Below are 118,244 nucleotides of genomic sequence, written 5' to 3' on the forward strand. Positions count from 1 at the left end.
TACTGCACGAGCAAAAAAAAAAAAAAGGAAAACCGGACGCCTTGTAAAAACTGACCTATAGATTCCGGAGAGGCAGCCTGCCCGAAAGACGAGCTATTACACCAGCTGAACCACAGTAGTTTGTTCTTCCTGCGATGATATTTTGTGGCCACATACAGGCATTCTGGGATACGTTCAACCGCCGCAAAATTGCATTCCGGGAGTCGCTTTCGGTAAATTGTGTTTTCGCAGATTTAGCCGGGTTCCGGCTAAAAATGGACTTGACTTGACAGAGCAGCCTCCTGTTTTAAGCCGAGTACATGTTACCTGTATTTTTTTTTTACCTCAATCCTCTAAACTCAACATACATTTTCTGGGGCCGTGGACGACTTTGAAAGGTGCATGCGATATGAATATTTCTTCTACAATGTTTTCATCCGTAATTGTGGTAAATGCCACATAAATAAACAGAGGTAAATCGTCCGATGGCTGGGGCCATCGGGGCCAATTGATTGTCAATGGGGTGAGATGCCCACGTTAACCCATACAGTAGGTACAGAAGGTACTGCAGGCATACAGGACCCGTGCAAAACCAAATCTTTTGGGCTTGTACAACACAAGCTCTGGGCCTGTAGTTAACAAGCGTCTCGCAGTAGGGAATCGGTCCCAGCCCACAAATTATGTGAGGTGAGTGATGCAAATTTGGTCCTAATTTTAGGCGTGAGCGCACTGCATCAACTTTCTGAACCTACGAATCTACCCCTCCCTCCAGTGTGGTTTAGGAGAGGTCGAAAGAGCCAACATGGGCGACAGAGCAGCGCTAGTTTTATTACTCAGGAGGGTAGATTATTGAATGGAGGACTAGAGTACTGCTATACTTGTCTTCAACATAGGATATGAGTACTTCTTCCACAATTGCGCGCGCACACACACACACACACACACACACACACACACACACACACACACACACACACACACAGACACACACACAGACCCCTAAGGTCCGTGCTTATTCTAAACACAGATGAAGACAACGCAGGAAGGCAGACGGATCTCAGGCCTTGCTTCTGTTCACACTCCGCCACAAAAGCAGCTCTGCAGTGAAACCTCCGAGGTTCCGGCTAATCCCGCTCTCGCTCTCACCGTGCCGCTCAAGCCCATTGTGCAGCCCTGAAAGGCTCAGACAATCTGCGGGCGCTGATCTGCAAGTGCGAACGGGTCGGCATGGACTCTGGGCGTGTGTGTAGAAGGAAACCGATCTCGCTTGTGTGTAAGAGGAATGGCATCATCTTCAAATCATCAAAAGTCCTAAAACGGCCACTTTGTACAAACCAGGCAAAATGCTCACAGTTCCTTAATAAATAATGCTATTTTCTAAAAAAAATAGCTTATTTCGAGTCCATTTCTAGTCATTGTCCTTTCTGATAATAAAATATGCTTGAGTCCGCAATTATTACAGTAGATCCATTTAATAATGAATTACCAAACTATAACATATCAAGGGTATGGTGTGTAAGAAGCCATGTTGCTTTGCCTCCAAATATTGCATTACATATAGATTCAGCAAACACAGAAATCGATATATTATATAAACTCTCTCATTGAGAATTATTGGAAAATCTTCAAAATCATGAACTAAGCAAAGAGTGTTCTTCAAAACTGGCTGTGTCAAACAAAGCATTCATTAGAATCAAACATATAGTCGGCCTTAATTATAGGAATTAATGGTAGGTCAATGAATACACTCTTTACGGTCAATGCATGCTTATTATCAGGTTTTTGAATTACATGTATGATAATATACCATTAAAAGCGCCATTCTGCTTCTTGTAAAACCCCATGCAAACAAATTCACAGAAAAAAACAACAGAAATTGGGGAACAACAGCCTCGCTACACTGCTCATCTTGGTTCAGCAAAAGATAAGGAAAGTTACAGAGAAGGCTCCGTCCTCTCCATGTGTCTTTGAACGACCTGGCTCAGTCTAAGAGGTTCTTTTCATGATGCAAAGATGCATGATACAAAGAGAGAGAGGGGGGGGGGGGGGGGTGCCGATGACCTTTGGAAATGATATCAATATCAGTGTGTCTGTGTGTGTGTGTGTGTGTGTGTGTGTATGTGTGTGTGTGTTTTTGTCCATGTGTGCACATGTGCCCCCCTGATTCCGACATTTCTGCCTCTGTGACCTTCAATAGCCTGTGTAGCCCAGGAGTCAAGGGCGTCTTCAGTTTTGCACCAGAAGCTGTTCGACGCTTCGCTTCGCCACGTCCCTCTCAGGCTCCAGGTAGCCTTTAATTCGCAGCCTCTCCTCCTCGGATTTAAGGGTTAAGTAGTTGCTTTGGCTCAGAAAACTCATCTACATGATTGAGTGAGGAGCGCTGCACGCGAAACACTTCAACACGAGTCATTAAATTGATATTAGCGCATTTATCGCCTTAAGAATTGGGCTTCCTGCACCAAAAAAAAATTGGCCTCAGATATCTTATTTTTTGTGAAGATTACACATTTTTCTTCTTGCATAAGATGATTTGGCTGAGCGTTTCTCTGCAGAGTAGGATTTTGGCCGTCCGAGTCCCCATCCCCAATTGCTGTGCAACCGAGTTCAAAGCCATCGATTTTGCACACCCGCTCCTCCGCACACACAGAGGGGAAAAAAAAAAGGCAGCGCCACGTGCAGGAACCGGCCTCTATTGATTCCAAATGCCGCGAAAGGGAGCGGCGGCATGCGGAGCATGACACGCACGTAGAGCGCACATAGATCCTTCCTTGTCATGACAGGGGTTCCTAATCAACATGACAGCCCATCCAGCACCATCAGTAGCGGGGGTGGCGGTGTCCCTCTGATGCATCTGAAAAGAAGTGACGCGGTTCCATCCAAGTTTACCTCACCCAGCGCATACGGCGGAAGTGAGCGTAGTGCAGCGTAGCGCAGTGTAAAGAAGTATCGAAACGTGCATTGTCTGCAGAGAGTCACACCAATGAGCAATAACCGGTATTCAGCGGAGAGCGCTTTGCCTCAGATTAAGCATTTCATCCAGTTTAATCACATATCAATATTGATATTCGTACGGCAAGAGGGCTCCGCTCGGGTCGCCTCTCCCCAAGCCTGTCCAAGCAAAGTGTAACCCCCACCCCCATGGGTCACAGCACGGAGCAGAACGCTGACACTGGTTCAGCGTTATCGCAAGATACAGAGTGGCATCCACGAGTGCGGAAAGAGGATTTAATTAAGTCCGCCGCCTGCCGTATTGAATGAAGGAGTCGTGAAAGGTGCACTTCACCGTGACAGTCGGCAGACTGTCACGGTGAATAGAATATCAGAGGCCCCACTTGGAGTCACTCTAGAAACTTACTTTAATTTGGATCTTTAAAAAGGCGCGTCCCTAATCCCGGGTTTATTATCTGTTTTCAGTCTTCTCATAAGATGGCTGCCAAACTCATTATTAACTCATTTCCAGTTGTCCATTTCAACCACAAGATATGGCATTATGACTTGATGCTGGTAGAGATTAAGACAATGGCAAAAAGCTAAATTTTCAAGGTCGGTAAGCGAGGGAGAAGCAGAGTGGGCCGCCTAAGGGCTGGAGCACTTGAGGTTTTGCCATCACTTGTCAAAGTCCCCCTCTTTTTCATGACAAAAAAAAATGTTGGTTTTGTGATGAATTAGGACTGACAAGTATATTACTCTATCAGTCCTCATATGCACAGTACAGCATATACATAAAACGCATGAAAAGCATTAAAAACGTCAGTCCTTCCCAGTGCCTTTCAATTTTTTTTAATCGGATTGGACAAAGTCTGGCAGCCACCAGGCCTTCCTGTCAATCAAGCACAGTTGCCCGCAGGACGTAGATTAAAGTAGCAGCAAACTGCTTCATTTTGACGGCCCATGACCAGCAGTCCCCACTCCAGTCTCCAAGACCCAGAGGGTTCCTCACCCATCTCCGAACCCAATTTCATAAAAGTCGGTTCGGAGCCCCCCTCCCCCAGCGCACACTGCATTTGTTTACCAGTAGATCTTGACCGCCCCAATATGGCGACCGTATCGGACAATACACCCACAAAAATACAGGGAGCATCGCGGACCTGCTTTATTTTGATCTATTTTCCATTTCGAATCGGAGTCGTGACACCCCTACCGGGCAGCGAATTGGCTGCACCTGGCGTTGCAGAATCAATCCCTACGACATGGATGGAATAGAATCCTCAGGCACAGTCTGAGTTAAACCGCACAGTCTCAGTTAACCTCAAACCAGGCTCCAGATGACACGCCGCTGGGCCAGTCCGTGGACCCCACGCTGTGCGCCACTCAATAGGGCAATGCAATGAAACACCCAAACTGGGACGGGGTCCTCGTGGCAAACATATTGACTGCCTTTACTGACCGCCCGGGCCTGATTATCAACCAGACATTTTACACCCACAGAGAAAAAAACGGAACCTGGCATCAGATACACCGAAAGGATTAGCTCCATCCTAATCCAACCGCCAGAAAGATGGTGTCACTCCTCTTTTGTTTCTGTGGGGGCGTACCAGGGGCCTTTTCTCCTCGATTTCAACACATCAAAAAAAATGCTTTGAGACATGGCGTTACCGAGCCATATGTGGGCGAGCGAGCTACGAGTGAGGAGGAGAGGGAGAGAGGTTATGAACGGTGGCTGGAACCGAAACGCGGCCTCGACGTGGCACCGATGGCGCTCGGTTACATCACGCTGTGTTTACGCAACCTCTTCCCTTCTTCTGGGTGCGCTCGGGCGACGTTCCACCCAGCGTGGGCGGGAGCGAAGGGGGCCAGGGGACGGGGCGGGGGGCTCAGAGGGCAAGGTCAGAGCTCTATCTCTCTCTCTCTCTCTCTCTCTCTCTCTCTCACTCCCCCATTGTGTGATTCAATATCACGCTTGTGTGGCCATGAACGCCGGCCAAAGCGATGGGAGTTCAGAGCCAAGGCGATCAGGGCTGCGAGGAAAGGACCGGACAGGATGGAACCAAACACCAATACACACCAATACGCATGCTGGCTGCATGCTTCCAACAGGTGCACATTGCACACGCATAGAAAGAGAGAGAAAGAGAGAGAGAGAGAGAGAGGGGGGGGAGCTGGGCAGATTGGTCTGAGTCTGGTCAGTCTGTGAGTCTTAGGTTTCTGTGACCTCGAGAAATTAAAAAGAGAAATGGAGGGAGAGACGGGGAAAGAGAGAAGGAGAGAGAGAGTGAGAGCGAGAGAGAGAGAGAGAGAGAGAGAGAGAGAGAGAGAGAGGTAACCGCAAAGAAGCCCCACCAACCAATACACACTGAGAACGACAACTCCAATTTCAAAAAGCTGCGTGACCTCCACGGATGATAAAATGGCACTGACACCTGAAGCAGCACGGCAGCGTTTGGAGGCACAAATATTAAGACTCTGCCAAATGGCCTTTATCATTGTCTCTGGTGGTGGAAAAAAAGGCTCCCCAACGTTTCCCAGCAGGGGTTCGAGGCACGTCGCCTCTGCCCAATTACATTCTGAATTGTCAAAGGGGAATCAAAAACCAAAGCGGACAAACTGGAGGGGGCAGCTTTTTCAGCTGGAGACGAACAGCGTGTGACACTTTGGGTAAGAACGCGTCAACCGCAGCCGATGAACGCCTGCGGTGCGGAACGAAGCCTCCAACGCCGGCGCTCACGTCGATCAGCGCACGTTTCCCCACTCCTCTCCGCCCGGCGAGCAGGGGAAATCGGGAATGATACGAGTTTGGGAATCTTCACTGAGCACATCGCGTTACAGTACATTATTTTCGGTGGAGGCACGAATTAGGCCCCGTCGGTGACGGTTAATGACGCACTCCGCGGGGGAAGCGAAACGAGGGGGATGTCGGTGCGGCAGCCATGGCTTTGACAACAGGAAGGAGCCTCCGTGCGGGGAGAGGAGCTTATGAGGAGCGTGGTCGCTCAGGTGGGCTCATCTGGGCAGTGCTCAACGGGCCGAGCCGCGACCGCGCGCGGGTTCGAATCCGTCTCACGCTGGACGACGGGAAGGGTGGGGGGCGGTTTTCCCAAAGACCAAAACTTGTAAAGCAGGTCTCCGAACAATAGCGGCGAGTGAGAGATGACGGGGCACCGTAGCTCGTTAAAAACAAGGAGGATTACGCCGGGGGACGCCTCCAGCGGAACGTCATTAGATTAGATCAAACTAATTGTCAAGTACTGGGGCAACAGAATGCTTTTCTCGTTTCACCATCCTACTAACGGACGCCGGGGCTGCCATGTCGCGATGCCCGGGGAGCAGTTAGGAGGTTGAGTGTCCTGCTCCAGGGCACTTCAGCACGCTGCCAGGAGGAGCCAGGGATCGAACCGGCAATCTTTTCCGATCACTAGACGACCCGCTCTACCTCCTGAGCCACCTCCCCCCCCCCATGCAATTTTGTTGACGTTGTCGTTGACACTGTTTGTGTCTTTCCTGCGGAGCTGATTAGTGACTAAAGTGAGGCGGTGTGCAGACAGGCATGGAGGAGTCATTGTGTTACACACACACACACACGCACGCGCACACATACACACACACACACACACACGGACGCACACTAAAAGCAGTCTAATTACATGATGTCCTTGCTGTGCTGGAACACAATGTGACGTCCCATCTTTCAAATGGCCCAAACAGAAATTAAAATGGTGTGTGTGTGTGTGTGTGTGTGTGTGTGTGTGAGTGTGAGTGTGCACGCGTGCGTGAGTGTGTGTGTGTGTGTGTGTGTGTGTGTGTGTATGTGTGTGTGTGTGTGTGTGTGTGTGTGTGTGTCTGCTGCACAGCAAAACGGACTAAATGTGTTTGCCCTCCGACAACACAATCAGGGCCAAATATCTCAATTAGTGCATCAGAAACATCTAAAGGGGGAAACACCACGAGGACTCACCGCAGAGGGAGGGAGGGAGGGAGAGAGAGTGAAAAGGCACGGGAAACATAAGAGAAAAAAAGATCGGCTGGATGGCGGAGAAAGTGCGCCCGAAAAAAAGGAGCTTTTTTTTGGTGTTTTTGTGTTACGGATGTAAGTGGGCGTGCTTGTGTATGTTTACTGCCAAAACTAGAGATGAGTTGCATCATAGATAGACCGATCATATCTCCATCACATACCAATCCTGTCCATTGAAATTACACGACAGCGTATGCGGTCATTTCTATTGAATGGGACTTTACGGGTTCAACTTCATGAATGTTTCACCCCGATCTCTGCTCTGCGTGCTGCACGCTCTGTCTTCATACTTCCTCGGTTTCAAAACACTTGTTTTCTTCCCTAGCGGCAAACAGCAGAAACAATCTGCTTCCCATTTACCAGACATTTGCGGACGACGAGCCTGAACGTCCGGCCCTGAGGTACTAAGCAAAGCAAATTCTGGTCAAAAGAAAGAAGGGTGAATTGTGATACATAGATACATACAATTATCGTTCAAAGTACGTTGTGTGCAAAACACATTAAAAAGGGACGAAACAAACTGTATATCTTTATTAATTTTATTCAATAATTATAGTATTGTCTTATAAGAGGGGAGTAATATTTGTGTGCCTATTGCAGAAGAGCCATTGATTGGCATTGAAAGTTGCAACATAAGAATTTGGGTAAACGGCTAATTTGCCTCAACATGACACCTACAGTAAATAAGAGTCCATCCCAAAGTGGCAGGAGCCCCTGTGACAGCTCTATGACATCAACTTGTCCTGGTTGTTGTTGGTGTTATATACAGTGTCTTGATTTTGTAGGTGTGTGTGTGTGTGTGTGTGTGTGTGTGTGTGTGTGTGTGTGTGTGTGTGTGTGTGTGTGTGTGTGTGTGTGTGTGTGTCTTCAGGGACGTGGTGTCTTACTCTGCTGACTCACACACATGCATCCATGTGTGTCACTCTGCTGACAGGACAATGTAGCAGTGGGAAGCTACTACAGGCGTTGGGTATTTCCGTTGTTATTTATATAATGGTATAAAAATACACACACACACACACACACACACAAATACACACACAGGCACCTGCATGCACGACCACACACACACACACACGCACACACACACACACACACACACACACACACACACACACACACACACACACACACACATCCATCTGGGCGTCTGTACAAGTTTGATTCGTCCTGACGCCCCGTCGGTATCAAACGCCTCCTTTCCTCGCCTTTCAGCAGGGATTTCAGGTTTCCTGCGTTGTACTGCAGTCCACACGCCAAACCTCCAGTGTCCAACTGCGTTAACAGAGAAGAGGCTAGCGCTGCGACGTGGTGGAGGACATGTGGAGTGTTCAACGAAACATAATGAAACCCCAGCAATTTTGGATCCAACTTGAAAAGTACTGGAAAATTGTCTGTCTGTGCGTGCGTGCGTGCGTGCGTGCGTGCGTGCGTGCGTGCATGTGTTTTACTTATGAGGACCAGTCTCTGAGATTGTGTGTGTGTCCGTATGTGTACGTGCATGTGTGTGTGTGTGTGTGTGTGTGTGTGTGTGTGTGTGTGTGTGTGTGTCTCCATGTGTGTGTCTCCATGTGTGTGTGTGTGTGTGTGTGTGTGTGTGTGTGTGAGTCGGTGTCAGTGGCACCAGCAAGGCAGGGATCCCACCCAGGGAGTGTCCCCTGCAGCAGGGCGCAGGTGTTACATTCTACAGACACATCGGACGCCCAGTGGGAGCATCGATGGCTGCTGCTCCGGCTGCCGAGCGATACAGGGGCAAGAAAGGAATATGGAAGAAACACATAGACTGCTGGAGGAGCAGAGGGACGAGGGATGGAAGGCAGTCACTCCGATCCGGTGCAGATTCTGTCCATGCCAAGCACTTGCTCGCTATTACACCAGACAGGCAGGATTGTCTTTCACCAAGCACCACCTCTGGTATACGTACATGTAAATGGTGGTTTAAAAAAAATGTAAATGCAATAATACGAAATAAAATGAAATAAAATAAAATAAAATAGAAAATAGAAATGTAATTATAAATAAATAAAATCCAAATCCAATGAGTCCAATAAATAAAGGATTCAGTGCCATTATGTGCGCCCAAGAATAAGTGGGGAATATTTGATGGAACATAAAAAAACAAAACAAGCATTTCTTTCCATTGTTGCTTTCCATTTCTTCTTGCAACTTCCTGCAAGAATCAAAGCCCAGTGTTTCGCTGAGCACTAACACTAACACAGCGATTCTCAACCTTTTTTCATTTCAAGGACCCTAGATTGGTGTGAGTTGGTCTCCGGGAACCCAATCTGAGAAGGTTTTTATTATTAGATATGATTTTTTCAGGGCTAACATCCTGTAACTGAAATAATGGGGAAGTTTAAGAAATAATTATCGTTGGGCTATGGACCCCCTGGAACCTCTTGAAGGACCCCCTGACACACTAACACGACTGCAGTCACGACTCTTGCATTACCACCACCTCTATACAAAGTGAGGCCAGGCCCTTTCGTTTTAGTGCTCACAAAAGCAAGGTCGGTTTTACAGAAATGTACTGCACATCAAGGTTCAAGACCAAGACCTTACAGTCCATGTCGCTCCGTCAGAGTGAGAAGGGCAAGAAACTAAAGCGCAGGGGCTGAAGGTGAACACAGTTCGGCACACTAATGTATTCAATTCAACTCGACGCAGCCGGGCGCTCCACCTTCACCTAGCCGTTAGACCGGAGCACCTCGCTCCGATTTGAGTGGTAAACCATAAAACCCAGTTGGGCACAGATCCATTTTTCACAAAGGGGGACTTGTTTGTTTTGTCGATGGCGATCCTGATTCCGGTGTGTGTGTGTGTGTGTGTGTGTGTGTGTGTGTGCGTGCGTGCGTGCGTGCGTGCGTGGGTGCATGCGTGTGTGTGTGTGTGTGTGTGTCGTAACTAACTGTGTTGGCAGGAAAACAATGAACTTTGGGTAGACAGGTGAAGTAAGATCGATGACCCTGCGCTTCCTCGGAGACTGACGGAGAGTGAACGGCAGACGTGAGGGAGGTTAATGCAGGCGGGAGAGAGAGATGTAAAGGGGAGGAGAGATCTGAAGGAGCGCCGGAACACCGTCCGTCTTGTCACGACGCACCGCCGAGCGCGCCGCAAATTCGCCGCACCCATCGGCGGCTTCAGCCTGTTAAATGGCCAGGTAGGAAAGGCCGGAGTAAAAAGAGAGGAAGACGCCCTCCTATCTTCCGCTTGCAAGCTTCCAAACGCGGCTGCAGAAATGGCAAACATTGAACCTTAAAGTGGTAGTCCGTAAGATTATGTTGTTGGAAAAAATCCCATGTTTGATAACATTATTTTACTGGCGCTTCATAAGAAACGGCCACTCAATGTGTCGGCGTGAAGCATGTGCGCATCTGTGCTGTTTTACATTGTTGGTGGCAGAGTCTGCCACCTTTCAGGGCAGGGCTCCCTGCACCGGCAAGGAGGCAAAGATTGGGCACAAAAAATGTCCCCACCGCCTCCAGTGACCAAGAAAACAAAATAAATCAGTCATCAGAAGAAGGCAAACCTTTGAGAAAAGAGAGACGAGGTTAAAGCCAGATAATGAATAAAATGCTGTTTGGAATGGAATTCGGGGACTTGCAAAATGTAGTTCACCCAATGTTATGGATTTCCACTTTAATAATGTATACTTTATTAATCCTTGCCGGGAAATGAGTTCTCTGCATTTTCCCCATACTGGTATCTGACATTTGTAGGAGCAGCCGGTTGCTGGGGAAATAGGTGTCTTGATCAAGGACACTCCAGCACCGGATCTGGGGATCAAACTGTCAATCTTCCAATGCTGAGATAACCTGCGCAACCACCTCAGCCACTGGCCCCATTAAAAAATACCTTGTTATCTGAGAAGACGATGTTCCTTAGAAGAAGGAAATTGAGGATCTGAGGAGCCGGCAGGAAAACACAAGACGTGGAACTCCGCTTTGATCGATTATCGCGGCTTCCACCGCTCGTGAAAACTGTCTCTGACGCCGCCAGTGCGATTTGCGGTGAAACACAACGACAAACAAGCCCCCCCCCCCTCCACCGCAAATTGAATTGATACAGGAGTCGCATTTTGCGACGAGCGGCTTTCACAACCAACCCCTTACTGGGCCGAGACGAAATCAGAATTTATTTCAGATCTGACGAACGGGGCGTTTCAAATTTTAAAAACAATAATAAAAAAAAGAGCGAGGGAACGAGCGCGGTCGATTCCGTTTGACGGGAAACAACAGCGAGAAGGGGGCTGGAGAGAGAGAGGGGCGTTCATCACAGCTGCAGCCTCAAAGTGGATCATTACGACGGGGGGAGACGGGCGGACGTGAAGCGCTGCCTTCTGGGGAGATGAAAGCCGCGAGCGGCTGTTAACTGCCAGGCGCACAGGTACAGCGCAGGAAAAAGGGTCAGCCAGACTTTAGATCCCGCCGTGAAAACCGCGCGATCATTTGAAACGGATGAGAGCATTGTCATTACAACCGCGGATAGACGGTTAACAACCGGGGGCGCCGGCAGAAAATGTTTCTTCTCTACAGGATTGTTGTCTGTTTGTTTATTCTTCATCGTTTATTATTGCCAATGTTATCAATTGTAATGTTGAATAATTGAATAATATTAATAATGATGATTGATATATGATTAATTATATACTGTATATTACATATTATAACGTATTATTACAGCTATTTTGGCCTTTATTGGAGAGAGCAGTGGAGGGAGACAGGAAATGGGGGTAAAAAGAAGATTGCACACGGACCATTGTCACTGGCATTAAATATAGATTTGAATTAGATTGATAATGATCTATCTATCTATATACTGTAGTTTGATAGATAAATAGATAGATAGATAGATAGATAGATAGATAGATAGATAGATAGATAGATAGATAGATAGATAGATAGATAGATGGATGGATAGTTTGTAGCCAAACAAAACGTATATGTTGCAACATACTTTTGTGTACTTTTTGGTAACATTTCAACGAAGCAGAACAAGGAACCTTTCCTCCAAATGAACATTTTAAGTCTTGCAATTACACCCACCGCACAATATATTCAGGGAATTCACTGTTGTACTGCTGTATTTTCTAACCGTAACGATGCATAATGAGGGACAAGGTCAGAAAGAATAACACCGGACAAATGTATTGTAATCGTCTGCTGGAGCCTTCCTCGTCACTCCAGCCATATAAAAACGTCTCGTTCGTACCACCGGGGAAGTGTGTTTGACGGAAATATAAAAGTGTTGAATCATTTTGCTTCGCTGCAGCGGGTGAATCTCCATGTCAAATCCAGGACGATTGGAAAAACTTGTATTTCGCAGGTATCTCATTTGCAGCCGCCTACCCCAACTGGCACCAGTAGCGGCAAAGTGTGGGCTGGGGTGATCAAGGTGTCACTCCTGTGATGGTAAAAGCAATCCTAAAGGAAGAAAGGCTTCCAGAGTGGAGAAAAAGAACATGTAGATTCCGGGGCTGAAAGAGGATGAAAGTGCTGTAACGCAGACGTACTGCTCTTTCTCTCAGATGTGCTTTTATACGCCCTTGATTAGTCGAGCAGATCCCGACGACGGTGGTAAAGGTTTAAATCTGTATAATGTAGTGCAGGTTATGGCACCAATAGCCCTAAGAGTTGTCCCCAGATAACTTGCATTCCATCAAGTTATCGCCTTTGATGCTTTTGCTGATATTGCTGACCTTGCTTGACCAGTTTGCTTCTCCGATCTCTCACACTCACACTCTCCACTAAATCTTGGTGGCTTGGCTCTTGGTGGCTTGGCTCTGGACTGGAGGGGCAAGTGTGCCCCTCCAGTCCGCTAGGTAGGTAGGTAGGTAGGTGAGTAGGTAGGTAGGTGGGTAGATAGGTAGGTGTGTAGGTGTGTAGGTGTGTAGGTAGGTGGGTGGGTAGGTGGGTGTGCAGGTAGGTAGGTTGGTTGGTTGGTTGGTTGGTCGGTCGTTAGGTGAGTAGGTGTGTAGGTAGGTAGGTCGGTAGGTAGGTAGGTAAGTAGGTAGGTAGGTAGGTGGGTGTGCAGGTAGGTAGGTTGGTTGGTTGGTTGGTTAGTCGGTCGGTCGGTCGTTCGTTAGGTGAGTAGGTGTGTAGGCAGGTGGGTAGGTGGGTGTGTAGGTAGGTAGGTGGGTGTGTGTGATAGGTAGGTGTGTAGGTAGGTAGGTGTGTAGGTAGGTAGGTAGGTAGGTAGGTGGGTATGTGTAGGTAGATAGGTGTGTAGGTAGGTAGGTAGGTGTGTAGGTAGGTAGGTGTGTAGGTAGTTAGGTAGGTGGGTGTGTTGGTAGGTAGGTAGGTGAGTAGGTGTGTAGGTAGGTTGGTTGGTCGTTAGGTACAGTAGGTAGGTAGGTGAGTAGGTGGGTCGGTGTGGAGGTCGGTAGGTAGGTGGGTGTGTAGGTGGGTAGGTGTGTAGGTAGGTAAGTAGGTAGGTAGGTGAGTAGGTGGGTAGGTTGGTGAGTAGGTAGGTAGGTGAGTAGGTGGGTAGGTAGGTGAGTAGGTGGGTAGGTAGGTAGGTGAGTAGGTAGGTAGGTGAGTAGGTGGGTAGGTAGGTAGGTGAGTAGGTAGGTAGGTGAGTAGGTGGGTAGGTAGGTAGGTGAGTAGGTAGGTAGGTAGGTGAGTAGGTAGGTAGGTAGGTGAGTAGGTGGGTAGGTAGGTGAGTAGGTGGGTAGGTAAATAAACCATGGTTGGCAGCTCAGGCAGACATCCTTTAAGAGCGCGAGAGGTGAGAGCTGCATCACTCACAGACCTTCTCACCAGGTCTATATTTACGTGGCAGTAGTATCGCTTTGAGAAATGGGTTGTCGAGGTTTTAAGAGGATTAGTAATTCGGTGGGGGATTTGGTGAAAAATCACAAGTATGATATCGAATAAGAAAACCGTCCCGAAAATATAACAATACCCGATTTAAGGGTGATGGCGTCTGAAAGTTGGAGAAGCGAGTTTGCAATGTTTTTTTGTTTTTTTGGGGGGGTTTTTTTAAGCCTTAAGAGAGAAGAGAAAAGTTTTGGCATCGATAGCGAAATAGTCTCCTTGAGCCGAGAACTAAGCAGTCAACTCATTTGGGAAAGCTGAGAGGGAAAACATCATGTGCTGTGTGACTCATTTTCCATGTGTTCCTCCCTGCAGTGGGGCGGGGCAGCGCTCTTAATTATGATTTTAGCTGTGCAATCAAAAATGGAATTGAAAAACAACAATAATAATACATAGATAAATACATTATCCATATGTGTTAGTGGAGACTTCCTTTTGCAAAATGAAATTATAAAAAATAATTTAATAAAATGAACACACACACACACACACACACACACACACACACACACACACACACACACACACACACACACACACACACACACACAGCGGAGTTTGGTTCGATCCCCACTCATTGCCTGTAGCCACGCTCCATCAGACCCAGCTCCCGTGTTGATCAACCCGGGAGGGAAAGTCCTCCCGAACGCCGAGCGGAAAAGACCACACGGGGGGTTAGTGGTAACGTGGCAGGACAGGCGATGGCTGAGATGCACCGAGTACAGATGAAACAATATCATCGCGAGGAGGCTGTCACACCTGGCGCAGGAGCCGTGGGAATTCTGATCTGTTTTTATCTCCCGGAGATACACACTACAGGCCTACAGCAGGGCTGTAACACTGACGAATATTTTTTATCTAAATGCCACCTCGACATGTGGGTGGAAGCCCCAAAATGTCATTGAAGGGAAGCCATCAAACTTTTTTTTCGCTCTCTCTCTCTCTCTCTCTCTCTCTCTCCCCCTGCTAAACTTTACTGGGCAATCTCTCAAAGATGGAGATTTATTCAGATTTCACCTGCACAAATTCCACCAATGTGTAAATATTCATAACGCACGCACGATGAATCGCAATAGCGCTTACCACTGCGAATTTGGAAGAAAGTGCCCGAAAGAGTTTACCGCCCAGGGCGAAAATTGTAGAAAGACAGAGAATGAATCCGCCGAGTTACCGTCAATTATACTCTGGTAACGTGAATCGGTTTCTGACATTTCCGCGTGATAAGACAAGCAAGCCCTGAAAGCTTTACAGGCTCCTTCCATCTCCGATCCGGCTCCCGTCCCTCTCCACCTTCCGGTTCTGCGCCTCTTTTTCGAAGTCCATTGTGTGCCTCCATCCGCCAGCCCGCACAGTCAGAAATGCCACTTTTTCCATTAACCGCCGCTCCAGAAACTCCATTCAGAGTCGCAGGGAGCACCTTTGATGCACACAACACTCTTTGATGATAGATCTAAATCTGGCCAGCTCTGGATAACTGACAGTCGAGAAACACCGGAGTTGATACGGTCCAATCCTGGCCTGCGTGGAGCCCCGGTGTAGGAGTTGAAATCGCCCCCCGGCTGTTTCTCTTCTTAATTACTTATCTCTCTGACTGTTTCTTGTTTCTCAAATCCCGCTATGATCAACCGTTGACCTACTCTTTTTTTCCTCTTGCTCCCTATCTGAGTCACAGTCTCCTACGGTCTTCCCACAGAGTTGAGCACACTGTGCAACAGTCAAGAAAATGAAAATAGGCTTCAAATTAGGGCTTGATGGACCCCATGGGATGGCGCTTCCCTGCTGTGCGGGCTGCCCAGCAATGTCTCAACAATGTCCACCAGCCTCACATGCCGGTGGACATTCTGGTCTTTGGAATAAAGTCCCCCGGGACTCACAAGAACTTCACAAGAAGACCATCGAATGGACTCCATCACAGATTTGACGAAATTTACCCTTTGCTGAGATTTCACGGGAAACTAAAACAGCGCGCCACCAAGGATGAACCCTGAATATCAAGGTCTGAAAACAAACTCTGGAAATCTGAACCTTTCAAACTTTATGTCTAACGACAGCTTTTTGACTCCTAGGAAATGTGCTGTTCAGGGTCAGGAGTGGGTAGTAATTGGTAGGCGCCGCCACATGCATCCTGCTGCCTGAACCACCTGTTGGGAGAGAAGGATGTCCTTCTTCTCCTCCCTCCCTCACCACATTCTCCCTCAACCCTCCTCCCCCGTTCTCTGGCCGAAGAGCTGGCGGTTCACAGTGCCATCATTCAGCCGCTTCCTCCCCAGATCAGCCCAAAGACCAGGGCTCAAGTCCAGACAGCCGAGGGATTGGGGAGGAAACACACATACCTGCGCACACACAAGCTCACAAACAGACTCCCTCAGTCAGTCATATTTCCTTCTCTTTTACACTTAATCTTTCCTTTTTTTCTCGCCCTGCCTTGCACAAACACAAACAAATCCCCAGCGGCGAACCCGTGGCAACGTCCCAGGGCTCTCATTTGCATGGGGGCAGAGTTCGCACCACCTAAGGTGGCTCGTTAGACGGGCCAACACAAATTTTATCGACCCGCGGGTTGAAACAATCCGGGATCCGGTTTTCTTTGCCCTTTTCCTCGCTTTTCCCCCTCCATCCCACTCTTCTGCTCCACCCCCCACCCCCACCATGCCTTCCTTCCGTCCCTCTTTCCAACATTTGTTATTTATATGCACAGCGCCCAAGTGCCTTTACAATAAACTCTAGGGTTATGTTAGTCTCACGCGTCCTGGGGGTATGTTATTTTCAAACGGTTATAAATTCTGTCCATAGCCTGAGCAACCACTGGACCACTGGCTAGACAACAGAAAATGCTAAATAACCGAAGGCAAGATGAGAGAGCTTCTGGGAAGCAAAGCGAAAGACAATTTCCAAGTGTTAATAGATGCAATGTGTCGCACTGTAAACCAGGCACACGTAAAGGAGAACATAATGTGAGTGTGTGTTTCCAACTGTGACATTGTTTGGAAAATGTACATGTTATGCACACAAGGAGAGGATAAGGGTTGTCTCCTCTTTATTGTCTCCAGGGCTGGTCCTGTTGATACATCTGAGACCCATTGGGGATGCCACGTGCATCACTCCTTCGTCCCCGCGGTGGAATTACCGGGAGAGAAGAGATTTACTGAGTCGGTCTGATAAGCTCAGGGCAGATTCATGGCCGAGCGTTTTGACAGCAACCCCAGCCTCCGTTTCCCGGAGATGCAGGTCCACAATAAACCGTCAGTACTCACTGCCTCTGCCCTCTTCTTTTTACTTTTTATTTATTTTTATTTTTTTTAACCTGTGCCAAGAGCATACATACAACACAGAGTATTTGTATGCCATTGCATCCAGGACAGAGTTATTCTTTAGCGGAGTTGAACTTCTCAACCTGCAATGCAACTCTTCATTCATTCTATAATCATTAAGAACTGCTGCAACAACGCTGTCCTGTGGACGAGCTGTGGGAGGACAAGAGCGCAGTTTTTTGTGACACAGAACCACCAGCAACCCCCCTCTTTGGAGAACTATCATGTTTTGGTCTATAAACAAGGGGGAGAATCACCACAGGTGAGACAAATAAACATAGAACCAAACAACATGCATAAACATATAAACGTCAGACGGCAAACTGGAACAGCAATTGTGCACGTGGCTTCTTCCTGTCATAGTTATGGCAGTTATTGAGGGAGGAAAGGAGAGTATGTGTGTGTGTGTGTGTGTGTGTTTGTGAGAGTGTGTGTGTGTGTCTGTGTTTCAGGAAACACACATTACACTATTACAGTGATTTTTACTTGTATGGCCACTGCACTAAAACACATTGGCTTCGCTTCAGCCATAACTTTTACCCACAAACAATCATATGAAACACTTTAACTAAACAACATGAATTCTGTATTGCATTTTTTATTTTAATGCTGTCTTATATTTTACAGTATCTGAATCAATACTTGTATTTTAATATCAGTTATAATATAATATATTATATATACTGTATAACAGTAGCCAATATCTTTTGTTATTCTTCAATGGGATTTCCCAGTCTACAAAGGCCTGATGGTTTGATTGATTGGAACATTATACCCGGACCCATCCAACGCTACAACGTTTAAAAAATCAACTCGTAACTTTAGTCAGAGTTGCACTTTCCTTGCTCCGCCCTCCAGGACCGCTTCTTCTTGCAGTGGTAAAGCCTTTAGGTTATTTTTATCCTGCTCGCACAGCTCTCATAGGATGATACACATAAAGGGCGTAGGAGAAGAACCGCCTGATCTAAATGGAAGTGATCTTTAAAAGCTGCGCCGCCCTGCTGAGTTCACCGGCGTCCCTAGTCGAACACTCCCAAATCACTTATCCACTGCAGATTGCACCCTGCACGCTGCTGAATTAAAGCTGCCTCCAAATCAACTCAAACATATACGGCGAGATCGGCTTGGAAGAAAATAGCCCTACGGCTACGGGCTTGGTTTTCCGCGCTTATTTATTCTAGCTTGGAAATGTGTGTGCGTGTGTTTGTCTAATGAAGGTACGGCTGACCAGAGGGAGGACACAGAAGCTAAAATTAGGCAAAGGTGATATCTAAAGGCATGGTTACCATGACAGCGAGCCAGTGTGGGGAATCTGACGTTGAGAAGGAGCAACCGTATAATATAGCAGCTTCATCCATTTATACATAATTGTGGTATGTATGTCCGTTTGTGTGTGTGTGTGTGTGTGTGTGTGTTTGAGTGGGTGTGCATGCATGCGTGCCCACGTGCATGCGTGTGCGCGTGTGTGTGTGTGTGTGTGTGTGTGTGTGTGTGTGTGTGTGTGTGTGTGTGTGTGTGTGTGTGCGTTCTCACCATTCACAGGGCTCTCTCTGTGTTATGATGACAACATTATGATGATGTACCTTTTGAGATATTTTTAGCCTGGGCGGGCGACACTCCCTTGTTCGGGAACGTTGAATGCGTAAGGATCTTTTTTTATTTTTTACATGAGCTCAGAAATGTCCCACCGACAGAGTGTACTACGAGATCCCACCTCTCCCATATGTTATCTCTCCGGGCAACCAGGCGGCCAATCTGTTGAGGCTCCTGAGACCGCCTCCCTCTGACTTCCTCCTCAGCACCACGCCGTAATGCTAAAACTATAGGCCTAGAGTGAATACGCATATGCTGCGTTTGCATGTGTGTGTGGAAATCAATAGACGCCTGTATCCAGCAGCCGCCCTCTCCCAGAGCCTTCTCCTCCTCACTGGACCTGTTGATGCAGGGGGAAACAGGGAGGCCCTTGTACGACCGGGTGACCACATGAATGTGGCCCTCATCAAATATGCGCCGGGGAGCCGCCTGCCAACACACTTCCTCATTGAAATTCTGATTAAATAGGGCCGGTCTGGCCGGGTACAAAAATCTGCAAAGTCTTTAATTACACCTTTGTGCCTCCAGCTGACATTAAAACGTAGAGCAGGTATTTGATTTCCGAGAGGCAAAGTCCTGTCTTCAGGAGCTACTGAGAAATTTAAACGTGAACAAATCCGGTTATTCGAGCAATTACACACCTCTGACCGGTTCAGTCATGAGTGCAGTGGTGTATTTGAATGTGTGTGAATACACAAAAGCTGCATTGGAAAGGGTCCGACTCTTCAGACTTCTTAATGGAGATCATATTAGAGCTGTTTCAAAGTGTAGGTACACATGGCACCGGATTTGCCACTACCTAAATTGCTTTTGGTTGAAAATACTCCAATTCAGTGCAGCTGTCAGGGCTGCTACAAAAATCGAAAAACCCGATGGAGGTTTTGGCTGATCGTGTTGAGTTTGCCGCCCACCACATATCACATACCAAACTCAACTTTGAACAACATATTGAACAGTTCTAAAGGGCAGATCTGGAATAGGGTTGTAATATAATATAAAAACTTTTGTAACTGGCTTCCTGCTATCGCTGGGTGGGTGGAAAATGGGCGCGGTTTGTAGTGTCACGGTTGTTTGAAACCCTCTCAACAGCCGCAGAGAAATGTCAGCTACAGCAGACACGCACAAGAAAATGGCACAATTACACTGATGTACTGTGCAAAAGCAGGATTACACACACATATGGCGACAAGTGGAAGGTCTCTTCGCTTCATTGCAAGAGTGAAGTGCAGACAGACATTGTAAAATAACCAAGTTTGTTTCATTCAATTATAAAACGGAGGAAAATAAATACATCTACAATAAAAACACACTGTTTTTATTTGCTTTGTTTGGAGAAACAGCGAACAGGGATGTGCAGCTGAGGTCGCTTTGACAGTGGAGAAGAGATCGTTTCTGAAAAAAAATATTTCAAAACTTTTGCAGTGCAGTGGGGGCCGGGGGCAGCGATTGCATCGGGGCCGCCCCTTGGCAGCACCCCTGCCACCTTCTCTCGGCCCGGTGGAAAGTGCCCCGCAGCCCAACACGGGTTCACTGGTCCACTGGAACCTCTGCTATAGATGATATAATATACTACATATATGTGACCCACCGCACAATTTAGGTATTTTTGGTGCCGTTTGACTTTTTTTTCCACGTCCTTTAAAAGTGGAGAATCAGAGCTTCCAAACAAGGTGTCACTTGTGCGAATCAAGCAAAGATTTTAGAGCTATGATTTGTTAATGACGAGGGGGCAGCAAACTGTTTTTTCTGAAATAATCACCCTCAAAGTTTCCCCAACACTTGGTTTATCTTCAGCTCCCAGAATGCAAATGGTTGGAGGACCAACAGAGGCACATGGCTACTTGCCACACGGCCACTTGACACCCTGCTGAATGGGGCAATCTCTGCATTGTTCTTGTGTTTTGAGGGAATGTTGAACAGCGTCATCGACACACAACATCTTTGTTTTTAAAAAAAACCTTTATTTAACAGTAAGAATATACATGTTTTATAAAAGTGGAAATATTTAGGAGCTTAAAAGTGCGGACAACACAACAAACTGTACAGTCTGTCAATAATATTTGTCTTTGTATATCAACCTCTTTGTGTCATTTACATTACATTACATTTAGCGGACGCTTTTATCCAAAGCGACTTACAATTGTTCAAACACCGACGGACGCAGCCATCAGGAGCAATTAGGGGTTAAGTGTCTTGCTCAAGGACACTACAGCATGCTAGCAGGAGGAGCCTGGGATCGAACCAGCAACCTTTGGATCACTAAACCACCAGCTCTATCGCCTGAGCTACCATTTAATATATAAATGTGTGTATGCCAAATATCTTCAAAGTTCTTGGAGTTATTATGTGGGCTAACCCCAACCCTACCCCAGCTACACTCTGAGAGCCTGTTTGGGGCCTCTTTTCATTTTCTTTTACCACCAGGCTACATTTGCAGGTAACCTTGAGAATCTTGTCCATTGCCTCTTGTTCATAATTTGCATCATTCAATCTGCATCGTTCATAATCCAATCTCAATGTCACATCACCAACTTCTTCTGTTGTCACAACAACGGACGGGGCCGTCTCCTCCGGTGGTTCTTGAAAATATTCTTTCATCGTCACATTCAGGTTGAAATCCACTGTTTGAAATGTTCTCCAAGTCCGGGATAGAACAGAAGAACAATCTTTAATTGTCACCCAGCACACAACACATGCACGCACGCACACACATGCTTTGGATGGTGGCCGGTGAAATGAGGCCTCTGCGTTTAACCCATCCTGGCTTGTCCTTCCTCCAGGGGCGCAGCCAGGAGCAGCGGGCAGCATTCATGGACGCGCCCGGGGACCTGGTGATAAGTGTCCATCGCTGGTCAGACGATGATGTGTGCATGTTTTTGGTGGGGGTCCTTACTGACCTGAGGGGAACCCCATGTGAGCACGGGGAGAACATGCAAACTCCACACAGAAAGGCTCCCATTTGGGAGATAACCCGCCGGAGCACCAAAAGTGCTAACAGCGCCCCAGGCAGGAATCGAAGCCAGGACCTTCTTGCTGTGAGGCAGCAGTGCAATGCAATGCACTGCGCCACCGTGCCACACAGGATAAGGGTGGTGTCAGATTCAGCGTCGCTGTCGGAGAACTGACTTATCATCGCGGAAAATGAAGTCCAGTACACGCTGCTTACACTGACTTGGATCTATCACACTGGTCAGATTAAGGTCCGCGATATGATTTAGAGCTTCTGCCACCCGCTTCTCATAATCCATAACAACACGGCGATGAAAGTTATCACAGACAAGTGAAACCGAAGGCTATTCGTCTTGTTTACGGAAGTGACATCAGATTTTCTTCTTCTTGGTATACACCCCCTCCACAAAAGGGTGTACATGTGTGAGTATAAAACATGTAAGAATTTAAAGGTTGAACTCTATCAAAACATTTTCACATTTTCACATGTATATGGAATATTTTCCATATTCCATGTGTACATCACATGGAATATGGAGGAATGATTTTCACCTGGACGGTCGCTTTGAAGGAAACGATCGATCGGCGTTCGCGCTGTTCAGCGTCTCGGTACGTGAACTGCGTTTCCCCATGTAATCTAACAGGAATATTTAACTCCACGGTTTAACCTTTATCTGCTATTCATAATTCAAACTCGGTTTTGAAAATACGCTGAGAGATTTAAAAAAAAAAACACCAAGGAACACGAATCTGGAAAATTTGAATTTTCCTTATAGAAAGGTTTTTTCAACTTATTTGGCGGCTCGTGGTGATTTCAGAAATGCGCGACAAGTCTGGTTTTGCTGCGGTGGGTCACATATATAATATTAATATATACAGTATAGTCAAATGATACTTCACAAATCTACCTTGGAAAGATGAGCTTTGATGTGAAGAGTGATGAAGGACGGACAAGTGTCAGTGATTTCAGGACATTCCTTTATTTACTTCATCACAGCAGCTCCGCGTGGCTCAACTTGTTACAGGGTTTATTTGTGGCAGTTCATGGACATGCCAACACAAAGGAAGACCCAAATGCACTTTCTCTTTCTGCGCGAACAGTAGGTGTATGCCCGAGCTGAGCAACCTTGGTTGAAATGAATAAGGCAGCCAGACCCATTTTCTGAATGAAGGAAGAATCAAGAATGACTGGTGCGAAAAATTGCAGGGTAAGGGACTAAGGCATTGCCAAGAACCCAAGCAAAAGTGCTTTGAGGTCCGGCACGTTCGGGGGAAATTCTTTGGATTCAATTACAGGAAAGAGCGCCAGAAGGGGAGCGGTGGAGGTATTCTGTTCAACCCGATGTACCGAACGTACGAGTGCAGCGTGTTTACCAGTTGGACTGCCGTCGCTGCAGTCGCACTAAGGCTTCCGTTGGTGTGTTTGGACGCCGGCCTAATAAGCTTCCGGTTGGCACGCTTGGGTAAGGTGGACCTAGCCACCGCACTCACGTTGCCAAACACGCTCCACTTCTTCGTTGTGGTCAACGCTTTGGTGACAAAGTGGAGCCACTGAAATAGGATGAGGATGCACTGAAATCCTAATTTCAGTATATCATACTTATTCAATCATTGTTTTTGCCCTTTTCCGTTTCATTTCAGATATGGTATATTTTTATCTTGCTTTTTAATGATCTGTTTAGCCAAAATACTGTATGTATACTGTATGTATTGGGGTTGGTTCAATGTTTTGATTTTAGCTGGAGGTCTCAGAAGAAGGAAAATGGAAAATGGTCTTTAGATCTTGAAATCCAAACAGTACTGAAATGAGAAGAAGTAATTTAGGAAGATCTACCAGCAATTCATTCATTCAAAGGGGTTCATTCATAGTGCTGACCCAAAAACTGCCATTTATAATAAGCGATGTGTGTACGGCCAATCTTTCAACAATGGCAGATGTTTGGGAGAATAATATTTCTTACATTCCAAGTCTTATTAGTGCGAATCAATAAAGATCCCTGTGTGGAGGGAACACTGCCAAGCAGATATGAATACTTACACACTTCGCAGTTTCATTTCGGTAATGGCTACATCTTTCTTAGGAACGCCTGGCACAGGAGAGGACATGTTATCCATAAGAGGTTAAGTGAGTTGACCTGTTCAAAAGGCTGCTAAATGGAAGACGCTCAATTAGACACCCAGTGCAGCCGAACTGCTCCCTCCCTTATCAGATCGCCATAGAGGAGGCGAAGCACAGAACGCCTGGTCAGAATGACAATCTCTCAGACAGAGGCGGAGGGCGACACCGACGTAGACGTGGAAATGTACGCAGATCGCGGCATTTGAAAGAATAAAAGACAAAACGTGCTGCCCTCAGCCAAATGAAACACAAAAACCAGCAGGCGAAAAGAAAGCCCAGCGTCTCGGCCGCCGGGGTCCACACACTGCAACTTGAAAGGGAGGATGGCGGTGCCCTATTTCTTCATAACTCGTGGCCTGACAAGAAGTCGGCTTTCTGTGATTGGGGTCAGGAGTGAAAGGGGTCTTCTCCAGACAAAAAGCAAATACCACTGAGACCCGGAAAGGTCTGAATGGAAAGGAAAGGAAAGGAGTTGCTGTCTCTCCGACTAAAGCCCTGTAACAAAACCTGTCTGCCCCCTGGAGTACGAACAGGTGGAGAGTAAAAGAAAACCCACAACATGTGGTGTAATAAAACATACGCGACGGAGCGGGAAGCCGAGAAGGACGGACAAAGACGGGACGGCGATCTGCACTAGACTGATTTGATCTAATTAATTATTACATGAGGGAGTGTGTGTGTGTGTGTGTGTGTGTGTGTGTGTGTGTGTGTGTGTGCGTGTGTGTATTTTGCCACATTACAGACTCATTGGGGACTTCTAACCTTGGGTGACCTCGTGCACAAGTACATTATTGTCACTTTCACAAGAGCAAGAGTGAGCACGTCGGGCTCGCTCGCCTGGAAGAGTTGCGAGATCAATCTGAGCTCTTCTTATTTACCCTGACAGAAAAGAAATCACTTTTTTTTTCATCCGGACTCGTGACACTGTAGAGTGCATCAATCAATCAATCAATCAATCAATCAATCAATCAATCGATCGATCAATCAATAAGCATTAGGATTGTCATTAAAACAATGTACCTTGTCTTGAGCCCTGGGGAAGCCCACATGACTGAGATGAAAGACAACAATATGGTGGAGTTTGTCCCTCCTTCTCTCTCTCTCTCTCTCTCTCTCGCTCTCTATCTGTGTGCTGTGCACTTCAGGGACAGCAAATTGGCAAGTATCATTTTACACAGACAGCTGCAGAAGACAGTACGCCATCAGCCAGTTGAGATCCATTATTGGTGGCGATACCTCTCAAACAGCTCGGTAACAGCACCACTATATGGCATCCATATATCGCTATTAGGCCGATACCGAGGTAAATTCCTCAAATGCTTCAACATCACAGGATTTCTTCCACTGTGCCTGCTCTGTGCAGAGAATGCAAGTACGATATCAACTCGCTCAATAACAGCATTTGTGTTTCCCCCTCCGCACTTTCCCAATGTGATTGACAAGACCTCAGCAACCCCATCCCAGGTAAAGCCTTTCATTATTAATGCGCTGCTGACCTCCTGGCTCCTAGCCATTGTTAACTTATAAGACAAGCTGAAATTGTTTAGCCAGCCCTGCCTGAAAAAAACAGATCTGGAGGAGAGAAGGCATGTCCATGTACTGTATATTGGATTTACCCTTTTTTTTTTTTTTTACATTTTCAGTATATCCACCTGCAAGTGTTAATATCCACTGAAAAATATCGGACACTATACCTACCTCTTGCACAGTAATATACTATTCCCTGGGCTGGGAAACATGTACATATAGAGTTATGACAGTTTTAACAAGATCTCATGTTGTGACTACCATAGTTACCAATTTTTTTTTCATAACATAAGTATAGGACTTCAATATTGTAATAATATTCCAAATTGAAATCAAATGGTAATAGCCTTAAAAATGCATGTATGTATGTATGTATGTATGTATGTATGTACAGTATGTATCTTATCTGTATGATATGTGCGGTATGAGTGGCATGTTTGTACAATGCATTTTCATCATGTATACGCACTTTTATCAATGTATTTTATCATATATATGCTTTATCAGCAATTTTATCACGTATATGCACTCTTATCTGAGCATTTTTATTGTGTGCACAGGCTTTTATATCAGCATTTTTATTGTGTACTGTATATGCACTTTTATCCTGTATATGCACTTGTATATGCACTTTTATAAATGCAATTTCATCACGCGTATTCATTTTTGTCCGATGTATTTTCTTATTTCACTCCAGCCTATTGTGTGACGTGTGTTGAGAATGCACTTTTTTGACTGAAAAAAAAAAAAAGACACCTCATCAGTGCTTAACTTACTTTAAAAAAAAACAAGTAAAAAAAAAAAAAACCACATGATCACACATCATCTACTGTCAGGCTCCTCCAGTACTACTCGGTGTATCGTACCTTTGCCATAGTTGAAGTGCAGCTTGATGGTCTTGCCCTGGTTGATGTGCAGGTAGGTGAACCACACCGCGAAGGTGAGCAGCACCAGCAGCAGCAGCAGCTTGAACTGTTTGCGGATCTTCTTTACAGGGAAGCGCAGCATCCTGGCTGAGGCATCGTCGGGCTGCAGAGTGGAGAAACAAGGGGACAAGTCCGGGGGGGTCCGGGGATTCCAGGGGGGTCCGGGGGTCCGGGGGCTGTGGAGCTGGGAGCGAAACAAGCGGAGACGCGCTGGAGTCAGAGCGATGCCCGCCGGTCCAGCCAGAGCGCAGCGTCCTGGTAACTTGAATCCAACGCCGGGTGACGCGAAAAACAGAGTCTTAGATCCAAATGTGTGTCTCGCTCCTCCGCCGTCATGTCTGTGTCAGCGCCGCAACTTTCCGCTTTCTGAGGTTGTAAACACACGCAGTCCGGAGAAGGCTTTTCTTGTGCGCCCTTCCAGTCCCGGGGCAGTAGTGACGGCTTTTTAGGGACAAATCTCTCCGAAAAAAAAAAAAAAAAAGAAAGAGGAAAAAGAAAAGAAAAACAACAACAACAACAACAACAACAACAACAACAGCAACAACAACAACAACAACCCTTCAGTTCAGTTCAGTTCAGTCGAGAAGGGGGTGTGAGAAACAAACTGCAGTCCCGGAGATAATCTAAACAAATCCCCTCCACAGCTCAAGCTCTGCTGGTAATTATTTTATCGGCTACTCACAAAGAGATCATCCCCGGGGATTTAGGCGCACCCAAGTGCGCATCGGCCACTCGGAGAGTCACAGCTCTCCGCGTAAAGAGCAGCTGCTGTCGGACCCCGGCGCGGACCCGCGACACCGGGAGGTGTAGTTTGAGCATAACTCCTCTGGTGACGCCGCCTCTCTTTCCAAACGCGTTGAAGTGCGCCTATTTGTTTATTAATTTGTTTGTTTGTTTGTTTATTTATTTACTTATGTATTCATAGGCGCACCGGTGAGATTCTCACAGGACACCATCTTCATCATCATCATCACCACCATCATCATCATCATCATCATCCTCCTCAGCCTCCTCATCAACGGTTCCACACAGTGCACTGTGGTGTCGATTGCACTTGGTGCGCGCTTTTTTATTCTAGGTCTGTTATTATAAGGAGAGGAGGAGGAGGAGGAGGAGGAGGAGGAGGAGGAGGAGCGATCAGCTGTCACCCTCACACTCTGGATCTTCTAAGGAGAAAAAACGTCAACTCCTGCACGGTGCACGGTGCACGCTGGAATAAGAGACTTGGATAATGACGGTGGGCGGTACTGCCCGGTGCGGGGTCCAGGGAAGGGTCCCAGATGTCCATGTGCGCGCCTTTCAGAGGATCCCTCCCGGGCGCCCTCGTTGTCCGGATCCCCAACACTTGCCGAGCAGCAGCATCCGAACACAAACTGATGGAGAGGGCTGCGTGTCGCTAGCAGCCATTAAAAAGCCCTTTTCCCGTTCAAAACGCCGCACTTGCACCGTCTGGACCCGCTGGGCACAGTGGGCGCAAAACATCCCCCGAAAAGAAAATCGCCGGAAAACCAAGAGGTCCGCAGCAGCACAATGAAAGACATAATAAGGATATATCGGCTTTCAACGCCCATCAGCTGAGCGTCTTAACGGCGCCGAGCAACCTACCTTGGGAGCCCGGTGATTGGCAGGTGCTTCGGCCAATCGCAGGCCTCCATTCTGAGGCGGCCCGATGACGTCGCCGCCCTGGCGCTGGTCCGGTTGTGATTATGAGGATAATAAAATATCAACGTTGATTGGTATCGTCGAGCGTAGTCAAACACGTGGTGGATATCAAATTGTTGTTTTTTGTTTTGATTATTATTTTATGAGGAGTAGTAGTAGTAGTAGTAGTAGTAGTAGTAGTATTTGTATTATGAAGATGATATACGAAAAAATAAGGTTATCCGAATTATAAGAATACATGATCAATTATTATTTATAACATGGAATAAATGACAATACTAATAGTAATAATAATAATAATAATAATCACCATCACCATCATCATCATCATCATCATCATCATCATCATCATCATAGTCATCATAATAATAATAATAATAATAATAATAATAATAAATCATTATTAATTGAAATAATGACTTTGTCAATAGTGGCTTGAACTCGAGAGCAGTGGAAAAAGGCGACAAGGGTGTCTGTCTCAGTCAGTTCTCATTTATATTTGCATTCTGGTAATTTTATAATCAATTTGTCCTGTTGCGGTGGCGACACCTTGCACACTTGGCTGCCGCCCTCTGGTGAAAGGGGGAACGCAAGGATCGAAATTGAGTAAAGAGGGAGGAAGCGTCGACCTTAAATCGCTTTCTGAGAAAAAACGTTTTTCTTTTCCTTAGATTAATCTACATTTTCCACTGTCCACTGTTATCAATTGTACCATAATAATAATAATAATAATAATAATAATAATAATAATAATAATAATAATAATAATAATAATAGTAATAATATTATTATTATTATCATGATGATGATTACGATGATGATTATGATTATGATTATGATTATGATTATGATTATGATGATGATTATTATTATTATTATTATTATTATTATTATTATTATTATTATTATTATTATTATACCACTGGAAGTGTATGACATATTAGATCTTATTTTGTCCTCACCGCATGAATATGTAAGAGACTATGCAGGAAGCTAAACACTGTCCCAGTAAGTACCCTGAGACGGGAGCTGACTTGTTGTTGACTAGTTGTCTTTAGTGGAAGTAGTGTGAAACTGTGGAACAGGACAGAAGTATGCAGATCAACTATCAGTCTCTATGCAGATGCAGATAACCTGGTAATATGTTGTCCTAGCTCCTACACTGTATGCATACACAAACAACACAAATTAACGTACATATTCTGCTCTCTCGAGGGCAATGGCGAGGCAGATGGAAGGAGACGTGAGGCCAAGTCCGAAGCATGATCTGTCTTCTTCTCTGACCGGCTGTTTTTGTATGCCCATGTTACGCTGTCGCACTGTAATCCCGAGGCTATGAAGCCACAAGACTTTAAGGTGGCTGGAACAATATTTGAATATATAACTGTTTATAATGGATAGTTAATAATTATTATATAAATACAACCCAACCGATATATGTGGAAATAATATTTTCACTCGCATCACTCTCCCTGCAAAGACCTAGCAATGATTTATTTTTCTATCTCTGTTATTTAAATTATAATGACTGAGAAGCACCTGCAAACAGACAATATGGAAGTGATGTAAACAGAAATGTACAGAGCTTTACTTCTCATGTGTGTATTTATAACTATATATGTACATACGTTTGTTTTATCGTCATATTTTTTCCGCGTTTGACAAAACGTGTATCTACAGGAGAGAGTTTCATGGCGTTCTAAATGCGTGCAAGCCCGTCCAACACCGTGACGGCCCCCTGAGTTATTTCGACCCATCTGTGCTTTCAGGAATAGTCGCGTCATAACCCATAATCCTCTGCCCCTATGGATTAATAATGTAATCTTCCGGGAAGCGCCGAACGTAAATGAAGTGCTTAGGTATCTGGCCATCATCAAATAAAGCATCAGCGCTTCAGTGACCTGGGCCAAACACCGGTCACTGTGGAAACGTCAAAAAATGAAACTCTTACTGTTGCATCCACGTCCATGCTGCGTGTTGCTGTTGCGGGATCAGCAGTTGGTGTTTCATCTCCACAGCTTTATTTTCTTTCTATCTTCCTGTATTTTAACTTGGCCACATTTGATCATATGGGATATGCTTTTGATATATATGAATATAGGCAAATCCATATTTTTGCTTTAAAACTAAAGTAACGCGACTGTCTCAAAAGATTGAATGGAGTTAATGGAGTTCATTTATATTTATGAAGTACTTGGAAGATACTTGAATCTTGATACCGTCTACCTCTTGTGTTTTTCCACCTCTGTGGGGTTTTTTTTGGAGAGGTCTTCCCTTCCTCTCTCTCTCTCTCTCCCTCTCTCTCTCTCTCTCTCTCTCTCTCCCTGTCTCCATGTCACATAAACACATCTCCCCACCACCTTCACCCCTCCTTTTTTTTCTGGGCATCACAGCAGCTCAGGGGCTTTGATGAGAGATCTGAGCTGAAATGTCACAGGGATTAAGGGGCTTTTGCCTCCTGCATCTCGCCGGATCTGCTCGGAGGGTGGTGGCGGCGGCTGTGGTGGTGGGTCCTCCTCCTCCCCAAAACAGGTGGAGGGTGGCATCTCCGCCTCCCGGGGACATGACACTCCTCCCCGTTTACCGATGACTGAGAAGGAGGAGGAGGAGGAGGAGGAGGTGAAGGGATGTGAACAGATGATAGGAGAGGTGGAGGGGGGAGGGAGGGGTGAGGAAAATAAACTTGGAGGGGGATGAATGTCAGTCAACAATGGAGAAGAGAGAGAAGACAGGAAATGGAAGCCTTCTTTTATCAGCATATTGTAATATATGACACTGGCTGAGTAAAGTTTTCTTCAATCAAACTCTAAAATAAATTTGCATCGGCCTATGACAATGACAAATGATTGGCTATACCTCTTTTTTTCCGAGGCAGGGCTGGTTAAAGGTCTGTAAATTTACGGACCAGACAGAAAAAAATCGACGGTGCTCTGTAAAAGAAAAAAAATTAAAAATATCATTTTTGCGTTTTTTTTTTTGTTTCATTTTTTTTCATCCGCCCAAAGAAAACGCTCATTATCGGTCCCCATCCATTGAAGCTGTGGATTAAATTAAAGAATTGAAGAAAAGACATACAGTAAATGTAGGAAGAATAATTTGTTACATTTGTTTGTTAGCTGCATTTTTTTGTGGACTATTTGTCCTTGCAGTGGCACACAAGCTAATCAAACTAATGTAACATCCCTGGAAAAGAGAGCTACTTATTATCCTTCACTCATAGAGGAATAGATGAACAAAACCTTACGGACAAGTACATCACATTGGACATGTTCTCCACATTACTTTCAGTGAACTTCCCTCCCCGTGACGTCAACCTTGCCCTCACAGTATTTACCAAGGGCGGAGTAATGATGCAAAAATTTGAAGCGCTACATTTACAAAACTACAAAATCTAGAAACATCCTTGTTTCTATTAATAATACTAATACTTTGTTATATAACAGCACATCAACATTTGTTTCTTTTAAGTACAGGAAACCATTTGCTGTTAATAGAGCAATATAGCACATCAGCATTCCTTTATTTTATATATATATATATATATATATATATATATATAAAAGAAAGAAAGAAAGAGGGAAAGAAACAAAGAAAGAAAAAAAAGAAAGACATATATATATATATATATATATATATATATATATATATATACATATATATATATATACAGTACAGTATATAATAAAAAATAAAATAACGGGAAACAACTTGGCTCTATTCACTGTGTACAAGGGCAGTGACTCAACTGTCCTTCACTGGTCTACTCTGTCCGTCTAAGAGGTATAGTCCATGAGATACCGAGGGGGTCTCGTTGGCTTCCCAGTCCGAGAGAATCTCAGGTTTGGGGGAATGGCCATGGGGAAATGGTCCTGTACAGCGTCTAGGCTGTCGTCCAGCTCCGCATCTGAGTGATGTGCCTGTTTTTTGGGTATGCAATGGACTGTTTGTGCTCCGCTGAGTAGTGACAGGCTGTTCAAAGGGAAAAGGCTCTGTTGGCACCCATGACAGTGGAACAACTTCAGCTGAGGTATAGGGCCAAAGCCTGTCATAACGTACCGTTTGAAAAGCAGGATCTTCTCCCAAGGGGCTGCTGAGCCGGTAAGTGACCCTGACTTCCCCAGCCACATCCATGCGTTGTTGCACCAGGTATGTGCCTTTCCAATGGGGAGCCAGCTTCAGACTTCAGCTTCAGTGGGGTCATTCAGGCAAACAAGTTCCCCAGGTTCGTATGGCTTGTGTCTCATTCGTTCATCATATTGGGCCTTTTGTCTCTCATGCGTTAACTATACTATACTAGATGATAAACTGACATTTGAGAGTAATACTGACATGCAGTACAAGAAAAGCCAGTAGCGTCTCTTTTGTCTCAGGAAACTCTTTAAGTTCCAGGTTGTCAGGACCCCGATGACAATGTTTTATCAATTTTTTATGGTGTCTGTGAGAGTCTCTGCCCACATGTACGGGTTTAGGGAGGGAGACGGAGTCATTCGGGAAGTGGAGCGCCGACATTGCGAGGATTTTATTCATGCGGGTCACAGAAAGTCTCGCTGGCACAACAGAAAGATAAACTTGAAATGATTAACAGAGTTTGTATGTTGTGCTCGTGCTCTGGACCGCAGGCGTTTCCGCGTCCTGCGCCTCCGCTCTCCACTGAAAGGCAGAACGACATACAAGAAGACTCTCCCAGCAATCGGCGCTAAAGAGGCTGATTGGCAGACCCGGAAAAGCTGCACCGCCACGGCCAAGCCAGCCCCATCCCCTGCAGACGAGGCTCAACCACACCCCCCTCGTCTGCCGCAGTGTGCTCACTTTCTCCTTCATCTGCTGGTAGCAATCTCTCAAGGTAAAACACAAAAATGTACTCAATAAGCTGCTTAATGTCTGCAGCGAAATAACCGGCACTGTGCGGGAAACTCTGCAGGACCTTCACAACAAACAATATATAAGAAAGGAGGATCCATCCTGACTGATTATTCCCAACCTTGACATCAGCAATTTGAGTTTCTGCCATCTGGTACCCTCCTCAGACTTCCACTAGCTAAAACCAACAGACAAAACCAACAAACACACCTTTCTGCCCTCTCTCATCTCCCTCCCAAACTCTAAGAGGAAAAGGGAGTTATTTGCGTAATGTTCTAACTTTAAGTTTTTATCTTTATAGTTCTTTCTGAGTACTTTAACTGTGTATTTATGTTTTTTGGTCTTAGTGTTGTATTTATGTATGAGTGCTAAATGTATGTGTCCCACTGCTGCATTACCAATTGCCCCACTGGGGACAAATAGAGTTAATGATTGATTGATAGCCCACACAGAATCTCCAGCTGTTCTGCTTTTTAACGAGGACCATGGGCTACAGCTTTCCTCTATGATTCTATCCCCAAGCAGGGTCTGCACCTGCCTGTCAGTCTCTTTCTGTTTGTCAGCAGAAGTACAATACGCCCGCTGCTTTATCGGTAGATGGTCACCCGTATGAATGTAGTTTCTAACAAGGGGATTTGTCCCTGCTCCTTTCTGCCCAGGCGTAACCACCTCCTGGTGCCCGTAATGCAGAGATGTCGTTTTTGCTTTAGTTCTGATGAGAAAGGGGAGGCTGACACATCCGGTAAGAAGGCAGCTACCTTGTGGTAGTCATGAATTACAGTGGGTTTGACTATTCCAGCGTCTGTGACATGGTGAAACACCCCAAGATGAGAGCCTGGGTGTAGTTTCAGCTCCTTCTCTTTGGGGTTAAGCAGCCGGGAAACTGTGCAGCCATCGCTTACCGGGGCAACTGTGCGGGCAAGTATGCACGGTGAGACTCGACACGCACAGTGACTATCATCTCACCAGACACGGAAACATTACAGCACCATCAATCCATTTTCATGCCGCTTGTCTGGGTCCAGGTCGTGGAGGAAACAGGCTTAACAGGGTGGCCAAGACGTCCTTTTCCCAAGTAACTTCCTCCAGCGCTTCTAGGGGGATTCAGAGGCCTTCATATGCCACCTGAGTGGTATAATCCATCCAGTGGCTCTAGGGTTCGCCCAGGGGTCTCCTCACAGTTGGCCAACCTGGTACACCTCCAGAGGGCGGTGACCAGGGGGCATCCTGAACAGATGCCCAACTCATCTCAACTGGCTCCTCTCTATGCGGAGGAGCAGCGGTTCTACTGTGAGGTCCTCCCAGATTGCTGAGCTCCTCACACTTTCTCCAAGGCTGAGCCCAGCCACTCTGGGCTCAGCCACTCTTCTGCCGCCTGTATCCGGAACCTTATTCTTACAGTCATGACCCAAAGCTCATGATCATAGGTGAGGGTGGGAACAAAGATTGACCAGTAAATTGAGAGCTTTGCCTCTGAGCTCATCTCTTTTTTCACCACGATGGTCTGGTACAGTACCTGCATTAGTCCAGATGCTGCACCCATCCGTCTGTCAATCTCACACTCCCTCTTACCCTCACTCGTGAATAAGACTCCAAGATACTTAAAATCCTCCACTTGGGTCAGCATTTTCTCTCCCCACCCAGAGGGGACAAACCACCTATTTGGTTTTATTTCTCTGGGAGAGAACCATGGCCTTGGTTTTAGAGATACTGACTCTCATCCTCACCACGTCAGACACTGGAGATCACAGTCTGATGAGGCAAAGAGGACAACCTAATCTGCAAAAGCACTCCTGGCGCTTTGCCACTGCGTAGGTTCCTGACTACCTCAGTAACTTCGGCCAGGGAGATGGGTTCGGATCCCCCAGAGCACTCTGACCCTGCTCCCTCTACGGAGGGCACATCAGTCATGTTTAGGAGTTCCTCAAAGTGTTCCTTCCACCTCCTGACCATATCCTCAGCTGAGGTCAGCACTTCTCCACCCTTGCTGATTACAGCTTGGGCGGTGTTCTGCTTTCCCCTCCTGGGCTGCAGATGGTTTGCCAGAACTTCTTTGAAGCCAGCCAAAAGTCCTTCTCTATGGTCTCCAAACTCCTCCCACACCCAAGCATCTCTTCCAAAACGACTGCAGCTGCAGTCCTTCTGGCCTGCTTGGTATCCGTCTGCCAAATCAGGAGTCCCACATGCTAATAAAGCCTAGAAGGACACCTTTTTAAGCTTGAGCGCCTTCCTTACTGATAGTGTCCACAAGCGGGTCCTTGGGTGGTCGAGATAACAGGCACCAACAACCTTTTGACCACAGCTTTTAGCAGCTGCTTCCACAATGGTGACTTCAAACAGGGTCCATTCCGACTCAATGTATTCAGCCTCCGTGTTGTGGCAGAAACTCCTCCGGAGGTGGGAGTTAAAATTTCTCAGGACAGAGTCCTCTCCCAGTCCTTCCCAGCAAACCTCACACCTGTTCGGGCTTCCCAGGTCTGTCCGGTAGTCTTCCCCGCCATCTGATCCAACTCATCACCAGGTGGTGATCTGTAGACTGCTCTGCTCCTCTCTTCACCCGAGTGGGTGGCCCTACCAGGCATCAAAGCACCAGACAGCATAAGCCCCCGCGTTCATCGGGTCACACAAACCCCTCCACCACATTAAGGTTATGATTCCCAGGAGAGGAAATTACAACACTCTGGAATTAACTCTGTTATTTAGTAAGTAAGCGATCTTTATTTATACTGTAAAGCGCCAATAAGCCTCGCACAAGTGAAGGTAACGTTTTCAAAGATAACTTGTTTTTTTAATTAGGCTTGGGCTGTCCACATTCTATACTGTATGAGTGTAGATCAGAATACTGGATGAGTATACCATAGATCAGAATACTGATGTGAAAAACAGGGTTACCAGCAATCTATGCACTCTCTTAATGATATATGATTGGACTCTGTTTGAAGCAGCAAGCAAAGGAAAAAGTGCACAAGTGCAGTAGGCATTATGCGGATGGTGGATGGAGTGCAGAAACCTGTCAGGGGAATGGTACTACCCCTTGTAGTGCAACCAGGGTCGGATGCAGAGCAATTGCGAAAAGCTGTTAAATAAAAACGAAAGACTTTAATAAAATTTTAAGATGGTCCCTACTTTCTGCTCAACCCTGATGGTATGAAGATAACTAATATACCAGGGACTGAAACAGCCTTCTATCTGCAACAATACAAGGAGGCAGTGGAAAAGGCATACCAACGCATCACAGCGTACATATACATTTGTACGGCTGGAGATTTCCTTACCAATTGTAAGGGAATATGAAATTAATAACCAAACAAGAAGAGCTCTCTTAAATTGATTAAAATCTCAGGTTAATTGGTCCATCATTTAGATTCATTCAAAATCTTCTCATGTCTGATCTTGTATTTCACAGCTCAGCAATTCAACTCAAGAATCCTCCGATTTAGAGGTGATCATTACAAGCAAAAGTTATGCACAATTCAATTTGGCTGACTCAGCAGTGCGTGTAACATTTGCCAGGTTGTATCTGCTTTCATGACTCAAATGCAGGTCAGAGTTGGTATGCCCTTTAGCATGTTTTTGTCAGGATGCTAAGGATCAGGATCACATGAAAGATACTGACATTGCTTATATTGTAGGTTCTGCCTTCTTCAGTCAGTCATTTTAAGTGCAATTCATCTGTCCTCACCACACGTAGGCGTACGCAGCTATGCGGCAAGCTAAACCCTCTCCCAAAGAAGGAGCAGAGACTGGAGCTGACTTAAGGTGTCTTTAATGGTAGCGGTGTGAAATTGTGCAGATGAATGCTTAATCCTGATGCAAGTGAAAGTAACCTGTCAATCAGTTGTCAAAACTCTCACACTGTGTGCGTGCACACGGATGAACTTACAGATTCACATGGAGTTTTGTCTGAAAATATTGTCGCACAATTAATTTGTGCTGCAGTACATAAAGTAATGCCTGACACTGACTTAGAGTCCCACATGATGTTTGTTTACATTAGAATAGTGCTTTTCTTTCTAAATAGGACACGTGATACCCCTAATTTTACATCCCATAGTACTTCCACTCACCAGTCCGATCCCTCTTATGGTTTATTATACAGATCTTATTTTCTGACTCAGAAGAGAGACCCTGAAAGTCAAGAGGTGCAATGCAAACTACATGCTATAGGTGTTATGCTTTCCTCTAAAACATTCAAGTATTGTGATTAATTTGGAACCATCAACAATGTAAATTTTTATGTGTTTATTTCGTAGCAAATACACACAACTGTATGTGCCCATTATAGTAGAGGATAAGGAGGACTTAGGCAGAGATGCAGGCAGTCAGGATATTCCAAAGAATGCAAAGTAAGAAATTAATAGTTACCCTGACTACAACTGTTGTTGTTCTTCTGGTTAAATGTGCCTGCTATCATGTAGCATTAAGTTAATGAGGTAATATGGCCCTGATCTATCTGTTGGTAGGGTGGAACAGCAATCGACATCAGAAGTAATTGCAAACCCGGCACTCCAGATTGACCGCCATGCTGTTCCCAGATTTAACATCTGACGCTCGGAGATCTAGGCTGGCGCTGTGAGAGGATTTAAAACGGGAACATTCTCAGAAATGAAGGATCTCCCAGTGACGTTTTCTGATGATGCAGGCAGGTTCGAGGACGCTATCAATACAGGTGGCCGAAAAAGAGAATTCCTCTCACTTATAATGAAAAGGCTAAACAAACGACCCATATTTGATCGACCTGCAGAGACTCGCTACCTTGTGCGGAATGTTTTAAAAGAAGAACTTCATCATTCAACCATGCAATGCTTGTTTAATAATGTCCTTCTAAGACGAAAACTGATTGGAGACTTCTTTTACTCTGCATCTCCATGAGCAGCAATCAATGAATACAGTTTGGCAGGGACGATGATTGCCGTGTCCATAGTACATGGCGGACCTGGTCCATATTTACTCTCAAAGGATCTGGTCAGCCGCATCTCAGGGCAGTCCACTTTCAACAAGGAGACATTACAGATGAAGAAATAGGGAAAGTGCTACAAGAGGTATGAGCGTTATTGATGGAAGGTTGTGAAATTCCGGCAAAGCTAATTGGTTAGTAAATGGAGCAGTTCTATCCACTTAAAACTTTCTTTCAAGGTAGCTTTCTGATATTATTGTTATTTAGAATTACTTTTTGTATTTGAAATTAGTGAAGGTCATCTCATATTTTTTAGATCCAAAACGCATCTCATGGAGCTCAAAAGTAAAATCCTTATATACAGAGTTTTAAGCCTGGAACCAAGCCAACCAATTTAAAGATTAATCGTGACCGTAAAACATTTGATTTGCAGCAAAAAAAAAAGAAAAAATGGAAAACGGGAAAAAGAGGCAAAGGTACAAGACTGTGTACATCATTATTAAGGAACTATTCATCCCAAAAAACATTGCGAATGATACCTTTCCAACAACTTCCAACCTACCGATAGTTAAGCACACTTCTTCTTGAATTTAACCTTTGTCATCATTATAGTGTTTATCTAGTTAATAATAGTGTTGAAATAATTGTTCTCCTGTGGTAAACGTATCGTAAACGATCATAGAGTTCTGTTGTAACAGCAACTCACTTGCCGACGTCACTGGCGAAATGCTGTCTTCCATAATGACAGAGCTACACCAATCAGAGACGTCACTGTTAGATCTGTGGGTAATGTATAGTACTTCTCTATAGCATTGGGAATAAAACATGTTTTTCTTAAAACAAGGTTGATATCATCATCATCTTGTGGCTTCTACCGGAGAATTTACTATTGTTTCACAATTTCCCCGCTGGTGGTAAGTCTGGTTTAGCTCTATAAGAGAGCCTTCAAGACCTAATTGTAGAGAACAGTACCATGTCGCAGACTGCAGGGTGCTTCAAACATGTTAAGTCAGTGGAGGAAAAATGCTGGACAGGAACCACAGCACAACTGAAAAGTAGTTTTTATTTTTATTGTCGCTAAAAAAAAAATTGTTCAGGGTAAAACGTGCTGTAGCTGTCTCATTCCCTTGCTTAGTAGCTGCTATATAGTGCACATTTAACTTTGCAGGCAACCTGTTATTGTATTTCAGATTCAAGGATGGATTTGCCAGCTTGCAGTTTTTATTGGAGCAGCATCCTATGGTCCTGACGCGAGTCCTCTACCATTCGAATAACAAGTTATCGACTACGGACATTGAAAATCTGTTGCGACCAGAGCTTAATCCAGCAACAAGAGGATCCAGCAGGACAAAACAAGAAGTTACTGGAAGAAGGTAGTCCGCTCCCTTCTTGAAGGTTGCGAAGGTTGGTCAATTTCCTCTTAATTGGAAAATTGTATACATTTTTAAATGAAAAGTTGTTGTTGTGTTTCCAATTCTTTCCACTTTTAGAAAATGACAGTGCAATAACCCTGGAGGAGGTCTTCATGTTTGCCTCAGGTATGTCATGCATGCCTCCTACTGGCATGCACCAGTTCAAAACTCCCTATGGGAAATACATGTGCTAAAGCTGCCTCTCATGGACCGCTAAAATACCTTTACGCGGCATTGGATCCACTTACCCAGTCCTCAACTGTTGTTCCCAGGTGTCAAACCACTTTATCTCCGTATTTCTTCGAAGTGAGTTTGCTCTTCATCTTCTCCATCAGGAGTTGCTGGTCCTGGCATGAGGCTGTCGAATTGGCCCAGGTGTAGATGCCGGGAATCCACATTTCCTTCCATTTGATCTTAGAGCAACTACAGAAAAATGTTCGCATTGACTGAGGATCACTTCAACAACTCTTAGTTTTCTTTCAAGTTCAAGTTTATTTTAGTTTTATTGTCCTTCCAACCATCTCTGGAGTTTCTCACAGGGCAACGATGCGGAGACACCGAAAGACAAGAGATATTAAGAGTCAGCATGATCTAGTGTGAAAATGATGAATTGAGTGTTCAATTTTAAATAAGTAACGAATAAATATTTGAGCAAAGTGATACTAATCTAAGCATAATATTTTCGGAGGCAGCAAAGCCTCCCAGGGGAGTGCTGTAATGAAAACATTTAATGAATTTGCAAAATGACATGTAATTTTACTGCAATGTAAATGCACTATCCATTCAGAATCAGAATCAGAAATACTTTAATAATCCCAGGGGGAAATTACTTAAATTAATAAAATCCACCATTCACCAACCACCAACCACCATCCACCAATCCACCATCCACCATCCACCGTCCACCATCCACTTAATTAATCCACCATGAATGCTTCATGTAGATGTAGTTCAAATAAAGCGTTACCAAATAATTTTTCTGTTTTAACGTGATAATGAAAAACTCACCTGTGAGGCATATATGGTACATAGCCTCTGGTTTACCAAACGGCCATTTGGATTGGTGAACAAGATGAATAGTGTGAGAATTTCACAATTGATTGTATTCGTCCAGTTCTTTCTGCAGGACATCCAAGAATCAGTATCGCACCAAACTTGTGCGTCCATAGCTCCCATGGAAGAGATGCCTCTCCCCAAGGTCAACAGCTCCATCCAAAAATCACTCCTAGTAAGAGGACGCACATTTTACTATAATGTTGTACCATAGCCCCGAAAAAGCCTCAACAATGGTTACCATGTGGTGTCTGAAGATGTACTGCAATTTAAATAAGCTTTGAGAAGTAGTGTTTGTTATGTAGAAGCAACTTTGTGGTGGGTACAAGTCATCTCAAGCTGACACTTGATAATAAATTCAACAGATCAGTATAATCACATACAATAAACACGAAACTGTGGGGTCAAGGAGATTGAGCATAAATCAATGAAGCATTAACAATATAGACAAAACCCTTTATTTCTGAAAGTCGGACCACCAGCTTTCAATGAGTTGGTTGGATGTTGAAGTGCCATACATGTGGCTTTTGGCTCCTGCAAAGCGGTCTGCATGCTCTAATCTCAAGGAACAGTGAAGTGCCGCCTTCACTCCATTTTCCGATGCCACAGTCTGTGCGGAGGCGCATTGGAAAAACTCCAAACTCCACTACACACTGCATGTTATTTTGAGCAGTGATGCCACAATCATGGTATGCTCTTCGGACAAATCTGCGTCTAGAGCGACTCTATATTGCGGAGGGATCCAGGGCTCCCATTGGGCACATCACATCATCTCTTCTGTTTCAGAGTCTGCCACATTACTCGGTAACCTAAGAGCGTATTAGTTCCATGGCCCTCCGTGAAATACACAAGGGTAGGAATGAGGACACTATATTTGAGACTAGAAGATGCACTGCATTCATATACTTTGTTTTCAATTTTTACTGAATGCTGAATAAACAGTACAAAGTAATAGATATACAAATAAGAACAGAGCTAGTTAATAAGTATATAACACTCTTGCCGCTGTATGAACTATATTGTGTTTTCATTTAAGATTGATTGTTATAAATTGGCATGTGGGTGATGTGGAAATGACCCAGATACTGAGAGATCAAACTAGTTTTGATACTAAAAGTCACTGTATTGAGAACGCTACCTGGGTTAAATGGGTATTAGTAGTAAGTCGAAGGGGCCCTTTGATATTGGGGTGTGCAAGACTTGAAAGAAGGAAAGGAAATATGGCACTCTTCAAAATTAATTTATTTTAAATAGCTTTATTTAGGGTGGCATTTGCAAAAAAGACTCTGATGTGCTCGGGCCAGCAGGCCTTTGTCAGGGAATGAATACTAAAGGAACAAAGACAGTCTAAAGGAGCACTCCCACGAACCAGCTTCAATTAAGACGATTGGAAGGAGTTGTTTAAGCTGTACAGTGGAGGTCATTATACTGCTTTGAACACTGGGTGGTGTCCTAAATGAACCATGTATCTACACTATTAAACAGGTCCACAAATCTTTTGGACAATGGGGAAAATTGACATGGTAAAATAGCACAAATATATGAAGAGCCACAAATACTTAAAGAGGCAATGCATAATCTTGGAAACACATCAAATCACCAACCTTTAGAGGCTATAGTACATACAAATTGAAAAGCAACAGATCTCAGTCATTCAATAAAATCATACAACCGAAGTGGTAGAGACATCAAGAAGATCAAACGTTGAGGGTGTGTAACTGTAAAAATAATTCACAAAACAGTTTTTAACCGTTTCTCCAATATTGTCATTAATGAGGGGGATCAGACCCAGACACAGCACACACCACTGGGGAAGTATAGAAGGTTTATTTACAAGTGGGGAACAAAATTTTGTGGGAATGGAATAAAGGGTTGGTGGGGACCAGGGGACGGAAAGGCAGAAAGGCTGGGGCTGTGACAATTATACCATTCTCAATAAAGACATTTTAAATTCATTTTGAGGAGTGCTTTGGCCGCTTTCCCTTTTTTCTAGTTTTGACACTGTATTACATTTATTACATTCAACATGCCTCTTGTTATGGTTTTCACCGTACGTGAAGTGGTAAACTCGTGAAGAATTTGTGTTTCTCAAATAACACAGCAATCCATCCAATATACCTTCATCTTGAGAACTCTTTCAAAACCAAACATTTCTGCCACATGAGCCACAATATTTGTTGGTCAAGTAGAAATTCTTAGATAGCTACTGTGTTCAGTCTAGGACATATTATGTGTAATCACCGGGTGCGTTGCATTGACATTTCACTGCATATATGTATGAAAGTATGTATATGTATGTGACGGATAAACCTCTTCAATCTTGAATCTTGAATATGACAGTAGGGGTTGAAGGTTCACTCCACAAAATGGACAAAACATAACCTGGTAAAAGACAAAGTTTTAGGAGACAACCTATGGCACTGGTTCTCAAACTGTGGGTCGGGACCCCCCCGGGGGGACACCAATAGTTTGGGGGGGGTCGCCAGGTGATTTTATGAATTACATGCAGACACAAAGCAAACTTAGGAAACAATCTGAAAGGGTAAATTGGCCGCACCTATAGAGGTGGAGCAAGGACGGTGTAGCATTGGGCCTGTAGCTACTCTTCTTGCAATATTATTATGCCAACCCCTTTTGCAGCTTAATACATTTGTACTGGTGCATACACAGACCAAGTGAGCCAGGAAGATAGGGGGTCTTTATATTTTCATACTTATATAATCTACCATTTGGCTATTGGGCCATCAAGGAAATTACTCAGCTATTTGATTTGAAAATGGGTGTTCCATACATGGCAGACTAAATGTAATATTCCTTTGCACTTGGTTCAACGATGGATCGATAGGTCTGCTTGATAAGATTAATGCATTATTTATCAATGCGCTCGCTCTCCTATATCACACCACTAGGGGCAACTCGAGAATCTTGTGAACCTTTCTAGCGAAGTGGGTGAAAGTTCTTGCGTTTTAGAGATTCATGGATGGCATTTTGGTAACTTGTGGATAGGAAATCACAATAAAATCGCAGTAAATGCGGCTGTGTGCTTAACATACAAAGTCAGCTTATTCTACCCTACCTATTGAAACCAATTGTGGCACATCAACCATAACCTCATTTGGACACGGCTTAAATCTCGTTTGTTCATCATGGCATTAGGCTCGGGCTGCCTCGTTGACTACGTCTGTCATTTTACATCAGATTGAAAAACCGAGGCTTCTGTTCTATTATTTTATCAAGGAAATGACTCATTACTTGCCTATTTAATTTGAAAACTGGTGTTCCATACATGGTAGACTAAATGTAATGTTCCAAATTATAGCTCCCTCATTGCTAATCCTGTGCACTTGGTTCAGTGATGAATTGATCCCTTGTCTATGCAACATTTGCATAGAACGATCTGTACAGTTAATCCACGTTCGCTGTAACGTTAGCCTAATATCGCTATGTCTCCATACACAGGTACAGCAGGCTCGCTTCCAGCTTTGGAGCACTTCTGAACCTCAGAGCCGTGTCCACATCTTCTTATCAGAGAGCGTTTTGGTATGCGGTTCGTTCCAAAACTGACGTTCAGGTCCCAACATCAGTTAATGGAAGTTCCTGTCCGAGCGAGGCAGAGGAGGGACTGTGACGAGCGGGGGGCAGGAATCTCACAATCTCGGGAATCTTTTCACGATCTTTCTCCAGGAGAGAAAGAAAACAAAAGTGGTCTGAGGAAAATAGGGCTGCTCATGATCCTTCGCTCATAGATAGCACCTAGATGGCCGGAAGGGGGGGCTATGTGAGATAGCTGTTTGTTAACTACAGTTCAGCTTTCAACACCCTAGTCCCCACCAGACTGACTGTCAAGCTGCCGGAGCTAGGACTGAACACTCCGCTGTGTGCAGCCGAACGCACCACTGGAACGACCCTCCCCTCCCTGCAGGACTTATACGCCAGGAGGTGTAGAAGCAGAGCCCGCAGGATCATGAAGGATCCTCACCACCCCAACAACAGACTGTTCCAGCTGCTGTGGTCGGGCAAGCGCCTCCGCAGTCACACAGCGAGGACGGAGAGACTGAGAAGGAGTTTCTTCCCGCAAGCCATAAGGACTGTCAATGCTGAACCCACCAGGGGTCCTCACTGAGACACACACATAGGCACCACTACCTTACTGTACTGTATGTAGCATACTGTACTACATACTGTATCACTGTTCTTGGTTACTGCATACTGCGCTGTATTGCTGTGTCGTACTATTGTATACTGTACTGTATACCTTCACACACACGACCTCACTTTATTCACATGCCACTTTACTGCACATATCTGTATATACATAATAGTCTATTCCTTTTATTTCTATTTTGCATCCCACTTTTGTATATTACCCTTCTTACTCCTATTTTATTCTATTCACTAATTGGACTGCTTTTTTGAGATCAGTTTGCGAGTTTAGTTAGTTGGTTCATTAGTTAGTTATTGTGCCAGTTAGCTATTGACCAGTTAGTACTTATTGTGCATAATCTCCGGGTGCGTTGCAATGTCATTTCACTACATATACGTATGCTTGTATGTATATGCACGTGACATATAAACATCTGGAATCTTGAATCTTGAAAACGAACAAAAACATTGACAAGATCACATTGGACAAGCTCTCTGCACTCCTTTTAGCGAACCAACCCTATTGTGACGTCAACCTTGCCCTCACAGTGTTTCCCTAGGCCAGAGTAGTCGAACAATTATGCAACAATTTGAAGTGCTACACTAGTTATAAAATAATTTCAAATCAATATTCCGTCTCAATATGTTATTTCATTTAGCAAGTAGCCGTGTGATGAGTAGGATAATGTGCAACAGTCAAAATAAACCCCATCAGACTGACACAAGATCACCAAGCTCTTGGTCACAATGTCAGGGGGATATTTTGCTATAATAACTGTGTCACTGCACATTATCCCTTTACACACCAAGTTTTGATGCAAGAAATATGGAACATGCATTTCAGATCAATATTCCATCTCAATGTATTTTTTTTATTCATCAAATTATTATGATTAAATAACCCCCTTCAGAGGGATATTAAGACTGATTTCCTGATGGGGGGGGGGTTTGTTTTTTGTTTTCCATAATGACCAGCTGCCTGTACATTATCCCTTACTTATCTCCCTTTTTATGGTGTGAGTAAAAACAGTCAGACACCAGTATAACAGTTTATCTGCCCCCTCACACACACACACACACACACACACACACACACACACACACACACACACACACACACACACACACACACACACACACACACACACACACACACACATCGGCCCCCATTTTTTCCAACAATGGAGATGATGTTTTGAAGTTAATATATTTGCATAGGAGGAGTTTAACAACAGATGGATGCATTTCTCTCTATATTTCTCTCTATGCATTTCTCTCTCAACTGCTCTTGGATATCGCCCTTTTGCACTGAGGGCCAAAATGGCAGCCCGCCCTCCATGCATCTGCATTCCTTCACACCCACTGGAAAAGCTCCCTGGCCTTCCCACAAATATCTCTGGAGCAATTTACTTGTACCGTGGAGAATTTCCGAATTACCCCCTCCCTCGACGACATTCCCATGTTAAACAGGTGATGCGTCTAAACACAGCAGCAGTAAAAAATAGCCCCCCGCTTGGCAGAGTTACACCAGCTCCAGCCGTGATCTTCACAGTGGCTGCTTTCATGTTAGAGCGTTCCCCATAAGAACTGTACGGCGGAATATAAAAAATAAAGGGGGGGGGAAAAAAGAAGTGGAAAAAAAAAGGTAATTTGTTACAAGGCTTCCAGGGATGAGCTTGTCTGTAAGTCTAGGATCAAATTAATGATGAAGCCTTTTAGAGACCAAAGTGACTACTTTAATGAAGGCCACGAGGTTGTTTCATCAAGTGAATGTCCAGCCCGGCCTCTTTTTTTTTTTTTTTGCGGATTTCGCGCCTATGACGAAAAATAAATAAATTGAAGAAACTCCAAAACATTAACTAAGAGCCGCGGTCACAGAAAAAAAAAATCGGACCAATTTCATTCTTTATGTTTTTGGGCCGATGAGGATGAATGTGCAAAGACAGAAAAAATGGGTCATTTGTTCATCATTAGTATGCCAGCCAGGTGTTGCTGCAAAGAGGATTAGAGACAAGTAATGCCAATGGGGTTTTCTCTCTCTCTCTCTCTCTCTCACTCTCTCCCTCTCTCCCTCTCTCCCTCTCGTCCTCTGTGGATGTGTTTTCTCTGTGTTTCCCCACCCTCAGTTCCTCAAACCAAGCAATCACACATAGGTGCCTCCCTCCATAGCTTCAAAGAGGGTATTCAGTGAAATGACAAGTAATCCGAGCTCGGGTGAGAGAGTGAGAGGAGGGGAAAAAAAGAAGTGGGGGAAAAAAAAGGTAATTTGTTACAAGGCTTCCAGGGATGAGCTTGTCTCAAGTTCATTAAACAAGGACTGCTTCTCTGCATTCCAATGCTGTCGTTTCTTCTTTTTTTTTTATTTTGTGGCGAACACACAGGGCCGCCGCGGGGCCGGCCCGGTCACTCGCTAAGTGCAGGGATGGCTGAGCCCCTGAGCCTCCGTCTGCACCCTTCAATAAAACTGTTAGAAGGGGATTTTCTCTCCTCCGCTTTTTTCTTTTGGAATTGAGTGTGGTCACACTGTCCCATCTGTCACCAAATGGCGTGGGGATTTAAAACTGCAGCTCAAAAGTGTTATTTCAGAAAATGTATCTCAAATTCAGTGACTCGGTCGGGTCCGGGAAATTAAAGAAGTTTAAATTAGCTGATGGAGTGCAGAAAGGGCGTTGATACATTATATATACACAACATATTGCTTTTCTATGATTAACTAAATCGATGTTTAATTAAAATTAATCTGCAAGAACCAACTGGAGCCAATCGTTAGGTGCGTTTACGTAAATAATTAATTTAATTGTCATGCCTCCAATGCAGGCATCCACGGTCCTGGTTCATCAATATGGTATTGATGATAATGATCCATTTGCATTGTAACAGCTAAGAAACAGACTTTGCTAATCTGCAGTGGAGACTATTCAAGGGGTCTCCAGGGTCATTTAAATGCAACGTAGTCATCAAGTCCATTCAATTGACTGCGTTAAACACTGGACAAGAACTAAAGTGCAGATTGTAAACACCCTTGTTCATACCATATAGGCAAGGCATGAAAGGGGCAGTCAAAATGTGCAATCTTCACAAAAAATGAAAGTTACATATGCAGGGTTATGTTTTGTGTAGTTAAAGGTATATAATGTATGATAAAAAGGCAGAGGCTGCTCGAACCTCTCCGTCACCGAGCGCTCCTTTCGCATCCCCAATGTTTCGAGAAGTGATATGAGGCCTCGGCTCACATCAACATACCGAACAACGGACCCTGCGGGAGAAATTAGGGTGACGTGTTCGGTCGGATTCGGGCCGGGGGCCGCCGCAGCCTCCGGACGCTTCATGGCCTTATTTGTCCAGAGATGGAACCCGGCAGTTTCCTTCAGTCAGTCAGTCAGTCAGTCGGGGCACTAATTGGAGTGCCACAGCGTTGTCTCATCCGCCGAAAAGGAAGCCAGGAAGGAGTGGAGAAGCCGAGGGCGGGGGGCTTCTGAGAGGACCTCATCAGGTGGGAAAACTGGAGACAGAGCGACCAGAAAGTCAGACGGAACCGGTGAAGAAGGTCCACAACAAGTAAGTGTAAGTGTGTATGGCTGACAATCTTAACTGATAGGAAATGGAAATATTCCATCGTAATTAATAGGAGCCTACATGTAAGAGATACTGTATACTGTATATTATATATATATATATATATATATATATATATATATATATATATATATATATATATATATATATATATATATATATATATATATATATATATCTTACATGTAGGCCCTTTTACATGTATAGGTGTGTATGTGAGAGAGAAATCAAGGTCTTTGAGAAAAGAGAAGGAGCTAAATGCAGGTGTTTAACTCCTGAAGTCGCCATGAAAGACTTTGCCATGGCAACTCAAGGGGAAAAAAATGACATTGGGTTCCTTGGGGAGATATCAAAGCTAAAAGGATTTGTTTAGTTAATTAACCTCAGCGTGTCGCATGTTTACCACGAGTGTGAGGCGTCTCCATTTTGCTACTGGCTGCCAAACCGGAGGATCGTTTTTTTTTTCTCTTCATCATTTGTCCCGTAATGGGATGGAATTTCTCATTTAAGGGCTCGACATTTAAAGCTCACTCATATAAACACACGTCCCTCCATTCGGGGTTGTATTTGGGGGACGTCGTAGCGTTGAAAGATAAGTATGCTGACTGACACTTTGCCACTCTCTTAATCATTGGCTGGGCGTTGACTTGGAGCCGTGCAGGTAATCTGCTCAGCGGAGGAAGAAAAATTTAATGTGCCGAAGCTTTTCCATCAGCCCCAGGGCCCTGAAGCCTGTGTTTCTGCACGCGCGGGCGCGCGCACACACACACACACACACACACACACACACACACACACACACACACACACACACACACACACACACACACACACATTCACACTTACACAGAGAAGCGGCTTAAACATATACCGCAAAAAGAGAAACGGAAGAGGCAGAGGAATAACAAATGAACGCAGATCATCCGTGGTATAAGCACACAGCAGCTTTTTGGATTGTGCTTCGGATTGAATATTTGTGATGCAACTCGGCTCAAGGAAATGGGATTATTGCCGTCGCTGGGGGAGGAGAGGATGAAAGAGAAGCGGTGGGAAAAGTGGGCAGCGGGTGGACGGAGGAGGCGGGGTATACGCCGCCGTCACCTTTGGAGCCGGAGCGCAAAGGCGATTACCTCCGAGACGGGAGAGGGAGCGACGGCTGGAGGGACGAGCGCCTACGCAGGCTCATATGAACATTGTGTACGTTATGTCGTCCCTCCGGATCCTTTCTGTCCAATGGAGATCGGATACGAGGCCGAAAACGGACACAAACCCAAGCCAATAGTTCTACTGTACTATAATGTACTACTACAGAAGGCGTGTGGCCGTTGGACATTGGACATGGTGGCAATTTTCGAGAGCGTTAGCTTTCTGTTCAGTGTGTTAAGTGGCAGATAGAAGAGCACCAGCCTTCCCATGGAGCTGTGGTCCTCCATGTTTAAGAAATTTAGGGCAAAGTGGAGCATCATTAAGAAAAACCAGCCACTGATAACTGCAGCGCAAATGACCCAGCTTTTACTCCTACTTAGCCGTGTAACATGCTGGGGTCGGTGAATTAGTGTTGGTAGGTCGACGCAAAAAAAAAAAAAGGTTCATTTAAGCGTGGTAAACTAGGTGTATCTAAGTCGACCATGCGAAGGGTGGGAACCTCTGGTAAGGTTTTTGAGGGGGGTCGCTGGTCCAAAACCGCTAGAATGACTGAAATAGGGTGATGTGTCCTTCAATGTCCATTGCTTTGGCTCGAATGACGCCCCACCCCAAACACCAACCCCCAGATCCCCAAGTTCGTCTCATCGCCGTCGCCGCAGAGCTCCTCCAACGCTACCACCGGGGGCACCATGGAGCGGATGGAGCAGCAGACGAGTGAGACAAGGCAGACGTCAGAAATCCGCCGCCCCTCCTCCACCTACACCTCCACCTCCACCTTGTCGACAAGCTCCACCACCAAGCATCGCAAGGTTTCCCAGGATTCCTACAAAAGCACTGATGGTACGGGTCAAAATGTGATACTCTTAGATTATAGTCGCTAACCCTGAGATCTACCATTTAACATGCATTATATTGAAATCGTCACTATGAAGATCGACAGTGATGGCCTTGAACAGACTTAACTTATCATACTGCCCATACCACAGTAAATTTGACAATTCACTCAGTGGTACAGTAGCTGAATGCTATTGTTTCTTGTTTTTTGGGTGCCACCGGGTCCATAGGTTACCAAGTTTCCATCATTAAATTAATTCTGAAGACCAATTACATGATCTGGAAACCAGGATGCAACTGTAGTTGCTTTAGTTAAAGGACTGTTTAACCACTGTGGGTCTCTGATCTCGTAGTAGGAAAAATTATTACCTATAGATGAGTTCAGCTTTCTGCATATAACCCTATCTCCTGCAAATGCCAGCAGTGCTTGAAAAGATCAGAATAAGAGGAAGACTCGCCATGAAGGGCAAGTGAAGAGGCGCCTCCGTCCTGTAAAAGAGTTGAATATTGCTTTGCTCTAGAATTTCCCCTCCAATTGCTGTTAATCGACTGGTGTAAACGTGCGTGTGTTCACTCTGCAGAGCACTCCGTGGTGCAGCGTAAGACTTCTGCGGTGGTGGAGTCCTTTAGCCAGGTGCAGAAGTCCCTCCAGATCCCCGAAGGGCAGTCCGTCCCGGATTTTGAGGAGAAACTGCGCCCTGTCACCGCCCAAGAGGGTGAGTTCACCGCCGCTTTCATTCCACAATACCTTGAAAAGACCTCCTTGTTGCCTCATCAACAACTGAAAGACCCCTGAGACCGTCCACTGCAAGAGCACAGTATACAGGTTTCAGACGCTTGCCGGCGGCGTAGGTAGCTCGTCCAGGTGTGACGAAGAAAAACTTAAATCAAAAGAGTGTAAATCACCAAGACAGCAGAAAACACCAAAGAGCTTGTCTTGGTATATTCTTTTCCGTGTGCAAGACTCCCTACAAAGCACCAAAGGCAACATATTTGCTGCTTTTGCTGAGCGCTGGGGTCTGTTCTGCATAAACTTTCGGTTCTGAGACATATTCACACAGACACTACCTGTGAATTATACATAAAGTGACTGGCGTAACATCCTGTCACAACATGCAGAATTGTGCAGAGTAGCTCTTTACTGTACATCAGCATTCTGTTTGTGTTACACGTACCGGCCACAAAGGACAAAGGGAAAAACGAGCGGCAAATAATGGGTGTTGATGGGACAGGAATAGGGAGAATATTGTTTTTCTACTTTCTTCTATTTCTTCTCCAGCCAATAAATCATGATGCCACCAGGAGACAATTGACGACGCGTGTGTTGCTCTTGCTGCTGTTTAGGTGACAAGGCGGTGCTCAAGGCCAAAGTGTCGGGAAACCCTGAACCCAGGGTGACGTGGGAGCGAGCAGGCGGGCGTCCGCTGTCCCAGGGGACCAAGACCTTCTGCGACAACATCGCCAGGCAGCATATTCTCAAGGTTCGCCCCGCACAAAAGAAAAACGGCCGGTGCCTCTGGCAAAATCAAAACTAACTAACAGTCATTTTGAAATAAATATATATATAAAATAAAATTGATGCAAATAGAAGGGTTACAAAACAATCATTTAATTATTATTATTATTATTATTATTATTATTATTATTATTATTATTATTATTATTAATAATAATAATAAAAATAATGATAATGTTTTTTATTAATAATTGTATTTATTATTAAATGAAATTATTAATGGGTTTTTTTCAACTCTATAAATCAGTAGTCCAATTATTTGGCAAGCATTAAATCAGAATTAACTATGGTTTTTAACATAAAATGGCACAAAAGATTTTGAAGGTAAAAGTGCCATGTTTTTGGCTCAAGCCATGCACTGGTCCCGCTGATTCACTTGGTCGTTGGACCTCTGGCTTTGTGGTCGTTTGTAAATCCAGAAGGGTTGACTCAAACAACCAGAGTGAACTTTCACTTTCTGAACCTGGAACCGAGCATGACACCGTCTCCTCAACAGGTGCCCCACTTACAGCCGGACGCTATTTTCTTTTAGATTTCCTGCTTTCAAAAATACGTCGAATTATTTTTTGGGGAAAATGTATCTTAGCACGGTGCCTTCCTCCCTCATTCCCCACACACACTCCCTGGGCATAATTGGTATCAAGTTCTTCTGAAAATCCTTTTATGCGACGTCACGTACACGGTTTTACAGTCCCTCTTTCTGTGATCGCGGGTTGGTGATCTGATATTCCGCGGAAATCTCCATTACACCGCTTGCCTTCGATGTGTCGGGGGCCATTTTTGTTTTGCCTCCCGCGGAAACGGCACGCGCAAATCTTCCCCGTGACGCAAGGGCGAATAAGTTATTTCCTCCACATGGCCTCGCGTCAAGGAGGAGGTTCTGCCATTTTTGGCGGCGTCAACTTAAGACGGCATGCCGTGCATCATGTGGAAAAGCAGATAAAAAAATAAAATTACATTTAAAAAAAACCCTCATAGACTGATCCTTTTATCTATAACCACTGTGGGGTGGATTTAGTACTGACTCCTGTACCAGCCAGAAAAGCTGAAGTGAAGCTTAAATAGCTATTATAAAGCAATTAACTAGTAGGTGCTGACGTACAGTATGCATTTACCCGTGCCAGAGTTTAAAAGGGAATTGCTGGCACTGCACTGCCTCCCTCTGCCCGGATCAAGAACTGTATTTCAAAACAAACAAAAAAACAGACATTTATTGACATGGATTTGGCAATAGGACACCGCCAAGCCGCAGAGCTTGAACAAAAGCGAACATACAAACAGAACGGGGGAGGTATCGCGGAGGCCCATGGAGAGATCTTTCTCCCACTTGGAGTCCTGATGCTGGTGGTGGTGGTGGTGGTGGAGACCACTGCCAGGCCGCTACTGGGCGGAGGTGGGGGCGCTGGAGCGTGGCGTCCGACCCGACGCAGAGAGAGAGAAGGGAGATGGTTGTGGTTAGCTCTGATTGGATGGCTACACGGCGGAGCCCGGTGAACGCCCCCTGCTGAGAGTTAGGTCGTGTTCCCTGACTGAACTTGGGACAAATCTCCACTAGAGGTCATTTGACGCAAGATTCCCCAAATGTTTTATCAGTTGTCTGAATTTATTCGTTCATTTGTGTGAAGTTAGTTATCTGAAGGCTCCGGACAGGGCTGGAGAGGATGTCAAATCTCTCTAACGCATTGTTTTGCCAGAGTTCCTCTCTGAAAATACCAACATCACCTTGTGAGTCGAGTGAGTCCGACTTGGCTCGAGGTGAGATGTATATATAGCTTTGGTTTTGTAGCCCTCATTTTTCATCCTTTGTTTGCGCCAAGATTCTCGTTTTTTCCGTTTCATTTTAACTCGTATCGCTTAAAAAAAACAACAACCTCGGCTTTTGAGACGCCGGAAGGTGTGTTTCCCTTGTTCCGCGGGGAGCTCGGCGAGTCGCCTCCCTCTGCAGCCGCTGCGGCGTCAAGATAACGCGGCTCCACACGGGGATGAAATTGGTGTTGACAGTTTCTCGTTCGAAATCCGTGTGATATACAAAAAGCAAACTTCCATCCCACCAAAGAAAAAAGACCCGGATGGGACAACGCCACACAGGCCGCAGGCAACCGCCCTGTTCGACCTTCAGATTCCGATTCCGATTCTGATTCCGACCTTCAGATTTAACAGTGCGTAGTGCCTCTCTGTTGAATCTGTTCTATTGACTGCCTGCTCAGTACTGCTGCCGCGGGCCGTTTGTGATTTATAATTTATGAAATGTGACGCACTTCTACCAACTTCAGATCAAGAGCCTGAACCTGGAGGACGCAGATGTCTACAAGTGCATCGCCTCCAATGAGCACGGAGAGGCAATTTACTCCGTCTCGATCCTTGTCACGGAGAGTAAGTCCAAACATTACTTTTTTGAGAACATCTCCAAAAATATAGGTAATAACTGCTCTTGAGTCCCCTCTGGGATTTTATCTCTCTCTCCCCCCCCCCCCCCCTCTCTCTCACTGTCTCTCTCTCTCTCTCTCTCTCTCTCTCTCTCTCTCTCTCTCACTCTCTCATTCTAGATCCTGCCCTGGACTTTAAAAAGATGCTTAAGAAACGGTAGGCGGGCACACTCCTCTAGTCTCAGCAAAACAATCACTCAGGGTTTGAGGCACATTCCGACAGCGAATCCTCCTCTCCGGGAGGCCTTAACACGCTGACTCCACGGGATAAAAAACAAAATAAATAAAAAAGAATAGAAAAACGCCTCCATTGTGCGTCGCGAGAGGAGGAATGTGCTTTTTTTGCGGTCACCACACACCAGAATCACACGTTGTACGTCCGCACGCCCGCTCTCCCCGCTGAGTGTCGCCTCGCGTTGCGCAGGAGCGTGGGCAAGAGAGAGGAGAAGAAGCCCCCCACGGAGGAGGAGATGCTGAGGATCCTGTCGGGCGCGGACAAGAAGGACTACGAGAGGTTGTGCGCCGAGCACGGCTTCACCGACTTCAGAGGGATCCTCAGGAGGCTCAAGGAGATGCGGAAGAAGGAGGAGGTGGAGGTGCGTCCGCCACACATACAGACTGTGGGAGGGGTAACGTGAAATAAATAAAACACAATCAAAAAGCACAAGTGACGGTTTTATGGACGACGGAGCGGTCGGCCGGAGCCCAGAGAGAAGTCACCTTGAGTGGAACGCTCTCCCGGGCCAGATTGTCAGAATGTGTTGATCGCAGGTGTTTGATAAGGTTGAATTTTCTTTAGATGGTTCGTGTTCTGAAGCCCCTGGAGGACATCACTGCCAAGGTGGATGCCAACGTCGTCTTTGATACCATCCTTGAACTGAAGGATCCAAACACCAAGATGCGTTGGTTCCTGGTAAAATGCTAATAACAAACACGGCCGCGTGTATGAGCTCTACCTACGGTACCTGCCGTGCATTTGCATCCTCAATCTGTGTGTGTGTGTGTGTGTGTGTTTTTTTGTTCCCCGTCGCGTCCGCACCTTTTCTGATTCAGGGCACCGAGCTGCTGCGGATCCAGTATTCTCAGGGGAAGTATGAAGTGAAGCAGATGGGAACCAAGCACATGCTGTGCATCTCTCACGTGGGCCTGGGTGACATGGGAACCTACATCCTGCAAGTGGGAGACAAGAGCATGTCAGCCAGGCTGGCTGTCATAGGCAAGTGACAGAGCAGGGTTCATAGTAGCTCTATCTCTCCGTGTCTGTCGGTTACCTGAGAATCCCCCCCTTTTCTTTTTTAAAAGATGTGATACTTCTTTTTCATGATCTTTTTCATGATCATAGTGGTCGGCGGTTGTTTTTGTCCAAATTGATTCTTTGTTATGTTAAAATGAGACATGTTTTTATGGCATCCAATCCAACATAGTCATTGATTTTGCAATTATTTTGATTCAAACTGAAACTCATCAGTATTTTTGAGTTGTAGGGAACATATGCCTCATTCCAAGGCCTTGCATTCCAAGGCCCCCGTGCCCTCTGTGGGGGGTCAGGCACCCCAGGTTGGGAATACAACAACAGTATAAGGGGTCAATGCTGAATTATGTCATATCTTGTGCGTGAGGTCATTTGTGAGATGGACTTGATGGGTATTAGGTTGTGTCTGAGGGCTTGTCCCTGTCTGTTTTACTGCTCAAATTGATGTGAGAATCTTTAATTTATCCGTATAAACAGCTTACACACACATAACTGAGAACCATTCACGAATGCTCAACATTCATATAACTAAGCAACTTCTATTCATATGCGCTATTAAAAAACACAGTTTTTGACATTCTAAAATGTGCTACTAAGATACTATGAAAAGCAGCCTCATAATAGTAGGTTATTAATTATGTTTTTTTTGTTATTAAAAAATATTAAATATATAATACCCCTCACCCCTCAACCCCCGTGTTATCCCTTGCCTCCTTCAGCTTTGGTGTATCGTCTGCCATCTTTTATCTCATTTGTATCTCTTGATCTTTAACTTTTTTTTCGACTGTCGCACATCTCTCTCTGCGTCCCTCTCCCTCTCTCTCTCTCTCTCTCTCTCTCTCTCTTTATCTCAGACGAGCCTCTGAAATTCCTGTCAGACTTCAAGCCAAAGAGAGTGACGGAGCGCCAGACTGCCGTGTTTGAAGTCCGCCTCTCAAAAAAGTCTGATGCACCTCTGATCTGGAAGGTGGACAAATGTCTGAAATTCATTTAACTTGAAACTGGAAAATATATGTTAAAATTATATATACAGGTGTATATATAGGTGTGTTAGTTAGTTTTGAGGTGTATATGTTCAAACAGTTTTTATTGATATATATATAAAGAGGGTTGTATATAATATAAATATGGAGAAATAATTATTTTCTTCAGGCCCCTCGCAATTCCTTAAAATTCTTTCTGTTGTATGCGATTCCAGTGTCTTATTTAAATGCCAAATACAAACATAATTGAGGAAAGAACCTTGAGTTTGTTTTGAGCAGTCTTCTTGATGCACCAGGGGGTGAAAGGAAAGGAGGTGAAGCGAGATGAGAAGTTCGAGGTGTCCCTCTCTGAAGACGGGCTGACCTACACCCTGAAGATCAAGGACGTGAAAGTCAGTGACACCGGGGACTACACCATCAGCCTCGGAGACCTGACCGCCACGGTCCCGCTCTTCATAGAAAGTGTGTGTGTGTGTGTGTGTGTGTGTGTGTGTGTGTGTGTGTGTGTGTGTGTGTGTGTGCACGTACGCGACGTGTTCCGCGTTCCAGTACGACTTAATTCATCCTAAAAAATACTGCGGCCTCCTGTTTTGTTTTGTTCATATTTTTGTTTACGATTCTGTTTTTCCCAAAAGGGGACACGGCGTCTCACCGGCTCTCAGAGGAAACGGGCATTCGCAGCTCAAACGTTGGTGGCTTGTTTTTTTTTTTCGTTTTTTTTTGCTCCCACGAGATTAGCGGCTGGTTTCCTTTTCGTAGCCGGGGCTGAATAACATCATCTTTCCCCTTTATCTTCCAAATGAAGGCGCACGGGCAGCATAATAAATCTTGCCTCCCAGTGCCGAGTTGAAAGTCATCCAAGCAAATCCCTCCTCACAACAAGTTCATTTATTGCGGCTCTGTCTTAACAAGCTGCTTTTTGAGCCCAAGGTGCGAGCCGGGGCATGTAAATATCGTCACAAGGACATGTGCCGCTCCTTGGGGCTCGGAGCGGTGGATGCACAGTAATTATTATAATACACAGTAGTTGTTATTCATCGTTAGACCCTTTCCTGCCCCCCACCCCCACCCAAACTTCAAAAGTCTCTCATTTTTATTTTATGTTGTCTCTCTCTCCGCCTCGGTTGAATAATTGAACTACAACAGATGCATTAGAGGTCCATGTGCATGGACCACGTGATAGAGAAAGCATACGTTACACGCCGTTTGTGTTTGTTGATTTTGTTTTGACCCCATTTTAAATAACAAATGAAATATTTGCGTATAAGTTATGCCGAGCGCCACCGAAGGACTCACAATGATGTTTCGAGTCCCGGGGATGGTTTCGAGATCTTAAAAGAATCACGAGGAGATCTCTTGTCTTGAAGGTTGTGATTGGTTTGGGATGGTCTAAAACGGTGGTGATCGGTCTCAAACAATTGCACGTTTGGGACCGACCGACACTGACCCAGCCTGATGCAGAATGGTCTTACTGGACTGGGAATTGGACTGGAACTGCTGTTCACAGTTTTCAGTCTCGAGTCACAGACCAGTCCTCGATGCCGACGAATCCCTTGCTGAGCGGCTCCACCTTCCTGTCTCTGCCCAGGGCTTCCCATCAAGTTCTCCAGCCAACTGAAGAACGTGCGCGTCAAGGAGAAGGGCGTGGCCCGTCTGGAGTGCGAGACGAGCTCCAAGGACGCGCGCATGTGCTGGCGGAAGGACGGCCGCGACATCACGGGAAATCCCCGCTACATCTTTGTGCGTGAGGGCAAAAGGGCGGAGGTCGTCATAGAGGACTGCGTCCTGGAAGACGAAGGGGAGTACGCCGTGGTGTGCACCCAGGACAACGACGCCCACGAGTACATCGCCTCCGCTTCTCTGACTGTGGAAGGTAGGGCTATCCGCCTGGAGCGAGTATAAGATCTGACCAGTAGGGCGGGTATATTGATCAATCCATTCCCTTTCTTTTCCAATGTCGCCAGAGCGTTTTGCCTCTGTGAAGAGCCATATGTCGGACACTCAATGTCCTACGGGCTCCAGTGCAGAGCTGTGCGTAGTCCTGGATGATGAAAAGATTGATGGCCAGTGGTTTAAAGATGGAGTAGAGGTAAGACCCAGACCTTTTTCAGTCATTTAAGGAAAGGTATCCCTTAATGGGTAGCATTATTTCAATTGATAGCGATACACAATGCAGAGATAGTATTCAAACTGTAGAAGCACTAAAATGTTACCGCCATGTGCTTTGTTTGCCAGGTTTCTGGACTGCATGGGGTTCAGGTGGTCAAACAAGGGGCTGTCCACAAGTTGGTCTTCACCGGAGTGAACGACGGCCACCAGGGAAAATACACCTTCAGAGCTAAAGGGGCCGAGAGCGAGGCTCTACTCACCATTGCAGGTTGGTATGCACTCGTCAAACTCGCATCGAACACTTTCTTTCTGCAGCTTTCAGCGGAAATTTCAGGTTTCCCACCTTCTAGTTGACACGTCCAGCCTCAAGTGTCCACCTGTGTTGACAGAGATAGAAAGTTCTGCCACGTGGTGGAGAAGGTGTAAAGTCTTGAGCAAGACATCGTGAAACCTCAGCCACGTTGGATCCAACTGTCCCTTGAAAGCTGTAGAAAATAACTGATATCTATTTTGGGAACACAAGACGGAATATACCCCTCCCCTTCCTTGTTACTTCACTTCTTTTCTTTGCATTTTCTTTGAACTCAGAAGAGAAATTAATTTGCTCACAGATGACTTCACGCCAGAGTAGACAGAATAGCCTCAAAACCCATTAAGTGCTACCCCTACCACGTACCTTCCTTCGCCTCCATCCTGTCCTCCAGACCCTCCTGAGATCGACTCTACTATCCTGGAGATGCTGGGGGCGCAGCCTGTGACGGTGAAGGCCGGCCAGACGGCCACCATCAAGATCCCTTTCAGTGGAAGACCCCCTCCCAAGGTGACCTGGTACCGGGACGGCCTGGAGGTGGTGGAGGACCAGAGGACTAAAGTGGAGTCGACGGCTGACTGCACCACTCTGGTGCTCAGTCGGTAAGGAGGGGTGTGGCGGCTGTTTCGTGCTGCCTGGGGTATTCACGTTACAAGCCTTTTCATAATCCTTTGGATATGGTTGTCCACCACCAGAACAGCTGCAACACTCAAATAATTACAGTCGATTGTTGAATTCAGTATGATAAAATACACAGTACAAAAGTGTAAATACTCTCAGAAAAGAGTACTCTCTTCACCATTTTACTCAAGTAAAAGTGCTCAATTAGTTATTAAATGTACTTAAATATTAAAATTATGAATTATTCAACTTTGGGCACCAGACACAATCCAAACTTAATACAATAAACTTCAATTGGTTGATTCCATTCAACTTCATGAACTTTATTTTTCCCTCAAAAACTTACTGTGGGGTGTGGCCGCGTGTCGATTACGCACATTCGAGTATTTGTCGAGCTTATAGAGCTTGTGCGTAATCACCGGGTGTCATGACATTTCACTGCATATATGTACGACCGTATGTGTATGTATGTGACAAATAATCTCTTGAACTTGAACTTGGCAGCTAACATTCCGAAACACATAGCAAAATCACATTACGCAGCACTATACAGTACATACTATATACTACTATACTATACACTATCAAGTTTACTAAATCTATAGATAGCAGATGTCAAAATGTCCAAAATATATAATCAATATTTGCCTGCAATATTGAGCCATTTCTGTTCTGGTTTGTAAATTACTTGTTGGTTACGTTTCCTCTCAGTATTTAGTACTTGAGTAAAGGTAAGCATAAAAGTTGAGTAAAATCACTATCCATCATCACTAAATCCTTCTATTTATCAAGGTGTGTGAGAGAAGACAGCGGTGCGATAATGCTCCGCCTGAAAAGTGACTGTGGAAAGGCCGTCGCCAACCTGCATCTTAACGTGCTCGGTAGGTGGCCATTTTAACTGGAAGCTCTGGAGGTAAAAAAAAAAAAAGAAGTACACATTTTTGCTGAATTCAGCAGTGAGACGTTCACCCTGCCGTTGCTTCCAGACCACCCCAAGCCGCCTCAAGGCAAAGTGGACTTCCTAGAACGATCTGGGCTCCGCATCAAGATGAAGTGGAAGGCCCCGCGGGACAACGGGGGGAGCCAGGTGACCGGCTTCATGGTGGAGCGGCGCTTGGCCGGCAAGAGCTCGTGGATGAAGGTGGGCGAGGTGGAGAGCAGCACCACCGTGTTCAGTGACAGCAAGGTGGAGGAGGGCCGGGCCTACCAGTACCGCATCAGGGCCATCAACCCCCTGGGGATGAGCGAGGCCCTGGAGACCGATGAGGTGTACGCCGGAGAGCCCATAGGTGCGAGCTGGGGCCCTCATTCCCATCATCACTGCTGCTTTATCGTCGTGAGAATCCCTGTTTTGATCCCACTGAACTGTCTATTTGTTGATGTTCACAGCTCACAGCACTGTTTGTAACACTGTCCTGGCAAAAGATCCCCTTCAGCCTCCTTCCTTGCTTTGAAATCTCTATTACTGGTCAATAACGTTGTTTTCTCGGACGTTTATTTTTTTATTTTTTGGGGGGTTAGGGTTTAAAAAAGACATTATTATTATTATTATTATTATTATTATTATTATTATTATAGTGATAATAATATATAATAGTAATAATAATATATTATAATAATATATTATTAATATATTATTATTATTGAACAAACCAGTTGAAAGAAAGTCCGTTTTTAAGCTTTGCTTGGAGATTCGGGAGACGTTGCCATTGATGCCACCTTCCTCATTGTGTCATCCCAAAATCCCAATGATCAGAACTAAGAGTTTAAATATTGTTTTGGGTCCCTATTCTAATGGGATTCTGTTATCCTTTTTGGGATCTGTGGACACAGAGCCGCCGGGCGTGGCGTCCCAGCCTCAGGTGTCTAATGTCACCAAAGACTCCATGACGGTGAGCTGGTCCCCCCCGGCGCAGGACGGAGGAGCCCCCGTCCTGGGCTACATCCTGGAGAGGAGGAAGAAGGGCAGCAGCATGTGGGTCCAGGCCAACAAGGAGCTTCTCACAGGTGCGACTCTGGAGTGAAATATCAGCTTTGACTTTTCACTTTTTTAATATGAAGTCGACTTTTTTCCTTCTTCACGCCATTGATGACTGTAGGGTCTCAATTAGTAAAAGAACTGCACAAAATAAAATTAATTCCCATACTTTTATTTTACAGATACTAAGTGTGTGGTGGGCGGCTTGGTCAGCGATGTGGAGTACGAGTTCCGGGTGAGCAGCGTGAACCGGGCCGGTGTGGGCAGCTCCAGCCCCAACTCCAACCCCGTCCTGGCTAAAGACCCCATCCGTGAGCCGCTTAGTCGACCGTGTGCCTCCTTTTCTTGCCGCCACGCACTCTCACGCACGCTTCTCTCAATAAACTTTACTATCCGTGGAGTAACGACTACATAAAGTTATCTCAGGCGTGCTCCGGGACATTTATGGCCGCCGTTAAAACCTGATGTGTGACGTGTTAACCCAAACGCAACGCGGTCCCAGTCGCGCTCAGATTCATTGTTTTCTTTTGGGGTTTTTTTTCTTTCCCCCCCGCTGTAGGAGCCCCTGGCCTGGTGAGGAACCTGTGTGTGTCTGACTCCTCAAACACCTCCATCTCCCTGCGCTGGAGGCCCCCGGACCAGGGGGACGAGCCATCGGGCTACATCCTGGAGGTCCGACCAGAGGGCGCCAAGGAGTGGACCAAAGCCTCCAAGATCCCCATCGCCGCCACATCCTACACGGTGGCCGGGCTCCAGGAACGCCTCAAGTACTTCTTCCGCCTCCGCGCCGTCAACGAGGGGGGTCTCGGGGAGCCTGTGGAGCTGGAGGAAGGAGTTTTGGCAATGCCACCACCTGGTATATATATTAGCTTTTTTTTGGAGCTGAATATAATTCAATAGGTAGTCCAATTCTGTTGAGTTTATTTTTGCACGATTATATTGCTGCTATAATTTTCTATAATTAATATTTTTCATTTAAATTTTAAATTGAATAGTTGCAACACTGTAAAGTGAATATAAATATAATTTAGTTTTCTTTAGAGTTGAATTGAGTCCAATTCTTGTCAATTCATTTCAGTGAAATGTAATTTAAATAATTTAATTCATTTCAATTAAATTTGACGTGGTTATAAATTCCTTCACTTTTATTTTAAATTGACTAGTTTTTGCCACTTCCTTTCCAGTGGCTCCCAGGCTTGACCTCCAGGGGAAGCTGAAGAACCAGGTGGTTGTCCGCGCTGGAATGTCACTCTGCCTCGAGCTGAACTTCACTGTGAGAGAGTTGCACTTTACTAACGTCACCTATTCATCTAAAAAGTTGTTTTTTTTCCCCACCGGTAAACCTCCCTACAGAGGTCAAACAGTAGGGTCAACTAGAGCACGCCTCTCTAAAACAGAATGAATTCGGTGTGCTGCTCAAGGACACTTGAAGCGGCATTGAAGTATTATTGTAGAGCATTTTTAGCAAGTTCTGTCTGAACAGCACCACAACACCCAAAAGAATCCCCAAATGTTTTGTCGCCCTTCAGGGTTGCCCTCCCCCAGCCGTCACCTGGTTGAAGGATGGGGTTGCCACTCAGGGCAGGGAGGTCATCACCAAGGGCAAGAGCCACTCGCAGTTCCTCATTTCCTCATCGCAGCGCTCCGACTCTGGTGTCTACCGCGCCCACTTGAAGAACAGCCACGGGGAGGTCCACTATGACGTGCAAGTCCGGGTGGCCGGTAAGGGGGGTGGTGGGGGGGGTAAATTCCTTGTCCCTTTCACAATTCTGGTCACCTTCTGGGAACCCAAAGGTCACATGATAAACACAGGTTCTAGTGGAACCTTGCACACACTTAAAGGTCCAACATCATTTGGCGTCACATCAGAAATTTACGATTAAAATGACATGTTCCATCTCGTCTTCACTGCCCTCTTGGTGCTCTCTCCAAGACTTTCCCCGCCAGCCGAAGAACCTCCGCCTGGTGGAAGAGGTGCCGGGCACAGTGACCCTGCAGTGGGACCACACCCCTGACCTGGCGGACGGCGATGGAGCCCACTACGTCATCCTGAAACGGGACACCAGCACGACCTCCTGGTTCACCGCTGCCGAGCGCGTCTTCAGCAGCAAGTACACCGTCACTGGGCTGCTCCCCGGCAGGAAGTACTACTTCCGGGTCGTCGCCCAGAACTCCGTCGGAGACAGCGACCCTCTGGACTCGCGGGAGCCCCTGATCATCGCTAAGGAGAAAGGTGGGAGGGGGGAGGCGCTTGTGTCGGGATTGTGCCGTTGAAAGGTCTATAAAAGGGATATTTGATGTTTGTCTGTGTGTCGTATCCAAGAGTGCGTCAGCAGCCTCCTGTTGAAGGAGTATGTCACACCACCTCGTCAGGTGAAGCCTTCATTCCTCCTGCCGCTCAAGGACCACACCGTCCGCAGGGGACACGACTGCACCATGAGCTGTGCCTATCAGGGCATGCCCACACCACAGGTATATGGAAGGGATAATGAGCTACCAGCCGGTCATTGTCACAAAATAACCCCCCGATGGAGTGATCGGGAGCCCGAGTGGTGTTGCATCACATTTAAACAACCCCCACTCTGAAGGAAGTTATTTTGCGGTGATGGCCCTCTGGCTGCGGCTACTTAAAATAAATAAAAGACCTTGAGAGGGAATTTTGCTCTGAAATTATTTTATGACCAGTATGGCTAGTGTGGTAGGTACCCTCAGCGACTGCAAAGCTTCTCCAAAAAAATAGTCCACAACAACAGTGAACTATTCACCCAACGCAAACTTTGCCCTACATGTGACTACGAAATTACTGCTGTTAACGTGAAATTGGACATATCTGCATTCATACTTATGATGCATGCTTATATTCATGCTGCTTCAAGTCTTCCATCGTAGTTCCTCAATAGCGTCACCGCTGGTTACCGTGAATCCAGGCGGGAAGATGTGGTTGCCTGTGACAACGGTCCTTATTAACAGATCATCGGTCATTATTCGGAAATAATTGACCACTAATTGCCATTGACAAATCAGAGCCGAGCATTCCACGGAGCCGCGCAACAAACATCTGTATTTATTTGTTTGGTTTTCTAAACATTACACTTGACATTCACGTCATTTTCCCACAAATCTGGAAGGAAAAAAAAGTATACTATAACCGTGATCAACCCTGCACCCCGTCACACACCGTCAAATAAAACCTCTCCTCTGCAGGCGTACTGGTACAAGGGGGAGGTGAGGATCTCCGAATCGCCTCGGTTTTGGCACAATACGGCCAACGGGGTGTGCACGCTGGTCATCCCCACCTGCGGAGCAAAAGACGGCGGAGAATACACGCTGGTGCTGGAGAATCCGCTGGGAACGGCCAAGTGCTCCTGCAGCTTGGTGGTCTTCGGTGAGTCTGGAGGCAGGAGGGCTTTTGGACGATGGATGGGGATGTGGGATGCGGGATGTGGGGGGTATGTGAGCCTGAGGTTACAAACGATTTGATCTTGAATACTTTACTTTGCCGCGTGTCCCCTTGTGTCGCAGATATGGATGACAACGGCCTGCTGGAGAGCATGACGAATAAGGAGAAGTTCATCTGGTGAGATGGCGGCACGTGGACATCCCTCCAGTATCCACCAGTAGGACGGCAGGAGAAGATTCAGAAGTTACGTGTGTGCCGTGTGCGGTGTCACCATTCACAATAGTATCACTCAGTTAAATTAAATGAAATCACACAAAGAAACCTCTTATTCCTTGTCTTCGTCCCCCCCACCTCATCCCCTAAAATCGCTTGATTTTTTTCATTGCTCTGGTAGTACAGCAATCGAACAGCAGAGGGCAGGATAGCTCCAATCCTATTCACTGCCTTTGGGATCAGTAGTGAGTGCAGCGTGCAACATAAGTTCTTAATCTCGGTTTAAAGGAGTTTTTTTTCCTATAGCCTTCGGTCACACATACAACATGCTCTCCTAAAATAAGTCCAGCCTCTCGTCTTTTCTTCTTGTCCTTGTTGTGAAGACTAATTACGTTACTCGATTGCCATATCACCTGTCTGAAACGTTTATCTTTTGTATTAATTCTAGGAAATAAGTCAAAACTCAACACGATTCCTTAAAAAAAATGTTTGGTCGTGGGAGTTCTCGCTCCCAAAAGAGTGCCGGACGGGAATCTCCAGCCGTGATAGGCCTTGCTTTGTAGTCGACCGGTCCTGCATGTGACCATATTGAGCCCTTTCCCTGGCTAATGCCTTTTGTTTGGCGGTGAAGTCAGGTCAGTCGCTGGTCAGGTCACAAAAGGAGGGACTGGGGTCTGTAGGAAGCCGTCACATGCTGGTGCAGAGGGGGGCCCCCACCCCTCTCCATCGTGACGTCACGTTCCTGGCTCGCGGAGGATCCGTTTCTTTCTCTGGACTGTGCTGCATGCTGCGCGAATTAGGCTTTTATCAGGCCATAAACCTACGCCATCGGCACCTTCTACCTCCCGATCGCCATTCAGCTTCAGCACAAAGGTGTGGAAGTTGAGTGGGGCAGGAGTAGAAAGCCCAAATTGTGCTCTGGCATTATCAGAGGTGAAGAAGAACATTGTTGAATTTGCCAAATGAACCTATCAGAGAGACCATGAGCATACTTTAACAGTTTCCTTTCGTGTGTGTGTGTGTGTGTGTGTGTGTGTGTTCGTCAAGCCAGTGACTTAAAATCATTATAAAGGTAATAATCTAAGAGACCCCCCCCTTTTTCAGTAGAAGAGTGGAGTCCTTTGATGGCGCAACCTTGGCCGGGAAAGAACGAAATGCATTGAGACGGAACTGGCACTGCCACAACTCAATTGTGTATGTGTGTGTGTGTGCGTGCGTGCGTGCGTGCGTGCGTGTGTGTGTGACTGAAAAGAAAGAGGGAAGCAGAGAGAGAAGAGCAAGTATAAAGCAGACCAAAAGAAAGAAGGAAGTTTGTAATAAGCCGAATCTATTTCCACAGGCTGACGGGTTGATAATTAAGACCTATTGGAAGGGTTAAGGCATTTTCCCTTGAAACACAATAACAATGATCTCTCCGGGGAAATAAAATGTGACAAAGTACCACACACACGTTGTAAATCACATCACGAGCGGACATGTGGACATGAAGTGATGGTCGCCACGCAGCCTTAATAAAGCACAGTCGATGCCCATGCCACTTGAGAACAACCACGGAGAGGCAGGGGACACGGTGGGGAAGTTGCATTGTAACTGCATTTATTTCTCCGTTAGATATTCACATTCATTGCAGTTTAACTACAGGAAAGATTGGATCTCTACAGTCGTGGGAAAAAAAACAATCACAAAATGAAAAGTCAAAGACATCAAGATCAAATAATGCAACGCAGGAAAGAAAAAAACAAGATGTCAAGAAAATCAGCATTCAATCATAAAATCTAAATCTTAAATAAAAGAAAAAAAAAAACTTTTTTCGTATAAGCCAAGACAGCTTCTACCATCTAATAAAGGAAGAAACCTCTGTATTGTGTGTATGTATGTATGTATGTATGTATGTATGTATGTATGTATGTATGTATGCATTTATGTATGTATGTATGTATGTATGTATGTATGTATGCATGCATGCATGCATGCATGCATGCATGCATGTATGTATGTATGCATGTATGCATGTATGTATGTATGCATGTATGTATGTATGTATGTATGTATGTATGTATGTATGTATGTATGCATGTATGTATGTATGTATGTATGCATGCATGTGTGTATGTGTGTATGCATGCATGTGTGTATGTATGCATGCATGTGTGTATGTATGTGTGTATGCATGCGTGTATGCATGCGTGTATGCATGCATGTATGTATGTATGTATGTATGTATGTATGCATGCATGTATGTATGTATGTATGTATGTATGTATGCATGCATGTGTGTATGCATGCATGTATGTTTGCATGTATGAATGTATGTATGAATGTTGCATGAATGTATCGATGTATGTATGGATAGATTGATGTATGGATGGATGGATGTATAGATGGATGTATGGGTGGATGTATGCCTCTATGTATGGATGTTATGTGTGTATGTATGGATGTATGTATGGGTGGATGTCCTTTGATTATCTTCACAACCGTTCATCCGACCTTCTTCACACTAGGCGGGTGTACTGCAGGGGACCCAAGAACATGCAGCGTCAAATCTGGTGCAATGTGGACACACCACACGTGCAATATTAACAAACTTTGAATAAACAAGCAAACAGCGAGCGGCTCAGCTCCGTGCAGCAGCGGCAGCAGCGGGACGGGACTACAGGGCTCTGCGACTCACGAGTCACTTACGTGCGCGGTGCAGCCAGTTCCGAACCGTGCCGTAGGGTTGGGCGATACTGCAAAATTTTGATACGATACCCAGTAATACCAGGGCAAGAATTGCCCAAAAACAAACTGTTATGATTGGCTTGGTTTGGAAAGATGGTGACCAGGGTACGCAGCGGAACTCTTTCGCCGATCGCTTTTCTGCCGGTGTTGCACGTGGGCGTTAGAGTGCAAGCGAAGAAATACAATGAGAGAAACGGATCCCTTTTTTGGTATCGATCCTACTGATGCTGGACCCCATCTTCGAAAGGAGACGTAGTATCGGTAGTATCGATACTTTTGCTATTGATCCGCCCACCCTTACCATGCAGCCTGCACCGCACTAGTCATGAAAATAAAAAGGCATTTGGGGAATCGTTTTGAGGTTAAAGAAGGTAACACTTTCAAAGGAACAATGTCTACATGTAGACTATGTAACACCTCAGAAGCAAACAAATGTCATCAAAAGAAATACTTAATATTTATGCTCTCACTCTGTGAGGCTCAACTCTCTAGTGCGTGAACCGTCAAACATTAAAAACAACACTGTCACCAAACAGTCGTTTCCAGCCATTTCTTTTTCTCTCCTTAAAAGAAAGAAAAATCAAAGAAGGAAACATGAGGACATTGGAAACACAATATTTGTTGCTGTCTTGCATGTCTGGTAGCGGCTGGATTTAAAGAGAGAGTGTACTGGCCATGCGGCCATAGTGGGACTAAAGTGCAGCAGTCAACAGTGAAAGGATTATTTTAGGTGTTGGAAGTGTTAAATACCTCGATACTACATCAGTGGACCACTTCACCAGAACTGTAAAAACATCGAGGATTAATTCATATCTAATCATCATGCATAAAAAATTTAAAATAAAACCACAGATTAACGTTTTTGTTTCAGCCAGGGCGACTCTTCAGTTTTTTGGGGGGAAATTTCACAGGAGCTAGGCTAGTCGATCCCCCCTGCGGCCTTTCATCGAGCTAACACAGGAAGCATGAGACGCTGGAAGGTGTATATCCCTGATTTCACAGGAGCTAGGCTACGCGCTTCCATCTGCAGCCATGCATTGAGCTTACACAGTTAGCATGCAGCCGGTCGCGATCTCAGTACCGGACACACAGGGATGGAATTGGTATCGACCTTCTGGTGTGAATCGGACGAGAAAAAAAAGGGCAATTTCCCCCCCAAAAAACTGGAGTATCACTTTAACAGAACACTTGGCCAGTCTCAAAATCAATATACAACACGAGGGGGCAAACAGAAAAGGTTCATTCAATTAAAAAGTGTCAAATTAAGAAGAGGAATGAAAGCCCAGGCCTCTTCAGCACTACAGCTAGACATCACTCGCACATTGCAATCCAAAACCAAACCGCGCCCTTTCCCGCCCGCGCAGATCTCTCAGGACGACCGCTTTGTCTGGACGCTCAAAGCCCAGGACAACGGGGCCGCTGACAGACTTCTAAAAACGGTAAAATGAGGTGTCTGCCGGGGCGGTGGACAAGCGGACGGGTCCCCCGCGCGTCACACGTATCCGCACGGAGGGAAGGGCCCGGACGCGCCTGCTCTCTCTCTCTTCTGCGATAGCGAGCGGTCTCGACGCACCGCGGCGCTCCCAGATGAGGAGCTTCAATGCCGGTCGGCAGCCGGTTGTAATCTAATCTGGGATTGCATTTACTCATTTATCACCCTTCCATGTGAGGTGTCTTGGAATGTGTGGCGTCCCAAGACAGCCCCATCGTATAAGACAATTACTAAGAGACGGTGCCAGAGGTCCCGAGAGAGAGAGCACATCGCCAGGGGTCCTGGTGATAAGGGAGGTGAAATGTGACCTGTGACCTATGTAGGGGAACCAAATGGTAAATGTTGTCTTTGGGCCAGTATAAAAGACCCGCCCGAGTTGCATTCGACAGATCCTTCCTGCTTGGTTCTCTCCTGGACTTCCTCGGCAAAGTCTGGTCTGATGCTGTTCTTTTGTCATAAATCTATTATCTTACCCAAGTCAGCGTCAGCGGTCACTACACATGCAAATACCACACGTGTAGCTCTCTCAAAAAAAAAATCAAGGGAATGTACCAGCCCAAAATAAAATAATACAAAAATACAAAAATACATTTTCAGCATTTTGGCGCTATGCTCTGAAACAGCAACGGCCAAAGAAACAGGACAGAAAAAACAAGCAGCGCTTATGTAAACCGCCGACGCGGCGGGGATGAGCAATGACTTGACCCGGTGTCCTTACTCCGTTCTAATTTACTTTAGGGTACATTCCGAGGCTTCGTTTGAATAATCCGAAATGATGTCTACCCTCCCACTCTTATTTTTTTTTTAATTTCTTTTTTTTTTTATTCTTTCAATGACTAATAAAAGTGGAGGAAATTAATTCACAGCAATGAAAATACTTCTTTGGAAGTGTTGCGTCTGAAGCCGCAAGGCGAATAGAGTGGAAGGAAGGAATGCGGGGATACACACACACAGACACGCACACACGCACACACCCACACAAAAACACATACACCCATGCGCACACACACACACACACACACACACACACACACACACACACACACACACACACACACACACACACACACACACACACACACACACACACACAGGGAAGAAGAAAATGACAAAACGTGGAGCGCGGCACAGAAGTCCAAGCAGACGTACAAAAGGGGGGCCAAGACGCCGCGAATTGTGCGGACATGACCACTGCCTGTCTATGAAAGGAGAATTGAGAAGCGAGCGCCGGCGGCGGCGAGGGGCAGCTGAGGAACTGCCGCCTGTGCTGAACGTTCCGGTTCCAAGACAGCGATGCTGAGGTTAATCTGTGTCAAGCCTTTGATGATCGGCAACGTCATGTTTTGCCCGCAGATCCGGACCAGTTGTTGGTGCGACGCGTGGACACTTTTCTGCACCGTGCGTGTGTGTGTGTGTGTGTGTGTGTGTGTGTGTGTGTGTATGTGTGTGTGTGTGTGTGTGTGCGTGTGCGTGCGGGGGACAAACACATGACAACAGCGCTGTTTGTTTTTTCCCCAGCTCATTTGGCAGCCACCGCGGGAGCCAAATACAGTACAGTACGGTACGACAACACTTGAGACACATTTCAAACTGTCGACGGTCAGGAATTGACCTTTGCGACAAGTCCCTTTGATAAGAGTGAGTCCGATCAATGTGACGCTCTACGTCATTTTCTCTTGAGTGATCAAGCCCGTTTAACGAGGCTGCGAGTGGGTGTTTCTGAAAGGGTATAAAAACACGGGAGAGGATGATATAACATTCCAGATATCTTCTGGTGTGTGTGTGTGTGTGTGTGTGTGTGTGTGTGTGTGTGTGTGTGTGTGTGTGTGTGTGTGTGTGTGCGTGTGAGCGTGATTATCATTTCCTCTATATACACTACGCTGGTTTGCAGCAACTTTAAATTGCGCACATTTTTCATTCCCCTGTCCCTCCAAATCCGACACACAAACGCACACAAACACACACACACGCTCAAATATGTATCCCTATACAGCATGGTGAACGTTTGACTTTGTACCCTTAAATATACAGTTTAATACACATCATTCTGATATCTAGAAATAAAAAAAAGTTAGGTGGTATAGACGGATGTAATGAGGATGAGACAAGAGAAATAAGGATGAATAGGAGTAGAAGCGCTTGCTACTGGCACGGGTTGAGCACGTTGTACAGTACTGAGTCTTTAAAAGTCTACTTTAAGATGAAATATTTGGAATAAAAGGACGAGCGTTCCCTTGTTGTGATGAGTCACATCTCTTCTTTTGGACGTGTACTGTAGCAGCCTCTGGGTCATGCTACCCCAGTGCATTGTATATGCAATGTATGTGTGTGTGCGTGTGTGTGTGTGAGAGTGTGTGTGTGCACATGGGACTTTCTGACTGTCTTGACTTTTTTCTCCACTTCAGCTAAAGCCCTTTCATGCTCATTCCCAGGCCACTGTCACATGGAGGTTTGAGGGCAATATTCCAGCAATCACACATCCAGCGGGCTGTGTGAAATAACCAAACAAGCAGGAACCGTAGGAGCACTGTGTGTGTGTGTGTGTGTGCGCGGAAGTGTGTGTGTGTGTGTGTGTGTGTGTACGTGTACACAAATTTGCATGCTCAAGCAAGCACTTTCCTCCAGGGGCAGAACATTGTGGAACAGCCGAAAGATTTACCTGCAGGACTGGGGGGGTCTACTGTGTCCTCTGTGGGACAGCGGGGAGGCTTTCCATCTATCTATCTATCTATCTATCTATCAATCTATCTATCTATCTATATTAGACACACCCTTTCCTCAATTTCATAAGAATCACAGGATTACGCTTCAAGTTCTTCCGATATAACTGGGTGTGTATGTGCTGGATATGAAAGTACAAAGAAAGATTGTCTTCCAGTGAAATGGCAGCGGCCGCAAAATGATTAAAAAAAAAAAAAAAAAAAAAAAAGGATGTGAATAAACGATCCTGGATTCGGAGAATAGCACCCTTAATTTGTTAGAGCAGATGACCACGGACAAGGTAACGGCTAGAGGTGGGGCAAAAAAAAGTGAAAGTGTGACAAATGACAATAACATTGGGAATAGAGGAAAAGTGCTAACCCCGTGAAATCATCACTATTGGGCCACACGAATGGAAGACACTATGCAGTGACTGAGGGCCTTAGAACTATGTAAGGAAAGCGCTTGACCCAAAACTATCCACACACACAACACACACACACACACACACAGCACGCTCTCTACTTGAAGGTCCAGTGGGGATGTGTTCCCCTTATACTGAGATATAAAATTAGTAAAGTACTCTATACTTAATATAGGGTTAACAGCTCGTCTGTGTCAGACAGACTGTTGTCGGGGTAGGAGGTTGTTGTTAATACTGCCATTGCTCCACAGTAACAGATCAGTGAATCTATCATGTAGTAGCTGGGCTGTGTGGTGTGGTATGGTGGTAGCCCTGGGGAAGGTGGTGGTCACGCTTGCCTTGGTAAGAACGGTGCGGGGGCGGCCACACCAGGGTGAAGGCAGTGACATGTGTCCACAATCGCGCGGGCCATTGCCATGGCGGGGCGCGGGGGTACCTCATGATTTCTTCCGGGCCACCTCGGCGTCCTGGCACTCGACGGCGGACAGCGCGATTAGCATCTGGGCGGCGTAGTACGTGGCCATGATGATGGCCCGGGAGTGCGGCACGGGGAAGCAGAACTTGTTGACGGCGATGGTGAGGTCGGACACCATGAAGAGCACGGCGCCCAGGCAGGCGGACAGCTTGGTCCAGGTCCACAGGTCGTTGGCCAGCTGCACGCCGGCGATGGCCCTCCAGCCCATGAAGCCGATCAGAGCGATGTAGACGGCCACCAGGTAGGTGAAGGGGCCGGACAGGTAGGGGTAGAGCAAACAGTAGCTCACGGCGGACACTGCGGCGATCACCAGGCCGGCGCCATGGTTGAGGGGTTTCATTCCGAAGGCAGATGAGTAGAGAATGTGGGTGATGGCGAACATCAACAGACCTACGAGGCAGGGCACATTCATTCATCCTTGACTGCTTTTGCTTAGACAAAGCAGCCTCACGCAGCACCCACCGGGCGCTTTGACGAGTATAGAACACATTCTAAAGTCAGACAACACAGCAAATGTCATTGGGAATGTAGAATGCGCGTCTGAGTCAAGGCTTACCGTGGCTAAAATAGCCCTGCTCCTGCCAGATGAGAAAGGCGTCTCCCAGAGAGGAAAAGATGAGGCCAGCCAATATCTTACGGGCATTGGCGTGGGCACCTAAGAAGCTGAAGCCGTGGGCAAGCAAAAAGACCCACAGGCAGAAGATAGGTAGACATTTGATGAGCGCGCTAAACCAGGACGGGCTGGAGGTGGGCAGCCACAGGACAAAGTACACGCAGGTTGCTTTGAAGAAGGGGACCAGCTTTGGTCCCTCACTTTTTACCTGTAAAAACAGATAAACAAAGAGAGACACATTTGTCATTTATATTGAGCGCTTTCACTTATCATGTTGAGATTCATTACATTTCATTGCATTCCTTCACATCCGTTTCCCAGCGGACGAGACAAGATACGAGCAGAGAATAAGAGCGAAGCAAAGGTTGTCTCGCGGAGGAACACCGGCGGCGGAATCTCCTCGGCAACTCGGCGGCGAGGGGGAGACAGCTGAGGCAGAGTGTAAAGACTCTGGCCTGAGCTGAGTGGCGGGCGCTGTGCATGTCCGTGACCGGCACGCACGTGCTCTGTGCTCTGTAGCTGAAGTGAAACTTATCCCCCAAGAAAAAAAAAAAAAAAAAGAAGCAGGGCAAAGGCAAAAAGTCTCCAAAGTCCGCCCGCCTCGCTGTAACCTCTCGGCTTTGTCTTGGTCTTTTGCGCAAACCCCCTTCCAGGCGACTCCTCTCAATCTCTTTGCCTTCATCTCCTGATCCCGCTATGAGATACCGAGAGCCGCCTATTTGTCTAGTGATAATACAGGCTCCAGTTCTGCCACCCCACAGAGTGTGCTTGTGGCTGTGTTTCAGTCCAAATACATGAGGCCAGTTGGGACAACAATAATAATACAAAAACAAGGACAGAGCCGGTTTCACAATGCCGCCCCCCCCCCCACACACACACACACACACACGGCTCCGACAATGGCCGGGATGGAGATGGAGGGCCCTGGGGTCAGTGAATCTATTTCGATCCGACTAATGTAGAAATGAGCACAAGGTGTGTGAGAAAGTGAGAGCAAGGATATATAAGCGAGAGAGAGAGAGAGAGAGAGAGAGAGAGAGAGAGAGAGAGAGAGAGAGAGAGAGAGAGAGAGAGGGGGGAACTCGGGATCACTACAGTTCACATCAGATCCACCTCCATTTCCTGAGGAGGGGAGGAGGTGGAGGCGCGATTGCGCAACTGCCCAGTAAAAGACACAACAGGAAGACATAGCGCAGCATCGGGATGGAAATGCGCTCATCGGGAGCACAGACGTGCCGTTTTTCCAACCCCAACACGCCGGCGTGCAGGCACAGACTGACTGAAAGGCCGCCATCTCCATACCCGAGGTCTCTGTCCTTCAAACCCCAGTCTGTGTGATTGAGACAGCGACGTAGCGAGAGAGAGAGAGAGAGAGAGAGAGAGAGAGAGGGAGACTCGCCTCTCCTTTCATTTCATCGATCTTACTGGGTGTGTTTCTTTCCAAGCTTGAGCCATTAAACCAAAGGGAGGATCTGAACTCAAGATGAAAAGGAAAAAAATGCTTCAGCTGCATAAGCCGTTAAGAAATGCAAAATAGACATTGTGAAGTCAATATGAGTCCAAGGGTACTTCGGTTTGATAAGTCAAGTACTTAAAATGCCTAAAGCTATGGGCTTCCATAAGCACTGGCTAATATCAGAACTTTGCTCATCAGAAAATGGGTACACGATATGTATAATGGCCGTCGGCATTGAAGGACGGTGTCTATGACGCCCACCACGAGACAAAAGCGTCAAACCATTTTCTCATTAAGGTTATGAGGCGGCCGCAACATGAGCTCGGGTTTTAACAGAGAAATATTGAGCAAGTGATGACGGAGGTGCGGGTCTCCCGTGTCGCATTCACGCTGAACCGCCAAACGAACCTGAAGCGCAAAACACTTCCATTCGGGTGTGGAGGACACTCCGGTGAGCGGACGTTTTCCCGAAGGGCCAAACGGGAACGTTTGGGCCGCGTGCTGCAGAACGGTATTCGGCCAACGAGTCATGTGGATCACCTTGTAAAGGCAGAGAAGGCAGAGGGGGCGGAAGATAAGAGGATGCGAGGATTTCTATAGAGGAAGATGGGAGGGGGTTAAGGACCCCCGTGAACTCTTTTCATGCTGCATGCTATTCAAGTGGCTTCCTTTTTCCGTTGCTTCCATTGTTGACACAATATCTATGAGAACATGTACTTGTACATGCTGTACTTGGCCTGAGGATTTTGACCAATAGCCAAGCATGAATTGAGCGTGTAGTGGGAGCCCATTATAAAACTAAGATTCACCACTATTTCGAATTGCAATAAGTAGAAGTGATGGCCATGAACACATTAGGTGACAAATCTCCTCTTTCATCTCGCTCTCCTCTTCAGATTTGAACAGAAGGCTCTCTGTCCCGAGCTTCAAAGTGGAGAACGGGAGATCGTCGAAGGAAATAGCCCTAAAATCGTCCACTTTGGGTGGTCCACCTAAAGTGCCATAACACGGTCTGAGCCGAAACCTACTCCAGCCGGACTGGTTGAGATGTCCCTGAATCTGAGGGACACTGGAAGGGACGTCGGGGATGACTCCGAGCCCTGTTTTACAGGCAAATATGGGCAAGTCACGGGAGAGCAAAACACACAGGTCGTGTCTGGGGTAAATGAATCATTTGTTGGTCTTCATCCTGCTTTATTAAGCACTTTGCAAATGAAGTCGGCCCGATGTTTGCGAAAGCCCCATGGGAGGCAAATGATCTCGCAATTGGCTTCTTGTAAAAAGAAAAACGGTTCGTTCTTTTCAACTTGAAAGAAAATGATGTTGTTAATGATTGACTGGATTTGCATGACCACCGACCAGAATTAGTTTGTTGTTGGTTTCTCTCGGTGGATGGAAAGCAGGACGGAATTAGTCCCCCAGACAAGGTCTGTACTTCTCTGCATGGCTTTGAAATACGCATACAGCTTGGAACAGCTGCCCAGAGGAACAGGTATATGCAGGTACAGGTATAACAGCTATAGATAATAATAATAATCCTACATTAGCAAAGAAACAATAAAACCCATACTCGGGCAGATACAATACTGTCCCAATGACATCAGTAGTAATATTTTAGTTCATATGATAGATTGATAGAAATTCTACCATATTCTGTATCCGTGTATCCTGTTGTTTCTTTGTCGAGCTGCTGTAACCCGTAAATTGAAATGTAATGTACCTTATATCTCTTGTACAACACATGTTAAATGCATAGTGGTCACCAACACCCATCGTCTGTTCAACCTAGCAGCAGGAAGAAAAAGAAGACCATGAATATGGATGACACTCTCAGGTTACATGTAGGTCGTATGAGAATGTAAACTAACATGAGGAAACCGTGTCATATAACCCCGTTCATGGTCGTAACTTCCACAGCGGCAGGAATAACTAAAGGTTAGTAGCTGTAGTGCATGCCGGAGAGACGACTTCATTCCACTGAAGCTCAAGCTGCGATAGGCCTAACCTTCCTAATGTTTATATGGACCTTTTAAATGCAAGTCAAGTTTATTTATATAGCCCTTAATCACAGGACAAGGGCTTCACAACCTCCACATTTCACATAGAGATCAACAGCATCCCCTAGTCATTAATAATAACATTAATAATTCTTATTATAATAATAACAACAACATAATATGACAATACTACAAATGCAATGAGCAATAGCGGATTTTGAATAATTTATGAATCTGAAAAAAATGTCAGGGCCCAAAATGCTACTATTTTGGGGAAACATGGGGAGAAAGGTGCAGTTTCTAGTGTAGAACTATCTTTATGACACTGAACACCCCCATGCCGTATACATGCATTTAATTTCCCATTTCCACGGAGAAATGGGAAATTAAAGTTGATCCATATGTTTGCTTCTCGTACTATTATCTTATCTCAGGGTACATGTGTACTGAGCACCCTGGATACTCCGACCGTGTCAATAGTTACTGTGGGCGGCGCTGTATTTCCTATACCGCATTCAAAAAAAAAGGCATAAGAATAAGAAAATGTATGATATAGCAAGGAAATTATTATTATTATTATTATTACATTTATCAATTCTTATTCTTATCGTCATTATTAATAATAATGGTAATAATAATAAGTATAAGAAGAAGAAGAAGAACAAAAGACGGAGAAGAAGAAGAAGAAGAAGAATTTTAGTTATGGGTCATCAATTTAGGCTATGATATTGAAGGCAATAGGCTCTACTAAGGCGGGCCACACCAAATAATAATCCGAATCTCTGACTCCTGTTCGAGGGGTCGATGCCCAGACTTTCTCTTGCTCGTTCACCAATAAATGTTCTATGTCGCCCATCTGTGACAACAGCTCAGGGGGGGGTCTCCCTCCCCACGCACCCACCCACGACCAGTCGCCATGACAACCAGTGGGGCAAACATTTCTCCACACCAGCTCCCCAGGGCCTAAAGACCCCCAGGGGCACCGAGGTCAAGTTACACCCCGCACCCAGCGCAGGGCTCTGCTCGCAGGGTACAGTTTTACAGCACCACGGGCACGGGGGAGGGGGACGCTGCTGCGGGATGAGTGATTCACTTAAAAAAAAAAAAAAGGGGCTTTTTTTAAGTCAAGGCGTATTTTATTTGATTTTCTCAGGAACGACCCGAGTAAAATAACTGCAAACCCGTGTGACACATGGGAACGCGGCGCGGCGGCATCACACGCAAAGAAAAATAAGGGGGGGGGGGGAGTCACAGGACCCTTGCGCATGCGCAGGTTGGGGGGTGGGGGGCATGAAAAGAAGGCGCAGAAAAAAGGGGGCGTCACGTGACGGGCTTTCCTTTTTGTCCGAGGCAGCGATTGGAAATTTGTGGAACTGCAACCGCGGATCGAGGGGGGGGGTCGAGAGCCGGTTGAGCGTCGGGTCAACTGAGATGACGATATACAAAAAAATATATAATAATAATAATAATAATAATAAACAGATGAATTAAAAAAAAAAAAAAAAAAAAGTTCCTTCTTTGTGACAAATAGGGAAGAGGGCGCACGGTCTGGAGGGCGTTTATCATGAAGGGATGTCCTCAAACCCAGATGATTTATCAGCCCGGACCGACACCATTTGGGTGGTGGAAACATTAACGACCTGCACACGAAAGTGCACTTCAACCCCCGAACGAGTGTTGCTAACATAGTTGCTGTAGAGCAGTGTTGACGCGCTCTACGCGGGGGCGTCAGGGACGCTACACCAACGCAAAGTGTAAAACCGTATCAATAAAAACATAAATAAATACCCCCGACGATCAGCGTGGCATTCAAACCTTTCGAAATCGCCCCGTGTTCAGGCAAAATACTCACCACTGTCACCGGAGAAACCATCGCTCTGAGCCGGGAAACAGCCAGTGCTCGCGTGTGTCGCTGCGACGCGGCTCGTTTCGCTCCCCGCGGCGGCGGCGGCGGCGGCGGCGGCGGCGAACAACACGCGTGGGAGGGTCCGACGGGCGGGGCTTCGACGTCCGACCAATCGGCACGGCGACATGCCCCCGCGAGCGGGCGGGGCTTTCGCCACGGGAACGCCCGCGATGGTGACGCGTGACCCGCTGTTTACATATTAGAGCAGATGGTCTTTGTTTACGTTTTGAGAAAGGGCCGCCTGCCTCCGACGTCTTTCTTTATGGATTTATTTGGACGTTTATCCCCGTTTATCCATATTTGATCTCGAATAACGTATCGAATAAACAACATCAAGGTTCAGGGGTTTAAGACGGACAGATAGAGGGAAATTGTACAATTGCTGTCAAAGAACAACAAAGCGGCATGGGGTCAGCGATTGGTGGCTGTGACATTCGTACGAGTCATACAGTCAGTATGTTGAGACGGGCATAACGACGTCAAAACATAGGATTAAAAATAGTAAAAATAAGGTAAAAAAAAAAAAAAAAAAAAAAAAATCGTCCCCACAGCAACTCGTACACTTGTACACGTGTTAACCAGAAAGTTAACCCTTATACGGTCTTGTTCAAACAGCATGAAGTGTTTTTAACGGTCATTGGAGTTTGTACCGAAAACCCATTTCTCGTTCGGTCATGGTCACGCTGCTGCCATCGCGGCTGTTTTTAATACGCCACTTGTGGTTAGTAGCGGCATCTAGCGGTTAAAAACGGAACGACCCCCTTAAAACCATTGGGCCGGATATGACGCCGGAAAGCAGAACTCGCGTCAGCGCGCGTCTGAAGCTGTCGGTAAAGCCCGGAAAGGGAGACGTCAACGGACCCGTCAGCCGCTTACCCACTTTCTAAATAATGTCTTTTTTTTTTGTTGTTTTGTTTTTTGTTTTTTTGGGGGGGGGCAACAACAGAGTGAAAGAAACGCGGAAAATTATTTTTAATATCTACATATATATATTTCGTGCATTAGACTGGATAAACCAAAAGATAAATAAATACATAAATAAACCGACATAACAACTCCCATTCGACGTGTAAGGCAGGATAATAATAATAATAATAATAATAATAATAATAATAATAATAATAATAATAATAATAATAATAATAGACTATTGTTATTACGGCTTCATTTTACTGATGCTCAGTCTGAAGTCCCTCCGCAGGCAGCAAGCCCCGCCGTCATCCCGGATCCCGGATCCCGGATCCAGTCCGGCGGGTCAGTCCGACCCAGCGGACCCTTCAGCCGAGCGTCGGAGCCTTGGTCGCAGCTGTTCCTCGCTCGACTCCTTCGTCCGTCCTCGTCTCCTCCGCCGCTCGAGTCGGCGCCTCCGGCCTCCGAGTCATTCGCCCCGTCGGCCGCAGGGACGACCGCCTCCGGCCTCCGGCCTCGCCTGCGCGGAGCGTGTTAGGGCAGCGCGTTCGCTCCCGGCGCTAGCTAACCGCTAGCACGTCCGCTTCTCGATCGCTCCGCGGCGACATGGCAGCGCCGCTGTAGTTCGTGTTCGCGAGTCGCCGCGAGGTCGGTGTCCGTCGAGGAAAAGGGTCGCGTCGCGTCGCGTCGCGTCGCGCCGCCCGGGATGAAGTGGCTCCGCTTCTCGCCCGACTTTGCCTGAGCGTTGAACGAGACCTCGCTCTCGGAGCACCGGGCGGGCCCGGCGGAGTCGGGTCGGGTCGGATCGGGTCGGATCGAAGCCGTCAGCTGACACGGACGCCCGCCAACATGATGGACTTCGACAACATCTTGTCCATCGCCTCCCAGAACCAGGGCCTGAGCAGCGTCCAGGTGAGGAACCGGCTGTTAAAGCGTTTTCAACTCGGCGGGGAATGAAGACGGGGACGCCGTCGTTTTGAGCGCCGGGGAGGGCAGCGCGGCCGTTCATCTCTCTTCATCCACGTCAACATTATAGTGGGAAGGAAGTGAAGCTTTGAGTGCGGTGCTCCATTTAGAAACACGTGGGGGTGGGGGACTCATGTCCATCTGGGTGGATTGATGAAAATAGAATAGACAAGAATAAGCGATACACAATAAACCTAAAAAGAATGAACTACAAAATACAAAAAAAAAAAAATGGCTCATTTGAAATAACCTTTTGAATTAACCGAAACTAGATACTCAAAAGAAAAATGCCCCCCTGTGCAAGAAACGTGAAACAATAAACAATACAGGTGCGGTGGCCAGGTTTCTCACTCGATTCGTCTCGCCTCCTCTTTTTAGCCGCAGAAAAGGTACAGCCTACAAACTGGACCACCCAGAAAGGACCCAAGGGCCAAAGCTGTGAATTCCACTGCGGTGCAGGCCTTCCTGAAAAAGCAGGACTGCGATAACCGGAAGAAAGGTATTATTTGCCATACAATAATCACACGCGTCGCTCAAAACATTCATTGTGTGTTCGGTCATAATTTAACATAAATGATTGTGGCGCTTTCCCCAGAATTGCACATGAAGAAAAAGAGGGAGACACTTCTTGCCAAGCGGGTTGAGTTGAAGTCCGACCGGAAGGCACGTGCAATGGCTTCCAGAACTAAGGACAACTTTAGAGGCTACAACGGCATTCCAGTGGTAGAAGAACCAAAGAAGAAACGGTCAAAAACAGAGAATTCGGAAGAAATGTCCATGAGAAACACATATGACCCGGACGACGATGAGGACAACTATGAGTACGAGCAGACTGATTCGGAGCCTGAGGAGGAGCCACTTCGCCCAAGCAAAGCGACCAGTAGCAGTGGGAGTAGTAGCAGGCCCCCAGCCAAGAAGTCATCTGGGGCACCAAAGCCTGCTCCGCCACCCATGAACTTTGCCGACTTGCTCAGGTTGGCAGAGAAGAAGCAATTTGAGCCCGTTGAGGTCAAAGCCAAGCCAGCGAAGAACGACGAAAGGCTCCGCACTGCTGATGAGATAAGGGAGCTGGAGCTGGAGCGCAAGGCCAAGAGACCTGATAAAGGTCGCGACTCGAGGCCGGAGAGAGATAGAGAATCTTTGAGCAAGTCCCAGTCTAGCTCATTTAGAAAGAGCGCTTCAGATAAAGAGCAAAGAAACGGGAAGCTACAAAAGAACTCGTCAGAGAAGCACACCGTTCCCAGCGTTTCTGGGATGAAGTCAAAGCCCATGTTGACTGATAGTAGAGGACATAGTTCTTCCAAGTTTCTTCCCGATGACAGAGTCAGACCCAAGACCACACAAAGTGACAGAGAGAGACCCAAAACAAGCTTGCCTAGCTCTTCAGGTGCCTTAAACGGTAAAGTCCCTTCCAAAGGAGCATCTTCTCACATCTCAGGTAAACAGTCAGCCCCTAGACAACCGTCTGGCCAGAAATCCAGCAACACAAGTGACCTTAGCTCAAAGAAGGGGACCTCATCGTTACCTCAAGGAAGACCGGGATTAAGTTCCTCATCAAGAACTCCCAGCACAACTGGAGTGGGCAGAGCTGGCTCATCTCAGCCGGCAAGCTCTGGACAGACTAGACAGAATCAGGCTGGTTCACAGAAGGGAGCATCCACAAATGGGCACCTTCAGAACAGAAAAGGAGAGTCATTAAGGCCTGGGGGTAGCTCGATGGTTAAATCAAGTAATAATGGACATATGAAGCTTGTATCAGGTGGTCCTCCTAAGCCAGGGAGCCAACCTCAGGGGAGGCCCGGCGGTGCACCCCAGGGGAGGCCCGGCGGTGCACCCCAGGGGAGGCCCGGCGGTGCACCCCAGGGGAGGCCCGGCGGTGCACCCCCGGGGAGGCCCGGGGGTGCACCCCAGTCGAGGCCCGGCGGTGCACCGCAGTCGAGGCCCGGCGGTGCACCGCAGTCGAGGCCCGGCGGTGCACCGCAGTCGAGGCCCGGCGGTGCACCGCAGTCGAGGCCCGGCGGTGCACCGCAGTCGAGGCCCGGCGGTGCACCCCAGTCGAGGCCCGGGGGCAGTCTCCAAGGCTCGTCCATGGGAGGGGACAGGACCTCAGGCGGTCGACCTGGCAATATGGGGCCAGGACCCAGGAGACCTAAATGTACTGTGGTGTCTGAGACCATCTCATCAAAGAACGTAAGTGGACAGAGACCAGGAGCTCCTCCGAGGCCAGGAATGCCACAGAGACCTGGGATGGCGCCGAGACCAGGGATGCAACCCAGACCTATGAGACCACCTGGCAAGTACCAAATAGAGAATAATGGCTCTCCTCACTAACTTTAAATGAACATCTGTTAATCCTGATGTAGTCTTGATCACATGCGCCACCAAATACGATTTGAACTTGTAATGTCTGTTTAAGAGTGGCATTCTTGTCGAAGTTGAGCATCATTCTTTGTTCTACTTGTGGCATTTTGTCCAAATAACCAGAAAATACTTATCGGTAACAAAGCGGTATAGAGCATGGAATGCATTTGCTTGTGAAGACTAGATGAATGTGTTTAAACTCAAAGGGGCACAGAGTTTATTTGCCAGACTGAGCTAACAGTGTGTCAGCAAGACTTTGTGTCCTTTGTCATTATTCTTGGGTCAGTTCCATGGTCGAAGGGAGTGCCATGGTGCAGGCCTTATGTTTTAAATAAACAATTGAATGTTAATTATGATAAAATGTAAGTATTCAAATGTGTTTTATTTTGTATGTGTTATCTCACATTTAACAGCAATTGTCCCATCACCACTATGGCAGTTTATCACCTTAACAAAATCAATGTTGGGATAGGACATTTAATTAACATCATATTTATTTAAATAATTAGAATTTGTTGTGTTTTATTTTTATTTGTTTTTTTCCTCCTGGAGGTACAAACTTGCCACCGATCACCATTGCGTACAAGAGGAAATTAGAGGAGGAGGAGGAGGAGTACGACTCAGAGATGGACGATTTTATTGATGATGGAGGTGATGAGCAGGAAGAAGTGTCCAAACACATCAGGGAAATCTTTGGCTACGATCGGAACAGGTAAATATTATTTCCCCAAAGGTGTAATCCACACCATTGATCTAATTTGATGATATTATTATTATAAACCGCCCCCACCGAGTGTGGAAAATGGTGAACCATTTTGTTCTCGTCAACCCAGGTACAAGGAAGAGAGTGACTATGCATTAAAATTCATGGAGAGCAGCTGGCGAGACGTGCAGAAAGAAGAGGCCAGAAGGTGAGGCCGAGAGAGGAAAAACTCACAAAGCGTTTAGAATTATCATCAATATATGATGCTACACCTGTCGTTAAAAAGCCTTAGCACACACCTTTTGCACCTGGAGCAAAAACACACAATGGTTACAGACAATATCAGTCTGTGGCGTCATTCCAGCTGTCGCCATGCAATTGAAAGAGTTTGTTTGTGTAGACTGGTTTACATGGGCTAACTTGTGTGCCATGTCGCTGCACTTTGTTTTATTAGTCTGAAGCTGGCCGTGCAAGAGGATCTGGAGGAGGAGAAACGAGAGGAAGAGGAGCTGATGCGTAAAAATGCCAAGAGGAGTAAACTGAAATGAAGTCCCCTTTAGCCTTTGAACAAACCCAACTCCTTATTCCATGAGGGTCGGTAGGCTCCTTTTTAACGCATGCGGGCCAAACATTCTGTTAACTGTACTTCCTTTATGTTTTGTTACAGAGATGATTCATTATTAAGTCACTGACGGTATTAAAGACAAAAACCACAATGTCCATGAGACGTCCTCATCAGACATTTCTCAATCTCAAAGTCAAAGTCAAAACATTTCTCTGTGTTGCCCCGTTACTCTATTTATTTCTTTTCTTGGAGTGTACAGTTTGGTTTATAAAAGAAAAGGCTGAGCAATGAAAAGAAATGTAAATATAGCATATAAAGTGTGTGTGGGGTTTTTTGTTTTTTTTTGGTGTAAAATCATGATTAAAATGTGAAATTATGATGGGAGGCTATTTTTGAGCAGAGACCATTATATTTTTCAAATGCTGAGCAGAAACTCTGCACTCTTACGTTTTATCAGCTGTAATTTAATTTAACAGCGGAGAATGCATTTCCATATCTGTTGCAATTTCTTTTTTAAAAAGAATTTCACAGAAAAAAAATAACGTGTCTCAATGTGTCTTTTATTGACTGCGGTGTTTGTTGTTAAATCTCAGTTATGCACAATTTTAATAGTATCTTCATTAAAAGGAAACGAAACGAATACTATACATACAGTATATTCACATTTATTTTATTATGCATACTTTTATATAATATATTAATTTGTCTGCAACATAAGTTGTAAAGTTCCTGTTTTGACTGTTTATATAAAGTATATTCATGTATATTATACTTTTACTTATTTATTTGAAAATAATATATTGATTATGTGTGTGTGTGTATGTGTGTATATATATATATATATATATGTAAGAAGTTCTACATTTTTAACTCACTACAAAACATGTTTTTACTATATTATTAAGCTTCACTCTTGCAAAAGCAAACCAGTGCTGCTAATTGAGCGCCGTTTTTGTCCGCCTCGGCTTGCCGTAGCAGCCACTTCGACCCGCCGCCAGGTGCTTTGCGGAAGTTTGTGTTGACAGGCGCCGGCAGGAGACGTCCAGTCGGGCCTGATATTGCCTCCGCGGGCCTCTGGGGTTTCATAGATGGAGATCAGCTCGGAGAAAATACAGCGGATCCTTTCAAAGGTGCGTTGTTTTGCTAAAAAGGTCGCCGCGGCCAGTGTGAACGTCAACTGAAACGTTGACGCCTGAGCAACTTCTGCGCTGGTGTCAGCCCGTGTTGTGTGAACCCGTCGAACCAGCTTTTCTAGAGCCGACCACACGCTCGTCTTCCCTATATTTGTCATCCACCATCCACTACCGACGCCTGGAATCCGTTTCATATGTGTGTTTTGTTTATTTGCGACCAGTACAAATTTCGAGATGTTGCCATTGAGGAGCTGCAGAAGATCCACCGCGTCCACCCGGGGATTCAGCCAGTCACCGGCACCTTCAGTGAGTGGTTTTTTTTGTGTGGACATCTACGACGAAACATGAAAATTACGCTATTTGTCACCTCAGAACGACGAATGGACTGTCCCCGCTGTGTTATCCCGCAGCTTTCAGTGACGGCACCCAGAAAGATCTGCTGAAGCTGATCTGCAACCTCCCGGTCAGATATGAGGGTAGGTCGGGCCGAGCGAGGCTTTTATTTATTTTGAAAGGCTTTTAATGTGAAAGGCGTGAGGATATCCAGTACAATTCCACAAGAGTTCTCATCCAAGATCGCCCCCTATTCCTCTCCCACAGCCCACACAGCGACAACGACACCCATGTCAGATGATCGGGCCTGTGGGTTAAAGAGTTTATTTTTATTTATTTTTTTACTTTGATCGCCTGTGCACTGACAGTGTCTCTCAATCTCCAGGCCGCTCCTACAACCTTCCCGTCCAGCTGTGGCTGATGGACTCCTTTCCCTTCACGCCTCCCATCTGCCTGCTGAGGCCCACGGCCAGCATGGTCATCCTCGAGGGCAAGCACGTCGACGCCCGGGGACGGATCTACCTGCCCGGCCTCCACAACTGGGACCACGTGAGATTGTTTTTTTTTTGGGTTTTGACTTGGTTTTTTTGTTTTTTTTTTACGGCTTCTTCCGGACCAGTCGGCGGGGGATTTTTGGAGCGGTGTCTCGTCATTGATTTTGCTCTTGGATGTTTCTCCGTGACAGCCCAAGTCGTCCGTGGTGGGACTCCTGGCCGAGATGACCGCCACGTTCGAGGAGGAGCCTCCGTTGTCGACCAAGAACACCGACGGCGACAAAGACCCCCATCAGCTGCTCGCCTTTGTCTCCAAGCTCCAGATCGACGAAGGTGGCATATTTGACCTTCGAACATAAAAAAAATAAAAAATAAAGATGGTGTTTTGGGCTTCCCACATATTTGTCACTGATAAGTTTTAAGGAGTGCCATTTTCAGGTGGGGTGCGGCACCACGATCAACCTATCAACAAAGTCTCGGTCATCGGGGGAGGGGACTTGGGAATGGCAACCGTAATGAGCATTTTGGCGAAGGTAAATCCTTTATTTGTCATGGAGCAAGTATCATGGATTAAAAATTAAAAAAATCAGGGGTTTTGTCTTTGTTGACCTTGTTCTTAACTTTCGCCTTAGGGCAAAGTGGACAAACTCGTTTTCATTGACGTAGCCGTGAGTTCTACCAAGGGCGGGAGCGTAGATCTTGAGATTTTCAGTCTGCCCAAGGTTGAGGTGTCGAAAGGTTTGTCTCCGTCCCATAAAACACACTCACGTTGCAACCGTTTTTCGTGGTTGTGTTTGTGGTTTTGTACAATAACTCAGTCGGCTTGTTTTGGCCACAGGCCGCTGTTAAGGCTTTCCTCTCCTCCCCGCTAGATTTGTCGGCATCTGCGGGCTCCAAGGTGGTCGTGGTGACGGCGAACGCGTGGAGCGACGAGCAGTCGTACGTGAGCGTCGTCCAGACCAACGTGGACCTCTACCGGGGTATCATCCCTGGCCTGGCCCGGCTCAGCCCCGGCGCCGTGTTCCTCATCGCCTCGCAGCCCGGTCAGTTGAGCGCCACAAGCAGGTTTTCGGAGAGGCTGCGCTCGACTCCGCGCCTTTTCTTTCCCCTCAATCTTAATCTCTCTCCCCTCCCCCGCCCCCCCCCCCCCCAAAGTGGACGTAATGAGCCACGTGGCGTGGCGGCAGAGCGGCCTGCCCCCCACGCATGTGATCGGGGCGGGGTGCAACCTGGACTCGGAGCGGCTCTGCCGCGTCCTGGACATCAACCTCAACACGCACAAGCAGGCCTGGGTGGTGGGAGAGCTTTCAGACAACAAAGGTGAGGATGAGCGCGCACGGACGCAGGTGTTTTTGGGCTAATGACCATTTATTGAGCATGTGTTCAAATGACAGGGTTCTTACCGGGTCCTTGAGGTGCTTCAAGTGCTCAAATTTCGTCCTCCGACATTGAAGTACCGGAACACCTTGAGAATAGCCATTTTTGTGCTTAAGTGCTTGAAAAGTCCTTGAAAAAGAACCATCTTTAAAAACCTGTGATTCCCCCTGGTTATTCAAATTGTAACGTAAACTTTTCCAGTCGCTTTTATGACAGATACATTTAATCCTTATAATATAAATAATAGATATACTTATAAAGCTCTTGAATTTTGAATAGACAATAGACAATGAGACTAAGATTACATTATATTTTAAATAAAGATCAAATTGAAAATTGATATTTGTTTTGAGTGAAGTCCTTGAAAATGAAAGAAATACTGCTTGAAAAGGTACTCGAAAGTCCTTGAATTTCATTTTGTAATGGCGGAATGAACCCTGATATTAATCGCCTCTTTCCGTCTATTGATTTGTTTTGCTGAAGGTCATATTTGCCGGTTGTGCCACCGTCTCCACTCACGTTGTTTTGTTTGTCTTTACCCTTCCTCTGGTGGAATGCTGTGACTCATGGTGCGGCAGTGGCTGTGATGAGTCACATCGGGAGCGGATCCAAGCAGCAGCCCGACATCGCTCCGGGCTCCAGCTCCGGCTCCACCAAGCCGCTGCTGAACAGGTAGGGACCCGAATGCCACGACGTCGTCGCCGCCGCCGGTACGAAGGCTCGGCGCATTAAGGCGGCGCTGACTCAGAGGCGTGTCCTTCAATGGAACACTTATCGTCTCGACTGTTTTTTGGGGGTTTTTTTTGTTTCAGTTTTTTTATTTTAGACGCCTCGATATTTCGAGTGTTTTTCGTGTGTTCTCAGGGCGTTTGAGCTGATGAGGAACCGAGGCCAGCGGTCCTGGTCGGTGGGTCTGTCCATCGCCGACATCACCTACAGCGTCCTGACCGACAGGAAGAAGGCCCACTCTGTCTCCACGCTGGCTCAGGTACTACAGCCCACACCTCACGCACTAAACGTCCACGTGTCCGGAGACCTTGGTCATTACGTCATGTTCTGTGCTGTGCTGTCCATCCGGTGCGCCTTCACCTCAGTGCCGTCCCCGTATACTGTACCTCAAGTCTTCATTAAGAATTTGAAGTATTTTATCGAAATGATTTGACGTCAGCCGGTGAACTTTATGGCAATAGGAGAAGCCTTTTTTTTTTAAACGTTTTTAAAGGGATAGTTTGTCATTTTGGATGCTCATTAGACAACACTTCAGTAATCCAGGGGGGTTTATTTTTTTTATTTTTTATGAATGCGTTACCGCAGCAAAACAATGCATTATTAATTATTTAGTAACACTAATTATTATTTTTATTATTATCATCCTTACTTATTTTCTATAAATGTGGCTTTGATAATAATTCAGCCAATGAACTTTGCCGCGGTTTACTTCCATTGCATCTTGAGGATTGCTGCGGGAGAATATCCCATACGTAACAGGCGTACGCGAAGGTTGGATTAATGTGAAAGTCAATCAACAACATAATGAGACAATTTGAAAGACACGACATTCAATCCCTATCGCCTCCTGCCAGCCTTTTGCACCCTCTGTGTTGTACAACGTTCTGTGCTCCTCACTGTGGCCCGTGTGTGTTTGTGGCGGGCTCCAGGGCTGGGGTGGGATCGGGGCCGAGGTGTTCTTCAGCCTGCCGTGCATCCTGGGAGCCAGCGGTTCCACGCGGCTGGCGGGGGTCGCCCTGGGACCCGAGGACGACCTCAAACTGAGGGACAGCGTCGCCTCCCTCTCTGACCTCATGGCTCAGCTCAGGATCTAGCCGCTGCCGCCGCAAAGTCACCCAGTCTTTATAAGGAAAAGCAACAACGATTGACCGTTTACCCAGGCGGTTCTACCAGCGACACTCCATCCCTGTCTATCTGAAGTTGAAAGCTGTTCAAGGCGTTTTCCAGCGCTTGAAAACAAAACGGAAGGACTTCTTACAATGTTGTTGAGTTGTACTTTAAGCATGGTTACAGTTATGTTTAAGAGTCGACTTTGCTTATTTCCAATTAACAATACATCGAAGAATAATCATGAACACCTGAGATTAATCAGTCTGATACATCCAAATAATGATTGTCTATAACCCAATTTTGCTAATCACAAATCAAATCTAAACTAACTTTGACCAAAGATATGGTTCTGTCTATGACTCTGCAATATTGATATACAGATTGTGCAAATCACTTTTGTCCTTATGCAGTGTGTCATCGAAACTCAGTGTTTTGAAGCTTTCTCGTGATGATAACCTCATTCATGGCCCTCCCGTGAGCGACTAATAACTTCTCAGACGGAAACTTTGAGACTATGGCTTCCAACTGTACAGACTCCATTATGAACCAGCTTGATGTTCCCCAGTCCTTCTGCCTGTTCAACCATGTGATCCAACCAACCTCCACCACTTCAGCTGAAGCGATCACTCGAGTTTTTCAGTGCGTTGGATTTCAGGAATAAACATTTGAATATATTTTTCACTGTAGCACTGCAGCAATTTTCTCTATTTTAATATTTTTTTTTTTTAAACACCTTTGCACATATCATGGTGCCTCTCTGAGCTGTTTTCTTCTAAATTGGCCTTGGTATCTGCTCACATCCAGAAAAGCATCCGTCTGGATTTGATCTGATCAGGCCAGGTAACCTAATGGAAGCATTTATTTTTGTATTTGTGCGGGAAATATTAAGATTAAGTTGTTGCATAATAACATGACGGAGGATATTTGTAGCTAACTATAGTGTATATTTTCAGACTATATAGAGGACAGTGCTTTATTCTATTTCTGTGGATGCTATTTCCATGAAAAATTTGTTCATGTTCTGAGACTGAAATAACTGATAAACAAACGTGCAATAAAACATATGAAATGTGATTGTTTTATGTGCTCTTGTAGGAATTGAAAGTGAAGCCCGAGAATTATTGTTATGAATAATTTTTTATAAAACTCAAGTAAATGTCTTCACAAGCTCGGGTCTGAACACCAGACATAGAAATCCACATCCGGGCCCACATGCATGAAAAGTCTTACGACTAAAGTGGTCAGAAATCAGGGGCGGGGACACAAGAACAAGTCAATATTGAAATCAGGTCCAAGATCAGATCAGATCAATGAACTGGTCAGACATTCAACAAACCTTTATACGTCACAACCAAACCAAAACTTTGAACTAACTTTCCACAACGGCAGAGAGACAGTCACAAAACCTTTTCGGTTTGGACACAGTAGAAAACCAAAGCGAAATGTAAAAAGAACATGTTTGTGAACGGTATATATTGTGCTACATTGTTAACATCCTTACTTTAAAACATGGCTTAAGTCCTGTTTCTCTCTTTGACGCTCGTCATCGTCAGATATGGCTTTATGAAGCTGAATTTGCAACATGACAGATGATTTAAAGCACCGTGTATCTGGTAGATGTCCTTCTTTTGCAGGCGGGATAGCTGCCATTTTCAGTCTTGGTTCCCCAAAATCACACCTTCATAAATCCTCAATGTGAACCGATTGATTCCTGCTTTCCCCTACTGTCGATGTTTGCCATCTTTTACCACTAGGTGGCGTTGTATTTCTACGGTATACTGAAAAGGGCTCGCTGAGGCTTTTCTCAAGTCCTTCCTTACAACCCTGCATTAATTCTTCTTTACTTAACCCTTCAGTGTTTATATACACATGTACATAAATCTTATCAATATTTAGAGTAAATTATTGCTGTTATGTCCAAACAAATAAAAACAACATACCATGGCTGCAAAATTCTGAAGTTATTATTACAAGAACACGTGGAACAATGAAAAACGGACCATTCCTGTAAAATACTCTTTTGCCATGTTGAACCACGAATGACACTAGATTGCTCTCACTTCAGTGTTCTACCTAGTGATTTCCTGTTTGTAATGTTCAATGCACTGGAATTAACGCTCCATGAGAAGAATTTTCAACCATGTTTTTTTTTTTTAAATGAAGCATCAACATAAAGATGCACTAAAGAAATGCTCGGCTGTAGATTTTTAAGGAAACGTTCTTCAGATGATTACAGATCATGTTGTTGGAAGAGGTGTGAGTCAGCACACTGTTAACCTGGAGCACGGTATTGACAGAAATGTATTCGCCTCAGGTCCTTCAATCAAGCTTGCTCAAAAGCCCTTGAGTTGGAGTTGCTACCATTAGTGTGCTGCCATTCGGTTAAGACACTTGTAATCGAAAATGGTGACGGCGATAAAAGCAGAATTAATTCATAACATCGCCCCACTCCAGTAACATGAAAAACCAATCCGTCTAAAAATACTAGCGGTTGCTATTTGTGCGAGTTCAAGTGGTACAAAACAGTAACTACCCTTAAAAATAGGTGCAAACATCAAAAATCTTGGGACAAAAAAAAAAAAAAAAATGTCCTTTAAACAAATAAGAAATTCCAAATACAGAAAACATACTGGCCATGTGGAAGGCCTTCCACCCTCCCTTAAAATGTATTTTGAATAAGTCTTATTGTAAAGCTAGATTCTTCCACAAAACACTTTTAAGACATTTGCATTCCATGTCCCAGAGACTTCAAAAGGTCACTGATTTCGGCAGCTGTTGTCCTTGATGCATCCTGTAAAAGTCTGGGCTGGAGCGGACCATGGGCACACCTACTGTCGATTGTCCCGAGGCCCTGGACTGGCCCGGGGGGGACCCGGTGTACAACAATGGGGCTGGAAATGCAGAATGGTCCCTGGGGCCCCTGGAGAAAGGCTGCGAGTAACCCGACGAGGTGGCTCTGTGTGCGTCCGAGTGGCCTGGGAGGTGACACTGGAAAGGAACGAGTCTGTCCGAAAAGCGAGGCGGAGGAGGGGGGATGACGGCCTCCTCCACCCAGCTGTCCCCTCCTTCGTAGTCCAGCTCCTGAGGCAGGCTGGGGAGAGCGCAACGGGAGGGGGGGAGAGGAGTCGGAGAAGGGGGGATAAATATCGGGGGTGGAGGAAGGGGATAAATAGTGGGGTCGTAGTCTCTGTTAAGGGCGGACTGTGGCGGACGTCTGTACGATTCTGGCATTTCCTCTGGTGTGGAGGCGAGCCCCGGGCTCTGAGGCAGCATAGCCACCACCTCCAGCAGCCGGTCCGCGTATCGTTCCTCGTCGTCCGTCTCTGTCAGGTTGTCATACTGGGAGGTGTTCGAGGGCCGTCTGCCTCCCGACGGCGCCGGGACAGTGAGGGACACTGGGAACTTAGTTGGCTTGTCAGGAGGGACTCTAGGGGGAGAGGAGAGAGCGAGAGCAGGATGCGGGACAGGAGTTGGAATAGGCTCCTTTTGCGCGGTGTCGAGGGTTCTGGGTGGTTTTGGCTGCGGCTTTGGAGAAGACTTCGTCTGAGGAGTGCTCTCTGGCCCCAGGGACAGAGCAGGGATGGGGTACACCGGGTGCTGGTGTCTGATGTCTGGGCGAGGGGAGTTGGTGTCGGGAGGTGTTTGGTCATTCCGCTCAAAGTGGCAGAATGGTGGAGGAGGTAAGTCTGGAAGATCCAGCATCTCCTCCTCAGGCTGCGTGGCGAGACCATCGAAAGGAGGGGGTTCATAGGGAGGGGGCCAGTCAAAGGGTTCCTCCTGGATCACTGGGACTTTAGGCTGGCCATCCTGCGTACACCTCACCTTCACGTCACTGACCAACCCCAACTCTGCATTGGGTTTATTTGGAACTTTAGGGGGCAACTGGGGATTTTTGCAAGGCTTGAGCCCTTGGGGAGTGGGCGGTGCTTGCTTGTGTACAATCACTGGGTCCGGGGAAGGCATAGGGGTGGTGCGGGACCCAGCAGAGAGGCACTGGGAGTCCTTGGGGTCCCCAGGAGGAGGGATCTGGTCCTTGGTGATGAAGTGCGTTTGCTGGAGCTCTGTATTGGGCTGATTCTGGAGCTGTACACTCGTCTTGGCCTCCAAAGCCGTGTCAGGCTTCAGTGTAAGCAGAAGAACTGGTCTCTCCTGGCCGAGAGGTTTGTTTGGAAACTCTTCTGACTTGGCTGAAGAAGGGATGATGCCATAAAGGAAGAGCAATATAGTGAGTACACCAAAAAATGCGTTGAATTTCAAAGGATGTATTTATGTTGTCTTATTGCCTCAGTCTTAACCCTTGAAACCAAGTAAAACTGCCTTATATGAGATGGGCCTCACCTGGAGGAGGAAGGTCTAGCTTCTTACTGCGAAGCTCAGACATGGACGCTTGGAGCTGTTCTACCACCACATCATCAGGAAAGATGAAGGATGAGGCCAGAGCCTCCTGGAGGAACTCCCTGAGGTCCTCCAATGGGAGCTTTAGCAGGCGTTCTGATTGGCCACACACAAGAGACAGCTGATCAACATATATGCTGGCAGCGGTGATGACCTTACGAGTTAAGTGATGCGATGACTGCAAAACACCTTGTAGTCAGACAATGTGTGTGATGAGGTGAATCAGTGTCTGGCCAGAGAGTGTTTAATAGACTGTGTGACAACCTTTTACCAAAACACTTCAGTTTTTTCTTTTAAACATCAGAGCAGCACGACATCAGTGACTTGAGCGGAATCAACCAATGGCGAGGCAGTCTTTGAAAAGAGCATCCAATGGAAAGTAAGCATCCCATTCTTCTGCACGGCAACTGGTCACTTGCATTATGTAAGCCCTCCACTGAAGAGTCAGCCAACCGTACGGCAGTCTGTGCTGTAATCCACATGGTGATACGGGGCTGTATCTAGGCATAACGCTGGTTGCCCTGACTCATATGGAAGCCACATGGCACAGCAAAGGCACACGGGGTGATGGTGATGATGTCATCAGCCTCGTCGCCATACTCACTCTTGTGTAATTTGAGGGTAGTGTAAGCCATGGCGGAGAGCACCCGCTCCCCTTCCAACATGTAGATGTCCCACAGCCGTAGAGTCAGGGTGAACGGGGTCTGTTGAATATGATGCAGAGCAGCAGATTGAAAATGTAAATAAAATAAAAAGGATCCAGGAATTTAACGTATGTGATTTAGTGGCCAAGGAGAAATACCACAGGAACTCACTCTATCAATGAAACACTGGAGAAACCATTTGGTGGTGTAAATTCCCGAACTCATCTGCTCCTTGTCCTGTTGGGAACGATATTCATTCTATTCATATAAACCACAGCAGACGACCCACTCTACTCATCACCCTCATCCGCGGACAAGATCATTAATCAATGCGAAAGTGTCTCACCAGGTGTTTCTTTAGCTTGGGCAACATTTTGGAGAGAATCTGCTCGTGGTGGACCTGGAAGCGCTGCAACTTGGGAAATCCGGGAATGAAAAATCCTGGCAAAAAACAAACAAACAAACAAAAAAAAACAACCCATGCAATTTTGATCAAAGGAAGCTCAAGGAGCCAAGAGAACCAGCTCAATAACGTCCCTTCTAGTTTGCGCTGAGCGATGGGCTGCGGCCTCACCGTGCATGGCGTGCTTGGTGTCGGTGAGGAGCTGGGACAGCGCCCAGAAGGCGTCCTCCTCATTGAGGTACATGAGCAGGATGGCAGCGATCTGACTCATGCCCTGGCAGTAGCTGACGTCCTGCGGAAACAAAGAACAGAGGACTGGTTTGATTAAATGGTGTGGCCGAACAACACAAACAATCTTACTCCAAACAACACTCCACCAGACCGGGGCAGGAGGGGTGCAAGCAATTGATGTTCAACTTGCTTGTAGGACTCGCACCCCCAACCCCACAATTTTAACTGCCATTGTCAACAACACTCATTGAGCACTGGGGTTTTCTGGGTCGGCGGGGCGCTGGTGGGTTGGTGTGGGGGGTGTGGTTGGCCAGGTGTCGACCGGGTAGGCCCCCTGCTGGTTGGGCTGCGCCGCCGGATGCCTTCCGGGGCCCCTGGGAGGCCGCTTGCTGTCGTGGGTGTGGGTGCGGTTGTCAGCCTTTGACCCTGGCACGTGGCTTCTCTGCGGCGGGTGCCCCAGGTGGTGGAGGGCTCACATATCTAGCGGCCTGCAGGCGTTGGCGGGGGGCCGACTTCCAGGCGCCCTGCACTGAGCACACTGGGCTATGTGGATGGGCGCTCGGGGCTTGCGGCCGGATGGGGCATCTGGCCGGTTGTGGTGGAGCGGGCCTCACCCTTGCGCGTGGGGACGGGGTGTCTTTCTGTCGGTGCAGGACCTGGCATCGGGCCTGCGGTGTGTGCCTGGGTGGCCCGGCTCTGTGGCTGCGTCTGCATCTGCGTCTGCGTCTTGTGCCTGCTCATGTGGGGTGGGTTGCATGTGTGAGGGGGGGTGCTGGGTGCTGGGTGCTCGCGCGCTCCAGGACTGGGCGTTGTTGTTGCTTCTCTGGGGGTTTGGGGCTGTCTTCTGTGGCTGCCGTGGGGCGTCTGTATGGGAGTGGGCCTCAGGAGTGGCTTCAGGGCCTTTTCCGCTGCTTGGAGGAGCTACGATATAAAACCGACCTTATATTCCAGAACCAATTGGGACAAGTCCCGCACACTAACTGGTGGACACTTTACATGCACACACATCACACGCACTCACAGGCGCACACACCCCACCAGCACCAGCGCTTTGAAGACACCCCAAACACCCTCCAGATTACATCTCTCTCCTTTTCTCCCTCATTCACTGCCTTAACTACCACAGGAAGAGGCCACATACCGAAATGCTGTTCCACTTTTCCTGGACTTAATTAACTGTTTCGTCAATCCATGTTGTCGCCCGACATTTCTATGTTTACATTTTTCCCATGTACATGTTGTTATATGGTTCTATGTTTATTTGTCTCACCCATGGTGATTCTCCCCTTCTTAAAGTAGTGATTAGTTGTTTAAAAGACCGAAACATGGTAAAATAGTTCTCCAAAGAGGGGGATTGGTGGTGGTTCTGTGTAACAAATTAAGTGCTCTTGTCATTCTACAGGTCGTCCACAGGGCAGAGTTGTTGCAGCGATTGACGATTAAAGAATGAATAAAGAGTTGCATTGCAGGTTGAGAAGTTGAACTCCACTTGCAGACTAACTCTGTCCTAGATGCAACGGCATACAAATACTCTATGTTGTATGCCTGGCATGCTGACATCACAGGTTAAAATAAACAAACAAACAAATAAATAAATAAACAAACAGCATGGCCGAAATGAAGAGAAACTTGAAGGAATGGCAGCCATTTGGGTGTCTTGAAGAAAAAGTTGTTGTTGGAGAACAGATACACCATGCTCCTGCTAAAATATCATGATAACATAATTACATTTCCTGTAAATCGAAATTCTCTAAAAACAGAATGACAATCAGTTTTTTCGGCCAAGTACATTTTCACAAAAAAATAAATTGTCTCTGTAAGTATTGGTGCATTGCTGTGTACAATAAGACAATTTGCATTAAAAGAAAAAAGCGTATCAGTCAAGAAAAAGTATACAAAATTATACAGATAATACAAAACCTGGCTTTATGCACAGGATAAATTAAATTAGAGGCTACGGCAGGGGTATTTTTGGACGAGTAGCTCTCTCTCCCTCTCTGGTGTGTGTTTTGAGTGGAGGGCAAAGAGGAAAAAGAACAGCACACAGCCATTTCCTCTGGCTCTTTCACCTCTGCCACACAGGAACTGACTGCACACCCAAATCACCAAAAAAAAAAATCATGCCTGGATTTTGCTTATGCAGGCAATAATGGCGTTACAAATTAGAACTAAAGTCTATGGTATTGGGGTACATATTTTTTCAGACCTCATCTCATTCAACTTCCACTCCTTCTTCCCTTGTCTCATGAATCTAGATGTATATTTACGGCAAATCTCTCGATCTCCAAAATACTCTATGTATATAGGGATATTCACGATGCCAGCAATCCTTACGAGATCGCACAATCCGCCGCCAAACAGATGGACAAGTGATACAACGGAGTAATCATGGAGTTCCTCATTGTAATCCTGTTTTTGCGTCCAAGTTGAAATTACTTGGATAAGCAGAGCGGAACCAATGAAATCGGGGTTAAGAGATTTGATGTGCACTTTGGCTTCAAAACAAAAACATTTTAAATAAGGACTAAAACTCCTGGGAGAACATTTAATGCCGGGATCAACCGATTATTGAGTTTGGTTCGGCATCTACCACCGTGGAACATGGCAGGTGGTTCACCGCTTGCCCAGTCCCAGGCATAAATGATCCCAGCTCAGTCTCCAGATGAGGAAGAGGATGGATGGATAAATGGATGGATGGATGGATGGAAAAAGAATGGGCTGTAGAATGCTTGTTCTGTTCTCGTTTCACTGTTCGGCCCAAGGAACACACCCCATCTCCCTAGTGTCATGTAAAAAACAAACCTATGCATGCGCACACTCGAAAACACACACTCACCGTATTGTAGACAGAGTAGGCAGCGAGGACGTGAAACAGGGCCTGTTGCCTAGAGAGAATAGAAGACAACGCGACATGAAAAGAATATAAAACTACTAATCGTTGACCCACCACTCAAACACCACCAAGCCATTTTGATCGCCTTAACAATTGCCATGCAAAAATTTTACTCAATTAGAAAAACAGAGGTAATCTCACAAAATCCCAATAGTTAATCCCAACATTTATTAATAGAATACATCTCAATATTGGCAATATCCAAAATCAAGGTTGATTCATTTAATGAAATATGGGCTACTTCTATCACTGACATAACTTCATCATTTAATACTTGAGTCTTCCTAAGTCAGGGAATTTGGGGGAGGGGGGTCCTTGTGCCGGGGCTGGTTAGATGTTTTGTCTGGTCCTGTGACACGGGCGGGGACCTGAGTCTGCCCGGGTGTGCTCGGCGCAGGCCGAATTGCTGGACTTAATTAATTCTGTTTTTTCGATGCATGTCATCTGATGTTTTTATGTTTTTCCATGTACATGTTGTTGTTTGGTTCTATGTTTATTTGTCTCACCCGTGGTGATTCTCCCCCTCTTGGAGTAGTGACATGGTAAAATAGCTCTCCAAGGGGGATTGGTGGCGGTTCTGTGTAACAAAAAACTGTGCTCTTGTCATCCTTCAGGTTGTCCACAGGACAGAGTTATGGCAGCAGTTCTTGATGATTAAAGAATTAATAAAGAGTTGAATTGCAGTTTGAGAACTTCAACTCCACTTGCAGACTAACGATCCTAGATGCAATGGCGTACGTGTTTAAGGCCCAGCATGCTCACAGCACGGGTTTAAAAAAAACAAAACAAAAAAAAAACAACTACCAATTGTACCAGTCACACCACCTAACAAGCTGCCAACTCTACATAATGTGCATTTTGATGACCGTCCTGCCTTCTTCTGAGTGGTCTGCAACATTTAAGTATTAATGAAGGGTGTGCGTCTCAGACCTGAAAAAGTCTTACAAAACATTACTCCAGAATATTAAAGCTGTGCAGCATTACACCAAACGCCTCCAAAAAAAAAAAATAATAATCTCCATGAATTATGGGATGCATGGGAGTGTAAGCAACCGATGTTGGCATGTTTTAGCAGACTTGTACAAGTCTTCCTAATATGAAGAAGAACACCGGCCAGACACACAGGGTTATATCATTTATAAAACTTTTTGATATATAGAGGGTGATTAGGAAGCAGCTAATGTGGGGTGGGGGGCTATTTGTGGCGGAATGAAAAGATCTACTGTAGACAATTAGAGAGCACCCCCCCACCCCCCCCCCCATAGTAAACACACCAACGGGGACAGGAAAGGAGCTTGAAATAGCTTCCAGTGCCACAGTGCGAAGCAGCCAGATGTTGAGACATGGAGAAGGGGCAGCGTTTACAGTAGCTCCGCTCAAATTCAAACTTTAAGAAGAAACACAGTACCGGGGGTAAAAAAAGAGAACACTCAAAGATGCTTTCCCTCCCCATTTTAATAATGTAAAACACTCTGTTATCTTCATTTTCACTTTTATATATGTAATTATTATTATTATTATTAATAATAATAATAATAATAATAATAATTCTTATTTTTTCCTTTCTTCTGTCTGTCATTGTTATCTTATCATCCATCCCTATTTTTGTTGATGCTATGAAGCTGTTGAGGTGTATTTATGTTTTGCTCATATGCACACGCATTATTTTTGTAAAATTGTGCTGTATTTACTGTGTAAACCTGAAGCGCCATTGAGAAAGAATTAAAAAAGACTTATATTTAAGATCTTCGCTGAGTAAATCTTCCTGCATCCCAAATTAACGCCCTTTGATGTTTGTTCACTGTTAACTGTGTCACATTTCACTTTTCTCAAGAACCTGTGACCCTAGCACTGCTCTGCTTGCAGTGGTGCTTATTTCACATGCGTTTCAGCGTTGTTTCATACATATCTACACTCTGAGCAAATGCCATTTCCTGCGTGGTCTCGCTCGCTGACAGGAAGGCTAATAAAACAGAGAGGAAATTGCGCTTGTTTTGCTGTGTGTGTGTGTGTGTGTGTGTGTGTGTGTGTGTGTGTGTGTGTGCGTGTGCGTGTGCGTGTGTGTGTGTGGGTGTGTGGGTGTGTGTGGGTGTATGTCGCAAGTCCCACTGCAAGGTTAGAGCCGGAGTTCACACCCTGCAGGAGAACTTAGCGAGGTGGGACCTGGGCCCAAGCAAAACAAAGCGAGGAGCCACAGACACGCGTTAGAAATTGCGGGCGAATCTTTATCACTCCCTAAACAGCAAGTGCAGGTCAAGGAGCATTCCTACGATCGGATGGAACGGAATGAAAATAACAAACTACTGCGCAGACTGGCCGTTTTAGGGATGCGTTGTAGTCATGGCATCATCTTGCTGGAGTTTTGAGATGTTGTAGAGCGTTCAAATTCAAACCTTGCTGTGGGACTTACTTGACTCCGAAGCGGTCCATGAACATAATGTGGTTCCTGAAGGTCCTGTTGACGTCCAGGTCGATCTGTTTGATCTCTGTGGAAAAGCTCTGAGCCAGCTGCTTCATTTTCTGAGGAGATCGATTTGAATTTTGTGAAAATCTACGTTCTTGGAGAAAGGAGGAAGATATTTATTTATATTTTACACGGAATGGGGTTCAAAAACTGTGGGATCAACACCTCGTATTTTCCATTGTTGTCTTGTTTGACCTTCTCGATGTCCAGGAGTAAGGCCCAGGCCTGGCCTCTCAGCTGGAGAGGGATTCCTTTGTAGACCCGTTTCACCATCTAAGGACCCCCCCCAAAAAATAAAGAAAGACACACACACACACACACACACACACACACACTTTGGGATATTCGGCTTTCGGGTGATGAACCTAAAATGCACTATAACCTTTACAGGTGAACTTAATTTGACAACTTGCTGTTCTCTAACAAGGCGCTGAACGGCAAAATTTACAACAGGTATTTGATCCATGAATCGACCAATATATTTCCTGGTTTATTAGAATTGGCATTTAAACAGTCCTCTTCATCACGCTGTTCACATTTTGACGTCATGAGACCCAGACGACACCTAGCAACTGATCAACAGTACCTCGCCTTTGCGAGGCTTAAAACAGGATGTTCTCAGAGGGAAGTGGCCACTGATCTTAGAGTGTCACAGAGTGTCATCAGCAGGTTGCAACAGAGATACAGAGACTGGAAGAGTCACAGAAAGGCATAGACATGGACGTCCTTTGGCCACATCCCACACTGATGAGCGCTTCATTGTGAACAGTGCCCTGCGGAACAGGATGATGAATGCCACTCAACTCCAGGCACATTTAAGGGAGGTGAGAGGCACCCAAGTGTCACCCAAGTGGCCGCCCTTCAAGAAGAGTGGGGTGCCATGCCTCAGCAGACAATAAGTCGACTTGTGAACAGCATGAGGCGTCGTTGTCAAGCTGTAATTGATGCTCAAGGCATTGACATTTTTTGTTGTGGTAAACCCACCGCTGTTGTTGGCTTTTGTTTCAATAAATTGTTTGAGATGAGGAAATCACCATTGCATGCTTCTACTTAAATGCCCTACTTTCATGATATAATATCACTGTAGTGTGAACTTTTTACATTTTCCATAAATTTCACCCAAAAGCCAAATATCCCTAACTTTTTGTGAGTAGTGTGTGTGTGTGTGTGTATATATATATATATATATATATATATATATATATATATATATATATATATATATATATATATATATATATATATATATATATATATATATATATATATATATATTTATATATATATATATATATATATATGAAAAGTAGGAGATGGCGCTAAAAATGCTTTAACGGGAGATTATTCAGAGAGTAGTAGATCAGACAGTTAAGACAGACAAAAGGGAAGTAAAGTAGAAGGTTACTTTTGGACAGAAATGAGAATGACAGTGTATGCGTGTGACCATAATTTTTTTTCTTCTCCTATTTGTGTGTGCGTGTGTTCACTCTCGCACCTTCTCACTGTTCCTGTACTTGTCCCACTTCTTCACCATCTTTAGCCATTTCTCCACGCGCTCAATCTCCTGCTGCTTTTGCTAGACGGGGAGAAGGAAAAACAGATGTAAAAACCTTTAAAAAGGCCCAGTTCGTCAAACAATAATGAAGGCTTTTTCCGTAAAGAAAATAAGAGAAAGATAAAAGAAAAGAGAAAACAACAGAAGAATTCACACCTTTTCTTCGAGGATGCTGGGCCTCGGCAGCTCCTCCTCGCTAGAGCGGAAAACAGATGAAACCATATTTAGACTATGATAAACGCAAGATCAGCTGATAACAATAACACACACCTGTACATGTGTGTGTGAGAGAGAGAGAGAGAGAGAGAGCCCAGTCTCATCAGATCTATGTCAAAATGGAAGAAAAATAAGCATCACATTTCATCACAAATTTCAAGTTCAAGAGGGTATTTGTCACATACATGTACAGGTTATTTGTCACATACATACAGTATACATACATTTTCAATATATATTTTTGTTATATAGGCCTTTGTTAACAGTATCTGCAAACAGAGCTCTAAATCTCCTCCATCTCCACTCCAACATTAGTGTTGGAGCTGTCAGCGAGTTGGGACTTACTGCAGGAAGCCAAAGCGGTCAGTGACTTTATAGATGTTGTAGTTCGCGTCCTCCCAGGGGTCGATGTTGATGCCCTCCTGCCTGCCCTGAAAACACACAAAAAAAATGCACATTTTTACATAACTGGACATTTAGGACCTTCTTAAGACAAAAACCTTAAAAAGCTTCACAGAATGGAAAGAACAACACCATGCTCATGATATTTTACTTGACGAAATTGTTGACAATTTCGCAAGTAATTATATATTAATAATCATCATCATCATCATCATTATTATTATTAATAATAATAATAATAATAATAAATGCAACTGTGACCAAACTAAGACATTTGTTGTGAAGAGGAAACATGCTCTTAGATTAACAAAAGGAAATAGTGGATTTATGGATTCAATACTACCATAATGCGTTGTGCCAGGGAACTGTTTATACCTTACTGCTACAATTTTAAATCTTTAATCCTCATATGTATTCTGTCATTTTAATCTTGACAGGATTAAAGAGTCAAACACAGAGGCCCATACAGATGACAGCCGTCATTAATTGACAGTGTTTATTTTTATTGAATATTTTGAATTCACAGGCAATTCTGCCCTCAATAAATAGGGGAAAAGTTTGTCTTACTTCTTTCAGTTTCCGTACAACCCTGAGACAAGGATGGGGGATTTTGTATGATGATTTATCGTTAGTTGTGTCATTCAAATAAAGATAGTCCATAATGAATTATCCAGTCATCTCTACAGATGAACTGGCCCTCCTCTTTGACAACCATGTCGTTTGTCATCAGAGGCACGCTACACTCTGTCCCGGGAGCTCATTCCCTCGCCACGACCCCCTGAACTCATTTACTCAGAAGACATTGCGAAACGCTGCCACATCGTGGGATGTCTGGAGGATCAAGCCGAGTTCATCCGCTGTCGGGATCGTCGAGTGATAATAGTCACACGTTCGCCTACCTTGTCATATTTAGAGATGATGTCAGCCCGTTCCTCTGCGATCTGCGTCTCTATGTCCTTCTTCATGTCAGACTCTGTGGGGAAACAGATGAGACAGAGTAAACAGATAAGTCAATTCCAGTCATCTTGTATAATCGTGAGATCCTAAAATCACATTTTCATTCAAATATCGGGGGAATTTTAAGCCAATGTAAAAAATGTTACAACAAAAATAATGCAAAGTTGGTAGCTTTGATCAATTAACGATCGACTCAAGTTTTTGTGTTACGATAAAACAACTATAGGCTTACACTGTACTATCGCAATTATTTGTAGGACAATCGTAAACTAAAATGTCATGACCGTGACTGCTCTCTCACAAGGTAGAAAAAGGTTTTCAAGCAGCACCGACCTACCTGAAGTCTAGTGAGTACATTTACTTAAGGCCAGAATTTGGATGTGGTATTATTTTGTGCTGTACTTGGTTCACAAGTCATGAGAGTTATTAGTTGTAGTGCCGGTGTGTGCAGTTCCGTGTGTTCATAGGGCTTTTCCTATTCTGCCCGAATCCAGGGTCAAGTTGCTTTAAGACAAATGCATTTGGTGAATAAACTTGATGTTGATGTGTGTGAATTTGTCGCCACAAGACCAGCCTCACGGGAACAACCATGCACACCCCCTCACCCACAACCGACCCCGGTCTGCATCTCAGTCTGTTGCTCGCACGGCGCGACTGTTCGGCAGCTGTCAGGGCCGCAGTTTCAGAGAGACAGAGAGAGAGAAAAGGAGAGATAGACGCCTCCCCGTTGATGTGCCCATCAGCATCTTGCCAAGAATGCTACAGGGATGCACAAAATATGCCAGCTATGCCTGGCAGTCTATGTACGAAGGATGACAAAAAGCTACAGCAGAATGCATTGAAAATTTGGATTTGATGTATGCCCAGATGGCTGCAAACAACTGGGCCTGTGCAACATGATAGTATTTAAATGTTGCGTCATCTGCAAACGACGAAACGACAGTTTGGTAACCCTTTTTATAGTACATATACAAGTATACCGCAGGTCAGATATGGTGACGCTATTGGCAAAACAGAAGAAAAAAAAAAAAAGCATTGCTTCAAATACAGGAGTACAACAAAGGATACTTTCATCCACATACTTGGCCGGCAACAGGTGTGGCAGCACCTGACGTTCCCAACAGAGCTCCTCTGTGTTAACCCGACAGACCCTCAACTCACCTTTCAATACACTCACTGACAAGACCCATCTTACCCTCTGCACTCTCCTTTTTAAACCGCAAACCATTTCCAAATGATCAGTCAGGAGACCTACATCACAAAAGGGGGCCTATTATATATTATTATATCAACGCATTCAGAGGCAGTTGAGAGTCATCATGATCATGTTTCTTTCCTCCGGACCCTTTTCTTCCCTGGTCTTATTAGTACGGATCCAATAGTCTCCCATTATTTTCAATGCTCAATTTCAAAAATAAATTGTCTTCTCGGTTATATTCATCACGTTGGGAACCACGTGGCTCAGCCCCCACACTTTACCCACAGCTTCATCAGTTGAGTCCTTCCCATTAAAACAACAGCTGAACTTTTTTTAACCCCCCCTTCTCTTTTCAGACAGGTGGTCAGCAAGTGTTGACTCTGCCATTTTTCTTTGTCCTTTGACCTTGTCAGCTTCTCCTTCCACTACTATTTTGGTTATTGTTGGAAGTGTCAGCAACATTCCTTCAAATACCCATAACAGGCTGTCTGGGAGGTGAAAGGACAAGGTAAACCCTGCCTTAGCCCTGCACATAACAGAGTTTCATAGTTTCAGATGAATGTAGCTTCTATAAGGAATAATATAATCTACAATTAAATTCGAAAAAAAACAAACAAAACAACAATAGATCTGTGCAAACAAACAATAGTCGGACAGAGATATGGGTGACTAGTATCACACTAAACATTGGGAATTTTACTTCATATCAACATACGCAATACCTACTGTATATTGAAATATCCTCTATAAAAAAAAAATCAAACTGGCGTTCGTTACAATTATTATGTCAGACAAAAAACATTGTCTATAAAATGTATATTTATGATTCATATTTCTGATCTCATAGAGAGGAATTTCATTTTTTGTTATACATTTTAGGCTGACTCAAAATATTGGTGTGGACTTTCACCTCCGAACCTGGAGCGCCCATCTCTGGAAACCACTGAAGGACAATGCATACAGGGTCATTTACAAGCCTTACGCTAAAAGGTTCAAATATACAGTACAAGTTATAAATAACATTTTACAGATGAGCGATCTCACACAAGTCTGGACATGGCCACGTCGTCTGAGAAACAGAAATGGCGGAAACTGTCGAGCCAACAAGTCACCAACTTCAAAGACTGTGGGGGAACAATTGAGACATGACGTTCTTATTTAACGTTTAGGATTAGACGCTGTGAGCCGTTTTTAAACCATTGGGGTGGTCAGTGGGGCTGAAAGGTCGGCGCTGCCTCCTCTTAAGATTCCAGTGGGCGGCTTGCTTCCTGTGTTTAAACTTTCAGACTGTTGACAGTATTGCATGGAAGCAGGAAGAGAAGGGAGCCAGTCGTGCCACTCCAGCAGCAGAAGGCTATTGGACGGCACTTGACATGTGACTAATATTTAAGACACAGATTCCAAAAAAGGTCTACCTCCAAAAGAGAAAGACCTCTGGTCAAATTGAACAGAATTAGCGTGAACAGTCAGCAAGACAGGAACATGAGTAATACAGCAACAAGGCCGGGTCAAACAAACACTCCTCTCATTTTGCCAGTGAGTCAGTAACACCGCTGAGATGCTCCTTGAGGGTGTATCAGTCCATGCATGACAGCCATGTCTGTTCAAAGATGTTGCTCTTTGAATGGCTTGTTTTAAGTGGCGGTGGCTTGAAAGCCAGCTATGCTTAGTGGTTAACAGAGTGAGAAACTAATGGAGGTTGAGGGAAAAAAAAAAAACTCAAGTGTAATCAGAAAAGAAACCACGACTGAAGGTTGCTGAGTGGGAGCACAGTTAAAAAGACAGTGAAGCATCCCACCTGGAAAAGCCAGACAGGCGCAGTGGAACAAGAGCGTAACGCAAGGAAATGAAGGAGAGATAACAATGAGAAAAAAAATTGAGAACTGAGCCTTCATGAGTCATTTTGTGGGTAAGCACAGGATGAGGAAATTAAGGTGATTAGCCTTTTTTTTCCAAATTAGCGGCACTCTTTTCCCAACAGACATCCACCAAAGTCAGTGCATTTGCAAAATAAAAATCATCGATTAGTCAAATCCATCCTGTGGTAAAAAAAGAAGCTTGGTTTGAACCATTTTCTACAGTAATACACGATTTACAGGGTTGCACAAGTGCATGTTTCACCTCACTTCAAGGGCGTGGTTGCCAAAAATTTCCCAAAACACACCCTCGCATTCTCATTTTGTTGGGTACTCAACGAGTTGTCAACAATGAATTTGAGTCTTTCTTTGGGAAAGCATTAAGCGTCTTTTACATCCAGTCCCAGTACAATTCGCCATGGCAGCCAGTTCAAAATATACAGTACATTAGCTGGGCAGCTTGAGTGCTTTGATTGGAAAATTAGGGCTAAGTGAAATAATCTTATCACCCTAATCATCCATGAAAAATGCTTGATGGTGTTTATTTCATTGTTCAAACACTCACTCCAGAACCAAAGACAAAAGACTGAAAAAAACCCAACTAGAGTTACTTACTTAAATGGAGTTGACTGGTCACTGAGCAGCACCTGTCTTTGCTTCAATCCAATAGCCCAAACATGACCTTCTCTCAAGCAGGTTGTGTGCAGGGTAACTTACCATGGTGATCTACCCTGATAAGCCACTAATGCACCAAGACACTCAATCGGTGATCCTGAAGTTACCCTACTAATGTAGCTTTGCAGTATAACTCCTGCTGTCAGAACAAATTGTAGCTTTCAGCTAATGTCTCCTATGGATAATTAAGCAAAAGTTCATTTTTGCCCAATTCAGATTCCAGCCTTTTCCCTTGACTCCCCATTTCCTACTCTATAGTCCGTTATAAATCTTAATCTGAGCCGCAGTCAGATTTAAGGGATTATACCAGAGCAGATTAAGAATCAAAGCATTGCACATGATTAAAGCAGAATAGTCGAAGAGGCACACTATTCAAACTTTGCGAAACCCCACTTTCATTTGTACACCTGTCACTTTGGTTCTAACATAATCTTCTGTTTTGAGTTTCTCCTTTTAAGGAGTTGTTTGTGTTCTACTGGGCTAACATACACATACATACTAACAGGGCTAACATACTTACACACAACATTTCACCATATAATCCTCCAGCAGATCCTGACATTTTTATACACCTCTCATCCATCTGGTAGACATTTTCCCTTTAGAGTTCAACATTATTTGGGAAACTGTGGCTCACAGCATGACTATTTCAACCACTTGGTCACAGAGCCTAATTTCGGTCACTAACATAAATCATGGGAAGCAAAAATCATACTCGCAATTAAATATGCAGTCCTAGTGTGTGGGTTGACAATCAAATCTCCATTCAATGTTTTACCAGGAAAATTTCCAGACTGAAAGAATCCCATGGAACAGAGACTGGGTCTTTTACAATGCTTGTGTAGAGGTGTTCATTAATCGATGATACACACAGCTGGTGTGACAAATACGAGAAGACATATGCTGACTTCTCTCTCTTCTCCCACTGTATTAATTGATTCCGGGTGGTCTGCCAAAAGACACCATAGCCCTGTATTTCAAGAGGACATCCATGGCCTCATTCAACTCAGCATCCTCCCACAACATAATCCCATAACCTGCTCAACCATAAGGCCATAGTAATGTAATGTGTAATCTGTTACTTTTGTACAAATTGTGCAAAGGTACCTTATCTGAATGTCTCAGATGCTGCAGTCTTGGCCCATCTCTTCTACTCTAATAATAATCTTAATAATAACAACAACAACAACAACAACAACAACAATAATAATAATAATAATAATAATAATAATAAGTAGAGATGGACCAAGGATGGATGGATGGATTAAAGTAAAAACTAGGCTAGACTTGATTTGCTTGAGTATTGTATTTTAGGTTAACTTTTAGAGTGTTTGATAATATCCAATAAATACTTGTTTATTAATTAACTGTCATTAGATTAGTCTTATTTAGTGTAGGGCTTTCGTGACAGACAATTTGAACATGCATATCATTCCAGTTTTTCAAGGGAGCAACTTAACAGGCAACCACATGGCTTTCGTTTCTGCATGAAAATTCAAAAAGTTCCAGATGGTTACACAGCTCCAGTTTTAAGTGAAGCTCAGGCGGAAGGGGCAAGCAAAAAGGACATGTAAGGATCTGACAGAAGGAGAAGGAGAATATAACAGACAAAGAGCCGAGAGAGAGAGAGAGCGAGAGATAGAGAGAGAGAAAGACTCTCAGCAGACATCCGTGCAATTCACAGCAGGGTCAGGATGAAACCTGGAATGAATGTGAATGTGAAAAAATACAGCTGGAATGTCTCACTAAAGTGCCAAAATCTTATATGTGCTCCACTGTGGGATATAGGAAGACAGAGCAACCTCTGTGCTGGCCGTACTGTAGCTCCTGTTACAAGTACAGATGAGAAGATACAGTACTCCTGCCATGGACATCAGTTGGGTTCCCCCTCAACAGATCTTGTGTTCGTTACAGAGAAAACAAAGCCAGGTTATGAGGGGCAACTCCCCAGAGAATGGGAATGTCAATTGAAGTCGCCTCGAAGGAAATCCAGGAAGGCCAGTTGAAAGGCCAGCCTTTCCACTCTTAAAGGAAGGGTATGGAACACAGATGTGCGTTCAGAGGAAGAGTGTGGTTGTCACATTTAATCACTGTAACCAAATAATTCATTTTAACTGGGCAGAACTGTAAGGGAAGGGCATAGACGGTGTTTGTTAACTTATAAGAAAAAAAAAATGTGTGTGTGACATCTTTTAAAACATGTTTAACTCAAACAGCAAGGCTTGTACTGACGACCCTTGGCACAGACTCCCTCTCTCATTGTTCCTACCAAAGCTATAACATAACAATAATGCATATGTCCTATTCCATGCAGGTGTGCCAGCGTGTGGACAATAGCCAGTTGTTTACATGTCCTGCAGCAGTTTATCTCGGGGTTTGCACTTAAGTGGCCATCGACTGCACAGAAACATGCATGACAGCAGGAAATAATTAATTCCACTTTGCACTAGTTTAAGTAAACTAATGAAGGCATACAAAGTGGTTATGTGATGTAGACTTCACATTGTAACATCAAATCAGTTCAATATAAAAATGTCACATGAATTTTCACACGTTGGTGTGCATGAATTTACTTTGAATCAAAGAGCTAGTTGTTCACTGGACTTCCATCTGCCTTTTGAGCCAACTTTCTGAACTTCCAGATTGAGCAATTTCTTTTTAATGGGAAAAAGAGCAACAAAGTCTCACCAAATAGAGATTCTTGGCTGTTTTGTCTTTCGTTTCCCTTTCACTTGGCTGTAGTGTTTGTGTTTGTGAGTGGAAAATAGCAAGAGACTGGGACCCAGGGGTAAAGAAATCCAGAAGACAGGGACAGAGGCAAAGTAAAGAGACTCAGAATAGCACTTTATCCCCAAGGGGTTCTCTGTGTCGCTTGGCCATGTACTGCCCCTGTCACTCTGCTTTATCATTTTCCATAAGCTCAGTACACAGACTGGAGACTCGACCACCACTGCTCATCATCCCATAGTCTAAAAATGGCCTTTCTCCTCCACAATATTAAAAATAGGAAACAACAAGATGGAGTTTGAAGAAGAGGGCATGTCATCTGGGAGATCCCCCTTCCTCCCAACTAATCCAGCCTGAGAACCAGCCGACAATGTCCCTGGTCCCTGCCCTTGCCTCTCCGCTACCTAGGGGAAAAAATATCTAAATATAACAATGGCAGCACAACACTGGCCAGCCAGTGAGGCCACTTTTCCCATAGTGGCAGCACATCTTGGAGCAGCAGTGGGGGGGAAGACAGGAATGTGAAAGGAAGAAGTATCTATAAACACCACACCACAGCAGCCTACTGAAAAAGACACTTTCTCATAAGAAGATCCTTTCCTTGACAAAATGATTAACACAACAAAATATGTAACTTAGCTTATGGAGGTGATTTATAGAAGCTTTGCAAGTCTTTATTAGTATGTGGTCAGAAATACTTGATAAGGAAAAGAAACAGAGATTAAGATACAAATTTGAAAAGGCTTGCATGTCAACTATAAGTAGTTACTTGTGGGGGGGGCAATCTTGTGTAATTCCACCTATTTAAACCACTCCGTCTCCCACTTAGATTACATAATAATATCCTCCCGACTAATCAAGCTTTATCAAGATACCAATCATCCCCCAGCTGTGACCCTCTTATCATGAGTAATACCATCCACTGTTTGTAGCTACACATCACAAAAATCCCTTTTTCATAGCATTCGGTGGCATGTGGTCCCTTATATGGTCTAACAGATTAAACACTTCAATAAGAACAGCACGGAACCCATGCTGACCTGGAGCAAAGTGAGCGGGCCCTGTGCCTAGTGGAAGGCCCGCTGGGGTCACTGATCTGCAATTCACTCGTTATTTGGTGATTCACTTGGTTGCCATGCTAAAATGATGTCTGTTACAAAATACTGTGGCCAAGGATTATAAAACATGGAAGGGTAACCGTCATCAGTTGAAAGAAGTCTGGGGATTAGGATGTGGGGGGGGGGGGGGGGGGGGAGTGATGTTTATGCACACAACTCTAGCTTAAATAGGCATCCAGCAAAGAGATGAGCTGAAGGTGACCATGTTAGAATGGTTAACAGCAAGGCAGCCTAATGCTACCTGTTTTCTCAGAGTACATGTATAAATAGCAGTACACCATCAGGCGATTGCCTTATCACCTGATAGTGGACTACACAATTGCCATGGCTATTGTGAGTGGCCGTTCATCACCTCAGCAAAAGGTGGAGTAAGTTTGACTGACTAATATGCATCATTGGTCTGACCTCCATTTTCCATCGAGTTGACAAAAGCCTGCATTATCTCGTGCTTTTCGTGACACCCGGCTTTGGGCTTTTGCCTACCATCATAAGGCAGTCTTTCAGGGAGACAAAAGACCTTTTATGCCTCACTGGTGAAATAATATTATCAGTGTGCAGAATTTCTTTGGTTTTTAAATACAAAGAGCGAATTGAGACTGAACAACAACGCAGTAGAATTGCCTCTTTTTTTTGGAAAGTAAAAGTGTAACTGATATAATGTACATATTGAGTGGAGTTTTTAGAGTAACGCTTCATGTAACACCCTTGCATTTTTTATCACTATTGTTTTATTGTTACCTCTTCACATTGTATAAGAAGTGGGATATCTGGTGTTTCATGTTTCAAATTAAGTTTAAAAAAAGAATAAACATCCTACACACACAGGCATGGAAATGTGCAGCACCCCACGTTCTAATGTAGTGTTGACACTAGGAAGCGTATTCAGCTCATTGTTTGAGCGTATCCAAGCCACTATCGAGCACTCCACAAACAATTCTAAAGCTTCAAACCAAAGTGCAGCACAATACAACTTTCTAATATGATTTAGCGTATTGCATGGAAAACATTGCAGAAAACAAAAATTGACAGGAAACTTTGGTTCACATAGTACTGTACGTCTATACCAGAACAGATCAATCTAATGGGGGCTAAGGAGGGTTAAGTGAGGAAATGTTCCCGTTACACACAGTGTTTTGTTCCATAAGGAAACGGAGAGGCAGGGAGACGCTCAGCGCTGTGCAGATTGCGGCCCGCCGGCGATGGGGTACATCGAGCGCCCGCGATCTGCGATCTCTGCTGTGAACATTGCAGGCATGGCGACGACATGTTCCTCATCAATATGCATACCTTGCCCAGACAATCCGCTACCTTGATACCCATTCAAAAGGGAATCATGGGGCAAAGAGGCAGGTGTGAAAATGCTTTAGAAACTACAATGAAGTAACAAATGAAACTGAGAAAATAACGCAAGGGATAGAAATGACACACACCCACACCATTTTCTACGAGACACCAGTACCGTCACATCCTGAGGTGTACTGCGGCTTCCTCCACGAGCAGAGACAATACAGAAAAGTGTCAAGAGATACCCTTCAGCACATAATAGAATTGTGTACTGTGCAAAACATCGCACAGGCTCAAAGCTATGTTTGAACCTTTTTAACAAAATCACTACTTCAACACAAGCATCCACCACACTCGCATTTTCAAAACGATTAACCGTCTAGCGTGCACCAGATATACTGCAGATAGATAGATCGAGAGATAGATTCTGTCTGATTTGCCCCTCTCTGCTCTCACTCTTCCCTGCCACGCAACTCTCATACATGGGGCGTAACCTCCCCCACCCACACACATAAATATGAAGTGAGCCAGCGAGATGCCCAGTTAAACATTCAAGGGGGGCTATGCATGGCATGACATGTAGACCAGTCACTGGCCTACTTCTGAATACTGGGGCATCTATAGTGTGTGTGTGTGTGTGTTAAAGGGTGGAACCCCTGGTTATTATTATACAATGTGCATTTAGTCTGGGAATATAATTTTATTAAACTACTTGCTAAATCCTTAGCGTGCTGATTGGACCTTGAACACGGCTTAAACCATGTAAACCAATTATACAGTACATTGATGCAAACTTGCACAATTTTCTATTTTTGACAGTGCGAATAGTTGATCCAGAGGTTTATTGTTATTTTTGGGGTTTATTGTATGTTCGGATGTTTACTGATTTTGGTTCGTTTTAGGTTTATTGGCAATTTTGTATTGTCATTATTATCACCACCAAATGTTTCGACGTGAGCTCCCGTCAACACCTCCGGGGATGGGGAAAAAAATACATGTCTACGTAAACATACGCACGGCGACCGATTCCAGCTTAACTGTTAAAGAATGATATTGGCCATATGTATTATTAATTTTTACAATATCTTTCATATCGTTCATCAAATAATAATTGTATATATATATATATATATAATTTTCTTGAGAGACTTTACTGTAAAAGTAACGTGGCCAATCGGAGTCAACGTAAACAGCAACGTCTGACACGGCGCCGCGGCTGTGCGCTCGAGTTAGCGGTCGGCTCACTGAATAATAACTTAAACAGCTAATATTAGTTTGATTAAAATAAGAAAAAAACCCGATATGGATAACGGTATGGACGCTTACCTTCCGCCGTGGCTTCCCTTCTCTGTCCGGAGCAGAAAGCGGGAGCGCTGTTCTCCTGCTCCCGTCGGAGCGTCCAGGGGAGCCGGGAGCCGTCAGCCTCCGCAGCGAGTCACCGCTCGACATGTGCTCGGTGGCCGCCGCGACCGCTGACAAGCGGCGGTGCTGCGTTCCGGGCGACTCGGAACTTGCGGCCTCGGACAACTTGCAACGACCTGCCGCTCGGGGGGAGGAGGAAGGAGGAGAAGGAGAAGAAGGAGAAGAGGAAGGAGAAGGAGAAGGAGAAGGGTGAACACCAACGTACATTTTAATCGGGGGGGTGGGGGGGGAATCGCCGGGACACGCCGGGACACGCCGTTTACGGTGACGTTCTCTTTACGAGGGGTTTTGTTTTACGCGGCGTCTGCCTTCGATCTAAAATACTATGTGATTTTGCCTTCCGATCGGACTATTGTAAAATTCACAAGCTCGCCAAATAAATACAAAGTTGTTGCGGATGTACCTTTTTGTTTTGTTTTGTTTTGTTTTGGGGTTTTTTTTCCCCCCCCAGAACAGAGGCAGTGGAACACATTTAATTCGTAATTTCCTGCCGTCGGTGCCGTAATGACCAATTTGCCTTGAATGCAGCATGGGGCGCGAGGGAGGACGTGAGGCGCTTCTTGGTGCCGTCGCCAGTAATAAAAGCGACGTGGCCAAATGCGTAGAGTCAAACATCCCATTTACTTTATATATGTTTCAGTGGACTCACGTTGCATGCCACTTTTGTTTATATTAACCACGGTTTTCAATAAAACAGGGTCCCGTCCCGTCCCCGGGTGCACCGGCTTGCGTCTAATGAAAATACTGTCTTCGTGCGCTCCCTATCGGACAAATAGAATAGTAGCCAGACCGAGGCATCCGGTACGTCAAGCGCGACTTTCTGCTCACATAAGCGTCATAACGTTAATTTGCTTTTCCAAATGAAGTGTCGAACCCCATAGGCATCTTTTTTTTTTTTTTTCCCCTCCCCCTTTACCGTCAAACATGCTTTTATTACAAATAAACACAAACATGAACAACTATACTGGTACTGTCTTTCAGGTTGGTTCGGTACTGTGACAAATGTGCTTGTTGTCTGATCAGTGACATAATGGACTGGAACGTAAAAACGTAAATCTTCAGATTATGACCAGTTATTTGACATGCTTACAAACGTTGTGTATATTGGTGTGTATATATGTTTTATTTCATTTAATGGATATATTATTTTTTTTTTGACTTGCACTGGTTTTGGACACCTGAAAAAGATATAAAAACATGTCAAATACTACACACCGATCAGCCACAACATTAAAACCACCGACAGGTGAAGTGAATAACGTTGATCATCTTGTTCCAATGGCACCTGTCAAGAGGTGGGATATATTAGGCAGCAAGCGAACAGTCAGTTCTTGAAGTTGATGTGTTGGAAACAGGAAAAAGGGACAAGCGTAAGGATCTGAGAGACTATGACAAGGGCCAAATTGTGACGGCTAGACGACCGGGTCAGAGCATCTCCAAAACGGCAGGTCTTGTGGGGTGTTCCTGGTATGCAGTGGTGAGTACCTACCAAAAAGTGATCCAAGGAAGGACAACGGGTGAACCGGCAACATAGTAATGGGCTCCCAGGACTAATTGATGCATGTGGGTAGTGAAGTCTAGCCCGTCTGAGTAGTTGGGTGTTGAGGCTTGTGGCCAGGTGGGGCGTCTGGTCGGCTGCGGTGGGGCGGGCCTCGCTCTTGCGCGGGGCGCAGGTGGGCATGGGGCTCCGGGGGGTGTCGGAAGGGCTGTGGTCTGTCGGCGTGGGGCTTGGCTCCGGGCCTGCAGTCCATGCCTAGCGGCCCCGGCCCAGGTTCTGCGGCTGCGTCTCGTGCCTGCGCACGGGGGTGGGTTGGATGTGTGCGCCCCTGGGGTGCGGGGCCTCCTCGTGCTCTCTGGGACTGGGTTATGCTCCTCGGGGCCAGGTGTGGAGGTTTCTCCGCGGGCTTCCGGCTTCTCGGGGGGGTCATCTGTGGCTGCAGGGCATGGTGCTCGGGGCTTTCATGCAGCCGTGGGGTGTCTATGCGGCGGCGGGACTCAGGGGTTGCTTGGGGCCCACTGCTTGGAGGCGCCACAACATAATACCAACCTTATACACCAGAACCAATTGGAATAAGTCATGTACACTTACCGCTGGACACTTCACACACACAAATACAGGCGGTCCCATCACAGGTGCACGCACACCACCGGCACCTGCTTTGTAACCCAAAATCCTCCTGGTTGCATCCCTCTCCTTTCCTCCCTCGTTTACCGCAATAACTATGACAGGAAAGGAGTCCACTTGCCCAATTGCTGTTCCGGTTTACTGGACCTCATTAACTCGTTTTTTTTGACACGTTGTCGTCTGATGTTTTTATGTTTTTACATGGACATGTTGTTTTTTGGTTCTATGTTTATTTGTCTCACCTGTGGTGATTCTCCCCCTCTTGGAGCAGTGATTAGTTGTTTATAGACCCAAACATTGTAAAATAGTTCACCAAAGGGGGGGACTGGTGGTGGTTCTGTGTAAAAAAAACAAAAAAAAAAACTGTGCTCTTTTCATGCTACAGGTCGTCCACAGGACAGAGTTATTGCAGCAGTTCTTGATGATTAAAGAATTAATAAAAGAAGAGCGAGAAGAGAAGAGCTACTGTGGCACAAATTGCTGAAAAAGTTAATGCTGCTATGACAGCAAGGTGTCAGAACACACAATGCATCACAGTTTGCTGTGTATGGGCCTGTGTAGCCACAGATCGGTCAGAGTGTCCATGCTGACCCCTGTCCACCGTTGAAAGCGCCTACAATGGGCACGTGAGTGTCAGAACTGGACCATGGAGCAATGGAAGAAGGTGGCCTGGTCTGATGAATCACGGTTTCTTCTCCATCATGTCGATGACCAGTGTTAGGATCCGATCAGATCGAGCATCTGTGGGATGTGGTGGAACAACAAGCCCGATCCATGGGGGCCCCACCTCGCAACTTACAGGACTTAAAGGATCTGCTGCTAACCTCTTGGTGCCAGATAGCCTCGACAGGTCAGAACTGTTTTGGTGCCACGAGGGGGACCTACACAATATATTAATGATTATTCGACGGGAAGACGCTGTCCCGCCTTTCTCATACAGACACTCTGGTGAGAAAGGCGAGGCAGCGTCTTTACCACCTCAGGCAGCTAAAGAAATTCAGGGTCTCGGTGAGGATCCTCAAGTCCTTCTACTCTGGAGTGGTGGAGAGCATCCTGACAGGCAACATCACTGCCTGGTTTGGGAACTGTTCTGCTTAGGACAGGCGAGCCCTGCAGAGGGTGGTGCGTTCAATTGGAACTGGAACTACCCTCCCCTCCCTGCAGGACTTATACGCCAGGAGGTATAATAGCAGAGCTCATAGGATCATGAAGGATCCTCACCACCCCAACAACGGACTGTTCCAGCTGCCGTGGTCGGGCAAGCGCCTCCGCAGTCACACACAGAGGACAGAGAGACTCAGAAGGAGTTTCTTCCCGCAAGCCATAAGGACTGTCAATGCTGACCGCACCAGGGGTCCTAACAAAAAGCGCTGAGACACTCACACAGGCCCTGCTGCCTTACTGTACTGTATGTAGTATACTGTACTACATACTGTATCACTGTTCTGGGTTACTGCATACTGCGCTGTATTGCTGTTCTGTTTGGTGCTACTGTATTGCTGTGTCATACTGTTGTATACTGTACTGTATATCTCCATACTCACTTTATATGTGCCACTTTACTGCACATATCTGTATATACAAATAGCCTATTCCATATACATAAGTCTATTTGCTTCTATTTTGTACCCCCACTTTGTATTATCTTTTTGAGTCTTATTTTATTTTAATTTTATTTATATTATTCTGTTCACTAACTGCATTACGTATTAGGAATCAGTTAGTTAGCTAGGTAGGAATTAGGTTAGCTATTATGTTCGGTTTAGTAACTATTGTGCATAATCTCCGGGTGCGTTGCAAAGACATTGCACTGCATATATGTATGAACATATGTATGTGACAAATAAACCTCTTGGATCTTGTATTAGTTCTGGTTTTAATGTTGAGGCTGATCTGTGTATATTGTTTTGCAATTTTCCATCCCCGTAGCAATTGTAAATTCCTACGGGGACCTCTAGGGGGAAGACGACCCCGATTTGAGAACACCTGGACCACAAGACAACCGAAATATTTCCCTTCCCACTGTGCCCTCGTTCAACCCCGACTTTACCGCCATAGTCCCGTGGGGGGCGCTCAGCCCGAGTTACTGCCCTCACTGTGGTATATTATTTGAGTTAATAATACATTTTACTGTGATCATTATAAACAAATATATACAGCTTTAATGCGCATCTTAGAACAGAGTGGCATTAACTACATGTGATGGGTGGAATACTTTTCAGCAATACATCACGTTAGAAAACCCCAAAACATTCAAATTTAAATAACGCAATCCCCTGGGGATTGGGCTGGAGAGAAAAGAATGTAATGCGACGGAACATGGATTTAAAGCCCAGTTTAAAGGGCTTCCGCACAATATAGTCCATGGCAACGTGGGTAGGTGGTTGCCCACGACAACGATTATTTCTGGATCAACGGTCACGATTATTCAGAGATAACTGACCGCTGATTGATGCTATCGACCAATCAGACTCGGGTATTCCCCAGCGTCGCCTAATTCGACTATTTAATCACTTCAAGGCCTGATGACGATGATGATAAGACGGAAAGATTTCAAGACATTTTAAGGACCTGCGAACACCCTGAAAGTGCAAATGGTACAAAGCGACACTTAATAAGCAGAGAATCCATTTCACCGGCCACCATCAAAAGC

General features: G+C 45.5%; 6 protein-coding genes across 7 annotated transcripts in view; 3 read left to right on the forward strand and 3 right to left on the reverse strand.

The window, feature by feature from the left end:
- b4galnt4a (beta-1,4-N-acetyl-galactosaminyl transferase 4a) overlaps positions 1-26,250 on the reverse strand; it is a gene marked incomplete at both ends in the record, with an annotated part of 171,415 nt that extends 145,165 nt beyond the window's left edge. Inside the window, one exon of the mRNA XM_080002304.1 lies at positions 26,109-26,250. Coding sequence (XP_079858430.1) covers positions 26,109-26,250 — 142 coding nt within the window. The remainder of the gene's footprint in view (positions 1-26,108) is intronic.
- Positions 26,251-30,416: 4,166 nt separating this feature from the next.
- On the forward strand, positions 30,417-64,527 carry LOC307231922 (immunoglobulin superfamily member 22-like; the record flags this gene model as incomplete). The annotated part of the gene is made up of 28 exons (XM_080002797.1): positions 30,417-30,498; positions 31,977-32,052; positions 32,450-32,657; positions 49,544-49,757; positions 50,333-50,467; positions 51,096-51,232; positions 53,541-53,640; positions 53,814-53,850; positions 54,118-54,289; positions 54,493-54,606; positions 54,747-54,909; positions 55,800-55,912; positions 56,228-56,390; positions 57,517-57,801; positions 57,893-58,017; positions 58,164-58,305; positions 58,742-58,949; positions 59,761-59,849; positions 59,955-60,257; positions 60,802-60,975; positions 61,129-61,257; positions 61,506-61,802; positions 62,131-62,219; positions 62,476-62,668; positions 62,880-63,179; positions 63,270-63,418; positions 64,151-64,331; positions 64,469-64,527. The coding sequence occupies 28 exons, from the start codon at positions 30,417-30,419 to the stop codon at positions 64,525-64,527; spliced, it is 4,437 nt and encodes a 1,478-aa protein (XP_079858923.1).
- A 7,552-nt stretch (positions 64,528-72,079) lies between these two features.
- Positions 72,080-78,343, reverse strand: tmem86a (transmembrane protein 86A). Its single transcript, XM_080002744.1, has 3 exons — positions 78,293-78,343; positions 72,931-73,195; positions 72,080-72,764 (listed from the first exon to the last, which is right to left on the reverse strand). The coding sequence occupies exons 1-3, from the start codon at positions 78,311-78,313 to the stop codon at positions 72,337-72,339; spliced, it is 714 nt and encodes a 237-aa protein (XP_079858870.1). The 5' UTR covers positions 78,314-78,343; the 3' UTR covers positions 72,080-72,336.
- A 1,019-nt stretch (positions 78,344-79,362) lies between these two features.
- spty2d1 (SPT2 chromatin protein domain containing 1) lies at positions 79,363-84,386 on the forward strand. Of its 2 annotated transcripts, XM_080002659.1 has the most exons (7): positions 79,363-79,415; positions 79,530-80,167; positions 80,600-80,720; positions 80,817-82,514; positions 83,135-83,294; positions 83,416-83,493; positions 83,740-84,386. In XM_080002659.1, the coding sequence occupies exons 2-7, from the start codon at positions 80,105-80,107 to the stop codon at positions 83,831-83,833; spliced, it is 2,214 nt and encodes a 737-aa protein (XP_079858785.1). In that variant the 5' UTR covers positions 79,363-79,415; positions 79,530-80,104; the 3' UTR covers positions 83,834-84,386. The 2 variants fall into 2 exon arrangements, with proteins under 2 accessions (XP_079858785.1, XP_079858784.1); XM_080002658.1 differs by having other exon boundaries at positions 79,403-80,167.
- Positions 84,387-84,860: 474 nt separating this feature from the next.
- Positions 84,861-89,018, forward strand: uevld (UEV and lactate/malate dehyrogenase domains). The gene is made up of 12 exons (XM_080002424.1): positions 84,861-84,980; positions 85,205-85,289; positions 85,394-85,459; positions 85,702-85,865; positions 86,002-86,143; positions 86,249-86,343; positions 86,443-86,548; positions 86,683-86,853; positions 86,966-87,130; positions 87,766-87,859; positions 88,052-88,175; positions 88,846-89,018. Exons 1-12 carry the CDS (start codon positions 84,939-84,941, stop codon positions 89,008-89,010), a joined length of 1,419 nt encoding a protein of 472 aa, XP_079858550.1. The 5' UTR covers positions 84,861-84,938; the 3' UTR covers positions 89,011-89,018.
- A 2,749-nt stretch (positions 89,019-91,767) lies between these two features.
- On the reverse strand, positions 91,768-113,491 carry LOC307231646 (uncharacterized protein). Its single transcript, XM_080002422.1, has 14 exons — positions 113,371-113,491; positions 103,129-103,202; positions 102,173-102,258; positions 101,768-101,807; positions 101,552-101,632; positions 100,222-100,329; positions 100,003-100,112; positions 97,536-97,584; positions 94,640-94,760; positions 94,412-94,506; positions 94,237-94,302; positions 94,026-94,125; positions 93,365-93,517; positions 91,768-93,213 (listed from the first exon to the last, which is right to left on the reverse strand). The coding sequence occupies exons 2-14, from the start codon at positions 103,192-103,194 to the stop codon at positions 91,775-91,777; spliced, it is 2,514 nt and encodes an 837-aa protein (XP_079858548.1). The 5' UTR covers positions 103,195-103,202; positions 113,371-113,491; the 3' UTR covers positions 91,768-91,774.
- Between the last annotated feature and the right edge of the window lie 4,753 nt (positions 113,492-118,244).

This window comes from Zeus faber (genome assembly GCF_960531495.2).
Source record: "Zeus faber genome assembly, chromosome: 6".
Lineage (NCBI taxonomy): Eukaryota > Metazoa > Chordata > Actinopteri > Zeiformes > Zeidae > Zeus > Zeus faber.

Excerpts from the sequence above, each read along its gene's own strand:
- spty2d1 (XM_080002659.1), top strand. The coding sequence starts at position 80,105 with ATGATGGACTTCGACAACATCTTGTCCATCGCCTCCCAGAACCAGGGC. Across the intron at positions 80,168-80,599 it reads AGGGCCTGAGCAGCGTCCAG|CCGCAGAAAAGGTACAGCCT; the intron begins GTGAGGAACCGG and ends TCCTCTTTTTAG. Across the intron at positions 83,295-83,415 it reads TTTGGCTACGATCGGAACAG|GTACAAGGAAGAGAGTGACT; the intron begins GTAAATATTATT and ends TCGTCAACCCAG.
- uevld (XM_080002424.1), top strand. The coding sequence starts at position 84,939 with ATGGAGATCAGCTCGGAGAAAATACAGCGGATCCTTTCAAAG. Across the intron at positions 85,460-85,701 it reads CCTCCCGGTCAGATATGAGG|GCCGCTCCTACAACCTTCCC; the intron begins GTAGGTCGGGCC and ends CTCAATCTCCAG. Across the intron at positions 86,854-86,965 it reads CCTCATCGCCTCGCAGCCCG|TGGACGTAATGAGCCACGTG; the intron begins GTCAGTTGAGCG and ends CCCCCCCCAAAG.
- LOC307231646 (XM_080002422.1), bottom strand. The coding sequence starts at position 103,194 with ATGAAGAAGGACATAGAGACGCAGATCGCAGAGGAACGGGCTGACATC. Across the intron at positions 101,633-101,767 it reads CCAGCATCCTCGAAGAAAAG|CAAAAGCAGCAGGAGATTGA; the intron begins GTGTGAATTCTT and ends CTCCCCGTCTAG. Across the intron at positions 93,214-93,364 it reads GCTAGACCTTCCTCCTCCAG|CCAAGTCAGAAGAGTTTCCA; the intron begins GTGAGGCCCATC and ends TCCCTTCTTCAG.
- tmem86a (XM_080002744.1), bottom strand. The coding sequence starts at position 78,313 with ATGGTTTCTCCGGTGACAGTG. Across the intron at positions 73,196-78,292 it reads TGGTTTCTCCGGTGACAGTG|GTAAAAAGTGAGGGACCAAA; the intron begins GTGAGTATTTTG and ends CTGTTTTTACAG. Across the intron at positions 72,765-72,930 it reads GCAGGGCTATTTTAGCCACG|GTCTGTTGATGTTCGCCATC; the intron begins GTAAGCCTTGAC and ends CCTGCCTCGTAG.